Here is a 121,896-nt window from a genome sequence, read left to right as displayed (position 1 = left end):
ATTATAAAAACATCATCTTTTTACATAGGAAAATATTCCTCAAAAATTAGACAAGACATAGAAATAACAGAATTTATTTTGTGCGAATAATAATAATAAAAATTATTATCATTACATCATCTTTTAGTATAACTTTGCAGCTATAGAACAAATAATGATGCTCAGAACTCAAATCTGAACACAGCCAATTTCACATTTCATTTGGCAGTAGAAATAAATGGGGACATAATCCTTATTATGCACTATTAAATGCTTGAAAACAGTGAGGTTGCACTGATTGTTTTTAACATGCATATGCAAAAGAAACAATTGAAACAATCTCTGGTTTGGGTAACAGTTAACAGTGAAACAGTTTAATGCTACATTTTCTTGCCCTCAATACTATTGATACCAATGGTAAAGATAAATTTTGGAATCTGAAAAGCATCTGGAATAACAAGGATTCATGTATATATGTATAAAGCCTATCTATCTAATGGTACACATCTAACACACCCTGAAAAGGTTACCGTAAATCTCAGTGCAGTAACATTTTACATGGTTAGATGTACTAAAATACAGTTGTATGAATTACTGTATAGGACAGGCATGCAGCTGCATTAAGAGAGGGAATCATAGAGATATGTATAGATCCTTCAGCATTGTTTTCACTGGGATTATGCAGGGGTCTCTATCTGAATTCCCTCAGTCCCTAAGGGGATATATTCAGCAGTAAGAGCAGTCCTCTCAAGAGCAGAGGGAACATAGCATGGACTTGTTCTTATGTTCTTTGATGGCAACACAGGAAAGAGGAAGGTAGCTGAGTAGTTCTCTGTGAATTAAGTCAATCTTTACTATAATTCTGCAAAGGTCCTCTGTTACATAGCCTCGCTTTCAGCACAGACAATTTTCTGAACAGAAGATGCAGGTAGTTTCCAACCCCAGCCTACTGGCGTGTCCAGAAGCCAGCTCAGCCCACAGGGAGCACATGGCTGTTGGGAAAAATGGCTCCAAGCCACACTCTGAAGACATGCTGACTCCTGACACTGCAATGCAGTGGAGAAGAAAATCTGTGCTGGCAGAGCAGCTTCCAGGAACTCAAATTGCAGTTGGGAGTTCACTGCTAGGGAGGGGAATCAAGGCAAACAGAAACATGTCAGATTCCTGTCTATCTGCAGTACCCCACAAAAATATCATACACTCAGATTTTTAGTTCACTCCTTGGTGCAACATGAACTATCATGCTATCTTGGCTTGTAGCAGAAATAGTGTGGCCAGCAGGACTAGAAGAATAAGAAAACAATGTTTTGGACCTGTGGACTGTGACACAGGAGGGATTTCAAATCCATAACATGGTGATATGTCATTTATATACTATTGCTTTTTCCATTATCTGCTAGAAGAAACGTGATAAACTCAATCTGGGCTTTCTTGTTGAAAAAAAGAAAAGTCTTCTACTCCACTGAGTATTTGCAGCTGACTTGAGAGTACCTTAGTCTATTCTCAGTGTAAAAATTTATCCTTGTATTCAAGTACTTCATGTGCCTTCTTGCAGTTTGGAGTGTCGACTGAAACACAGACTTGACAAATAATTTATGAAGATTCGTTCTTTGCTTCTCATGTCTTACTCTATTTATGATTGCTATTATTAAGTGCTGCTTACATTTCTATGTTTTTGGTTACAATTCCTATACCTTCCTTTTCCTGTGGTTACTTTGAAGGTGCTAGTAAAGTCATTCACATTTTTCGTCCTCGCTAAGAGCCTCCCCTTTATTACTTTCAGTAACTCCCCAGTTTAAGAGGTGAAAAGCCTTTCCCTCCTGTAACAACCAAACGTTTAAGTTCCCATATTCCACAATTTTCTGGCTTTTCGTCCCGCAGGAAATAGGTTTTCACGCTCCCGTATCCGCGCATGCGCGCAGCACCTGAGCATGCGCAGACGGTCAGGGGGCTGGCGGTGGCTTGGGCGGCCTCCGTGCTGCCGCCGCCACCACTGCGATGGGCTGAGGGAGAGGCAGCGGCTCCGGGCTGGGCGCTCCGAGGATGGAGAGAGCCATGGAGCAGCTAAACCGGCTGACGAGGTCCCTGCGCCGCGCCCGCACCGTGGAGCTGCCGGACGGTAGGAGAGGGGCTGCGGGCTGCCTGCCCTCGCTGTTTGTCCCGGCACCGTTGCGGCCTCTGCTCCCCGGTCTGGCCCGGCTCCGTGTGGCGGGGCGGGGGTGAGCTGAGTCGGGGGCCGTTGCATGTCCTCGTCCGGCGAGGCGGCCTGGGACGATGGAAACCGGCTCCCTACCTCCCTCTGCCTCCGAGGGGCTTGCTTTAGTTTATAACGGTGATAACAACAACAGCAGCGGTTTCCACATCTTCTTTTTATCCCCCGGTGTCTCGCCGCCGAAGGACGGAGGTACCCGGCACACAGGGCGCAGCGTGCCCCTGCCCGCGGCTGCTGCCCCTGGGCCCGGGTGCGAGGGTGGTCCGGGGTGCTGGACCCTCTTTTTGTCCGGCTTTGAATTCTTCCTTAGGTGCTTCGTCTGTGTCATCCCTAGTGATGACAAATCCTTGGTTGTTAGTTTGTTTTTGTTAATAGCACTGAATTTTGTATGAAATAGTGTTGTAAGTCACTGGTCACAGGCTAATTTTTCTGCCTCTAAACTGCTTCACATGGGTGCTAGCCATCCCGTACCCGGATAGATGTTAAAATACAGTTTCAGGCTTTTACGGCAAGTAGTTTAGTGTTCCAGCCAGATCCAGCTTTTGGGAGGACTACCTCTAAAAGCTTTTGGATATGCAAAAGTTTCTGTTCCTGTGAGTCATGTGCTGTCATTGTACTTTCTTCAGGGTTTATTTTTACAGACTGGTGTTTGGCTGTCTCTCTGCCAGCTTTCATCTCCGGTGGTGGAAGAAAGCAAGTAACCTTCTGTTTTCTCTGTGTCTTCCCTGTTTAGACTTCCTGGTTGCTGCATATATTCCCCCTGCGCTGAGCTGCTACACCTTTTCCTTATTGTCACCCACCAGCAGTTTCAGTATCTGCCAGTGCAGTTGCTTATAAATTTCACAAAATTGACAGACAAGTTTAAGTTGGATTTTGCTGCTGCTTGCAAGCAAGCCTTGGAATGACAACAGTGAAAACTGATGTAATACTGCCAGTGTGAGCTCCGGCTTGGAGAAATAATGTAGTAGCACCAGTTTAACTAAGTAATGATGGTGGTATGAATAATGCGTAGCACAATTTACGCCAGTTGGAGCTGCTTTAAATTTATGCCAGTACTAGAATAGGCAAATTAATTCTGAAATTGAGTTCAGCTATTTTCTTCTTACCTTGGGCATCTTACATTTCAGAGGTAGTCATGTCAATGCTAGTGCAAGCCCCATGACTTTCAAACAAGTACCTCTCTTGCGCTGTGGTGCAGAAGGCATGTCAATCCTATATATTCTCTAAGAATTACATGAAACAAGTCAGAGCTGAACTGAAATAAGGAGATAAATGGACTTTCAGGCAATGAAGTCTCAAATTACATTCCAAGAAAACCCATTCAATGGCCATCTGACTTTGGTTAGGTGTATAATGGTCCATCGTAGCTCATTACATGTCTTCTTTCTTGACCTTGGTGTTCTCTAGGTTTATTCAGGCCTGCCTAGATTGTACTTGAGAAGCAGGTTTGGTTGTAGTGTTTTGCTCCAAACATGTACTGACAGGATCAGCTTAGAAAATACTACCACTAGTCTCATATGGCATGTGGTTTGGTGACTTCTTGTGTGCTGTGTCCGGCCTCTTGAAATACGATTTCTGCCCCCTCTCCCCTGGTACATAAACAGCTTTAATTTGAAAGATACATAGTTTACCTCTCCATCCTTAAACTGAGAGTCATAGTACTCTCTTAGGAAATGGAGATGTATGTTTGAACTTCTTATGCTGAAGAAGGCACTAAATCCAGGTATTTAATTTCCTATGCATGTGCTGTAGCCATTAAGATACTATATGGATGGTGCTGACACTTCTCTAAGCTTGTAATCTCTGCCAAATTCAAACCAAAATCTCTTAGGAAATAAAGTAAGTGTTTCTGGATTCTACTGTTAAGTGCCTGAAAAGCTAGGTCTTGCAGCCCAAAGCAGTAGGTTTTAGGCTGTTTGGTTCTGACTCTGCATTTTGCGTGCTTTGTTTTTTTGTCTTTAGATATTCATAACTTGACATGCAAGCAAGTTAGATAATAAATATGTTCTATAAGTGCATGAGGCATATAATACCTTTGCTTTCACTGATGTCATGTACTTTAAGTTAATAGGTGTTTATTATGAATAGCGATAACAGTTACCAAAATAGGCACAAAAGCTCCTTAGTTGCACTTCCTTTTATTTCTGTACTGAAAAATTCTGGGAAAATCAGCACATGCTCCACAGTGTAGATTCTGTTAATAGAACAGCAGAAAGCTTAGTTTTGTAACTGTACCATAAACACCTTTAATGGCCCAGTTACAGTTGTATTTTACTATTGTCTTTTTCTAAATTGTTACACCTGCAATACAGTTAAATTTAATTGGGATTAGTATGAAGCCTTTCGGTTAAGTGTGCTGATGTATTTAAAGCTTTTCTTTTTTTTCTTTCTTTTTCTTCTGCCTCTTTAATAGGGCATGATTGTGGAAATTCAAAGGATGTCTAAGCTTTAGCTAGTATTCTCAAGTTCTGGTTTTTGTTTCAGTTGAGAGCTTTATTTGGAACAGAGCCCAAACAAGACGTGTTTTTTTTTTTCGTTTAGATACACTGGGAGCTAATCATGAATACATTTTAAAAAGTGATCCAATCATTTTCAGAGTAGATATCTTTATGTAGCATCTATTTAATTTTATTTCCAGGACTCTCCCTCTTTGTGTGTGTATTCTCTCCCACCCTGCCTCCCCCCTTCTCAGACCCCAGCAAAAATTCTAGTGGTACATGCTAGGGCTGGAGTTATCTAATGCTCACAGAGCTCTGCCGTAAGGAACAATCTACAGACAGTTCAAACTCTTGAACTTGGGGGTGGTTAGAATGACTTTCTACAGCTTGGAAATGTGATTTGGTGTTTTGAGAGATTTGTGTCTCTTCCATCATGTGTTTACTGTAAGCAGTATTAAAGCTATTCAATTTTTTAATAAATAACATAATTATTATTTGATTTTGAATATGACATTTCTTTCCGTTGTTCAAAGATAATAGATTAAAATTGATTCTTTCTTTTGTAAGCTACCTGTAGACTGCTTCACGTAGTGGGTAGCAGCACTAATCTTGGAATACTGTTGAAGTATAATAACAAATAGCATAACTGCATCATGAGAAGCTTTTCTCTGACTCCAGTTGATAAGGCTGAAGAATTAATTTGGTAAATGTCAGTTTGCCTATCTAGTGGAAGTACTGAATGTATAGAAGCATGTACATAAAATATATGAGAAGTTACACTTGTTTGGATCTGGTTTAATTCTTCCTGTTCTGATGGCTTTGTAACTTTTTGGATAATTTGGAACATTTTGCTCAATTAAGATGATGAAAAAGAAGTTCAAAGTAAAAGTTTTATAAGAACAGTCCTATATTTCCATATCCTGGAGCTCTGTACCTGGGTTCTCGCAAAGTATAGTCCCTCCTGTCATAAGTTGGCATCTACATGAAAAGTCTGTGGAGATTGTGCTCCCAACAATGGGTAGTTTGCTTCAAGCTGGAAATTATAATCATTACACATCAATAATAATTAATGTACCTCAGTATTATTAATGATTATTCTACATTAAAGACTTCAAAGTTTTGTTGAATTCATAGAATCCTAGAATGGTTTGCGTTGGAGGGGACCTTAAAGATCTAGTTCCAGCACCCTGCCACAGGCACAGACACCTTTTTACTAGACCAGGTTGTTCAAAGCCCTGTCCAGCCTGGCCTTGAACACTGCTGGGGATGGGGCAGCCACAGGTTCTCTGGACAACCTGTGCCAGTGCCTCACCACCCTCACAGGGAAGAATTTTTTCCTGATATATAATCTAAATCTCTGCTCTAAATTTGTCCTTTAAAAATAATGTTTTACTCCAGAAAGTCTGTAAGTGGCTAAGCAGGCATGTCATACCCATACAGTGTGCTGGTGTGTGCAGCAGAAGTCCTGGCAGGGACTGTATAGCTGAATGTCATTCTGTTCCCACCATTGACTTGCATCTTTGTGTTGTGGCCTTTTTTGTGTTGCCTTCAAATGTGGAAAATGAAACTGAGCAGAAATTAAATTGAAATTTATCGCATTCCGCTATTCCTGCTTAGAGACAAAACCAAATGGTTATGGAACAACTTAGTTTAAAGAAATCATTTTTACAAACTTGTCTGTATCCAGGACTATGGAAGTCACCTTGGAAGTTTCCTTCTTAAAATAAGCTATTTACTTTTTTTTTGTTAATGCACATTTCTTAAATGTGTTGACTTAACAACTGTCAGTTTAGAAAAATTGATGCTCCATTGCAAATTCTGTAATTACTACTTTGTAAAGGAAAAACCCACCACATTGAAACTTCATGTATTAGTCCTGTTAATTACGTCCTCTAAGTATGGTGGCTTTTTCTCTATAATGAAGCTTTAGTTATGTGTAACCTGTGCAGAAATAATAATCTGTTGAACAATGGACACTTTAAAAGGTAACTAACTGTTGCTAGAATATTTCACACACACATATATATATAATGGAATAATTTAATTTCTTCACAGACAATGAAACTGCTGTCTATACGCTAATGCCGATGGTTATGGCTGACCAGCACAGGTGAGGACTTCCTTATGTTTCTTTTTCTTTTTATCCTTTTTGTTTTTTTTTTCCCTTTTTAAGGTCTGAAAAACCAGCATGTTTGCAAGAGTTGTAGCTGCTGGAGCGCTCTCAGGAGTTCTGCTGAATAGTTCTGCTGAGATCTTCTGTAGCTGAAGTTAGACACTGACTGTATGCATTCTAGCATGTTCTTACCTGAAACCTGTTTAGTTTTATGCCATAGACTTGTTCTGTTGATGCACATAGAGTAATTTGTCCTAGGATAAGAACAAATACTTTTTTTTTTTTTTTGTGGAACTGGGGTGTAGATCTGTGTGTGCATTTACTGATGACTTAGAAACTTTTAGTCTCATTAGGCATCTTGGAAAGACATGGAAAGAGTTGTACAGTGAGATTGGTTCTTCAGAAATTCCTCAGATGACCAGCTGTTTTCCTTTACCCAGTGACCCTTAGAGTGATTGGGAACTGGGGGTTGTACAGTGCCAGCTAAGCGGTGCTACCTTCTGATGGGTTTTGTAGGCAAGCAGATCATGCTGAAACTGTAAAGTGTTTATCTGATCAGGATAAATGTTTGTTCTGCTAAATAATACTTTGTTGAGATTGTGTGCAAGGGTTTTAAATTATGCGATCAGCTTGTTACTAGAGGTTGAAATCACCAGTTCACTTGCAGTTTTGCTTGTTTTGAAGTATTTTATCTTAGCTAATATTTTATCTTTATTAATTACTTAAGGCTTGAAGGGTCCTATTTAAATTTATTATCCTGTTGGCATATTATGTGTCCTTCTACTTTGTTATGATGATTTCATGTACCAGTCTTCCCTCTGAACTCTGCCTATGTTTGGGAAAGCTGCTGGGTATCTGGTTAGGGTATATGGGTAGAGATTAAGGAGGAAAATGGGAATTTATATTTTTTTCAAACCAAAGCTATTGATATGCTTGTTCTCCGTGCTTGTAATGAAGTGATTTGGCCATCTGGTCTAATTCTAACTGGTTTACATTTGACAGTTGCCCAGTGTTACAGTTCATGTTTTATGTACAAGTAAGAAGTGAAAGAGTAAAAGTACTGTTAATATGTAAACACTTGCAAGCTGTTGGATGTTGTTAGTTGGATGGAAAAGAAATAGTGATCAAGAAAGAAATAGAGTACTTGTGTACAGTATATACTTTGCTTGGATAATGTGAGATACTTTATTTAAAATTATTTTTTTGTTTAAAGGTCTGTCTCAGAGCTACTGTCAAATTCAAAATTTGATGTGAATTACGCATTTGGACGTGTGAAGAGAAGTTTGCTTCATATTGCAGCAAAGTAAGACTTACTTGAGTCCAGTCCAGAAGTTAACAATGAAAGTAATACCACAAATCTAAGGCACCAATGTAAGCTGGGAAACTCTGTAGTATCAGTTGACACTTTGTTTTTACACTTTTTTTTATTTTGTTTGTTTTTTTAGCAATATGCCTGCCTCATTGAGGGGATAGTTTTTACACATAATAGCAAATGGCTTTCTAAATTCTAGTGAAGGAAGTCTAGGTGGATACTTTTTTCCTTTCTGTGAAATCCCAGTTTGTGAAAAAATGTAGCTGTTATGTATACCCTGTGTAGCTGGATTACTCTTGATTTTGTAGATTTAGAGAAATGTTGTCTGCAGGTGATGCTTGTTTTTGAAGTATTCTAAACCACTGAGAAGTACTTGGATGTTCGCTGGGAAGCATCTGTACAAAGTACTTCATATGACCATACCTGAAGGGAATATAACTAATTTCTAATAATTTTTTATATCCTGGGTGAAAGGTTTAAGTGCTAATTTCAACTCCATGACCTAGATTATTCATTATTTATGTATCTATTCAGTGAGGATAAATATTTATTGCCAAGAAACAGCCAGATTAATATTACCTTAATAGAAATGAACCGTATAGTTTTTGAAATAGCCTTTTAGGAAACTAAACTTTAAACTAATGAGTGAATGTTCTATATGTATGTCCCATTTTGAATATCTTGAAAAATAGTAAAAATAAAAGTAATAGTAGTGGCATTGCATATAAATAGCAGGTGCTTGGGCATAATGTAGGTAGGAGTTCCAGCTTTCTAAGCAGACTGTTCTAGAAATATATTTCCCAGGTATTCCATCTCAGAATTACATGCTACTTACGTAAAATTTACTTGAGAAAGTACTCAACGAAAAAAAAAAAATGCAAGCAAATTTTTAGCATACATCTTAGAATTATCTTTGAAAAGCTGTTTTCATTGATCATAAACCACAAGAAATTGTGTTACTGGTTTCTGGATTCTCTCTTATCTTGGCTAGTTGTTGGGTCACTAAGAGATCACAGAAATGCTGTTTTTGCAACTTACTGTACAGCCAGTCTTCGGTTTCTTTGGGTGGTTGGTTAGCAGTGTCGTCATTGGGGAGATTAATAACAATGGATAAGATGGTCATGATAGATATGAAAATAATATATATTTATCCTCTGATTCTGCTCTTCCTCTTGAAAAATTCAGGAGCAAGATAAACATACAATGCAGTTTCGGTGTTCTTGGTGGTATTGATTATTCTATATTATGAAAAGAAAAATGGAGTTACAGGTTCAAAACAAATAGCAAAGATATTTGTATGAGTTTGAGGATTTCTGATTCTTAAGGTTTAAATATAACTTCTGGACAGTGAAGTGTAACATAAAGAATTGTGCTGGGATTGTTATTAAATGGAAAGTTCAGCCTGTGAATAGATTAAAAATGGGGAGGTGAGAGGAAATAGTAATCAAAACATTTTAAACAGCTTATATTTTAAACAACTGGCAGTCTTAAAGATTCGCTGTTGAGTTTTAAAGTCACCAAAATCACATAAAAGGCTAGTATCTGTTCAGTAGTGCATGTTATGACCACTCAGTTCTCACTGCATTTAAGTGTCTTTAGCTTTGTGTAACTTGAATGATGAGGGTGTAAAACCATTTTGTGTAAAGATTTTTCTGTTGAATGTAATCTGTATATAGTATTGGTGTTGTCTTCAATATAGATTTGGTTTGTAAATATCCTTGTTACAGTTTTTTTCCCTTCCTTATTTTGTTCTTAGCTGTGGATCAGTCGAGTGTCTTGTTCTATTATTAAAAAAAGGAGCAAATCCAAACTATCAAGACATTTCAGGATGCACACCTCTCCATTTAGCAGCAAGGAATGGGTAAGGAAGTTTTTAAAACTCTCAAAGGTTTTGTGCACAATGCACTTGAACTGACATGTTCTGTAAAATTTTTACATAGCTGAAATAAAATACTTTGGTTTTCACCTTTGAAAATCATAGAATAGTTCGGGTTGGAAAAGACCTTAAGATGATTTAGATCCAACCCACCTGCCATGGGCAGGGACACCTCCCACTAAACCATGCCACCCAAGGCTCTGTCCAACCTGGCCTTGAACACTGCCAGGGATGGAGCAAATAAAAAAATAAAAAAATTGGATGGTGCACTTACGGGGTACATGGAAGTTACCTTGCATATTCAGAGAATATTTTTATTCTGAGTAGGAAGTTATGTTTGAAATGCCAATTTTAGTGCCAGTCGTTTAGTGTTTTCTGTTAAGTAGGAGCTTAATGTTTATTACAACAGTGATTGAACAAGGGATGTATTCACCTTCCAGTTAGCTAAGTAAGAAAAGATTTCAAAGAGGACACTGGAGGATTTGGAAGATGCAGGGATTTCAGAGTTTTCTCAGGTAGTGTTTTCAAGGAAATTTTTACTACAAGCAAAAGAATACTAAGCTTGCATGCACAATATTAGGAGATAGGGGAAAAAAAACCTCACCCAAAAATGGTGAGCAAGCACCTTTTTGAGATCTCTTAAGGCCTTACTTCTTGAACTGCAGTATGTGTAAACACACACCTGATAATAGTAATTTTGTCTTTTTGTTTTTAGAGCAGGTATGTGTTACAGTAACTGAATTGTATCATGACTGGTACTTCAAATGAGGTGGTAGTGTTTAGTGGTTTTTAGGTATGTGGGAGACAGGAGAGAGAAGCAGCCAAGTGGTACACGATGAAATGCCGAAATACACACAGGAGACAGGTGGAAAGGAGGTATGAGAAAGTGTGAGAGGTACCAAATAAAAAGGAAAAGTAAGAATAAACTCTTAAGGGTAAAGGACTGGGAGCATTGGGGAGCACTAAAAGACCAAATTAAACATGAAGTAGGAAAAACACCTCTACTTTCACTAAGGCAGCTATCATTCTTGCCAAAGATTTATATAGGTACAGTGAGCGTCTAATTATTTAATGATTTAGTGGTGTTCTGTAAGTGTATTCACTAAAGTGTACAGATGATGATGAACTTCATGTATTTCTATTAGCTGAGCTCCAGCTTCTTACCCTGAAAGTGTAGTTCATGCTGAGCTGAAGCTGTTAGAGTGGTGGTTAAGTGCTTCTATGCTTTCCACAAAAACATTCAGCTATGTTTTTAACCCTGTGCTGTCATATACTACACTTGTACTGCATGAGTCTGTGGTGCTACTCATGATCACTTTTTCACATGCTCAGTACCATACTTATAAAGTAGAACAACCTGCTATAGTTTGTACAATGATGAATTAGAGTGAGTGGAGCTCTATGATACTTGGTCTTTGTAAATGATTTTTCCTGCATGTGTTTTAATGTATTCTTTTGCTTATAGCCAGAAGAAATGTATGAGCAAGCTGCTGGAATACAGTGCAGATGTCAACATTTGTAATAATGAAGGCTTGACTGCAGTAAGTGCTGCTCATTTTAATGGTGCTCTTAAAATGAATGAAGAATTTGAAGATTCTCATTTCTTAAGCTTCTGCCACCTTACATGTAAATATACAAAACTGCTGTGTGGCAAGTGCCCTTAAGAATCAAAAGCTGCGATCAGTGTACCTCAGCATATGATAGTATTGTTCGAAGCTTCTCTTTTAAAACATCAACAGTAACAGGTTTAAAATAATATATATGAAATATTTCTATCATTGCTAAAGAAAGCATATGTATAATCATTTTGTACTTAGATTCATTGGTTGGCTGTCAATGGACGAACAGAATTGCTTCATGATCTTGTTCAGCATGTCAGTAATGTAGATGTCGAAGATGCAATGGGACAGACAGCCCTTCATGTAGCTTGTCAAAATGGACACAAGACAGTAAGTGTTTTAATTTTATTAACACAATGGCTTTGTGAAGAATTGGGTAATGCTTTGATGTTGTTGTGTGTGTCTTCTTTATAAACTTCAGGCTAGTCATGCACATTATAATGGTTGGAAGTGTGAAAAACTCTATTGTTTGTCTTAGTATTGACTGCATACACTTGAATAGGAACAACTAATTTATTCTTGTGGAGATGATTGATCTCAGTGTTCATGGGAGCTTAAGTGACTATTCAGCCATTCTGTAGTACTGTTATTGCTTTGTTGATAGCAGGTTTTGATGTAGTGCTAAACATTTAAAAATGTTCTTCCTTACTTTTTAGAATGTATTTGATTTATAATTATGCCAGCAATCATGTGCTTTTGAAATCTGAAATGATCCTAATTTACTGTGAATAAAAACTGACTGCAGAGTTAGGTTAGTTAAATATCTAATATTTGAAGTAAACAAGTTCTCATGGACTCCTCTTTATTGATCTGTGTGAATAATTTTTAGGCGTGGCCTTGCATTGGAGCTGACTACTCTCAGAGTACAAGTCTGGATACTTTACTTGAACGGCATTACAGCATGTAGAGTTACACAGATTGTCTCCAGGACTATTTACAGTTCAAATAATAATTAAAAAAAAATAAATCTTTATACTCAGATCCTTTCTGTTGTCATTGTCAGAGCTCAACTTTGGAACACCAAATTCTGAGAAATTGCTAACTACAGACTTTTCTACTTTGTGTGACTGGAATACAGCAAAATTTGTTTGAGAGTCTGCTCGATATTTTGGAATTTGCTTACTTATTTCATCTGTTCTAATGTGTGTTTAAAACTTCATCTTGTGATAAGGCTGTTTATAGCTGTCACTAATGTGAACTTTACTTCTCTAAAAAATGTCAGTTTTCTTTTTTTAAATAGCATGTACTTCCAGGGGTCTTTGGGATTAGTGAAAGATCAGTAAAAGGCATAGTTACAAAAAATGGGAAGTTCAAAAAAGCTTTATGAGCTCTGACAGCCATGATTTTCCATATAGTATTTAGGAATTTTGGTTTTGAGATTCATTATGGAAAATTAAATCCTTCAGTGTAATTAGACATACATGTCAAGAAACAGTTGCAAATCAATAGACTTTTCTGTTGCTTTTTTCTAATACTGATATTTTTTTCTGTTCTAGACGGTGCAGTGTTTGCTAGACAGTGGTGCAGATATAAACAGGCCGAATGTGTCGGGGGCAACTCCACTCTATTTTGCTTGCAGGTTATATATTCTTTACTTTTGAATATTGTGCTAAAAGTGAAATGGATCCCCTTTCTCCCCCTTCCTTTCTGCAATGAGAATGATTAGAAAGCATAACGTTTAGGAGACATAAAAGCTGACTAGTACTTAATCTTGCCTCATGTTTGAATGTAGTTTGGTGTCTCATCTAAATACTTAGTACTGCAGGCTTATATACCTTTTCCTAACAGACATGTTAAACGCAGCTGTGTGTGTTCTTGCATGAGTCATAATTAATAACTGCTAAACTTATTTTGGGAAAAAGAGATACACTAACTTAGATTTTACTGGTACACTGAAAATGCAGCCTTTTGTGGGGCAGGTTTCACTATTCTTTAACGTAGAGTATGGTATTACAGTGCACAGGAAATGTGCATATATGATTTAAAGTTACAGTATTGAATTCAAATTATATTGTTGTGTTTATCAGTTTTCTTCACAGTTTAATTTTATGTCAAAACTAATAACATATGATAAATTACCTTTTGTTTTAATTGGAGCATTTTTGCTATTTGGTAGAACATCTACAGTTTTGTAATCCCTGTGCTTTGGTTACAATTTAAATAGTTCACCTATGATTAAATGTTACTATAAAGAAAAGGAGAAGTGGATTGACCTGGTGGCCTGCCAAGAGTTATGTTGTGGGTGCCTTCGTATCTGGAGCTAGTGTATGCTGACTCTTGGCAGTTGAGAAGAAGGGAATTGGAAAATAAATAGCTGCTAGCTAATTGAATGCCTGGGTGCTTGCTTTAGGGACTGGCACTGGAATCTGTTTTAAAAGAATTAAGCAGCTTGCCTTGTCTTGAAGGCTTTTCATTAGAAGAGAATGTGTTGCAAGTACAGCAGTGATGTTCTTTTACAAATCAACAGTTGGCAGTGTGGAATGAACAGAATGCGTAGCAGAGGTCAAGGTCTCCTTGTCAGAAGTGCCAGCTGGTGGTGCTGCCAGCTTGGAAGAAAGGTTATAGGTCCCTGATGACAGGGAGAGCAGGATGTGTTACCAGTGGCTGCTGGCTGGAGAAAGGGTATTGATGCTCAAAGTCTGATTGTAAAGCCCCTGATGTTGCACTGTTGCTTCTGCAGTGGCTTTGAAAGGTAGTAGAAAAATGTAAGTGGCATCCTATGTTTCTGTTTAGTTTCATACCATAAGTATGTTTTCTCCTGGCTTATATGGGTTTTGTTTTAGATGCAATACTCGGATTATCATGTATAGTAGAGCATAAGTGCTGTGTTAACTCTTCTCTTCTTTTGAACAGCCATGGTCAGAGAGACACTGCACAAATTCTTTTGATGAGAGGAGCCAAATATTTACCAGACAAAAATGGTGTTACTCCACTGGATCTCTGTGTACAGGTATTGAGTTAGCAGCACTCTTTCTGTGAACTTTTGTCACTTATTACAGTGTCACTCAATCAGTTACCTTTTTTATTTTTAAGGCCTATGAAAGATGGTTCTCCACTGGTGAAAGAGAAATGCAAAAATAACTTTTTGCAGTTAAAGTGATCCTACAGGCAGGTTCCCAATTTGCAGCCTTTGCAAAAGTTTTTAACATCTTTAAAGACTTTGCAAGATAGGAGTTTATGAGAAGTGAAGAGTTTGCAGAACTCCAGTTGACTAGAAAGTTTGGAAATCCTTGTTTTTTATTATTAATGCCTTGAATGTGTGCTTCAGTCTGCGGTTTTACAGTCCCTAGGACATGGCTTTATGCATAAAAATTCTGTCAACATTTCTAGGTGTGAGTAGTGACCCCTGGTGTTTGCTGTTTTGTAATGATGATCTTCCTGTGTGAGCAAGCAAAATATTTTCTTTCCTTTTACCTCTTTTTTATTTTTTTCCCTCTCCTTTACTTACCAGTTTGCTTTTCAGTGTAGATACATCTTTCTAGATGAAAGACTGAAATTCTTGATAACTTTGGTGGTATTACTTTGGTATTACTTTGATTTTGAAAAACTGACTTTCATGAATTCTTGTGGATTCTGAGTGGTTTTAATTTTAATACCTAATTTCTTGGCACCATTAACAATTAAATGAATCTTTTAAATGACTTTGTTATCACTGTAGCGAGATATAATCTGTCATGCAAAAAGAAGGAACCTCTGTATTTGCAGCATTTAATCCATTACAAGATTGTCTTTTCAGTGTGGAATTTGTTGTGTATTCAGGTTGTAGGTGCCTGCCTAAAAATGCAGTTGTGCTAAATAAGAGTTGATACAAATAAAACACAAATTCAAGTCCTGTTATTTCTAAAAGACGTTTTTCTCAAAAGCTTATGAAGTTAAGTCTGAGCTGTTGATCTGAGGCACAAGTGGAATCATACTTGTGTATTGATTTTAAAGTTAAATAATCCTTTCATGAGTTTATCCTATTTCTTCCTTTAACAAGTCAGATTTGTGCCTTATGGACCTTTAGGAAAATATTTGTTTTGAAGGATGAGATTCTGGGTGTAATTAGGTAGATGTGTGTCATCCATCAGCAGTGAGAAGAGAAGCTAAATATTGCACTGTTTTTAAGCGCTGGTAAATTGTTAGGTGAAGCGTTGTTCAAGTGTAACTTTGGCTTTCTGTGTGGGAAAGCATTAAAAAACAAACAAACCCCCGAAAGCAAACAGAAGGGGAGCAGATACATATGACCTGATACACTGAAAGAATTTGATTCTGCCATCTCTCAAAAGTTTTGTTGTATCTAATTTTGATACATTATTAAATTTCACTTTATTTATGTTAGGATTGGATTACTCAATTCAGTATTAAAAAAAAAGGTAATTCTTAGTAAGTGTTAATGTCTATAATAGTATAAGCCCCAATTCTGATGTTTCTTTTAATTAAAATGGTTTTTGTTGCTTTTTTAGGGTGGTTATGGAGAGACTTGTGAAGTCTTAATACAATACCATCCTCGACTTTTCCAGACAATAATTCAAATGACGCAGAATGAAGATCTACGGGAAAACATGGTAACACAGGATTATGTGTATATAGTTTTGTGTATCTGTGTGGTGGAGATCTGATGGCTTAATATTAGTGTCCTGGTTAGAATACACTACCAGAAGTTCAACATCTTCGTCGCTGACATGGACAGTGGGATTGAGTGTGCCCTCAGCAAATTTGCCGATGACACCAAGCTGTGTGGTTCGGTTGTTACACTGGAGGGAAGGAATGCCATCCAGAGGGACCTTGACACACTTGTGAGGTGGGCTGATGCCAACCTTATGAAGTTTAACCATGCCAAGTGCAAGGTCCTACACCTGGGTTGGAGCAATCCCAGGCACAGCTACAGGTTGGGCAGAGAAGAGATTCAGAGCAGCCCTGCAGAATAGAAGGACTTGGGGGTGTTGGTCAATGAGAAACTTAACATGAGCCAGCTTCAGTGTGCACTTGCAGGCCAGAAAGCCAACCGTATCCTGGGCTGCATCAAGAGGAGCATGACCAGCAGGTCGAAGGAGGGGATCCTGACCCTCTACTCTGTTCTTGTGAGACCTCACCTGGAGTATTGTGTGCAGTTCTGGTGTCCTCAACATAAAAAGGACATGGAACTGTTCGAACAAGTCCAGAGAAAGGCCACGAGGATGATCAGGGGACTGGAGCACCTCCCGTATGAAGAGAGGCTGAGAAAGTTGGGGCTGTTCAGCCTGGAGAAGAGAAGGCTGCATGGAGACCTCATAGCAGCCTTCCAGTATCTAAAGAGGAGCCTCTAGGGGTGCTGGGGAGGGACTCTTCACTAGGGACTGTAGTGATAGGACAAGGGGTAACAGTTTAAAAGTTCAACAGGGGAAGTTTAGATTGGATATAAGGAGAAAGTTCTTTACTGTGAGGCTGGTGAGGCACTGGAATGGGTTGCCCAGTGAGGTTGTGAATGCTCCATCCCTGGCAATGTTCAAGGCCAGGTTGGATAGAGCCTTGGGTGACATGGTTTAGTGTGAGGTGTCCCTGCCCATGGCAGGGGGGTTGGAACTAGATGATCTTAAGGGCCTTTCCAACCCTAACTATTTTATGATTCTGTTGTAAGTTGACCAGTAAGGGCCACAATAGTTGATCATAATGTGGTTTTCTTTTCTTCCATGGAAAATATACAGTCTCCCTATAGTATATAGTATAACCCCAAGAATTTGGGGTTAAATGTGGGATCTATTTTAACTTAGTGTTCTGACTTTGTATATTTGGCAAAGTGATCTAGACAGCGTAAGAAATGAAAAAGCAGATTTGTTGCAAATAGCCTGTACCTTGTTTGTACTAAGGTGCTGGTAGACCATTCTATATGTACAATTACTTTATGTAATAGGGTCTGTTTTCTTTCATTTAGTGTGTATCTGCAGATATCCATTCTAGGATATGTCTCAAGGCTTGAATCGTTTAGAATTAACGGAAACATTTGGAATATGAGCACTCATCTGTATGAAGTTGCTTTGTGCAATAACAATGTGAAAGATTGCAGCCGCAATTTCATTTGGTTATTATTGCTGTAGATGACTCTATTCTGTTCCTTTTTCATTGGTTCTTCTAGACATTGTTTCTTTTATTATTGTGGGGTAGTGCAATCTAAAGCAAAGGAAAAGCAAGGAAAAGGTTTTTTTGTTTCTTGATTCACATAGAGGGTAAGAAGTATGGGATGCTTTTTTTCCCCCTTCCAAATCTAGATAGCTGTGGGGTTTTAATATATTGTTTGCTTGAAAATAACTGCAAACAATTTTGCAGACTGTAAATTGACAAAGCAAGTATAGATTTAGTAAGGTATTGGCTGCCACTTCACTGAACTTGGTTTGCTAGATTTTTGACGTTTTTATTTTTTTCTTTAACCCTATTACTTCCACTGCAAACCTGAGCATTTATAAGTCCATATAGAAATAGTCTTGAAATTTCTGAGACAGGTCTGAGTTTTACAAAGTAAAACATCAGAGGTGAGAATTCTCAAAGTGTATGTTAGAAGCATGCGGAATAGTGTAGGTGATTTCAAGTAAAAGGAAGTTAAAGAACTAAAGCCATGGAACAAAAAATACTTTCTACATGAAGGGAAATGGCAAAGCATATTATTGTATATTATATAAGTGAAGAGACAGTAGATGAGAAAAATGAATGTCTGAGTAATGGAGGAGGTGTGTTGATTTGGAGAAAACTCCAGGAACAAACTTGCCAAAAAGTTTTCAAGCTGACAAGCAGCTATTCTTTATTGCGGCGCCGGGAGACATGGGGGATAGCTCCTCCTAACGTGTGTCTCCCCATTGCCACACAAGCTGTCCTTTTATAGCCACTGGGCATACATACGTATTCATGAGGCTACGTATGGATTACATAATTTTCCAGAAAGTTCCCCGCATGCGTACAGAATTGTGGTGGTGGTCTCTGAGGGTCGTTTACTTCTTCCAACAATCTTCATTACTTCTGGCAGCCTTTGAAGCACGCACAGTAGGTGCTCATGCCAGTTTAATTGGTTCGTTAGCACCAGAGACATAATAATCCTCCTATCCTCCTACTTATCAGTTAGTTTAACTGTAGCCCATCCTGGACACCTGCCATTCCCAGATACTCCTTATCCCTGTGTCCTGTTCTTCTAGACTGTTTTTCTTAAACTATGTCACAACTATAACAATTTATCTTGTGAGAATTCTCGGTATGTTCTCTAGCTGTACTCTATTTTTTTTCTCTATGTATCATGCACTTCAGTAATTTTCCATTGCTACTGTTACAAACCCATCAAACTTAACATTACTTAAAACTAATTCTAAAGGTTTCTATATTCCATTTTGTGATTTTGTGCCCCCTTGTCTCAGTGTGCAAAAAGATCTGAATGAGAGGATATGCATAGGGTATTAGATAATATGTGGCACTGTTATGCTTCATTTCCAAAATGAAAACATTTTAAGTGTGGTTTTCTATGGCCAAGTCTGAGCTGTTCTGCCCAAAGCCTTGGATAATGACCAGTTCATATTCTTGAAAGTGATGACATGGAGAGAATGGTTGCATGTTGGAAGTCAGAACTCACATGAACTTAAATGTTCTTGACAAACTGGAAAATTACTGACAGACTGCAGGGAGAAAGATACTGCCTCAGCTGTTTGTAGCTAGAGATTCACTTGAACCTTGGGGAGAACTCTCACACAGTCAAGGAAGTGAAGTATTAGAAAAAATCAGTTAGTGAAGCTGCAGAGATTCCAGAGTAGAAGGTATCTGAAAACCAGGCAGGCAGATTGGGCAGACCAGTTTGGATTGAAGATACAAGTGCTTATGCCTTGAGGCAAAGTGTTGGTGTAAATGACCTTTATGAGATGCCTTTTCGTACCACCTTACTACAGGAGAAGTTGAGGATTACTGAACTTTCTGAAAGTGAGCGAGAAGGGAGTAAATGAGGATACAGTAGGAATGCATGAAGAGTGGTGCTGCTGAAGGTTTGGTTTATCTGCAAAAAAGTCTAGGCCGGATATAAGTGTAGAGCAAAGGGGATTTGAAGACAGGGTAGTGTCTGGGCAATTGCAGCATTTAGTCTTTGGGAGCCAAGTGATGATATTATCAAGAAAAGGGACGAATTTGAGAAGAGAGTCATCATAACAATTATTGGTTATCAGGGTACGATTTCTTATCTAAGGAAGGACGTTCAGTAACTTGAGCAATGAAGGTAGTGAGAACAGACTCTAGGATCCAAGGTTCATTTACATTGTCATAAACTAACCAAGGAGTGAACTGGGGAGACAGGTAAATGACGAATTATAAACCTAAAATATATGCTTTTGACTATAAGAAGTTGAAAGTGTAGCCTACTAATTTTTTCAGATGAAAATAAGTTGTTCTTGCAATTTATTAATACGTGGCTAAGCATTCAGTTATAATATGGTACATCTTGTAGTACCATACCTTCGTACTAGAAGGTATACTTCTTCAGTAATCTATGTGAATTATAATAAAGTGTTAACTGACATTAGATTAGATGTTGGACAATATAGATATACAATAATATTGCTAGCTGTTAATGCTTGGGTGATAATGTTCTGTATTAAATGTTGATCTGACACTCCATGACAATATGCATTTTCTTTTGTTTTAATGCATCAGTTGCGGCAAGTTCTGGAACACTTGTCTCAGCAGAGTGAAAGCCAGTATCTTAAAATCCTAACAAGTCTTGCTGAAGTTGCTACAACAAATGGTCACAAACTGCTTAGGTAAGTGTGAGAGAATCATAAGTAAATTGATAAGCTACCTGGCAGTTAATGCCACTTAGTAGTTTTAATAATCTGAACTATCTCATACCTGGCACATGCTGGAGTAGCCAGAACTGAAATCTGATTCTTAATGACAGTGCCTGTTCAGATCATTGTCTTGAGGAAAGGAAGTTGGTGTCCTTGTATGGCTGCTGGCCAAGAAGCCTGAGTTGCAGAGAAGTGCATTTTTTTTAGTTTGGCTATAGCAGCTCTGGGAAGGGAAGCTTTTTAGCCAACTGCCAGTTTCTTCTCTTCCATATCTTAACTTTTCTGCATGATTTCTTACCATGTGTGAGAAGAGTCTTGCTGGTTCTGATTGCCTTCCATGGTGTCGTGGTTTAAACTCAGTCAGACAGCTTGTTCACTCACTTCCCCCCCTTCTTGCCCTCCCCCTACTCCCGGAGGAACGGAGAGGAGAATTGAAAAGAATGCAACTCCTGCGGGTTGAGATAAGAACAGTTTAGTAACTAAGGTATAACACAAATCACTGCTGCTACCACCAATGATAATAATGATAAAGGAAATAACAAGGGAAGAGAATACAACACCTCATCACCAGCCGACCGATAACTCACCCTCCCCAACCTGACCAAGCACTGACCGATACCTCCTCCAACCCCGCAGTCTACCAGCCCTTCTGGCCAACTCCCCGTTACATCCTGGGCATGAGGTGCTGTGGTATGGAATACCTCTTTGGCTAGCTTGGGTCAGGTGTCCTGTCTCTGCTTCCTTCTGGCTTCCCCTCCTCCCTGGCAGAGCATGAGGCTCACAAAGTCCTTGGCCAAACCAAAACGTCATTGTTACCAGCTCTGTTCCTGAGCCAAAAGTCAAAACACTGCACTGCACCAGCTACCAAGAAGGAGAAAAATGACTGCTACTGCTGAACCCAGGACCCATGGCTACTAATATATCTGAGACAAAAATTTACATGCCTCTGTGCTCTCAGCAATGCAAGCAGCAGTTACCTGGGGAAACACATAAGCAAGCATGTTTTCCTAATATGCTTTCCTAATTTTTATGGTATCTGTTTGAGGGAGTTAGGTAATCTGTTGGAACACCAGTAACATTTTACTGTTTTCAAAACCTAGCAGAATCTGCTCTAACCTTTATGCTTTACTAAAAGCCAAGAAAATTTTTGCTGAGAGAGGTAAAGAGCCTAAAAGCATGAGTGGAATTTCCTTACTGACATGTTCTGGATGGCTTTTTGGAAGAGAGATTTAAGAATTGAAGACTGTTCTGTAACCAGTGAGGTCTGTCAGCATAGCTTGTAGAAGAATAAGGTTTTGAATGCTTCTTTTCAGCTGGGGCTGGAGTGTGAGGAGCCCATCGTCTAGATGGAGATTAAATAATATATTCTTAGTTCTAGGTGCCTTTTTTTCCTTTGACATCAGTCATGTTAAATTTGGATGGAGTTTGTAGGTAGCAGGTCAGAACTCCTAGGCAATGCTAGGGAATTCATGACACCATTAATCACAGTCTTGTTCTGATGAGTGTTTGCCTCAGCGAATGAGTATAAAAAGCTTAAACCCCTCAAATAGTTGGTGTTAAAGTGCATAGACATATAAATGACATTTTGTTGCTGCAAAGGTAACTTTTTGAAGAGCTTTACCTGTTCCTGGGCTATAATGTGTAATCAGCTTAACTTGTTAACACATTCCTTTTGTCTCCAGACTTCATTAGAGCCCATAGATCTCTCACAAATAAGCTGTGATAAAATGTAAAACCATTCTGCAGAAAGGGGTTTGAAACTTGCTTTGTATGGTGACATTATCAGAAATCATGGTAGCTGGATTAGATCTTATGAGGCAGTATTAGTTTCTATTTCATTATCTTCAGAGATAAACTGACTGTGTTTAAATTTGATTTATTACTGTTATTACTCTTCTGTACTGAGCAGTGCTTCCTCAGTATGGCTGTAGAAACAGTATCTATGTGCCTGTACTGTCTCTGAATTTGAGCCAGTATGTACTCCTGTACTGCGGCATATTGGTTGTAGCAGAGGCTGAGGACAAATTGGAAGCTTTGCTCTGCATTGATGAGCAGGCATTTCCAGAGGTGCCTGTATTTAGGGTGTCCTGTGGATTCTTATTGGCCCAGTTCCCAGTTCTGTTTGCTACTTTGTAATATGTCACAAGGGAAATGGAATTATTTTCTTTTTCTATTATAAAACATAGTTTCACAAAAACTGTTCTCTCCAGTTCTGTTCTGTGTCAGAGGCTTCAGTTTCTACTTCAACTAAGCATTTCTCAGCTGCTTTGTTATTAACATAATGAGGATGATGGTAGTACTCGGTGAATTATAGACCCTCTAAGCTTGGGCCTCTTTCCTCTCTCTCCTCCTTCCAACATATAGTATGTAAAATGCACTTTGTACATGAAAACCTCCAATAATGATGCTCTTGCATGGCTGAACTTAGTATCATCACTGCTATTTTCCTGGGTATTAACCCACAGCCCATTGTTGTTTGGTTTGTTTGTTGTTTAGTTCAAAAGTGTCTGAAGTTGTTTTTTGTAACGCCTCTATATCAGGTAGCCAGGAGTGCCACTTTGCTTCTGCTTGAGGACTTTTGCTTTGAGTACCAGCAAGGAGCCTGTCCAGTTGGCGTTACCTCCATCACACATTTCCTCTTTCCAAGGAATAATTGTAGTGTGACCTAATTTGGTCTTGCTGGTGCCAATTGGGCCTAGGGGAATGTTTACAAACATGCTAATAAAAGCTTCAGTAAACTATTAAAAGTGCTTTAAGGTATTCTTAAAATAGTTAGGTCCTCTTCCTGCAGATTTAAACCTGAAACTTCTCCAAGAAAACACTGCTGTTGAGGGATGCTAAACTTCAATCAATGGGTTTTGGTTGGTTGGTTGTTTTTTGGTTTTGGGTTTTGTTTTTTTTTTTTTCTTAAAATCTTTGCTTATATAGCAGTGCTAATTTGTGGCTCTGACTAGAGCTTCTGGCAATGTAATTGCAGCCTGCTAGTCAGGGGATTTTCTTTACCTGGTTAGAAACTTAACAGTGCATCTCTGTGTTTCTTTCTTATCTCTATTTACTGAAAACTTCTCTGGTTAAAGTCTAGATTGTGACAAGAAAGTTGTACTTTGTTTATCAGTTTGGTAAAATTCTTCGTATGTGGCGTTATGAAATTAATACCTCTCTGGCAGTCATTCAAATGTAGTGCTGAAAGCAGATAGGTCTTTTGCTTTTACCTATGCCATAGGGAGAGTGACATCATGGTGAAGGTACTGTTACAACTAGCTGTTTCAGATTTGTGAATTAACATCTTTATTTGCATCAGAGGTTTACAGCATGCTCTAAGATGTCAGTTTTCTGGTCTGTACTGATCTTACAGTTAGAAAACATGCTTCTAAGTTGCAAGTAGTTTAAGGATAGAATTGAATATGTACTCGCATAAAATGTGTAAAGTTCAGTGGAAAAAGTTTAAATTTCTTGCATTTTTTGTATTGTGTTCAAGAGAAAAGAATTCTTATTACTTGGGGTTTAAGGAAAGAAAACAAAGTTGAATTTGGTGGAGAATGTTCTGCTTGTGCATGAAGTCATGAGTATCTTGTATTCTACACTGTATTGGTGCGCAGTTCAGTGTTGGCCAGTTCAGTTAACATAAAACTTTTCCTATATTTTTTTGATAAATAAAATAGCACAGTGGTGCTATTGTGTAGTATGTTTTAGATGATGTTTCTCCTAGGTAGAAATAGCATCATCATTATCATCCTGATTCCTTGTCTGATTGAGGTCTTTAATGAGTGTTTAGAAGAATGTTGAGGATGGGCTGTGGCAGCATATCTGATTAGTCAGTATGCCTACTGGATGCTGTCTTTTCTGAACTGAGAAACATTTTAATCTGGATATCCCAATTTGTTTCACATGTTGAAATCCTTACTGTACTAAGTTGAATTTCTTACCGATGGTTCATAAGAAGTGTACATGTACATAAAACCAAAATAAGTGTTTTGCAAGATCTGGAATTTGCTGTTCTTATTTCACTTCTAGTTGAAATTTTGAGTGTATGTTAGTACACTTATAGTGCTTATATTTGATTTTTGGGGCTGGTGCAGGAAATGAAAATTAAAATTCATTAGGGTTTTTTTTTCAGCATACGTGTCAGACCCTACCATTAGATTACTTACTCCTTAACATACTAAATTGTTTCATCAAGGAAAAAAAACTTAAATATTCCGTTTTTTCCCCCAGCTTGTCAAGTAATTATGAAGCTCAAATGAAGAGTCTCTTAAGGATCGTGAGGATATTTTGCCATGTCTTTCGCATTGGCCCATCCTCTCCCAGTAATGGAAATGACATGGGCTACAATGGAAATAAAACTCCAAGAAGTCAGGTGTTCAAGGTCAGAAAAGTATATGATGTTGTTAGGAAGATAGACGTTAAAGAGATGAATTTCACAAAGCATGCATTCATTAATCAGACATCTCATGAACAGGAAGTAAGTTTGGTTGATGTCCCTATCCCTTCTTACGTTAAGCCTACCTCCTTCTAATTTTTTTTTATCCCTCCTGGATTCATTTAACCACTGATGCACATCTCATGACTTCTTTTTATTTCTTATTTAATATGTTGTTTAGTAGATGTTGAAGGCTTAGTTACTCAGCTGATTCTGGTAAACTTTGTTTTTATTTCCATTATGTTGTGTAAGAGTATAGTAATCTCAAAATGGAGTAATATTAATTTAATAGATTGTATTAATGTAATTTCAAAGTGCTGTTTGGAGATTCGCTGGGAATTCTGATCACTCAGTTTTATCCAGCTTCACAACATAAATGGAAACAATTGAACTCTTAATCTGTTCATTGTTTTCTCTGTGACCATGAAGTTTTTTTTCCTAAGTTGGTCTTGAGTATTATTATTATTGTATCCTTTGAAACATACCAGCTTACTACTGCTCTTGTGAGGTTATTGATTTATATGCTTTAGGTGCTTGACATTTAGAAGTTTAATTTCTGATTTTTGTTTTTTATCTTTTGGGGTTTTTTGGGTGTTGTTAAATACTTCTTGGTTGAGGAATCCCTCTGCATAAAATTACAGCTTACCTTTTCTGTAAAGAAGTCCTGGTTTCCTGCGTGTTACTCAGCATACATTGGGTATGCAACTGACATATTATTCAGGGCACCTAAATAATAAGAACTGAAGGGTAGTCTCTTACTTTCTCCTATCTTCCTCCTAACTCTTACATGGGACAGTTCATATTACTAAATTTAGACACCAGTGATTATGTGGGTATTTTCCATAAACTTCGTATTTCTTTCAGAGTGTCATGAAGATGATATTTTGGCATTACCGCATTTATTTGATATGTGTTCATTAGGTTAACTAAAGACTTTTAAGACAGAGCTATATCAGTAAGGTTATGAAAGATGATACTCTTAATTCCAGCTACATTTAGTTAAGTAGCTTAGTTTTTGTTTAAATTTCTTCTCTTGGAAAGAGGGAAAGCATTAGTCTATTTAAAAAAAAGCAAGCGTAAATGTTTTTCTGATAGCAAAATAATTTTAATAATCAGTTGATTTATACAATAAATATAAAACTACTGCTCAAATATGAAAAATACTGTGTGCAAAATATAATCCATTGTACAGTGTACAATGTAATAATTGTCCTTTACAGTTGTTCAGTAAAATATATGGAGCTAGATTGGCACATTTAACCAGATTTTTCTTTTCAAAACCCAAAACCCTATGCAAATCACAAGACTGATTTTATGAAAGACAGCAATTTCTAATGTTTTTAGTGAAAATTCATTTAAATACAAGAAGCAGACGTTAAATGTGTTTAATACAGGAACCGTCTGCAGTGAAATATTGTGTTACCTTTTCTTCTTCAGGTTTTAGGAGTAGCTGACTTCATCTCATTAAAAAAAAAAAAGCCTTTCAACTCCAGATCATTTTAGAACCCACAATAAAGCAAACAGAAAAATTCAGCTTAAACCACCGTTGTTCTGCTTAAACCACGATGCAGCGGAATCGCTTAACTGTGTGCTCACACTACTTTGTATGCTGAAAGTCATTAGTGTAGAGTTAAGCCTTCTGCAGTAGACTTACATGACACAACTGGTACACTTGTCCCACAAAATATCTTATGTAAACCAACACTTAACGTTTTCTAATGAATGACAAGATATGTGCTGCTCATGCATTAGCTAGCAAACCAAAAATTTCAGGATAATTTTAAAATTATTATTGCTATTACTTTATTTAATTAAAAAGCATTAAAACTGAGGCAGCCCTTCATTAGGGCCCCTGTTGTCTCCGTGGTATTTTGAAGTTGATGGAAATTTCAAACTCAAAAATACAGAACTGCCGAAGAGAGCTTACTCTTTTTGGGCAGTGGGGCACACAGTTCTGGCAAGGTGAAGTTGATCTTCAGTTATAGATGAACGAGTGTTGTCCCTCAGGGATCGGTGTTGGGACCGGTCTTGTTTAACATCTTTGTCGCTGACATGGACAGTGGGATTGAGTGCACCCTCAGCAAGTTTGCCGATGACACAAAGCTGTGTGGTTCGGTTGATACGCTGGAGGGAAGGAATGCCATCCAGAGAGACCTTGACACACTTGTGAGGTGGGCTGATGCCAACCTCATGAGGTTTAACCATGCCAAGTGCAAGGTCCTACACCTGGGTTGGAGCAATCCCAGGCACAGCTACAGGTTGGGCAGAGAAGAGATTCAGAGCAGCCCTGCGGAGAAGGACTTGGAGGTGCTGGTCGATGAGAAAATGAACATGAGCCGGCAGTGTTTGCTTGCAGCCCAGAAAGCCAACCGTATCCTAGGCTGCATCAAGAGGAGTGTGACCAGCAGGTCGAAGGAGGTGATCCTGCCCCTCTACTCTGCTCTTGTGAGACCTCACCTGGAGTATTGTGTGCAGTTCTGGTGTCCTCAACATAAAAAGGACATGGAACTGTTGGGACAAGTCCAGAGAAGGGCCACGAGGATGATCAGGAGACTCGAGCACCTCCCGTATGAAGACAGGGTGAGAAAGTTGGGGCTGTTCAGCCTGGGGAAGAGAAGGCTGTGTGGAGACCTCATAGCAGCCTTCCAGTATCTGAAGGGGGCCTGTAAGGATGCTGGGGAGGGACTCTTCATTAGAGACTGTAGTAACAGGACAAGGGGTAACAGGTTAAAACTTAAACAGGGGAAGTTTAGATTGGATATAAGAAAGAAATTCTTTCCTGTTAGAGTGGTGAGGCACTGGAATGGGTTGCCCAGTGAGGTTGTGAATGCTCCATCCCTGGCAATGTTCAAGGCCAGGTTGGAGGAGGCCTTGGGTGATATGATTTAGCGTAAGGTGTCCCTGCCCAGACCTGCAGGTCAGAGATAAAGAACTCCTTTTCTGTTTGTTTGATGGGGGTTGGTTGGTTGGTTTGTTTGTGTTTTTTGGGTTTTGGTGTGGGTTTTTTGCTTGTTTGTTTTGGTTTTGTTTTGTTTGAATTTTCTTAAATATAGGCTGTGTAACTGTTTAGTACAGACTATTAAGGAAACCACAAAAGTTGCTGCTGAAAAATAGGAGTTAAATGTGTATTTAAAAAGTCAGCATGGATCTTAAAGATTTAAATTTGAGATCCAAATTGAAAATTTTAGAGGAAATTAGCTTTAAATTGGCATTTGCTGCTGATCTTTAAATTCAGTTGTGGGGTAAATGTTGTAGATAATTTGAATTTTGATACAGGTTTTATGGGGAAAAGGTCTCTTAGACTGCTGGGTTATGTCCCTTGTAGGGATTTGAGTACTGTGTAGAGCACGAGAAAGTGATACACGTCACCACCCACTTCTCTGAATGCTGTTCATTTGAGCGAGCAAAGACCTCTAGGTATTTTCTTTCTTTAATATATGGGGAGCTAATCTGTTGTTCAGTACTCTCTTCTTTCAGGAGCTGACTTAGAAACTTTTATCTGGGGAGGATTGGGGGCAGCTGTGGCAGGAGTTCTGTCTTGTGGTAGGTAGCCTTGTGGGATATGTGGACAAACATTATCAGGCCTTATTGCACGGTATAAGGGATTGTTTCCTTTCCTTCTGATTGCACTCATGTTAGTTCCAAATAGATCTGTACCTGATAACTTGTAAGATCTACTTCATAACTCTTTTAAAATGCTGGTACAAAACCATATTTTATCCAGTATAAGAACTGAAGAAAAACTTTCTTCAGACTTTTTTTTTATGTGTATTAAGGCTTTCTGTATTGTACTGATTTAATGTATTTTGAAGAGTTGCCACTGTAGTCTAGCTTGAAAGGCATTACAAATGTGAGTATATCTTGATCTGAGACTACTGAGGGATGCTATTGCTTGACAAAGACAAAAAAAATCGCAGGGCCGTCTTCATTTTGTTGAAGTTCTCTATATGTAATTCATTACAGGCATGGTCAATTCAGGTCTGTCCAAATGTTTTGAAGTGGAAACACTTAAGACACACTCTTGTATTGGTCTTGCAGGAAGCAAAATCCTCATTGAATTTGAACACTCAAGTCTTCAAACAAGCCACTGTTAGCTTGGACCAAATAGTACCAGTGAGCAAGTTCATGAATAGTAATTTTGACCAACTTCACATTCATTACTTTTTCATGTGTTGCTCTTCCAGTTGCTGTGCAGTATGATCACATATTAGGGAAACTTGTTGCAAAATTTCCCTGTCTAATTGAACAAAGTTGGGAAGCCTCTAACATTTCCCTCATTTCTGATCTTTTCTGAAACAGAATTCAGTTCTCTCCTGTAACAGACTAACCTCAAGGATTGGTGATCTCCTGTTCCCTGTGTCTTAACAAACTATGTCACCTGGCAAAAGGTTTTGCTTCAGTGTTGTAGTTTGAATATGGGTTTGATTTCTAGTGTCCTGCTTTCTAGGTGGGTAAAGAAGAAGTTGTTGCATAATTAAATCCTTGCATTTGAGAGATTAGGTGTGCTCTTGTAAAAGCTTGGTACCCAGACTTGGGTGTATAATTACAAAGAACTTTTCTGAAATATGAGATACGAAAACTGAAGGTTGAGTGGAGGTTTATGGTTAATATGTGATTCATGGTAGGAATTGACTGAAGAATGCTGACTTGCAGTATTGAAAACATGTTGCTAATGGTTTGATTGACAATGTCCACGTTATGCTTGAAAAGGTCTGATCATGGATGCTAACAAAAAATGTTGACCACCATGGATATGGTGGTGGTGGACAATACTTATAGGTAGCTTTATATACTGAGGTTAGACTAGGGAAAAAAAAGGAAAGTAAAAATTTAAAGTCACCACTACGCTTTTGACTGAGTTTGTGATCAGAATCTGTAAAAAACTAGCTTTGGAAAAACAAGTCAGTAGCAAGAGTTCTGGAAGGTGTTCTGAGTCTGTGGGAAATAAAAGATAAGACATAAGATATCAGCAGAAAAATGGTGTCTGGCAGGCTAAGCATTGAAAAGTTTGGGAGAAGTGAACTAGATTTTAGTGTTCTAGTAAACAACTACCTAGTTTCTCATGTGTTAAGAACACAGCTACATTTTTTCCCATATATTCAATGAATTCTATTTTCCATTAGAAAATTTTTCTGCATTATGTTTTGTGGTGAAGGTCTGATGAATAGGTCTTGGCAGACTTGAAAGAAGCTAACTTGATCCTGTGTGGGAGATGTTTATGTAGAAAATGATACCTACACTCGAGGTATTCAGGTTACCATCTAGAGTAACGTATGGTCACTAAGAGTATAAGGATTATGTGAGTGTCATACAGCATGTTGAGCAAAGCCTGTCAGTCTTGGAGATCAGGCTGACTTTACCCAAAGTTCTTATTGAGGAAAAAATGGAAGCATAACGGTAATTTTTTTTTTTTTAAATGGTAAATTTGAACAGATTGTTTTAATACACAGCTTTCATGAGAAGTAATTTACGGTGTTTTGAGAGTGTGTCACTAAGAGGTGTACTCACAGTGCTCCAGATAACGTAGACTTCTGGTATAGTGTGCTGTGAATCTTAACTTTTAAAAGTAACTTTAGAATATGAGAAGATAATTTTCAATATCTGCTAAGTCTTCGAATGTTTTAATTGGTGAAAAATGTTGATACCACAGTAATACGTAGAAAAAGGAGTGCATTTAGAAGTTTACTCTTACTTCTGGAATTCTGTGAAAGATTTGAGTCAGAATTGCTTCCCTGTAGGATGTATATCCCTGTGATCACTATGCTATGCTTGGGAAACAAGCCTTAACACCATTAAGGTCTCCTTAAACACCATTAAGGGACAGCACAGTCAGCCCTTGTGGTGTTTTTTTTTTTTAAATGCTCACAAGTGTGCCACAATTCTCAGCCCTGTCTCTCCACTGTGGTAGTCTTGAACCTCAGAGCAAATGTGTGATGGTGGAATTGCACCAGATTTCAGTTGCATCAGTTTTAAGTTTGTGGTAGTGAATAAAGAATGACTTTGTTAAGATAAAATATATAGCTTTAAAAATTAATATGCAATTCTGCTGATACTTGTTTCTATTTTGTAAAGCCTAGGTCTTAGTGGCCCTTACTTGGAGACATCTGGGATAGTATCAAAATGGCCTGTATGAGCTCATGCTATGCATAAAGCGCATTTTACTAGATGTGCAGGAATCTGAACCTCAGTGGTATTGTTTGGGGTTTCCTCCATCTACCTGGTAGAGGGAGCTTGTTTGATCAGGGCCTTAAAAAAGAACTGATGTGTTCTTACTCTGGAAACTCAATATATGTGTTAAAGTTTTCTTGGCTGCAGCAGTCAGGTAGTGGTGTGCTGTGTAACCATCAGGAGGTCAAACTCTGAAACAGTTCAGGATTTCACTCTTTCTAAATTATTTTATCTTTACTCCATTGCTGCTTGATATTTTCCTTCTATATGACATTTGTTCTTTGTGCTCTATGGCTACAAGTATGGATTATTATTATTTTTTTTTAGTATTTGATTCCTATCTCTAACATGACTTCTGAAGGATCATGTAAAGCTTTTAAATGTGTGATATTTATTTGCCTTAAGAGGATTATCACATCATTAATGTTATCTAATGTCAACATGTTCTTTTTTTGTCTGGTTTTGCATGTTTATTGCAGCCACTGGAACTGCTCTGGCATTCTCTAGATGAATGGCTTGTTCTTATAGCCACGGAGCTGATGAAAAACAAAAGGGACTCTGCCAACATTACTTCTATTTTACTGAAGCAAAAAGGACCAGATCACCAGGGTGCTACTCCTACGCCTTCCTTTCCCACTGCAGAAACTGAGGGCACAAAAGAGCTATCCACTGATGCTGTCGAGTTGAAAACATACGATGTTGCTGGGAAGCAGGAAGCTTGTGCTGATCGCCAGGATGTTATCTCCATGACAGCAAACAGGCTAAGCGCTGTCATTCAAGCCTTTTATATGTGCTGCTCCTGTCAGATGCCTCAGGGGTAAGGAGAAGATCCTGTTAGTTACTGAAATTGTTATATGCTTTCTTGGAAGAATTTTGGTGCTGATGAGGTAATATTAGTGACAGTCAAGGGTAATCACTATTGAATGCATTATTTTTATTTTTATTTTTTTTTCCCGTCTTTAGCGGCACCAAACAGCACAACAGAATTTCCATAGTGCTTCTGCCTCTGAACATAGCTGCACTGGGGCAGATTTTGTGTTGAATGTCTAATGGTTCTTTGTAATCATGTGGGCTACTTGCAAGTTATGTAATTTTGATCTCTTGAAATTTAGCTATTCTTGCTTTTGGTTCATAATGTGAAATTATTCATTAATTTAATGTGACTATCTAACAAGAATAACTATAAGCTCAGAGAAAAATGTGAGTTATCTTTGTTTATGAAAATGACAGCTGGGGCAAAAGTTGTTTGGCTATATTGCAGAAGCTTATAATAAGGAGAGTACAGTCTCAAAGTAATGGTCAGTTGGCAGACAGTTTTGTGTGGAACAGGCACTACAACTTGGGTAAATTTAGTACTCTCAGTGCCTGGTTTAAAAAGGAAAAAAAGTGTGTCCACTATAACTGAGGTCTTTGCCTGAGATTGGTGTGGATTGTACTTACGAACATGCAAGGAAGGGATCCTTCGACCCTGTTGAGTGGAAGATTAGGCAAGTATGGTGGTTTTACAAGCTCCCTGAGGAATTCAGAAGCAAGGTTCCCACTACATGACAACTCTTGGTTACCCCCAGCCACTGTAAGTGATTTTCTTTGACAAACTGAGTGGAATAAAAGTTTTCAAGTCAGCCAGCACTGTTTGAGGCACACTCCTCTGTGGACAGTCTGGAAGACAATCTGGGGATCAGCATGTTCCACAAGTACCTCAGTATTTTCACTTTTAGGGTTTTTCCATCTTGAAAAAGGAACTGCTGCTTAGCAATTTCCCTTTAAATGTCCATCAAACTTTACTAAGAAAAAATGCCGGTATATTATAGCAGCTAAAGTAGAAATGTTTATAGTACTGATTAAGTACATTTTCCCCAATTTATGTCTTTATGCCAAAATTCAGTTGAGGAGGTGACTTCCCCCTGCACCCAGGTGGTTTGCTGATGTGTCCTGCCAAATGCATGTGCACCTATGCATGCTTTGTGCTCCAAGTTAAGGAGAACTCCTCTGGGTACTACATAAGTTTAACTTAAGAATTAGGAGCCAGGAGAGTAAGAACTGTTTCAGTGACAACTGGGAGAACTCCCTTGGATACAGGAAAGTAAGGCAGAGCACACCTGAGTTCTGTGTTGGTTTAGGGCTTTTCAGAACTGTGTACAGAAGAACAAAGATCTGAGACTTACTCTGTTTTACTGACGTTTTCATATTAGTAGAAGTAAATGGCACAGTGGTGTAATTCAATACTGCTGCCATCTTCAAATAATATTTGAAATTATAACAAATGACATTTTCAGGGAAAATAATTTAAAATGGCTTTGATTTTAGATTTGTGTGTCTTTGTTTAATGGAGGAGAGTAAACAGTGCACTGTTTTCCATTGTTCCTAGTACTCATACAATAAAGATGGCATTTCATGCTGGTTGACATTTGAAATATTGAGGTTATTTTCTTTTACTTGCCATGATTGCTTTTCTTCTGCAAATGCTGTTATTGAATCTGGGCATTCTTTTATTAATGCACTGAACTACAGTGTTCTGAATCTTCAGCGTCAAAACTGATGAGTGTGTGCAAAGTTGTGGTTTTTTTTTTTTTTTTGTTTTGTTATCCTGGACTTTTTACAGTATTTCTCACAACTTTTCAAGGCAGTTGATGAGAAGGGTTTATTCTTGCTTGCAAGTATTAGCTTTTGCGGAAGCTAAAGGATCCATGTAAGAATTTCTGTGTTTCAAAAAATACAGGAGATAGTTGTAAATAAAAAGAGTAAAATTTGCACCTGTGTTAATCCTTACCTTGTTTTCCAGATATAAATAGGAAAAAAATACAGTTCCATATTAGTGCATGAGATGGTTGCCTGGCAAGCAATTTTGTTGTTTCATGAAGCCATTAAATACAACTTTGTCCCCCATTATTAAGTTTGAGTTTGTAAGGTTATTTCTTCATGACTGTTTCCTCACTTGCCACAATCTATATGGTGTGGTAGGAGTTATATACAATGAACAAAAATACAGAACAATGCATATCATGTATATTCTGCATATAACATCATTCTTTCCATATAAATATTTCCGTTGTGCCGAAAGCTGAAAGGGTTTCATTGTATTTCTGTTAGTTTGGCCTTTTCTTGTTCATGTAGATGATAAGAGTTAGTGGTGAGGTTGCTTGACCTTCTTGATTATTGTGGGATTTGCCTTTTCTGTGAGCTTATTATGAAATCTTAATGCTGCTATTTAGTTTTATGATTGACTAGTTATATAAAGAAAAATGGATGTTGTTAAATTTTTTATTAAAAGAACGCAACAGTTTATGTAATTCAAATTACTTTCAGTATCATTAACTAAAGCATTTTTTGCACAGGATGACGTCGCCTCGTTTTATAGAGTTTGTCTGTAAACATGATGATGTCCTTAAGTGTTTTGTTAACCGGTAAGCTTTGAGAAGTACAGAATTTCTAATTTCTTTGCTTTTTTTCTTCCCCAAATAATTCAAACTCATATATTTTTCTTCTTAATGAGTTGTCACAACAATAACTTCAAAATACATGTGAACCACATGTACTTCAGTGGTCCTGCCAAATTCAAGGGAGTGCATACTAATGATTCAGAGAGCTCAGTTAAATGAACTGCTCTGCGTTTGATGGTGAGATTTAGTGAACAAATTTTTTTGTCACAGAGCAACAGAATAATTTCCTTAATGCATTCTTCCTTCATTTTCGTTCCAGAAAAGCCTTCCATATTGAGACAGGTGAAAGCTTTCATTCTTCCTCAAATGTGTTATACATATAACTTATTGAAGGAGTCTAAACCATCTTTGCACACACTTGGCTATTTCCAGAGTTTCTCTGGACTGCCCACTTTATAATATTGCTTCTAAATGGAGAGCTGCTTGTAATCTTCCATGCTAAAAGGATAAGGTAGTACAAGTAATTTGGAAACATGAATTAAGAAAACATTATGAAAATGAAGAGTTTGTCGGAACTTTTCTGTGTGATTAATTGCATTGTCTCTTTATGTAGACTTCATATAACATGAAGTGTTATTATTAGATCTCTGACTAACAGGCTTCTAACCTATTTTTATTTCAGAAATCCCAAAATAATTTTTGATCACTTCCATTTTCTTCTCGAGTGTCCTGAACTAATGTCCAGATTTATGCACATCATAAAAGCCCAGGTAAACGTCAGGAGATGCTTGGTTACAATGTCTATGAGTTTGTTTAATAATAATGATAACAATTTAAAAAAATCCATTTGTGGAGGATGGAAGAACTAAGTGTGGGCTCCAGTGCTTCTGAATCTGGGATGTTGAAAGATCAGATTAAACAGACATGGCAGCCAGATTTCTGTACTTCTAATTTTTTGAAATGCATGTTTAAGTCTTATTTGAGATGACCAATGTTAAATAAGTCTTACAAGTCCAACTTTCAGTTAAAATTTACCTCCTATTATTAAACTTATTTGTGCACATCTAATAGATTCAGCTTTAACATGCTGTGATTTTTCCTTAATTGACTTGATTTTGAGATAAACCAGAGGATAAATACACCACTATTAGTTGATTTGGCCATAGTTAATTAGCAATAGTTCCTTCATTGAGACATAATGTTGTTACTCTTTACTCTGTTTCCTACCATTTGCTTTTGTTTGGGTTTTTATTTTTATTTGTAAAATCCCAATGCCTTGCATAATCTAAACTTGCTTCTCAGTTTAACATGTGACATGAATTCCAAACTAAAGCATTACTCTAGGAGTAAGACTAATATAGTTAAGTGGAAAAATTAGCGAGTGAACGCCACACCCCCACCTCCCCATATGGAAGTCTGCTGCTTTACATAGCACTTTAGTGTTAAGCATCTGCCATGTTTTCATCACTTAGCTTTAAAAGATTATGGTTGTCTACTTGTAGCTGAGGGACAAGGCTGCATGTTTTTTTCTATTATGAAAGAAGATGGTCTTGGCCAATAATAAGCTATTTGAAACTCCTTCATTTAGCACACACTATTTTAATTTTGCTTTGTTCTCTATTAGAAAGGTTCCTGACATTAAACTGTTTTGGTCAAAGACATAATTTGCTGAAAATAAAGGTAAAATTCCTCTGACCAGACACCTTCCACCCACCCCACAATAATTGTGGAGGGTCTGTTCCAAAAGGTTTATTTCTTTAGTTGTGCCTCTATTTTTAGATGTACATTGTTTTTTTGGTAATTGTATTTTATTTTTAGAACATGGTCTAGGTGTATTGTTTACTTTTGGTTGAAATATACATTTTTTTAAATTCAGTATCTCTGAATAATGAAGAGACCCTGAGAACTGTTAGATCAACTAAAAGTGCGTGCCGTGAATTGTGATAGATGAGAGAGGCCATACTTGGGTCATATCTGTCTTGGCAGAACTGCAAAATATTTATCTAAATACTGAAAACAAGCTAGAACCTTCTCAGCTAGGAATTGCTTTGGAACCTTTCTGGTGCCTTTGGGCTGTTCTTTATTGCCAGTGAACTTTACTGCAAGTACCCTTTGTTTATATCATTTGTGCTAATGTGCTCAGCTGTGGTTGATAATAAGTAGTGTTACAGAAGCCAGTGACTGACTTCTTATATAGATTCCTTTTACCCCTGCCCTGGAAGAAGTTTCGTGCTATTTTTTTCCTGTGTGGTGATAACTAATGGTCCAGTCTTTCTGCATATCAGGCTTCAGCAAGCACACAAGGGTATGTTTAGTCCTTTCCTCTTCCCAAAATACTGTATAGCATATTGAGGTAGCACCAAGTGACTCTGCACATCTCAAAAATGAGAAGTATGTATAACCATTTTCCAGTCATGCTTATGAGAGGGGAATTATTTGGTTGAATGCATCTATATAATGTGGTATACCCCTTGTTTTGTAGCCATTTAAGGATCGTTGTGAATGGTTCTATGAACATCTGCATGCTGGGCAGCCAGATTCAGACATGGTGCATAGGCCTGTCAATGAAAATGACATCCTTTTGGTTCACAGAGGTATTGTATTATAAATGGAATTAGTATAGCTTTGAAATACACTGAAATACAACAAATTAAGAAAAAAATAATTGTTGCTTTTTATTCAGATTCTATTTTTAGGAGTAGCTGTGAAGTTGTTTCTAAAGCAAATTGTGCAAAACTAAAGCAGGGGATTGCTGTGAGATTTCATGGAGAAGAAGGCATGGTGGGTAAAATTGCATGGTTTTCCTTTATGATATATATAGAAATATTCTGTTTCACAAGTATTGTTAAAAATCCTAATTTAGGATATATTTTACGCTTCATTAAGAAATGTCTGGTTGCCCTGTGTAACTGTTTGTGCAGTGATGGTTGTACTAATATGATAATATCCTGGGCTGCATCAAAAGGAGCGTGACCAGCAGGTCAAAGGAGCTGATCCTGCCCCTGTACTCTGTTCTTGTGAGACCTCACCTGGAGTATTGTGTGCAGTTCTGGTGTCCTCAACGTAAAAAGGACATGGAACTGTTGGAACAAGTCCAGAGAAGGGCCACGAGGATGATCAGGGGACTGGAGCACCTCCCGTATGAAGAGAGGCTGAGAAAGTTGGAACTAGATGATCTTAAGGTCCTTTCCAACCCTAACTATTCTATGATTCTATGATTTTCTGTGTACTAACATGTTTTATTCTTTTGACATGCAGGGACAGGGTGTTGTGCGTGAGTGGTTTGATATCTTATCCAGTGAAATAGTTAACCCAGATTATGCCTTATTTACTCAGTCAGCTGATGGTATGTCTTTGCCTTTTTATTCTTTCCTAATTCTATGGTGCTGCCTTTTATAATACAAGAGAAAAGTTACTTGCTTTCAGAATGTAGGATTTATAAACAACACTGGCAGAATTGTTTTCATATATACGGAGAAGTGATCCATCATTGTACATTTTTATAACTACAGAAGAAATATTTTTCCTAATTTGACGTTTCCTTGATTTTGTTCTCTCTTTTGTAAGAGGAGAGCAAGTTGTTGATTTTAATTAGTCCATGGTATTTCTGCCTGGTAGAAGAAAGACATAACACTTTGAGGGCAGTATAGAAAGTGTTTTCCATAGGGAACGTAGAGGTATTTCTTTATTTTCTTTTAGAAATCCATTAATTCAGTCAGTTTTTATGGTAAATCCTGATGTTGATCTGAAAGCCCTACCTTGTATTTGTCTTTTTGGTGCTTCATATAAAGTAAATCTTTATCAATAAGAGATTTCACATCATCATCAAACGATAAATGTTTTGTGTTCTACCTTACAAAGTCTTGAGAAGTGGCAAGGAACTTGGTCAACAGAACAGGCATAGGTAGTTCCTGAAAGTTCAAAAGAAAAGTTCAAGCATGTCTGAAGTGGCCTTTCCTAAGGACACCACAACTGAACTATTTTCTGGCTGCATCTGCCTGGAGCCAGATAAAAGGAAGTACATGCATTCTGATCTTTCCTTTGGGCATGTTCACAAGTTGATACTGTGAATTGTGGCCCATTAAAGTAAGCAAGAAATGCGTATAGCAGTATAGTAAAATGGAGGACCGGATTCAGCAGGTCATGATTACCCTTATGTTAATTATTTCAGAGTGGTGCCTTGGAAAGTAGCTAAGCAGTATCACTCTAATAATAGGATGCCATTACATTCTGGTACATTTCTTTCTGGCATCTTTTTGGCATAAGCAAAAAATCCCAGATAATCTTCTAAAACCTTGAAATACAACACTTTCAGTGGTTTCAGATGCTTAGTGTATTTGATAATTTTGAACTTCACTTAAAAAGTAATGAAACATTCTATGATAATATTTTATTTTACAGGAACAACTTTCCAGCCCAACAGCAATTCTTCTGTAAATCCAGACCATTTGAACTACTTCCGTTTTGCAGGACAGATCCTGGGGCTAGCTCTGAATCACAGGCAGTTGGTGAACATCTACTTCACGAGATCATTCTACAAGCATATTCTTGGTATGGTTTTATTAAAATCCTGTTTATTAGTCATGTAAGCAGTGTGTGTTTTAAAAGTGAAAAAGTCTTTAGAAATAAATGTCTTGCTAAACTTTTACATGCATAAGTCACGACATGGTATGGCAGTAATTGCTATTCCAGTTTGAGCTTTTGTTGGCAACTGTTACAGTTGCAAAATACAGAAGTACATTAGCATGTAGGAAATTCTGTGTAGGAAATTCTATACAGTTAGAAACTTTTAATAGCTAATCTTACTGTTTATATGGATCTTAAATTAAAACCAAGGAAGGCATCATTAATCTGTCTGAAGCATAACAATATAATTTAGTTGTCTTTAATGTTGCTGACTAGGAATGCCTGAAAGGCAGACTGGTGTTAATCAGTTGTTTTTGTGGTGTGTGCAATTCTTGCATCACAGTTGTGAAAATCATCTGTCCTGCCATGTAACGTCATTCTGGAGAAAGGAAACTTAATCATTCCCTAGCTAACTTAAGACAGACTCTACAAAGTTGATAATGTTTATGACCTCTGGCAAAAAATCTGTCAAGCATCTTTATTGTGCTTGCAGTTCTTCAGTTGTGTAATGCTTTAATAAGGTGAATCCCTACACTTAATGTAGTATTCAGAAGGATTGATCAGAAGTCTTTAAAAAATATAAACTTTTCTTTTTAATAGAGAATTACAGCTGTTAGCTGATAGTATCTGTGGTATAGGTCTCTTCTCTGCTCTTTGAGAACCTTTGTGTTTCTTGGTTGTTGAACATGATGCCCTCTGTTCTGTGTTCTCATGAAAGACTTTTCCTCTTTATGAAGGTGTGATGGAAGGATAAGTTCCTTTTGCATTTCTGTTACTTCTTGTCAAGATCTTCTTGACAAAGTGTATTTTATTTCTCTCCCTCAGTAGCGCTTTCTGCTTCAGGAGAGTGGCTGTGTACTGGGTAAGAGGCAATGGAGGGCATCCAGTCTGAAGGAGCAGTGTTGGCAGTGCCTCATCAGGCTTTCCTATTCATTGATCTTCACATGTGGAAGCAGTTCCAAAGCAGACATATCTTTGTATGGCGCAATTTGGCACAGACTTAAGGGTTGGCCTCTGTCGTCAAGAGATGTCTCTGTGTGAGCAGAAGAATGAAGCAGACTAGTCTTCATATGATGTATTCACAAATGAGAAAAATGTATTTTTCTGTTGTTAGTGACACCTTGAGAGTAGTCAAGTGTTGCTCTTGTCACTTCTTTTGGAAATGACTACTAATGAATTTGGGTTCTTTTCTAATTTGACTTCTGATACTGGATTTGTTGATTTCTGCACTAACAGCCTTTTGTTTACTTTTCTCATTTTTCTGGAGTAACTACTGCAAACCAAACAGCAGCAAGTAGTCTCTGTTAATGAGATCTCACCACTCCCTCTTAATAAGGTCTTACCATTCTGTTGAGCAGTAGTCCTGGAACTCTGTAGGTTTGTGCACATTCAGCGTTTTTCAGTTCAAAAGGTTAACAGGTTTTTATCACTTCTTGTTACTAATCAGAGAGAGAGAACTGTAAAAATTACACCTCCACTTTCCAAAGGAGTTGCTTTTTCTGCCTCAGGTACAGTGGTTTTTTTAAACCTTTCTGAGGCCTTTTCCCTCAGCTTTCTGCATCTTCTCTGTTCTTGTTTAAGGAACCTGAGTTGCACAGCAGCAGATGCTTCTAAAGAGTTTTTGCTTTATTTTTGTTTTGGGTTCAGCTGTGGGTTATGCTACCTGTTGTTCATGCCAAATAGAAGTTACAAGGTTGCAGACATAGAGATTCCTTTCAGCTACTTGTCAGGCCTTAAGTGATGGAATATGGAATCTTTCAAAGTCTGAGACTGTTTCCATTCCGTTTGGTTTCTCACCTTGCACTGAGATCGTTTTCTGTAGCCTTTCCTGTTGATGGCATTGAATCTACCAGTTGTGTGGTCACACCCCCTGTATCTGAGGAACAGTGTGAAACTCTTTCAGAGGAACTCTTCTCTTTAGTCAACAGACATCACGTGGAAGTGCCTTAATTAGGAGCCAAAACCTGTATGAACAAATGTGACTACTTTTCTGAGATTCAGGTGGATGCATCATGTTTTTTTCACTGTGGTGAACTGAGATCTTTCTGCAACAGTATCTGGTAGGCAAAGGACAAGGACAGATCACAAACCTAAGTGATGACCCAACTAATGGAGAACTAATGTGCTTTATAAGACACTAGATACATAGTTTGCATAATTTTTTTGTGTGTGTGTCATAATCAAACATTATTCCATTGGCCTTCATGTTTATTAGGGCTGCACTTTATTATAAATGTAGAATTGAGGCAGAAATGCAGTCAGAAATTAATAAGGGCTCCTAAGTTTGTTTTTCTCAAGCTGCTATTTGTCTGCTTTCTGCTTAAACAGGGGAAGAGAGTTTCAGTAGTGTTGTTGTCCAGTTATTTTGTATTTTTTCTAAGGAGCCAATTACTTTTCTGTTTGCAAGAGGAAACTTCTACCTCGAACCCACAAAGACACATAGCACAGTTATGAATGGATCTGCTGTCTGGTGTTAAAGGCCCATCTTTCACGGAGTAATAGAGAATACCCCTTGGCATGGCATAGACGAAAATTAATTTCTGGGTCAGTGTATTTTGAGCTGGAGGCCTTAAACCCTTGAATAATTGCTGAACTTGTCTCAAGAGTTTACCTGTATCTTTTTGAAGTTGTGTTGTGTAGGAATACCTGTTTATCACAATTCTGACAAGGTAGATTTCTCTTCCTTTTCAAACTACAGGTGCCCTAAGGGTACAGCAACAGAAAGATACATGTTATTTCAAGGGATTCAAATTCTGTCCTGATAAACCTGACAGTTTCTTTATAACTGCCTGGCTTGGGTCTGTTGATAGGTAACATTTTCTGTCAAGCAAATGTGTGAGCTTACTACTTTGGTCTCGCAACATGCTTATGTGTGTAGTCTCATCATAATGCTCCGGTTCAGTTTCTTCTCTAAAGCAGTCTCCAGTTCCTGCTTTTCAGTCTCCTTTTCCCACGTTTTGCTTATATCCCTCAGAGACATCATTATTTCCACATTTCATATTTGAAATGCACATATGCCAAATGCACATATGCTTACTAGTTGGCAAAACTTACAGTCCTCTGGAAACTACTAGACAGCTGTTAGATTTTTTGAGAGTGAAAATTTGTTGGTAAATTATCTGTAGCCTTGTAGCTTGCATGCACACCACTTCAGCATTAGTCAGTTCTTCCAGGGAAATACTGTAACAGTTTTTGCACTTAGATGTTTGCATTGCCTGCTAACTTTGCAATTTTGTGTTACACCCTGGGGTACTGCTTCTGTAGTCCATAGCTTGGTAAGACTTCTAATGGGCACCCTGTGACACTTCACAATGCACATAAGATGGTGAAGCAGAGTACTTCCCAATAACTAGCCTTTTTTTTTTTAAACCTGCTACCATGCTCACCCCCTGCCGCTTTTCTCAGGTATTTCTCTGTCTTGGTAAAATTAAAGTATCTGTCATGACAGTTAAAAGTAATTGGGGTTTGCTTTCGTGCCCAGACTCAGGGTCACCTTGTTCTGGACCCATTTGCTCAAATTTGAGTGCCATGTCTGTGAAGGGGCTGCAAATGGGCAGTTTTTATACTTGGATAGAAGTCAGACTTCTAGCAACTCTCCTCTTAATGCTTCTAAATGTCTTGAAAGTTCAGTTTGAAAATTTAAAATTCCTATAATTTTTTTTTTATCTGTATAGTAGGTCTCATAGCAAACATGGAAAACTGAAACGGATTTTCTAAGTACAGAAGGATTTTCTCCTGCTCCCTTCTTGTTCCCCCAGGTATTTTCTGGGCGAAAAGGTGTTATTCTATAGAGAAATATGACATGTGGAAAACCTGGAGGGTTTGTTTTTTTTTTTTTTTAGGAAACTCATTTAACCTTGTGTGTTCTGTATAGTTAGCTTTTATTGCAATCCATTAGTGAGCTTAAATTGTGGAAATTGTGGCTCAAGTGGTATACCATTTGCTTCACTGGAAAGAAAAGCATACAGAGGGAATTTGATTCTTTAATATTTCTAGAATGTAGTAAGTACAGCTCTGCTGTAGTTAGTAATGGTGAATCTCTTATTCCTATTACTGCATTATTCTGTTTTCTCTCTAGAGGGCAATCTTCTATCATATATTGTTAGAACCCTTTTTCTTTATCCTTCTTATTTGAGGGTTTTTTTCTGTTTTTTTTTTTTTTCTAGGTATACCTGTAAATTACCAGGATGTAGCATCTATTGATCCAGAGTATGCAAAGAACTTGCAGTGGATTTTAGATAATGATATCAGTGATCTGGGTTTAGAGCTGACCTTCTCTGTTGAGACTGATGTGTTTGGAGCAATGGAAGAAGTGCCACTAAAGCCAGGGGGTGCAAGTATACTTGTTACACAGGAAAATAAGGTGAGTATACGTGTCTCTTCAGAAGTTGAGAGTATAAGAAAAGCAATTGGACTGAATTTCTGAATAACTGGAAGCATAAATGGTATACCTCTTTTGAAGGAAATACACAAGAGTGCCAGCCAATGCTGTTCCCTCTTTTCCTAGTTTAGGATGTTATAGAAACAGGCTGGTTAAAATTTTTGAACGTGATCAGGTTTGGGGAAAGACCTTTCTGACAGAATTTTTGGAAGGAAAATAGAATCGGCTTTAAATGAAGAGTTTAAGTTACAGATATTCCTAAATTTAAGTAATCGGTATATATACCAGGAAAGTAAAACAGTAGGAGCTGTTAAAATTAAAACTGTAGGTAATGTTACAACGTATGCTGCCTGCTAGGACAGTCTATGGCACTGGATTGCTCTGCAGTAACATAGAGGTAGTTAACAGAGTAGAAGGCTACAGGAAGCTTTTTCAGCCATTTGCAAATCACTTGGTGTGTATGGAAATAATCTACCTTTTCAATTTACTGTAATAGTAACAGCTTGGAAAGTCCCTGAATTCTCTGCAGCATTAGTTCAAAAACAAATCTGGTAAAACACAGACAGATGCTGGATATCATGCAGAAATTAAGATAGATATCAATCTAATTGAATTCTGAAGCTACCCATGAGATAGTTTTGAGTAACTGCAGGAGTTTCATTGCTTGATCTGCAATTTTTTGTATCATTTACTCTTTTGATCCTCATGTCTGCTTTTCATTTGTGTTTAGCTAGCCTGACTCTTGTCTACACAGAATTCGTTCAGTTTTACTCGCCATGTATCTAGCTGCTGTATTGGTAAATGGCCACTTGGTGTCAGCATGTGTTCTAACAAAATTTTGGTTTGTGTTTGAGCGATTGAGACTGCATTCTTTTATGGGTAATCCTTATTAAGGCAGAGTGTCATTCCAAAACCAGAAGTATGTATTATTAGCCTGATTTTTATACTGTTTCCTGCAATATATTCATTCATGAAAGAATATAGGTGGTAAAATAAGTCTTAATTGTGAAGGCAAGGATGTTGATTCTTGTTTCTGGGCAGTCTCAGCTTTCGGTATATAGAATAGATGTAGTTGTCATAAATTGTGGTTTCATAACAACTACTTAAAAGCTATTATCAGTTAGCATGAGACTAGAAGTTTGCCCACATAAGGATACTACCTATTAGTAGCTTAAATTGCTCTGTTAACTTCTGACTAGGGGCACAGACCGAAAAGGGTGGTTGAATCTGATGCATCTGATCTAGCCCGTCAGCCTTCCTCAGCTGTGGCATTAAAGTATGAGGCTTTGTGTAGCTTGTATTTGAAAGGTGGTAAGAAACAGATGAATGTTGTGGTGGTTTTGAAACTTAATATTAATTGACTTTTTAATTTGAAGCTGCAAGATGTGAAGTCAACAAATATGTAATATGCCACTGTCTCTTTCTTGTTCACTGATTTTTTGACAGTGGTAAACCAGGTTGTTAAAAATTGTAGATCTGTGTTTTAGTGGTGTTTGGGGATGTTTTCCTAATTTCTTGAATGCAAAATGATTTTGCAGTATGTTTCGGCTTAACAGGTTAAGCAGGAGAGTGCCTACTTTATAAAACATCTTTCTTGTTTTCCCTACATGAGATATCTTTCTTTTTTTTCTGCCTTTGCCTCAGGAATAAAAGATTGCTATTTAAAACTCATTGTACTTGCTGTACCTCTGAGAGAACAAAATTCAGCTTCTGAAGGAATTTGCTGTATATGCACACTTGCAGATTACCTGTTTAAAGGATGGCAACTTGTAAAAATGAATTTTCAAGTGAATCTTTATTCCTTAAAAAAAAAAAAAGCAAACCAACAAAAAAAAAAAAACCACCATACCAAAACCTCACAGAACTCCTGCAAATAATCCATCTCCCTCTTACTGAAAACCAAAATAAAAGAGAATAAATGCCCCATTGAGGAGCAGTAGTAATAGCTGTTTGTAAAAAGTTGTTTCGTTTGAGTGAAGGAATTTTCTTTTTTGTATCAGCTGTGTAATAGCTTAATGGTTGTGCAGCTGGACAACACAAATGTCCTAGTGTTGGAATTTGGAGCATCCACGTACTAAAGTATCACTTACAGGAGTGGCTCAACTGCCTTTTGTTGTGGTAATGGTGAGACTTCAAAGGGAAACATCAGGTGTTGTCCAGTGTCCATGCTAGGCATTTCTCTTTGTTCTTTGCTGTACATATTTTTGCAGTTTTCTAATTTCGTTTTAGGAAAAAGGTAAAATTAGAGCTAGGCAAAGTTTGTCCATATGCTGTTCCAAAAAACGGTGCATATCTCCACAGTGCTATGACTTTCTCTGGCCTCCCAGGACTTGTCTGTCTGAGCTGCCTGTGCTGTTTGGCAGTAAAAAATTACGTATTTTTTTTTCCAAACAGCTTTGAAATGGAGCTGCTTTCCGAATCTGAATATAATAATTAACACTGATCCCTATCTCAGTTCAGGGAAATCAGGGAAGCATAATCTCTGCTTGATCTACCTCAAAGGAAAATACAGAACAACTCCTCACCCAAGCTAAACTTTGTCATCATGTTTGTGATGCCCGTCTATTGTGTGTTCAGTCAAATTTCCCCTCTTAAAAGAAGGCTGGATTGTACCTCTTATGTGCTATCTAGGAATGGATATATAGATTTGAAGTTATGTAGGTGTTTGTTCTGTGATGTGCTCCTGAGGTTTCTGAGAGGGAATAAAATCTTAAGTGAACAGAGAAAAATTTGGGTTTTTTTGCTGTTTGTTTTTTTTTTTTTTTTAACTGAAATAGTAAATTGTATAGTAAATTCTAACTGTAAATTCTATACTATGGCAGCTATGGGCTGCAAGCATGCACCGGTGCTGATAGTCAGGATGCTTGGCTGTACCAGGCTGTTTAAAACATTTCTTCTTACACCTAAAGCACAGGGACTGTTTTCTGTCATAATGAAGTAGTTCAAAGTAAATATTTTTGTAATGCAGAAAATAAGTGTTTGTAATTTTTTCTAATAGATTTTTTAAAAATAAGATTGTGAATTATTCTGCCTACAGCCCTGTTTTCTGAATAGTCTAATTTATGTAACAGCAACTTCAGAGATGTAAAACAAGTATTTCAGGACATTGAAGACCGGTGTTAAGACACTGATTCATGTCCAGTCCTGATAATACTAATAGCTTCTGATTTCTTCCTGGAGCTTGTAAGATGTGTTCACAGAGGCTGATTTTTGTCTACAGTTAATCTCCTTTGGCTGCCCCTTTAACTCTTTAAAGAAGAGGGACTGCATTCAGTTTCACTGACAGTAGAAGCAACCTAGGGAGCCGACTGAATTGAAACTAGATTTTTGGGAACGGCTCTGCAGTTGAAGATATGATTAGGTAATGTTCCTTTTCTTCAGAGCATTTCACAGATTGTTTTCTCACTCTAATAAAATGGTGGTAATGCATTTAAAAATATCTTCCAACTGCAAAGCAAATGACAGCCCCTCGATGCTGTGAATGTAAGGATCTGCCTTTGAAAAATATTATTCTGTTTTGAAATGTTTCATGCTTCATTCTGTTATTCTGAAAGGGAGGAACGAAAGAATGGTTGGTTGCTTTTGTGCAGGTGTAGTTTAGTTTAATGGTTTTTAAAATTAAAAATCAAGGTGGTATTTTTGTAAGATTATTGTCTTGAAGGAAGGGGATAGTTGAGATGGTTTAATTGGGAGATATATTTCATGATTTCATTATTAAAAAAATCATGATTCATTACTTTGAAACTGAGTGCCTTAATTCAGGAATGAATTTTGTTCTCAAGTCAAAATCTCTTTTCATGAGTAAAGAAACTTTATTAGACTTTTATATTATATATACTATTAGTTTTGTCAGGGTAAATGAGAAATGTTTATACAGCTTTATTATTGGCACTTTTGTCTGTCTCATTCTAAAAAACTTCTATTAACAACCTTCTAGGCTTTTGAGTTTTCAACAAAGGCAAAGTTCTAGTGGATTCCTTTTCTAGCTGGCATCTTCTAAAGGGGATCTCTAAAGCATGCAAACTGATACTGTAATTTCACACATGTAAATGCATTTTTGGCTTTTTGCCTTTTCAAAAACTGGAGAGATTTTTCAAGACTTCTTTGAAAGCACTGAAATTCTTACTAAGACAACAAAGCTTCAGTGATAAGTAATATATTCTGTTAGACTTCGAGAGATAGGGGGAAAGCAAGAAAGCTTTTTGGCTTACAAATATTCCTGCAGTAATGTCGAGGTTTAAGCCCAGCTGGCAACCCAGAACCACGCAGCTGCTCGCTCACTCCCCTCCCTTCCTCCCCCTGCTCCTGGAGGGATGAGGAGGAGAATCAAAAGAATGTAACTCTCACGGGTTGAGATAAGAATAGTCCAGTAACTGAGGTATAACACAAACCACTGCTGCTACCACCATTAATAATAATGATAAGGGAAATAACAAGGGAAGAGGATACAACCGCTCACCACCCACTGACCAATACCCAGCCCGACCCGAGCAGTGATCTAGCCCTTCCAGGTAACTGCCCCCCGTTTATATACTGGACATGGTGTGCTGTGGCATGGAATACCTCTTTGGCTAGTCTGGTACAGGTGTCCTTTCTCTACTTCCTCCTGGCTTCCCCTCCTCCCTGGCAGAGCATGAGACTCAGAAAGTCCTTGGTCAGAGTAAACATTACTGAGCAGCAACTGAAAACATTGGTGTTATCAGCGTTGTTCCCAGGCCAAAAGTCAGAAACACAGCATTGCACCAGCTACTAAGAAGGAGAAAAAATGACTGCTACTGCTGAACCCAAGACAAGTAGTTTACCCTTTTTCTGCGTTATTCCAGTTTGCTTAATAGAATATTTTTATTTGCAAACGTTGCCTTATTTATGTTCTTAGATGATCACAATGCTGGTTGAATTAGATGCAGGCATGATAAACTAAGTGTTTTTTCAGTTCCTTTGTTTTATTCCAGTTCACTTAGTCCAACTACCTGTTGTGTGTGGGTTTTTTTTTTTTTGTGGGTGGTTTTATTTTTTTATTTTTTTTTTAATTTTTTTTTTGTCCTGGTTTGTGTTAAGATTCAAGCAGTTCTGTTTGGGAAGGACAGAAAGGGGAAGAGCAGAAAGGGGAAGGGCTCTGAAGTCTTAGGGGTCTTCTGGATTATTTTGGATTGCTTCTGTATGTAGAAAGTACATAGGAGCTCAGTATCTCAGAGTAGATGAGATTTGTATGTATTGAGGACTGCATTTGTGTGTGTTTGCATGAGCACTATCTGTCCTTGCTATTGTATATCTTAATGGCTTTTACGACATTGCAGGCTGAGTATGTCCAGCTTGTCACAGAGCTTAGAATGACAAGAGCCATTCAGCCTCAGATAAATGCCTTTTTACAAGGCTTCCACATGTTCATTCCACCATCTTTGATCCAGCTTTTTGATGAATATGAACTGGTAAGCAGAAATGCCTATACTTTTTAGAAACACTTTGTTCAGCATGCTTCATCGTAATGCAGTGATCTAGAAATAGAGCTCAGTACCCAGAAAATAAACATTTTCTTTCACTTCATTTTGCTTCCTGGACATCTTGTCAGTGAGGATCTCAATATATGTATTCCTTCTTATGCTAATTACTAAGAATGACCATCTTCTTGGAATGTGATAACTTCATGTGCCAGTGATAAATGCCTTAAATTATAGGTTCATGATGGAATGAGGGTGTTGTGGCCTTTAAGCCTTTTAATATTTTCTTTGAGGATGAGAGAAATCCTTTAAAAGTAAGGAGCTGTGTCTATTGTTTTTACTTTTTCTGAGTCACAGAATCAAGTTCCAGGAAGTTTTTTGTGGTGGTTTGATCTGTAATCAATAGATCTCAAGTTTTGCCTCAAGTAGTACCAAAACTCAGCATTTTTATCTTTTAGGTTCTTGGCAATAACTTTTCACTCTTGATACTGTGTAGTTAAGTGAAACAGATTGTGTGGAGTTGCCTGAATTTGAAGGATCTTCCTGTATTAAAATTCAGTCAAAAAATCAGGTTTCATAAGATTGTAACTAAACGAAGAAAGCACTATAATTTTTATACGACTTAAAGCATTACTTCTTAAAATAGCATAAACACTTGAAATTAATGGTTAGTCAGGAAGACTAATGGCAGTCTGTTTGCTTCTTCTGAAGGAGCTTTTGCTGTCTGGTATGCCAGAAATTGATGTGAATGATTGGTTAAAAAATACAGAATACACCAGTGGCTATGAGAGAGGAGACCAAGTTATTCAGGTAAAATTATTTTCTTGAATAGTGGAGACTTTTGCATTTTAACCTGAAAAATGGTGCTGCTGCTGTTGTCATTTTCTGTATATCTTTGTGGAAGCTTATTATGACTGAAATTTGTGTGGTTTTTTTTTTTTCATATTCCTATGTTAAGTGACTTTCATATGAAATTTTCCACCATTTAAGTAACAAATGCATAATGGTAAAACAATGAATGGAATATTTATCTTTTCAAGTACTACAAGGATTGAATGGAAAATAAAAACTAACTTATTTTTCATTTAGTGGTTCTGGGATGTTGTGGAAGAGCTTACTCAGGAAGAGAGAGTATTACTGTTACAGTTCGTTACTGGCAGGTGAGAAACTCAAGTAACAACAGATACATTGTCTGGATACACAGTAATAAGTCAAGAGACTTCAGATTACTATGCAAGATCACTTAACTAGAAACTGTTTTGCATACTTCGTGTTTTATATCTTGATCCAAGTAGACAAAGTGTGTGTTAAACTTCAGCTGCCTGTACTGCCAGCAAAATGATTGATAATGTATTTATTAGACCTGACTAATTTGCAAGAGGCCTTTGTTGCTATCCCAGGCAATTGTTTTAGAAGGCAGTATGAATTTAACTGCACTTTATATTCTTCTCCCTGTTGCATATTTATGTGGTTCTTGGCTTCTCCAGTAATATATATTGTAATATATATTGTAGTGACAGGACAATATAATATATATGTAATATATAATATAATATGATATTAATATATATGTAATATATATAATATATAATATAATATAATATTATAAGACAATATAATATATAAGACAATAATATAATAAGACAATATAATGTATATGTAATATATATTGTAGTGACAGGACAAGGGGTAATGGGTTAAAACTTAAACAGGGGAAGTTTAGGTTGGATATAAGAAGGAAATTCTTTCCTGTTAGGGTGGTGAGGCACTGGAATGGGTTGCCCAGGGAGGTTGTGAATGCTTCATCCCTGGCAGTGTTCAAGACCAGGTTGGATGAGGCCTTGGGTGATATGGTTTAGTGGGAGGTGTCCCTGCCCACGGCGGGAGGGTTGGAACTAGATGATCTTAAGGTCCTTTCCAACCCTAACTATTCTATGATTCTATATATAGGCTTTAATATATGAGATAACTAGGGATCACTTCAGTCAGTGTAAACAGAACAAAGCTGAGTTGAATTCAACATTAGTGTAGAGTGTCAAGATCAAGTGAAGATGTAATTTTATGCTAGACTGTGTTTGCTTTATGTAAGATTTCTGTCCTAAACTCTGGTTGTTTTTCAGTGAAACCCACTTTTATTTCCTTTATGGTTTGGGGGCAGTAGGGAAAGATCTTGAGTAATAAACGCCCCTGTGGGCTGGGTGAGCTGCTGAGTTTGTGTATACAGACATGTTGCAAAGTGGATCCATTGATGCATGTGGCACCTGACCTATGGAGTCTACTGGAATCTTGTTCTAGTGGCAGTTAGAGATTGCACAATCTTCTTAATTCAGTATACCCTTCCATTCATATTCGTAGGGTAGTTGACCTTTAGTTTGTACATTTTGTGGTAAAGCAGTGGTAAAATACAAATAAAGATCATCAAACTTCGTGTTTTATACCAAGGAATTTCACAGTCACGGATGTATCATCAAATGACATGGTCTTCAAATTCTATTAGTTTCACTTGATTTATTATGAATTTCATTGGTTTTAGGGATCACAGATAATTTAAGAAACTAGCTCTTTGTACATCGATCTTTTCTTTTTGTCATCTTCAGAAATGATTTCTGCAGTTGTAAGTGCACATCTGTTGCATACCAGTGGCTGGTCTTTCGTTTTTAGTGGACTTAGTCCATTTCTAAATCCAGACGGCAAGTAGGGATTTTTAAGATGTAAGGTCATGTTTCAAATGCTTCTTAAACCATTCCAAATGATAATGAAGTGGCATTCGCTATTTTTATGGCATTTGGGATAATCTACTGATTCTAAGGCACATTTTCTGTCAAGTAAACAATTACATTGTCTGATTAATATGTGCATGTGCACCATTCATTTTGGTTATAAATTACATACTGACTTGTTCTTACCCATTTCTTGTTAGTAAGAAAGAAATTTTTGGTATGTCTTGTTAGAACTATGGTCTGCAATTTAAAACAAAATTGTTTATTTATTTTGTTTTGTATCAGCTAGGAACCCTGTGTGTTTTTTCTTCAGTAATTGAAATTACAGAAGGCATGTTTTTCGATTAAAAATTAACTTTTAAAAGTTACCTCTAGGGGTATGCAGCTGGCATTTTTTCACATAAATCCCAAAACAATCCTAGTTTCTGGGCATGGAAGATTTAGATGCTGAGTCATCTGTGAGCTAAGATACCAGTTAGTCTAGTCAACATGGTTTAAGCACAGCTGGCAACTAAGTAAGTACCACGCAGCTGCTCCCTCACTCCCCACCTCCCAGATGAAACCGGGACACTATACAGGCCAGTATCTTCAGTGAAAATTTACACTAAAGTTATACCTGATTCCAAAATATGATCTTTTTCTGGTGTCACATTTCCTTAGTGAAGAATTTGTTTCTGTGTACCAGTTGGCAGGCTGCATTCAAAATTTTCATTGTTTTTTTTCAATTTCCTTTTAATCTCTTCTGTGTATTCACTTTTTTTTTTTGTATATGGAGTCTTTCCAATCAAAGCCTATGGCATTTATTTAGTGGATTAAATAAAGCAGTTCTGTTTGTGATTGTCTTTAGTGTTTCTCTGACATGTATCTCGTAAACTTCGTCTTCTTCCCCCATTCTTACACCTTTTTTCTCTTCAGTGCAATGAAGTCTTGCTTTGATAGTTTCAGAGGAGATACTACTGCATTCATCATTAGTACCAGTTTTGAGACATCTTTTAACAGTAATTTCCATGAGCAATGTTTGAATAGCAAATTCTGTGTTTTAAAGAGGTCCTGGCACACTCAAGAAAAAGCCTAAATATTCTTGTGCCTCATGCTGGGGATCTGAAAGTTTACTTATGTACCACCTACTTTTTCTTTGCTGGCAGCTCTTGCAGTGGTATTTCCAATTCCACATGCTTTTATATTTTTCTCCGCTCTTGTTCTATTTGGTATTTTTAATAGTATTTGCTTAAATTATGTTTAATTATCAATTGGCAACTTTTAATCAGGTTTTTAGTTACTAGTTGGAGCGAAGTGTTGACAGCTTATCATGATAAATTCTACTTTGTATTCTGTAGATATCAGGATTGCTGTTCAACTTCTGAAGGGGCTGTGGTTATGTGAAGTAATAAGCTATATGCTCTGTTAAGGGAAATTCAATATATTTGATAAATGTGATAGATGTATATGACCACTTTTAAAAGTAAAACAAAACATAAGGAAATTGACTTAAAGTATCTCCTCTACACTGTTATAATTTATGTGAAGTCTCTAAGTGAAAAAATAGGTAGAAAACACAAGATTCATATGTAAACTTAAGCATCTTAGTGTTGAAGTTTTCAAAGTTATAAAATTGTATTGTTGTTCTTGTGAAGGCTATTTACACGCACAGTAGGAAAGGTAGGATTTTGTGATCTTATTTGCACATATTTGGAAGTCTGACTTTACTATATCAGCAGTTTTTGTGTGTGAAGAAAAGTCATTATTGGAGGCATAAATTGGTAACCAACTGTTACTTTTAAATGTTCAAAGCCCTCATTGTACTGTTTGATTCTGACCTGCTGTAGGAAATTTTCAAGTTAGGTCTGTGTTCTGTTGCTGATTTGAATGTGAAATTCTCTTGGTTCATTGGAGGAACAAAAACAAACAAAACACTGCAGGGGAGGCAGCAGTGTGTTAGAAATGCGAACCAAAACCATGGTATCAAAGAGTACTGCTGTCAGATTTTTACAGGTGTTCTGAACTGTGGCTGTGAGCACAATTTCATTTGTATGTCAGAAATATTATGCTGCAAATAATCAACGCTTCCCTCCATAGAGGTTGCCTTATATACCAGCACTGGAACTGTATGCCAGACATTGCTGCCATTAAGCTAGGTGATTCAGACTTATGTGTTAACTATTGTGCTGTGCTATAGCTAGCTCCTAAAGGTATGTTATGTGTTAACTATTGTACTATGCTATAATACATAGCTCATATATATATATATATCTCTCTCTTAAAGTACATATATGTATAGCTCTTAAAGGTATGTTTAAAAAGGATTACTGTGAGCTGTGTCCTAGCTCCTTAACATTTGGCAGTAGCAGCCCCAACTCTTTTGCATTTTTGCCAAGTAGTTTTACTGAGTGGAAACATTACTTCATTCTTTCCCATTCTTGCTCCTGGTTTCTACAGTCACTTTGATTCTGTGATTATGGGAACATTGTTTTTAACATAAGCACTTGTAATGCAAATCCTACAGCTGTTACATTAATGGAAGTTTTATTTCGTTTCTTTTCCTTTTTTTTTTTTTTTTTTTTTTGCTAGCTACGAAATCGTGAAATAGTTGAGGTTAGAAGGGACCTTTGGAGATTGACTTGTCCAACTCCATGTTTAGAGCAGGGTTAGCTAGAGCCAGATGCCCGCGGTCTTGTCCAGACAGGTTTTGGCTGACTCCTCAGCTGCTCTGGGCAACTTGTCCCAGTGTTTGGCCACCTCACAGTGAAAATGTTTTTTCTCATGTTTAAACGGAAATTTCCTGGATTTCAACTTGTGCCTGTTGCCTCCTGTCACTGGGTGTCACTGGGTGCCACTGGGTGCTCCATCTTTAGACTTGTGCTCCATCCTACTTACTCCTCCCTTCAGGTATTCATATACATTGATCAGATTCCCCTGAGCCTTCTCTTCTCCAGACTCGACAGCTTATTCTCCTCCTGTATCAGGTGCTCCAATCCTTTACCATCTTTGTGGCCACTTGCTCAGCTTGCTGTAGTATGTCCCTGTCCCTCATGTAGTGGGGAGCTTGTTGCCGGACTCCCGATGTTTCTCACTGAGTACAGGACAAGGATCACTTCCCTCTACCTGCTTGTGACTTTCTGATGTGGGCCAAGAGCCTACTGACCTTGTATGCAAGGATGCATTGCTGCCTTACATTCAACTTCTTTAGTTCTTGTGCCCTTATCTTTTCATTGTATTTTTTAGGTGTTGGGATTAGTTTTGTGTGTGTGCTAACAACATGTTACCATGTAATGTGTACTAGCTTAAGTTGATATAAAAATTTCTTTGTTTTGTTATATCTGTCTCTTAGTTTAAAATTATAGGGAGGCACTCCAGGGCTATTGTCTACTTACACCTTGAATAATCTTTGAATAATATATTTTTTAAAGGGAAAGAATTGTGAGTAATCTGATCAACTGAAAATTCATTCCTGAAAATGCCAATGTTGTTGTTTTTTTTTTTTTTAGTGTGCTCTGGTTTTGCTGTAGATTGTCACTGTGGGATAGTGTGATTGATATAATGGTTTTATTAGTTACTTGAAACAATTGGTCTGAGTAGTAAATGAAAAGACATGTTGTGGGTACTTCGGTCAGTTGTCCCATGGATAGCAATTGGAGAATAAACTTCTTTATGATGTAATATTTCTTAAACTGTAAATATAAATAATCATAGATGTTGGCCTAAACTGAGATAATGTTCTGTTATAAAAACAGGTTGTAGAAATGAGTACTCCTGCAAATAGAATTCTCTTAAATGTCATTCAAACAATTTGATGCCTGATGTAAACAGACAAATGCATTGTAATTAAAAGCATTTAGACTGTGAGAATTTTGATATGGGTAAGAAAGGGGAAACCTTGATAAAAGCATTAGTAGTTGTCTAATTCCTAGCAGGAAGAGATATTTGAAGTGTAAAGACTACAGGGTTTTTGGCTTGTAAAATTCTTGTAATGGTCTAATTTCTGTGAATTTTCTCAGTTCCAGGGTGCCTCATGGTGGTTTTGCCCATATAATGGGTGGCAGCGGTTTGCAAAATTTTACCATTGCTGCTGTGCCATATACTGCAAATCTTTTACCAACATCAAGCACATGGTATGTTAATTAGTCATGTTGAAATATCTTAAAAATGGGCCTTTTTCGTGCCGGTCACAGTCAAAAATACCAGTCTTTTGAATATTTTAATTAGAATCCCCCCCAGCAAATTTAGGTGGTTCGTGCAGTATTCACTATCCAATGTGAAAGTGGTGGGTTTTAACCCAGATGATGGATGTTATGTTTGCTCATTGTTTACTACTTCATTTTGCTTAACTAAAGGCAGTGGGATTAATAAGGGAATATTCAAGTTAAATCATTGTATTAAAATTGACTAAAATAAAAAAAAATAATTATTTCCTGCAATGTGTTCAAATGCTCAGTGGTACTGTAACGCTCAGTGGTACTGTAGTGCAGCCCAGCTTTGTTTCCTTCCTTAAGTGTGACATTAGGGTTTTCAGTCAGAAATCTTTACTGCTGGGTTTCTTACTGAACTGTGACATGACCTTTTTTTTTTTTTTTCTCTTTTCAGTATCAACATGCTCAAATTACCTGAATACCCAAGTAAAGAAATCCTTAAGGACAGGCTTCTTGTGGCATTGCACTGTGGAAGCTATGGTTACACAATGGCATAATGAAGTCTGGAAAACTCATTTGGCTACTGATGTGCAATTTCAGGTGGAAAAGCAGCTTAAATGCTGCAGTGCATTGGCAGGGCTGGGCCTCAGAATTCCTATAGGATCATCAGCTTTTCCTCCGCTATGTGTTGTCAAAAGTAACTTTGATACCTTCACAACAGACTGCTCAGCATGCTGTACTTTCATTTAAAAAAAATTACAGATATGTATGAAAATCAGTTTACATGCTTTTCATTATTACTTCAGTCTGAATCAGAAAGTTTGTCACAATCTCTTTCCACAGTTTGCTTTTGATTTTTCAACTATATGGTTGAATGGCATTAGCGTTTCAGTTCCTTTGCACTCAGATGGTGTACGGCTAATGGGCAGACTTGTACTTTATGCCTTGTTGCATGTCAAAGTGCTGTTTATTTTTGCAGAGAACACTATAGAAAGTTCAATTGGGATATTGTACAGTAAGACAGAGCTGATGTATTTTCCATTTCTTTGCATAGTAACAAAATTTTATAACTTTTTAGTATTTTAATGTATATAGTATGTAAAGACTAGACTTACCACTGGAAAAAATAACAGAAGAAGTTAATATCTAATTTGTATTAGAATTTACACTATATTCGACAAAATATTTAAAGTATTTGTGACTTTATAATCAACTTGCAGTTTAGAATTTGTAAATATTATATAAACCTGTATTCATTGTTTGAATGTCTTTACTCTTTCCTTTACATAATTGTATGTTCAAAAGGTATTATTAAATTTTAATATTTTAGCCTAAATCTGAATGCAACAAGTCTGTGTCTTTGTGGGTGGTTTGTTCTTTTTTCCCCATATTTTCCCCATATTCTCATACTATAATTTAAATTGTTATGGAGGCACCATTTGAGAAGGAATTGTCAAAGTGTATGGGTGGACATAAGCAAATTTACAAGGAAGGAACTTGAGCATATTGAAGTTAATTGACAAGACTATAATAATTAGAATCTCATGTCAGAATTCATATAAAATTAGAATATATTACTCTATGTAAAAATATACAGCAATGGCTCATTGTTTGTTTTTGATAAGTAGCTGCACTTGTTGGGGTAGATGGTGCATTTGCATAACTGCTTTTTTAGGGACCCTAGGGTAGGTCTACATTATTGTTTTGATTCAGGCTGCAAGTGGGGTTTTGGTTGTGGATGTTTTTTTGTTGAACTTTTGTTTAATTATGTATACTTTCTAATTTGGTCATCCTGCTTGTCTTGCTTTTGCTTCAGAGAATGCAAACTGGATTCTTTCCAGATGAAGCTAAACACAAAAACATGATCCAAAAATGTACCAAATCCTAATGGATGAACATTAATTATGTCTGCAAGACCTAAGTGATCTGAAGAGTTAGTAAATGAGTGAAGGAACAGGAAATCCTCCAAACATGTAACTTTCAAGGTTCAGGTCCTCAGCAGAAACTGTTTGCTGTGATCCATTCATGTTTTCCTACGCTAAGTGCTAATGCATGTATAGCCTGAGTTCACCAGCTGATGTGCGTATGCTGCTGACTTGGTGCTGTTTTTTCAGATTTTACTGGTTTTAATCTAAAGCATACATAATCTCTCTGGGAGTGTGAGAGGGAAATCTCTGGACCATCTGATTCAGTGGTGTCACAATAATTTCCCTTTGGGCTAAGCTTTAAACATAGACTTGTTAGCTATTATTTCCTTTCCGGTTGTTTATGCACATGTATGCATAAATGCTGGTTTAAATTCTTATGTGGTGCCTGTGACTGCAATTTAAGGAGAATACTGGGTTTAGGAGAAAGAGCAGACTCTTCCAGCAGGGTAATCCAGTGGAAGCTGGTTAGACTGTTGCTTCAGTGAGTGGAGAGATGCTGTTCCTCTCTGACATGCTCTAGGAAGTTTAAGATTATTTAGATAGGTTAGATGTTTGAGTGTCTGTGGGGTTTTAGTGTTAAATCCCAGTTATCTTGGATCCTTCAGTTAGCAAAAGTGCTTTGCTTTTCTGCATAGTTGGGCAGTGCTTGGTTCCATGGCTACGTAGTGTATTTCTTTATGTGCCTTGGCAAGGTAGATTGGTAGCAAGGCAGTGTTTTGAGCAATACAAGGTATTTGTTGGGAATTATCTATTTTGCTTTATGTAAACTGGGCTTTTTGTCTTTATCCCAGGGTTTACTGTAAATACTATTGTTCATTAAATACTATGGATTTGTGATCTTTTTCATTTTTCTTTTCACGTGTTCTGTTTCATGGTAATACAGAGCAGTCTGCAGGAAGCTAAAACCTTGCATACTGCCTTGTGCCCAAAACATTATCCAAAACATCAGCCTTACAATCACACTGTAAAGTTGAATTGAAGGCAAAAAAACCCAGTTCTTTGTATTTTTCATTTCTGTATTAAATTGTAAGTGACGTAAGTATGAACAAGCTGAATTTGGTCTCAGTGTTCCTAAAACGCTGGTCAACTGGTTTTGAAATATAACAAAACAGCCTTTTAATGTTGTCAAGCAGTTCCCTGTGACAGGTCTTCCTGTGTCCTGGTTTCAGCTCTAAGTGATTTTTTCCTCCTTCCTATTAACTGGTGCAGTGCTGTGTTTTGGCTTTAGACTGAGAACAGCCTGATAACACGCCCATGTTTTAGTTGTTGCTATGTAGTGCTTACCCTGATCAAGGACTTATCAGTCTCTCATGCTCTGCCAGTGAGGAGGGGCACAAGAAGCCGGGAGGAAGCAGAGACAGGACACCTGACCCAAACTAGCCAAAGGGGTATTCCATACCACAGCACATCATGCCCAGTATATAAACTGGGGGGAGTCACCCGGAAGGCCCAGATCACTGCTTGGGCCGGCTGGGTATTGGCTGGTGAGTGGTGAGCAGTTGTATTGTGCATCACTTGTGTTTATTGTTTTCATTTTCCCTTTTTAGTTTTATATTTTCTTTGCTTGTTATTTCCCTTATCATTATTATTGGTGGTAGCAGTAGTGATTTTGTGTTATACCTTAGTTACTGGACTGTTCTTATTTCAGTCTGTGGGGTTTACATTCTTTTGATTCTCCTCCCCATCACAGCCAGATCAGGGGGGTGTGAGCAAATGACTGTATGGTGCTGAGTTACTGGCTGGGTGTGAACCATGACACCATGTTGCAGCCTCACAAGTGATGAAGCAGGTTACTCCTTCCTCCCCTGTGCTGATGTTAGTCATGTCCCATATGAAGGTATGTCATAGTATTTCCTGTAACATTTGTCCTAAATACCCACACAGTAGGTCATAGTGAAATTCTTTTAGAATACTCCTGTAATAAAACCCCAGTATGTAGGAAGTGGGAATAGAGCTCTTGACACTGTGCTCTTGGTATAACAGCAACCTTGTTATTGCTTGTTGTGAACAGTTGTTTTTTTTTTTTCCCTGCTGAAACACAAGACAGTACTGTCTGATGCAGCTGACCATGTGAAGTTAGTAGGATTTAATTACTGCATTGAATGACTGTTTTTAGGACACCTGTGCTCTATTAGCAACAGGGTATGAAAAGCCTGTTGAGGAACTATAACTTAATATAGTTTATAGTTTAGAATGATTAATTGGTTTATATTTGTTCTCTCCCACTGTGCCAGAACAAGGCAGGGTGAGTGTTTTATCTCTGAAAGAACAGATGTCTTGTCAGATCATAGATCATGAGTGCTCATTAACTTTTATTATCTTTATGAAATGTTAGATAGCAAAGCCTAGTTTTTGATGCTTGAAAATGTGTTGTGCATCTAATGTTGCAAAGCCATTAAAACCATAAACTGTGAAATGTAACTTAATGACTTCTACTGTATATTCCATAGTCAGTAAGATTCAAAATGGAATGAGAAGGAGAAGGTGGTTGGTCTGAATTTTCCAGAGACTTGGAAGCCTCCATATGTACAGTAGAAAAACACTAGGACCGCCTCTGCTTTGGAAGCATGTGAACTTTTTATTTAGGAGTATAAACTGAAAATTAGTGTTTTGGTATATTTGGACTATTCTTGAAGTCTGATGAGCTGATTCAGCTCTGCAGGTACAACTCAGTGGTGCCTCAGAAAAGCCTCGCTTTTCCTTTTCCAGGCCTGGGAAGGGGTGGAAGCTCCTTTCATGCCATCTGAATTGTGTGTATGGGAAGTTGATCAAAGAAGGGGCAGAAGATAGATAAGAGCTTTTTTAAAACCTTTTGAATAAACAAATAAACACCCTTATTTTTCTCTCATGAAATGCAAACAAACAATATTTGTAGGTGATCCTCTGAGTCTCAATGTGTAGGTGGTTTTCCAGTAATGCATGTATGGCATTGCACAGGAATTGGGTGTAGAAATTGAGCCAAGCAGTTCGTTCCTTTTGTTCATGTAGTGGGTTGATCTTTCTGAAGGAGACTTAATCTTGCAATTCTGCTCCCTGGACAGAAGAGGTCCTTTGACGTTCAGGCAGTGGGAATTTTCTGCTGGCACTAGTCTGCTTCGTTCCTCCCAGTGCCCTCTGCCAGCTGGGTGTCTGTGGCTGAAAGGCAGAATCCAAAGTTCTCTCAATGATCAAGACTTACATTTTTATTTTTTTTTCTACTTGATTGAATCTAAAGAACAGAGCCGATGAATGGGATGAACTGGTTTTGTAACAACTCTGTTTTAGTTCTTTGTTACTCTTTGCTGCTTTTGGTAGTATTTTAAATGCTGTTGCTGAGTTCTGTATTCTTGGTTCAGTAGAGACCCTGGGTTTGGTTAAGCTTGGTTGTTGTCTGGAGTAACCTTGGAATTCCTTGCAGTGTAACATTCATAATTGCTTGTCAGCAAATCTTGACAAAAGGGAAATTACTCAATTTTTCCGCATTTCCTCTAGAATTAGAAACCCCCTCAACATCATAATCAGAAGTCTCGGTATGAGCACTCAGTCACCATTTTAAAGACCTTGTAAATAAGTGCTTATTATAAAATATTCTATTAAAAACATGTTTCAGGCACTTACTAAAATACTACAAAATAGTGAAAAAGTACTACAGTATACCCCACTTTCTAATACCATTTTTGTGTTGATAATATCAAAAAGTCTAGTGAATTTGCAAACATAATTTTTTTTTTTTGGGGGGGCTTTTATGAAGAAGGCAGGCAGCTAATGAATTAAGGAATGCCTTACCTTAATAGCTTGTTCCTGTTGTAACATCATCAGTCTCCAGAGCAGGCAATCTTTACCTCAAATGGTTTATAATCTGTAAAAATAAGGGTGTTTTCCTGTGATGCTTTTTTTCCCCTTCCCAAGTTCCCATTTTGCTTCTATATCTTAGCTTTTGGGGAATGGTTTTCATCTGGGGGAAGAAAGGCAGAAGAGGAGTGCTTCCTGGGCTAGCGATGGGGGAAGCAGATGAGAAAAGTGAGATCAAGCACAGTAGGGCTGGTAGTTTAAGGAAGGAGTCAGATGCCTGGTGTTTGCCTACTGCTGGCAGGCCAGAGTGCAAAGCAGGACTTCTTTGAGGTTTGTTTTCTCTTTTTTCCCCCATGTTTCATACTTCTCTTTTATGTCTCTATAACAGAAGTTGTTGGTCCATGACAGGTGTCAACCTCAAGTTTCTTGATTAATAGCAGAGGTGCGAGAACAAGAGGACAGGATAGCTTCTAGAAGAAACCTGAGATGGTATTTGTACATCACCCACAGGAACAGGTGCTCTTTGGCAGGAAACCCTTACACCGTTCAACCCCTACAAACTCTTCTCCTGCAAGATTATTTTCTAGGAGCTGCTTTTTTTTACAGAAAGTCTTTCTGTAGTGAGTACTTTAGGAAGCCAAATAGCTGCAGTATTGAATTGAACAAAGTGCTTTATTGGCTCCTGTTCTGGTATCCTCTCTTCTAGGTAGTAAGTAATCAGTTCCCTTTGCAGAAATCGGAAAACAAAGATGGCACTATCTTTATGGGAATTTTTCCTGTGTGTTAGAAGGAATTCTTGAAGAAAAACAGCTGATTAATTAACAATGATAAATATAAACTGTCGTAAGAGGAAGTAGATGACCCTGTCTTAATTGTTATCAGGTAGGCATAGTGATCTGTGCTTAGCACCTTTTATCTCTGCCACAAGCTTTTGGAATGTGATGCAGATGTTGAAGAGTGGAGAACAAGAAGCTGTTTCCTCATTCCCCATGATAGCTTTTCAGATTTTGAGGGCTAGTGTTTTTTTTTGTTTATATTTTCTATGCTATATTATGTATAATATAAAACAAAAATGTTTAAATATGAACCAATATGTGTTAAATATATGCATTGCATAAATTCAGAGTACTTGTATTTATTTTAAAAATATATATAAATATTATTAGTACTACTATAGTAAAATGCTAGAGTGTTTTAGGTTGTGGAGATTTCATTTTCCTCAATGCTATTAACTGAATTATTTTTGTGTAGATAAAGTAGATTTTCAAGTTGAGCCTTATAGTTGGGGATTTTGCATATGTTTGTTTTCCTTACCTTCATTTTGAAATAGTGGGTGGGTTTTCAATTAAACTGTTGAAATTGTAGGCCAGTAGTTTGCAGGCGCAGCAGTTACTAAGAATTTTTTAGCATGTCCACAGAAGACTGTTTTTCCAAATAAGAAGTAAAATTGGCCAACTACTAAACTGATTCTAAGAACCAAAGCTTTAAATCTACTAGATTAAACTTCCTTGGGGACTCTTGAGTTGTAAAGATAAGTGCTTTTCAAGTCAGAACATCTGTTTATACCCAGACTGACTATAGATAATTGTACAGCTGGTAGACTAGAAACTGTGGTGTATGTTTTATAGACACACTTGTCAATTCAACAAGTCTTTTTACTCTCTAAGGACAGTAGCAGAGTTAATATACTGCTGCAGGACCTCTGTAGCTTAGAGGCAGTGAAATCAAACCACATCAGTAATCTTATACTAGGTTTCCTTGCTTTCTCTTATACTTAGCTTCATTTCAAAATAACTTTATAAAGTTAGGTAGGTTGAAACATTTCTAGTTGTGTGTATAAACCAGTATTTGTAGTTGCAGTCATACAAATTTTTGTGTAATTCAAACAAGTAGAATAAATTCATAAAATTTGAACTAAAATAGCATGAGTTTCCTGTGCACCTTTAGTATGGGCTTAAAAAATGGCATTATTACATGTCTTTCTATATATGGCATATAATTTAGTTGGAACGTGTTAGTTTTAAAATACTCAGTATGTTTAAATGTTAGGCTCAGAACACCAATGAGAGAGGCTGCAATGGTCCACTGAGATATTTCTTCTGAAATCAGTTTCTTCCATCCAATTTGTTCTCTTCATGTCATTGGCTACTGTACATCAATAAATTTTCTTTTGCAACAGAAGCCTTCCAATTTTTTACCCAGATTTTTTTGGACCATTTTCTCTGAATGTAAGGAATAGGATAGGAATAGGAAATAACATCCTTAAATGTATATTAATTGCTTTTCCATGAGAAATTGTTGAGGTGATTTTTTTTTTTTTTTTGAAAGTTATCTTAATATGATTAGAAACTGGTTAATACCAAAAAGTGTAGAAATTCAGCAGGAGTGCAACCACTGCTAAGGCATGGGTCTCTGAGCCTGCTGGTTGTAGCTGAATATACTTGCTGCATTAAGTGCTTGTGACATTCTGTGCCGAGAGTTCAACTATTGAGTTTCATACAGTTCTGAGTGATTCATCGGGATTATTAGGATTCTCCTGGGGTAGCTTCACCGTACTGATTGCCTCTGACAGATCAGTTTGCTTAGATTAAAAAGCAATTGTTGCTGTCTAGTCAAATTTATAACCTCTGATAAAAGGAAACTGCACCCTAGTGCTGTCCAGTATATAAAACCACCTTGGTCTACAAGTTACGTGAATACTTGAAGAGAGTACTAGTTTATATGCACCTGGACAAAGATTTCACAGGTATTTAATACATAGTTTGTCTATGCTAATAAATTTTATTCTGAACAATTTAGGTGAGTCTATCAGCATTATTTTAGATTCATTTTTCTAATTGCTATCTTTGTGGACATAGTGATGCAGCTGTTGATTTGTATTTGGATGTATGTGGATGCTACGGCAGTATGGCTTTTAGGTATATGTCACCTGGAAGATGGAATTGGGAATCTAAATTCCATAATAAATTAAGCGGGGGCAGGTGCCCCAGAGACAACTACCACACTTTACCCCTGATTTATGGCACATATTAGTGATGCTTTTGGTGTAAGACATAAGCGAGAGTAAAGAGAAAGTAAATGGTAGAAGCATACTTATGAAATTGAGGAGTATCTTCAGAGAAAAGGTGAGTAGTGTCCTGAATGTAAATGTGGAATAACAGGTGTGTTTTCAACAACAGATATGTCATTCATCTGGCAGGTGGGAAAAGTGCCCAGGCCTCCTCAAGATGTCATCCATTTTTCATCCCCACCTTGTCTGAAGGCTGCTGTCCGCTGTCTCAGAGACTGGGAAGACTGGCTGGCCTTGGCAGGCCTAGAGGAGGGCTGGTGGAGATGGTGAATTTTCTTTTTCACATTTGATGCTAGTTCAGAATGAGTCTTTTGCTAATTCATCATTTTGATACTTTTTTCACCTCCCTATGCCTTAAGGTAGATTTTCTTGTTAGTATTTGCTAAAGCAAGTTAAGCTTCTGCTGAAAGGGCACCCACCACTTCAGATCGTGTATGAGAAGGAGCTCCATTCTGTGCAGGCAAGATGCTCTCCATTAAGCACAATGGCATGCATAATTGCTGAAAGTTATCTCTAATGTAAGAAAACTCCAAATGTAAACTTTGTGGGCAGGACACATGGGGGTTAATCATCGTATCTGTGCTTTTGGTCCTTAGTGCATTGGCATAATTTTGAAGTGCATCTTAATTATGTTGCATGTTTGTCCTGGAAATAGTCTGTGTATGTACCTAAAAAAGTTCTGAATTTACCTTGGATGCTGCTTTTCTTGCTAATAAAGAGCTGTTCTGACTTGACTTGGATGTACTTCACACACAAAGCTTGTAAATCCAGTTGGATGAAATTCAAGTAGATGCCGCTTTCTTTAGGTTTGGGGTTCTTGTGGAAGTGTTTTCATTTTAGTGTATTTAGAATCTCCATCTCCAGTCTTGACTGGATTGTGGCAATTTAATAACTCTCTTAGAAAGACCAGGCAAACATAATCACAGTCTTTGCTATTCATTACAGTTTGTTTCTGTGTATTTGGTGATTTCCTGTGTCTTCGCTAATAGTGTTACCAGAGAATGGACTAAAATAATGGAAATGTATGAGTGAGTGTGATAACCATTAATGTAAAGCCATGCTTTCTACAAGTTGTATTAATGTTTTGATTAAAACTGTTCTCTAGACCAGCTACATGTTAATTACAGCTCATAGCTCTGTGTACTTTATTTGAGTGTGTGTGTAAAAGCCCAAAGAAAGTCTTTTCTGTATTCACAGAAAGCCCCTCCTTCTCCCCTGGCCGCATCTTGCACTGCTGGGCTATATAGTCTTTGCTTCTGCATCTGTCTAGCTCTAGTACCAAGCTTTTCTGTTACTCAGTCTTGACTGGTTTGATGTGAGTTCACCAGGGGCTTTTGGTCTGTCTGGTGTCTTTGTGTTTAACAGCCAGCAAAGTTCAGTGGACACACAGATTACACAGAGGCTTCTGAGGCTCACGTTTGATGCCTACCTCTGCTGCTGACCTCCTTTGTAACCTTAGTAAAACACTCAGTGTCTCTCTACGTAGGCCCATGCTATTATAGTTAGACTGTAAACTTCTGAGGGAAGGAGACATGCTTTGTGTACTGTTGTGATGCCTCACAGAACAAATGAGTTTGGTAGGGACATCTGAAAGTATCCAGATTTAATGTCTGTATTTTTATCCAGGGTTTAATTCTGGTGACCATTACTTCAAGACAGACCAGGAGTCTACTTGCTCTTCTGTCTTGCCATCCTGCTGAGCTCTTCTGCAAGCTAAAGCAAACCAGAGTGGATGGCTGCCATAAACATGCAGTTAGGGAACCTTTGTGTCTTGAAAATGCTGTTCAGTGCTCACTCGTCACAGATTTTGAAAATTGGTGATAAAGTTATACAGGAGCCAAGCACACAATTAAACAGCCAAACAGTGTCCAAGGTTTGCTTCTGCTTCAAGTGTCTTGTCCTCCCCTGTGATCTTGACTACATGCTTGGTAACGTGTGGGGCAACAGGTTCATTCCTGTGATCTGTCTGGAAAGCAGTCATGTTCAGGAAGTAGTGAACTGGTGGGGATGCTTCGTAGGAGTGTTACTCAGGTGCTTTAACTTGCACTCATAACATCATCTCCTCAAGAGCCTTCATTGTTTTGTTGCTGGAGGCTTTTATGTCCAGAAACTGGTGGCCTGAATGGAGAGGTTTTATAAAGGTGGGAAATCCACATGGTTTAATACTACTTCCTTAACTTTCAGGTAAGTTTCTAGCTGTTGCTTTCCAACTTCTGAAAAAGCTGGAAAGTTTCTTTTAAGCAGTAGGGTGTATCTTATGGGAAATCTTACTTTCTCCTAGCAGCAGAAATGAAATCCATTTTCAGAGGCCTTGATGTCAGTGTCATGCTCCTCTTGTTTGGGTCTCTTTCTGTATCCATTCAACACCACCTGACAACTTCCATACCAGGACTAGCCAGCTGAAGTTGAACCCACAGTTGAACTTGTATCTATACTACATTTTTTCTATATGTACACGCTCTCACTAGTGTAATCTGTATTTAAGAATGTCTGCATTTTTGTCTTTATTACGTAGATACTCAGACACTCAATCTATTATGTACCTTCAATATATGTAAAGCCTAATACCTGTATTTTAACAGGTTTTGTCTAACTCAAACCTCTGAGCAGTTTTTCTCCAGTACTGCATTGGCATCTTGCATTAAAGCCTACTGTAAGTGCGATTGGTGTAGGTACCTGCCTCCTTCTTCTGCAAAAGTTTTCCTGCAGGGGGAAAGTGAGTTGGGTGTTGGCGCTTACTACAAAGTGGAAAGCAGTTTCTGGACAGTGTAAAGATAAGTCAATGTTGTTCTGTTTTGCTCTGTGCTTTATATCTTTTTAAGATACAAACAGTTGCATACAAGGTAAAACTCCAAGCCTGTATTTGAAGCAGGCAGCACTTAAATGAGAGGAAAAAAGTCGGGGAGCAAGGATGGAGAGTTTCTTGGTTTTCCAGAAATGTGTCAGTCTCTTCATCCAGGGTGCTGTTCTGCAGCTCTATAGAGATGCTGTTTGTTTTGGTTTTATTTTAACATACCTTATTTTCCTATGACTGTGTTAGATCTTTACATTTCATTCCATCCTTGTCTTCAGACAAATCAAACTTCACAGCATCAGGAAGGCTTCAAAGCATGTCTTGATGAAGGCAAGGATAGAAAGCAGTAAACCAGCAAAGAATCTGCAAGGTCTGAAGGTTTCTAGTTTTGAAGGTGACATACAAGTAGTGATATATGGCAACCATCAACTCCAACCAGTCCTAAAAAAGGAATGTGAAGTATAAATCTATCTAACATATTTCCATTACTTTTGCTGCCTTAGGATAATATCTACTCTGATCCTGGACAATAAAGCTGTGCTAGTTCAGTATGTCTGAAGCTGCTTAAGCAAAGGAACTTTATTTGAGATTTTTGACATTTGTATTTCCCTGGGTGTAACACATGGATTGGCATCATCAGAAGAAAGATTAAAGTCAGGAAATACAGGAGCCATGCATGTAGGTGGTATAACCTCTCTATCTCTGATGACAGCACAGGAAATTCAGATTATGATCTTGGAGTACCGGATCTCAAAGTGTGCAGGGCTATTTGTGTGGCACCCACTTTTGCTGACACTTGTGTTTTCTTTTTGACTGCAGGAGAGTTAACACTTTGGTGGCAGCCTGCTTTGCAAGTGAGATCATCTTGCGAGCCATACAGTTAATTATTGTTTTAACATTATTACTTCAGGGCCTTAAGCTGGGGTTTTGGCATATAAAGTTACATCAGAAGGTAAACATCTGGTTTTGTTCTGCTGCAAGCTTCATGCAAAGAGTTGAATCAGTATCATCAAGCAATGGGAATGCATTAAGTACAATTACGTTGAAATATTTGTTGTTGCATTTCCCTTCCCAGTGGTAAAATGCTTTGATTTCTATCTTTGCAGGATACCAAGCTTTAAATCTGTCAAAGGCCAAACTAAATGTTGGCCGTCCTGTTCATCAGGCTTGTGTAACTTCATAGGTAAAGAGACGTCTCTATTCAGAAGCTTTTGCTGACCTTCCAAAGGTGCGTGGCTTTTAACTTCTGGGCAAAGGCACAATTTGTATCAACAGCTTGTTTAACAAAATGGTCTCTTGCTTTTAAATTGGTATAAGAAGTCACTGGAATGGGAGGATCATACACTATTCCTCTAATGAGCAGTGTGATAATTAATCTAATTCCTCTTTCCTCTAATAAATTTAGCATTTGTATGTTAGCCTTTTTTTAATACACTGCTGTCTATGGAAGGTGTGGGCTTGACCTTTGAATAACTTGCTTTGTCATTTCTGTTTTTCATGAATTTCTTTTTAGTCCCAGACTGCTACATTTACGTTCTGGGCTGACTTATCTAAATCTTTAGTGAATTCAGGCAATACAAATGAGGACCCTTATCTTGAAGGAGCCTTTTACTCCCTTTAGATTCTCTTTCTCCATGTAGAAGAGCACCTTGAAACATGGTAGGGGTTTGGAACTAGGTGATCTTAAAGTTCTTTCCAAACCTAGCTATGATTCTATGAGAGTTAATATCTGTCCTACACTACATATTTTTACACGTACTCTTGAGGAGCTGTTAAAGTCCTGAATTTTGGAGGAGCATGTACTTCTGCTGATGTTGTTCTAAGACAGTATTTCCTCCTTTTTGCTGGGTCTTGGTTATGGTAGGAAAGGACCCTGATTAGCAGTCTCTGGGAAAACAGCAGTATCTTGGGAAAACATTTCTTCTGGTACCTAGGGCAAACTGGGGAAGAAGATTCTGTGGAGATGTGGTGTGCAAAGGCTGCCCAATGAGCCAGTACGCACCAGCTATTTGCTTTGGAGCCAGGGCTGCAAATGCCTCTCAAATGTGGTCAATAAAACAGCTTTCCTTGAAAGAGGATAAAATTAATGTTCTGAGGGAGTAGCCCAATGGGCAAACAAAGGCACATGAAAACTGCTGAGACCCCTTTGGATGCATTGCCAGGAGCAGGCTCCTTTCATTACTAATGGTTTGCAGAAACTGCAGGACAGCTGCTGCAATGCTACCATGAGGCTTGCCAGCAGTTGGATGCATTCCCCTTTCCTCCCCAGCCTTGGTGGCTGCAACCTCCCTTCTCTCTTTCTTTGTTGCTCTTTCTTTTCTTTCTCCAGCCCATTTTTCTATTGAATGGGAGAATGATCCTTTGTCATGAAGAAAGCAAGCCAAAAATCAAGAGCTCTGTTTTGTGGAAACACTTAAGTTGTATTTTTGTTCTACATCAAATCTTATTTAGTTCCTGCCAAGAAAAGTAGCCAGGAATCTGAGAGATGTTCTTCACCATAGCTGCCTCAGCTTGCTGTTGTTGGTTGTTTTGTGTGTGTATGAGGCTGCTATACCTGGAAATATGTCATGCACGTGGCCATATAAGCCTTGGGAAATGTTTGTAATAAATTTTCCTTACATATAAAACTTTCATAACTATTTCATGTTTTCTTTATCAACTCTAATTATGAGGATAGATATTTTAAAATTTGGGACATATTAAAAAAGTGCAGTGAAAGTGCCAGAGGGCACTCTGAGACCATTGTCATGGAAGTGAGAATAGGAATGTTCAAAGCAAGTCAGTTCTGAACAGTTAACGAAGGTCAGCTAAAAATTAACCTTGAGGCAGCAGCTGCTTATGCCTCTTTCTCCATTCTTGCTCTACTCTTGGTTGTATTCAATCATTACACCATGTTTCCCAGCTGAACTTAAAAGGTAACAGCACCCCTCCCACCTCAGAGCCTCTCCCAGAATAAAAGCTTTGTGGTAAGGGTTCTGACTTTCACTTTGTGAGGGAAGTCCAATTACTCTGTGTGTGTGGGGGGGCAATCTATAGGAAACACAGGGTTTAAGTTTTTTAAATGTAAATTGCATCTGAGTGAAAGTGAATCTTAGTCATTCAAAGCCTGATAAATTGATTCCTTATTTTTGCATCCCCTGAATTTGGGTTTGGCTACAAAGCTGATGTGGATTGAGTGCTGGTGCCCACGCATGCGGCTTTGGGTGCTCTGCCTAATGCAAATCCAAATATATTGATAGATAAGAGTTTTCTGTGTTTACTGCTGTGTAACCATGCAGGTGGTACCTCTGATCTAAGCTCCTGACCAGTTGCACTCAGTGAGATGATGACGGTCAGCAGTAAGATTCAGAGAAGTCTGTGGGACAAGTTTATCTAAACTTTAATGAGACTGCAGTATTGTTCTTGAAAAGCAATGGCCATAAAATGTGTCAATGCTGCAGTAGATTCCGCTGCCTCCTACCCCTCTGTACCCTGCAGCTCTGTTGTTGGCCATAAAATTGTTTTGTCACCTGTGGTTATTAATTTTAACTTTAGCATAGTAAATTTGATGCAGAGACATTCACTTAGTGTAAATTTGTCTCACATGAAACAAAGGGGCACTAACTTCGCACACTTGTGTGTAAAGAGTATTTGTTTCCATTAAAAATGGTAGAGGCTGCAGGTTAGGACATCTTAAGAGTAAGTATATACACAAAGACTCAGTAAGTGTTTTGTTAGTGCCTGGAGATTATCTGACTATAAAGGCTTTTTTAAAAAAAACAATTGCTATAAAAAAGTAAAAAAATTAACCATCAGTTGTCTCTCACTTTCATTTAAAATCTTGCATTTAATTTCTTCTTTCTAGGTAACCAAGTTTTATTATTTTGTTCTAATGACTGAGTGTGGAACAAAGTAACTTTATAGCTTTTATTTATTCAAATGCCTTGTCAACAACATAGGCTTCACACTTCCTATTAGACGTTTGGAAAATATTTCTTGCTACACTGAAAGAGAGCAAAATTCAATTTAAAAATATAATTTCCTTCTAAGACACTTGATAACATGAGAGAGATTAATGGAGCCTTATGACAGAAACTTGATTTAAAGCAGGAGACCAATACTGCTTTATCAGCCCATACCTCGAGTGAATTAGCTCAAGAAATCTGTTTGAAGTTTGAGTTGTCTGTTAGAAAAAGGTCTCTGAACATTTATTTGATCATTGCTGAGTACTAGCTATAGGCTTGTCTGTCTGACAACACAGGAACAAACCTCATGCCAGCCTTGCTTACTTTACACTAGCATGTTTTTTCTTATTCCTTGTTACCTGCAGGAAGAGGGAATGCTTTGGAGGTCAGCTATGGCTCAGGGGGATTATTTCTAATAAATCAAGCTAAAATTTACAAACAGATTTACACTGACATTCTGATTTTATTGATATTGAGGACAAAAAAATGCTCAAGCAGTGTTTTCAATTGGAAAAGTTCTATCCCAATGCCTACTGTAAATCATATTTTTATCAGCTAAAGAAGTCTCTTGTTTTCTTTCCTCAGTATAGAAGTGTTTATCTTTGGAGCACATTAGAGCTGTTCAGAAGTTGGACCTGACAGGTTGATAGATCTACAGATGTACACAACTAACAGGAAACTGGGAGCTAGTGCACTGGGGCCACAGCAGATCCCTGGGCCATGTTGGCATTCCAGCTCTGCTTCTGATATGAATTACATCAGCATCAAATAAGAAAAAAGAAGTCTCTGTGGAGATCCATCCACTTATGTCGTTGTCAGATGTGCTCTGCATCTGAAGATACAGCCACCAAATTAACTGGTAGTTCCTAGGATCCTGTATGCTTTATTCAGTGTAAAGAAGAAATCGCACCATATGCATGCATAAATATATGTATGTGTCTGCATACACAATACATTTGTGTACACACAAATGCTTTTTCCTCCAGTGACTTTCAATTGTCTTGGGAAAATGTCTGAAGCAACTGTAGTTGTAAGTTCAGCTAGTCCAAATTGAAGTCTGCATGATTTCATAGCTTCTAGGTTTTTACTTATAGAATTACAGCATCCAGAGTTTTATTTCTATCTCTCTTTTAAACATTTTTGCTATGCTGTATATGCAGATGAGTCTGCGGAGTCGACCTTTTAGCACATATATTGGATGATTTTGAAAATGAGACGTTGTTATTCTAAGCTTGTATTTGTTGCCTGCAGTATGGTAATATGAAAAGGTACATTCTCAAATGCTGCACTGCAGAGGTAAACACAAATAGCGACATTTTGTATGCACTATGTATGCAATGACAAGTGCTTAAAGAGTACCTTCACTGGCTATCTCAATGAGCATCCTGGTTATTAGTACAGATGAAAATTAATGGTGAAGGGCCTGGTAAGACATGTAAATTTTGCTGATGTGAATATCTGCATTTCATAAAACCAGAAGATTGCATCTGCAGTGTGCAGACAGCAGTATGCATTTGCAGACAGAAGATTGGTATTTACCTGCAAACAATTTAAAGCCTATTTGTGAGAGTCAAACAGGACATGGGAGTTATTCTAGGGAAGAGGGAAGGAAAAAGACATTTCTGCTTCTAGGTTTCTCTGGCTGGAGTGGTTGGGCTTTGCTCCATGTCTGCAGTGTGGGCATGGATTTCTGCTTATCCCAGTGGTGGGGTACCAGACCAATATTAAAGTCTGCAGCTTGTGGGGTCAGGACCGCAAGCTGTTTAAAAGAGTCTGACTCGGGTAGCAAAAGAAGAAAGCTAAAAAAGGATTGCTGAATGCAAGCAATGATCAAAGACCTGAACAAAAAGGACAATGACCTGGGAAAATGTTGTCCTTGTTTGTTCTCACTTTAGGATTTCTGCAAACATTCTGCTACACTTCAGCATGGGCTTGGACTACCTTCATAAGTCCAGTTGAAGAAGGTCCCAGTTTCTGAAGCATTCTAACGAGCAGGTGACAGCTATGTCCATCTTGACAGGGTTGCCACATTTATTCCTCTTGATGAGTTCATACCCAGCCAGGCTCACCCAATATAAAGGGCAAACAGAAAAAGCTCTCTTGCTTTGGGAAAGCTACTGTCAGTGATGATGTTATGTTGTGAAATGCTGTGATTTCCTTTGTGCTCGGTTCTTAGGGACTCTCCTTCCCCTGTGTGCCATCAAGGAGACCAGTAGCCATCTGGTCCAAACTGCTTGTAAAGTTCATTGCTGTAATAAATGTCATTCAACAGGAATATTAGCAGACTGTTGCCCTACTGCGTTACTGGTATATTCACATTAGTATGCCTAAAACTGTCTGAATTTATTAATGCAAGTAAAAGGAAAATTAATCTTTTTCTGGCAGAAAGCACCTTAGCAGCAACACTGACTATGGTGCTGCTGGGGACACCTCTGCCTTTCTATGATACTCTCTGAATATTTTGTTTGCTGTGTAGGCAAAACCAAGAAACTGCATGCTTTATGCTGGTTTCAGTCTTAATATTCAGGCCTATAGCTACGTTCTCATCCAATATTTTGTGTAAGAAACCACAAGATGTTTTTTTAGGAACTAATTATTTCTGACCTATGAAAATACATTTTCCAGAAAGTCTGCCAGTAAAGAGAATTGAAGTGCTGGAGACCCCACCTTTTTCTTTACAAATGAGATTTGGTAGTCAACTGCCACACTATTTTAAAATCTTATAACTTGCATACAAATGGAATCTATTTAACTTCCACTGCTATTGCAGCTTGACTTTTTCTATTCCATTCAATTAAATATTTCTCCTGCAAGGTGTGCATTCCATGTCCATGGCACTTGGACACCATGGCCAAAATTTTTCTTGCCTCTAATTAATTCTCAATTAAATTGTTTGAACTCTGTGCTTGGTATTGGGAAATACTCGTCACTACTGGAGAAGAATATCAGTGCCCAAGAATACCAAATTTTACATCCATTCTCTCTTCCTATCTGTCCTACAACAGTCCCTTCAGACCTTACTTCACCCTGTCTAGTTTATCCGTTTTTTTCTTTTTTTTTTTGCTTTACTTTTAGACTATGGACCTAGGAGTTATAGCAAGTGTTTGGCTATTGACTTTATAAAATCCATATGTATGCAAAAAGACAGCATTTAACATGTTATTCCAGTTTTTAGATAGCCATGAACTGTGATAGCATCGATACGTATATAGATAAAGAGAACTTCTGATGAAAAATGTTACAGAAGGAGAGTTTGTTTGCTTATTTTCTATAAAGGCAGACTCTCAATCAATCAAATGTTTATGTAGGTATACATGCTGCACAGGAAACAAATGGAAGGAATTTGAAGTCTGCATGCAGTTGCAGATTTATGATATCAGTGGGATTACAGAAATGCATTGGAGTAGTTTGCCTGACTGAAGTGGACCTGGATCTAGTGGAGAGCAACAAGAAGGGCTTCTACAAATACACTGGCAACAGAAGAAAGTCTGGAAACTGTAAAACTATGGCTCAGCAGAGCATGGGCCCTAGGGACAAAGAACATGGAAAAGACTGAGATATTCAATAATTTTTTTGCTTTAGTTTTTACTTTACAGGTTTGCTTTGAGGCCTGTCATGTCTCTGAGTCCAGTGGTGGAGACTGGGAGAGTGATGCTTGACTGACTGGAAAGCTGGATCGAGTTAAGAAGCACTTAAGTCAACAGGACATATACAAAACCATAGTGTAACTATATGGGCTGTGTCTGAGGGTGGACTGGTGTGAGTGCAAGACGTCTTTCATCTTGGAAAGGTCATGGCAGTTGGTGGAGAGAAAAAAAATGGCCAATGTTATGGTCATTCTCAAGAAGAGCAAGGAGAAGTACCCACGGAACTATTGGCCTATCAGCTTAATTTCAGTCCCCAAGAAGATCATGGAGCCTGTCTTCCTGGAGGCCATGTCCAATCACATGAAGGATGGGAAGGTGGTTGGGAACAGCCAGCATGGATGTATCAGATTGTGCCTGACCAGTCTGACTGCCTTCTGTGGGGAGCAGATGGAGTGCAACGAGTGATGGTTAAACTTCAATGCTATTCTCTGAGCTGCATAGGGAAAGAATGAACAACAGCAGAGACTAACTGCAACGAAGGAAATTCCAAGTAGCTATTAGGATTTTTTTTCCACTGAGAGGGTGGTCAAACACTGTAGCAGGCTGCCCAGTGAGGTTTTGGTGCCTCTGCTCTTGGAGGCATTCAGAGCTAAACTGGACGTGATCATGAGCCACCTGATCTAGTGGACCTATTTAGAAAAGGAGGTTAAATGACTTGACCTTTTGAGGTCCTTTCCATACCTGGTATTTGAGAAAGATGGTCTTAACTCCCTGGCTTACCTAACTGACAGTAACATCTCCAATGTCCGTCTCCCACTTTTCAAGTGACTCTTCTAACTGATGGGTTGAAATAGTGACATTTTCTTAGTAAGAAACACCGGAAAGACCTTGCTTTGTTTTCATACTGGCAAGTTTTGGAGGAGGTGGAAATGACACTTCTTGGGAGTTATCTTTTCCTATGCCCTGTTTCATCTGTCCTGAACAGATAAAACAGATAAAAAAAAAAAAATAAAATCATTACATAATTTATTCTTTGCTAACAACATATCTTTGTTCACTAGTGGAAGCCAGTACTTTTTTTTGGGAAATTTTCTTTTGCAGCCTTTCATTTCAGACATTTTTGACACTAACCAGAAAGGCAATTTTCATACACAGAGAACAACAAACAAATAGGACTTGCTTTGAGATTAAGGAGTCTGTGATTTTGCTATTCATGTTGTAAACTGCATGAAAGTACATCTGATAGAAAGAAACAATCTTCAAGGTTAAATGTCATAAGATGGCATCATTTTGTGTAAGCCATTCTGCTTTCATTTGCCTCGGAGAATAGATTTTCAATAAGAGGTCTAATTCTGCTGGTTCCTGCAGTCGTGCTGACATCTACCTGTGGTCATTTGCCAACAAATTCTGCTTTTCCTCTCAGCCAGCTGACAATGTATTTCAGTTGGAGGAACAAGGTGTGGTAACAGCTGCCACCCTCTTCCCACCACGTTCCTCCTGCCCCAAAACAAGCCATCTTTCTGGCGAGAGCTGTCTTTTCTAGTGCAAAAGACTAAGATTCTTGAGCCAAGAGTGAGTGGGTGACTGCATTGCTGTGTCTGTCATGGTGTCAGGCAGGCAGCTGCTGTGCCTCCAGGTCTGGCAGCAGGCAAAACCACTAGTTTGTTGCTCCTCCTGCTGAAATACGGTTTGTTCCTTAAAGCTTAGAGAGATATGACAAGCTCCAGGTTGCTGAAATTTTGCTTACCAAATGTGTAGCAGATGATCCTAGGTGTGTTTCTGCAGCCTCTCTCCCACTGTCAGCCTGGGATTTCAAAGGGGCGTGCAACACCTCCAGAAGAGAAAGGAAGAAAAGGGAAGAAAATCTGATTTCCTGGGCAACAGAATAGGCTTGCTTGACTAGGAATTGGAGATGCTGGACCCGCTCACCCAACCAGTTGTCAGAGCCTTCATGCTGATCACAGCCATAAGATAAAAAAAGGGGCAAGTGGGTGGAAAAGCTTCAGAAGTAAGTAAAAGTGTTTCATAGTTCCAGATATTAACTGAAGTAATTGAGATAGTGATAAAGATTTTGTCACTTACCTGCACTTTTAATTAATCTGAAAACTAAACGGCCAAGGTTGGTTTGGGTTTGTAATACATCCATTCAGCAGACAGTCCCCTTCAACAGGGGCTGCCTACACAAAGCTGAGTGCTTGAGGGATTCAGAGGCTTCTGAAATAGGATGCGTCAATACGGAGTTGTTCACTCAAATGGTGGTATTTAAAACTGGGTGTGAAGCTTTTAATTTTGAGGACCAAGTAATTTCCTGAAGGGTCATGAAACTGATATGAACCTTCAGACAGAACGTTCAGGGATCAAAAATTTCTTCTTCCTATTGTAAAACGATGGCTGTAGTTCAGCCCAAGTAGCAGGTTTATATGGGTCATATTTGAGTTGTTCTTTCTGTCATTTTGTACTTACATCTCCAAGCTGTCTATAGCAGTAAGGAAGTTATTGCTAGAGAAATTGGAAACTGGTAGTTGATAAATAGTGCTACATCACACTGCAAAGAACAGTTGATGAATGTTACCATTGTATGTGAAATGTTTCTTCCCCGCCTCTTTAATAGCAATGTTTTAAACTGCATTGTCCCACACAAGGGACTGCTAAGTAAACCAGAACTGACACATGATAAATGTAAAGCTGTGGTTACAGCTCCAGAAATCGATGAATTGCATGTTTCACATGTAAAAGGGCAGTCATGGCGTTTCTGCTTGCAGTGATAAATGTAACTCAACCTATGAGCAATAAAACATGAGTGTAACTTGGCTAATGCAAGTGCATGCCTCCAAGAGGAAAGAACTATGTGAGAAGCTAAACTACTCTGCTTTGAAACCATCTGTAAAATAATTAATTCCACAATTTGCAAGTAAAATGTAAAGGAAAGCCATGGTAGAGCATAAGTCAGTAACCCAGAGGATGTTTCTCCAATAAATGTGGTTCAGCACCTGTGAGTATTGTCCATTTCAGACACACAAGCACCTAACAAAATGTTAATTTGAGAGATATTAAACCAGGAAAGATAATAATGCCAGCAATGAAGGCCATCGTTTACGGCACTATGAATGCAGAAATGGACCTCTAGGAACGACTCCCTACAGCTCCGCAAGTTAGAAAGCATGTTTTAAATGTTGCTCTATTGCAAGTGATTAAACAAACTCTACAATAAAAGGGAAAATACAGGGTTAAAATAAAGGGTTAAAATATAATTCAGGGACTGAAAATTATGGTGACACACTTCAGTTTTTGCTGGGCAGCCTGATTTGCCCGGTGAAGTACTAATCATGATTGATTTCTGATAAAGAATATAGAGAAGCTTCCTGCCTGCTGAATTCTGGTTTTAATTCTGTTCTGAATTCATATCTAGTAAACATTTTTTTTTTTCTCAGAGCTATTCAAGGAAACTCAGTGTCACATTTCACTGATCTTATGGCAGGATGTTTCAGTGTTCCTGTAAGATTCAAAGAGATGTTTTTTAATGTTAAGATCCTTTAAACAAGCCAACCCTAGCTGTCAGCTCTTCCACGGCAAGATCCTATTGGAAGGTTGCTGTCAATAGGCCAGCAGACCACACCGTTATTGAATGGGTGTGCAGAAGCTGATAAATTCCTTATGTAGTTCTAACATATGGAAGGTATAATAATAGCAGTGTCTTAAAATGTAGGAAAGTGCTGTGGGAAAAGTCTAACCCCTCTGTCCCATGAGGAAGAGCTTGGGATGATTGTTTCAGCAATTCTTATTTTTCTTACAAGTTAGGAAAATGATATGAGAGATGTCCTCTTTGAACACAAGGAAGTAAAAAGTGTTTAATCTGGAAATGCAGCTCTCCTGGCTTTTGTATTGTAACTGAAATGCTTTTCTCTCTGTGGAGCTTTTTCCTAGACTCTAGTTTTAGGCACAGACAAGTGCCTGCTTGACATCATGTGGGGCTCCTCTACAATTTCTAGAGTTTTCTCCAAGTTTGACATAATTTTGACAAACTGAAAGGCAGATGTAAGACAAAACACTGTGCAACTGAATGGGAAAATTGCAGCAGACTTGTGATTTTTTCTTTTTTTTTTTCCCCTCTTAATTTTGGTTTAACACACTCCATCTTAATATTTAATATGGGAATCTTCCACTGACCTTTGGCACTGAACTTAATGCACTACTGATCTCAACAGAATGCAATGCTGCTTTGATGTTGCACGTCAAGATGTACTGTATGTGCAGATAAGGTGCAGATGATTGTTGCAAATAATGATACCTTGTACTGCAAAAGTGCTTTGGGGATCCAGATGGAATAGGTGGGTGGGGATCAGATGAAAGAGCTGTCCAACCTTACTGCTTGCTAATGGTGTGAAGCAAAACCATTGTCCATATAGCTCCAAATGTGCAGAAACTGTCAGGTAATAATTAAATACAGTGAACCTGGCTGGCAGTGTATGTTTGAGCTTTTTGAACGGGAGACAGGACTGGATGCAAATGAGCAAGCAAAAACTCATCTAGCTACTGCTGTGGAATGGAAAAATTAGAAATAAAGATGCATTTGTGATAAACCAGATTGAAAATCCTTGGGAGAGTGCATGTGTATTTAACGTCTTAGCATGAATATATTTGTGTTTTTTTGTCAGAATAAATTGCTAAGACTAATCATAAGATACAGAAGCGAAGAAATACAAGGATGTGGATTGTGGTGCAAGTAAATTCACAAACCCCAAAACTCTCTCTAAAACTACCGATCATAAGTAAACAGTATCAAAATATGATGTCTCTTAATAGTGGCGAAGAGTTTCCAAGTAGGTATTCTTATCCAGAAATGAGCTATTAATATCTCCCCAGGTTCTATTATTAAGATTAAGAAGTGTTTTGATGTCTTTTATTTCTCTGTATTTTTTATGTATAATGTGCTGTATAACAGCACATAACATTTCAATATTTGATATCCAGGCATACTCACAGTAAGCATCTTCTCTATACTCGCTGTTTTCACAGATGCTTATATGTTTTTCTGTCAGTTGTATAAAATCAGTGCATGCCCTAGGGCAAAAGTTGAAACTCTGCTCTCAACATGCATGTGCTGGAGGGGGTGTGGCAGAGGACCCATCTCTGGGGGTCCAGCTACTTCCCCCACTTTGCTGGCAGCCTAGGTTCAACTGGTTTCACCTCTCAGACACTTTCACACGTCACAGGGTATGTCTGATGCCTTTCTAACACTGGTGTGCTTTAAAGGTAGTTAAGTTATCTCAAAAACCCAAACCACAATCCAAGAAAGTGTTGTGCTGATGGTAGTTAGAAAACAAATGCCTCATAATATTGTTTCATCCTGGTGTTTTTAAGAGCTCAAAACTGATCTCTTTAAAGAAAAACCTGCATTAAAATATATTGAAGTTGTAAATAAAACCAATTTTTTCTCTATTGTTTGTTTGTTTTTTTAAAATCAAACTACTTCTAATGGTGACAGTAAATCAAGGAAGAAGTAGCAGCTGATTTCTGGCAGAGACTTGAGTTTAGTCGGGGAAGTGACATCTCAGAGTTGAAAAGAAAATAACCACTGCACCCCAAACCCATATCAACTCAGTGAAAGAGGTCAGTAACAGTTTCCCAAGACTAGGAGAACTTTAAGCTTTTTTTTTTTCTGTGCAGTTTCATTTCAAAACGACTGAACAATTGTTGGTCCCCTGAGCCAGGCACCTTCCCTCCCTCCCTAAGGCAAGTTGAGGTGAGCACACTGGATGAAAAATCACCTATGTAGTTATCCCTCCTTGTTCTTCTGCTGATACTAGACCCCTTGCTTGGAGTCTTCTTCCTCTAGCACAGCAGTAACTAGACTTGAAGACCATAAACTCACAGCTGGTTTTGGTTTCTGTCCTTTTACAGATGCGCTCTCTTGTTTTTGAAAAATGCTGGTGGGCTATAGAAAGCTTGAAGCAAAATGTGGAGGAGCGCTTCATGTGGCATTGCCTTCTGAACACTACTGGATATGCTGTTTGAAAACAAGTATTCAGGTGAAATGTCCAGGTCTCTGTTTATCCCTTGATTATATGTTCAGACTGGGGAAAATATTCAGTGAATCTGAAAACTCAGTTTGCAGGATTTCAGAAGAAAAACACAAGTCTTTTGAAAAGTCCTGTGTCTAATAACCCCTTGCACTTTACCCAGTAAGACATTATTGATGAGACTTGTTTAAAATCTACCTTCCTCCTTCCTGCAGCCCCCAAGCCCTGTGGTGTTGGAGTCAATGTTCTGCCAAGCGGGGGACTGCTAACAGTTTCTGACAAAAAGAGCGTGGCTCTCCTTAGTGGCAGTATTTTTTTTTGTCAAAATCCACTTGAGAAGGTTTTGTCCTGGAGCTCTTTTCTTTTTCTTTCTTACCTTTTTTTTTTTTTTTCTTTTTTTGTGAAATGACTTTTTGCCTGAATGTGAAAGTTGTTCTGCTCAGGTTTGTGAAAGTTGAATGTGAAAGTTGTTCTGCTCAAGCTGTTGTGTCAGCTTGAGGCACAACAGAGGCACAAACTTCCCTCCTCTCATCCAGGACGGACCTATAAATACCACTATGAAGGCATCTTATAGTGGTACCAATGACTTCCATGTGGCCAGCCTGGGTCTCCTGAGCCACGTGCAGCATGTCATTGCGAGATCCAACCGCTAGATTGTTTGGCTGAATGCTGCTGGGGAGCCCTTGGATCTGCTGGATATTTTGTTGAGTCCCATCCTGCAATGCAGCCCTGGGGTCTGAACAGCTGTTATCCCCTAGCCTTTCTTGTCACCTGCCACCTTCTTCCCCCTTGGCTTTCTGACATAAGAAATGTTTTTATGGGTCTTGGTTATGCAAATTCTGTGTGCTGCTTACAGGGTCAGTAAAGCTGGTTGTCTAATTGGATAGGGAGGAAAAGAAATAATGTTCACATATGATGTTATCATGATGCACTTGGTGTCTGCATAAAGGGTTATGCTAGTAACTGATCAAAAGTCACATCTGTAATTGGCATAATTCTATTTCATAAGTCTGCCCTGGAACTATAGATGAGCTCTGAGAAGCTGTTGTAAGAGATGAAAGAGCTGAAAAATTTCAAATGGCACCTAAGTAATAGGCTGCAGGGGTGTGGAAGTGGGGATGGAGGCTCCTCCGTTCATGTTAGAGGCTAAATATTCAGTATACCAGTTTTGCAGCATCACTGAAGTGATATGAGCCTGTTTCTCTGACCTCTTTCAAGACAGCATTTTGCTTTCTGTATCTGAAATCATTCCTGGCTCACCTTCTGAAGACCTTTCTAGCTCAATCTACAAACCCTTTTGCAACTCACTGTTCCTCAGTGAAAAGCTATTTGGAAAGTCAATGAATCGTAAAGTGGTCTGATAGGTACTTGGCAGACGAAAGATGCTCCAGTGCTTGGAAGACTGGCCTGGGATTTGGATCATTAGGTTGACTTTCTTTCTGTCTTTTTCCTTCTGCCTTTTTCCTTCTGCAGCAGACTTCCTAAAGAAGGTTGGGAATGTTCTTTAGCCTCACTTTGCTGCTCATGGAAATGTTGTGGGTATGGCCTATGAGGTGATTGGTGATAACAGCAGGGAGGTATCAAAAATCTGAGCCTGCTGTATTGTCTTTTCTTCAAATTTTTGTTAAATATACTGCAAATTTCAATTGATTTCATATATTTTCCTATATTAAAACAGATTCAACTGTTACGAGTCAAGGCCTTATCTTGTAGTCTATGCTGAGATCCAGAGGATGCAGCTGTAGATTGCTCCAAGATCTGGAAGAGTCCTTTGAACATTTTACTTACTGCCACATTCATGTTAGCTTTTCATGACAAGGTTTTGCAAAGGACACAACTGTGTTAATCTTTGCAGAGTAACCGAACAGACCAATTATTTCTATTTATTAATCTCTGATTACTTCAAAGAGCATTTGAATCTATGAAAAAAGATAATAATAAAGAAATGATGCTTGATAACTGTCTCCAGTGCTGTATTGTGCAATCAGATATTATGCATGACAACTTGAAGAGGTCAGTTGTTGACAGAGCTTTCTGTGTAGCACATGTAATTGCAGAAGTACTGTTTGTCTTCCTGCTGATTCATTACTATAATTTTCTGTGCAATTTCAATGTCATTTTGCTCATCCTTATTTCATTTCATGATCCAGAAAGGCCTTTGTTATTAGCACAGGTAAGAGGATTTTTCACAGCACTTACCTGCTGAAAGTCACCCTGAGCAAACACCAGAAAGGAAAGATGCTTTCAGACAGCATTTAGCATAGGCAGACAGGCATCCCTGGGCGAAGAGCAGAATCTGTAGCAGATTCATGCAATGTGCAAAACTGGGAATCTCCTTCCTTCCCACATATTTTCACTGCTCCACGGTGTGTGGGCACCCTGAGTCATGAGTCATCCTTGCCCTGTCTCAGCCTCACACCCACTCATCTCTGACCATGACAGGCAGACAGCTCTGCATTTGTGTCCTTGCCACATAGCAAAGCCAAAATAAAGCCCTCAGAGAAGATGATTTTACAACGTCACTTGATAACAGTAAGTCAAACTGAGGATAAGCGCAGATTTGACACTCAATTAGAGACCACACAAAAGTAATGGGTTCACAGCAGAACTGCTCAGTGCTCTCTTGGTGATGTTAATGGGTTATCCCCTTTTCGTCCTTCGAGATTTGAGCATCAACATCACTAAAGCTGCACATGCCAAGACCCACATTCCAAATGAGCATTGCTTACCAAAGTCATCTCTCTCTTTAAGGGATACTGCTGGGAACGCTGGGCTTGCTGCTCAGTCTTGCTCTCAATGCTGAAGATAGAGCACTGAAGCAAGGGTCCTGATGTTTGTTTCATTAAGGCAGCAGCCTCAGAGTTTCTTGAAAAACACATTTGCTATCTTACAAATTAAACCCTTGTTAATATGTGCTGGAATAACTTTTGGTTTAGGTGATGCAGCTTCATGCTGGTGATAAGCTGGTTTGCCTCTACCCTTCTAACTCCCACAAACTCTACTCTCTAGGGTGGAAATGATCAATGCATTTAAGACTTTTACTTTCACATGGGAGAACTGTTCACCTGTGAGATTCATCTGCCTCTGATCGCTGAAGCACAGTAACCGTGAGTATAATTACGGGGAAAAAAAATGAGACTAAAGCAGCTACTTTGCAGCTTACCTAAGCTAATTAAATCAAGGCCATAATTAATTGTGTGTCCTTTTCTGTAATTTGGCAAGCTCTTGCAAAGTTGTCGTGATGAGACCTGATTTTTATCACTTTAGTTGTCTGATGAAGATGGCCGGTTTTATGAAAGTGTTCAAAGAAATAGATTAGTACCCAATAGCACCAAAGCTCTTGAAATCTTCTGGTTCAGATGCTAATCTTATTAGCTGTCTGAGCCTTTTCAAGTAGCCCAAAAGCTATTTATTTACAGACTGAAAGACAGTAGCTTGTTTTATTCCTTCTCAGTGCCCTGAAGACAGACACTGTTTACTCAAAACCAGCTCTCTCTTTTATTATAAATACCAAAGAACACTTTCTATCTTAAAAGCACTATAGACATTCTTTTAATCATTGGCTGCTGTTATTAGCTATTACTTTAAGCTTAAAGGGTATTAAGTTAAAATAATTTCTTAGTGATAATCCATTCCTCACAGGACTTAATGGTTTTTAAATTGGGTTTTGGCAAATATGAGACTAGGCAAGGATGCAAGCTGGGGTCTTAGTCAAAGACCATTTAAATCAATGAAGTCATCGGGTCATTGAAATGCATCATGCCACAGCACGACACCTAGCATTTAGTGGAATGTTTGCAGAATATTACAAAGTCTATAAAATATGGATTAAATGTACCTGAGACACAGCCAGTTTCCTGACAAACAGGAGATGAAAGCTTTTCTTTTAGATTGACTCTGCTGATCTAATTTGCTGCAAGCTGTAGAAAATGCCAACTTCCAAGCAGTAATATTCATTACAGCAGGCAGTCCAACAAGTCTCTTCAAAATGGACTTTTCTATATGAATTTTTTTTTTCTTTGAAGGTTGATGGATTTTGTTAGATAAGTGATAGAAGCTGTAAAGAACTCCAGTGACTAATATTATGCTTTCCTCCATACCAATGGAAGATGGTATGCACTTTCATATTCACACTGAGGTCTATCTCTGAATGATCCGTAAACTGTTGCACCTTCTTGAGTGATTTTTATGTATTTTCTGAATTTTGTGTTTTGTAATGACTTTCTGTTTCTTTTCACATTTCTCAAGATTTTGCAATTCAAATGAATAAGCAGCCTTCAGATGCTTAGGACTCAAATCAAAGTCTGGTCTTAACTATCAGGAGCTGGTATTGTGTGGTCTTTGTTTCTCCTGTGGATATATGAGTGTTGGTTGAAATGGTACATTCTTTATTTGTTTGAAGTCAAAGATGTTTTGGATAATATTAAAAATAAGTTAAAAATCCACCAATCAACTGCTTCAAGTCTGCCTTCCTTTGTATTTAAATTCTGAGTTAATGCAAACATTCAACACAGTGTTGGAAAAAACAGTCCTAAGGGTAGTTTGATGACATGGTAAGAATACATCAATGAGGACAGGAGGATTTGAGGTGATCTAGGGAGAGTAGAGTTGCTCTTAAAGAAGACAAGAGTATTTAGCTGTCTTAGGTAAATGAGTTTTATAAGTAAATTTTTGATTCACCCTGGCTCCTCTCTCTTGTTGTGTGTGCCAGGCAGGATTTGATACAGAAAAGAGCAGGTTTGCATGGGCAACATGCACATTCAGAAAATGAGATTGTGGATGCTGAGATTTGCTGATACCTCTTTCCTTAGTGCTCTGAAGCAGTCACATTTTGTGGAACTGATAACTAAAGGCAACAAAGGTGTACTGCAGAATCTGAGTGTGAAATAGTTGAGTACATCATGCTTTTTTTTTTTTATTTTGTGGGTCCTGAAGCCCAGACCTTCAAGTGAGAGTCTCAAGGAACTACTTTTGGATCCTGAAGCACATACTGTGAAATGTTAGTCCTGTGTGTTCCCAGGATACATTGAGGCTCTGTAAGCAAAGCCGGGGCTTCTGTCAGAGCCAGAGAATGCCGCCCAAAAAGGCTATAAGTAGTGTAATTCCCCACAGGAATTGTGAAGGAGACTGTTTTGGAAAGATTTCTTCTTTAACTTCCTTTCTCACTCAGTTTTCTCAGACGGAGCTAATTATATTTGCATATACAGTCACTGTTTACTCCTGTGACAAGACTATTGGGAGTCATGGTTTTGGCTGGAAAGGATGCTATGTTTGTGGTAAAAGGAGGGTAGCATAGTTAGGTAGTGCTGAGGTTCCTTTCTTCCTTGCTCCCCGATGTTATGTTAAAGCTTGCTGTTGATTGTCTCTGCATCCTCTATAAGTTTTCACAGAGATTTCTTGGCTGCTTCAAAGGTAACTTTGATAACTTCGTTTGTGCTTTAATAATCATAGTTACTGCCATCTTTCAACCTTCCTCTAGCTCAAGCAATTATATTCCGTCTATTGAAGATTCCCATTGCTAGATCAATAGAAGTTTATTCTTCATTTCCTTCATAATAAGTATAGTGCTGCAAAATGGCTGTTGTAACCAGCTGTAATTTGTCAATGGATGAGCAATCTTGCAGTCTGAAAAGCATCCACAGATCTTATGGGATGGAAAGTGATATAATCGTTATTGGTAGCTCTATTGCTCCTTTGACATCTCCTTTAAGTATTAGTTGAGAATTGGAGGGTTATCTGGGCATAAATGTTGCTTCTATCAATTATCTGTGTGTTTTCTCTATCCCATCTGATGATCGCTTCCATCGCAAACCACTGGTATCCCACAGGGTCCCTCGACTGAACTTGAGTGTACAAAATTTTGTTTCTGTTTCCCTGCCACTTCCCAGTCATCTAATGCAGCTATACAGAACTGCGCCCACGAGGTTAAGATTGTCGGTTTTCTTTCTCTCTCAAACAGCTGGCATGTCATTGCTGCTGTCTCTAGACACCAAGAAGTTGGCCTCCTACAAGCCTGCTGGCAACATCTGGTGTATAAAGTTACGTGCCTGATGACAATGAAAGTGTTGCAGCAACCTGATAATTCAGCTGTGATGATATCAACCTCGCCTTTCATCCCAAGACCTTCTCGGGTTCTTAGGTTACAGATTGGAGTATCCTATAGTTAAGATATCTGGCCCAAATAACAGAAAAAAATGTTTTTATTGTTGTATGGCATTGTGAAGCCAAATGCGCACTTGATTTTCCATTAGCACAGCGCACTGAGCTGGCACCTGGGATAGTTTTGTCTCCTAAAAGGACTTAACAGTATGAGATACAGTAATCACATCTTCAGCACGGAATGATGCCTGTGCCACTGCAAAAAGCAGGTGGAAATACTAGTGGGCTGCAATATTGGTGTTAAATATCTGACATTTAACGGTTAAAATGGCTGTTCATGTTTTGGGTAGCAGCAGTAGCTGGGTTCTGTGATTTCAGTATTTTTAAACACCATTTTGAAAGAAGAATTAGATGTTGCATGTCTCCTGGTGAAACCTAATGTGTTACTACTAAGCAATGCAGCTAATAGAAAATGAGAAGTGATGGGACAGGTAACTCGCAAGAATCTTCCACAAAAAACCTGGAATGTGTTGTTTGGTTAATTTTTTGTGAGGGATGTTAAAGAAATTAACCTTTATTTAGGAAATTGATAAATATCATATTATGTTGAGAGGTAAGGAAAGAGTAAGACCAAAATATGGAAGCCTGAATGAGACATGATCTCCACAGTCATTAAAACCCCCTGAATTTCTTGTACGTATTTGTGACAATGAACAAAGGGTTCTCCAGTTTTTAAATGAACTTCCTCACAGAAATTATATTTATAAAGCAATCTTCTTATTGCATCTGCATCATCATAAAACCTTTTGGCAAAGCCTTTTTATAGCCCTGTCTATATATGCATCTCATGTAAACTGCTTGCTTTTGAGTATGATAGTGAGGTCTATTGAAAACATTAAATAATAAATTATGCAATTTTCTCACAGCCTTTCAGCTGAAATGCTCAACAGATAAAATTCAAACACAGGTTTAATTCACCTGTACAGTACCTGGGCATCTGAATTACACTTTTAATCTGCAGCAGCTGAGTTATGTGCTATTGTTACAATATATTCAGGGAGGGAAGAATGGACAGGTAAAATCTCCTTGTTGTATGGATTGTGGGTTAACATATGCAGACAGCTAACAGCTTGTTCCTACTAGGTGGACAGAATTTATTGGAAAGGCTCAGGATCTTGCTCTTCCTGTCTCTGGTGGGTTATTAGCTTGTTCTTCCCCCTGCAGAGCTGATCTGTTTGGGTTCAGCCTTAAGCTGACTACAGATATTGCCTTCTGGAGAAATGGGCTTGTGATGTGAGAAGAGGGTTGTGCCTCCATGTACTCCTGACCAGGAGGGATGCTCAACTGAGTTAGCTTTTTTTTTCATTATCACAACCTGAAAGAGACAAGCTCTGCTATTGTTTGTGCTGTGGGCTAACATATGCAGAGTGTTGGCTAACATATGCAGTGTTGGCAGAATACGTGTCAATTTATGTAAGCATGAAGACTGTCATAGTCTGATATTTGTAAGACTTGAACCTGCAAACCTTTCTTCTGAATACACAAGGAGGTACTCAGCTGGAATGTAAACTGGCAACTCAGGCTCCCTTGGATGATAGGCATCTGCTCAGACTATTGGCTGTTACAACCTAAATGACCATGAACTGGGTGTGAATTCAGCATATTGTTAATCTTATGGGGTGAATAATAAGACTTCTTTTTTTCATTGGAGCACCCAGACAGACAAAAAGCTTGCTACTTGCTCAGATTCCCATATCAGCTTCCATGAGTTTTATGGGTAAGCAGGCATCTCCCTTGACCTCCGCTTCATATGCTGACTACTCAGTCTCTGACAGACTGAAGGCGGAGCTTGCAATATAACTGACTAACAGGTACTTTTGCCTATGAGCTGCTCTCCAGTTCCTCTAAACTCCCAAGGAAAGGACTGGGGGTGGAAATAAGAAAGGGCTTCACTCTGCAAATATCAACATATCATGAAGGTCATTATGTGTTAGCAGTTCAAAACGAGTCAGGGGAACACTTCTTTGAAGAGACTTTTATGGCTGACTGGGAAATATACCCCCATATTTGGGCACTGGCCATGCAGGGAGCAGAAACTCAATGGATCAAGAGTAGAGAAAGAAATCTTATTTGGTAGCATGTTAACCATTTTTGTTAATACTTTGATACCTCGAAAGCCATTTGAGATTGTCAGATGAAAGACAATATGGAAAAAAGTTATTAATGCATGTTCTGCAGTGTGTAAGAGAGTTACATGGTTGAATCTTAGAGAAATAGTTTTACTGGAACTTCTACATTTTGCAATATCTACTGGTGGAATAGAAGATGCAGTTTCCAGATTTAATGTTGGATCCATGCTTTTCTGTGTAGTATTTGTCTGCTAATATAAAAGTCTGGGCACACTGCACTTATCTCATATTTGCTAAAGATGAACCAGTTGCTTTCCTAATTAAATTTAGCCTTAGTCTGGGTTAGGTGGCTTTTATAAGACATACTACAACTTGTCCCTAGAACAAGTGAACAAGAAACTAACTGAAAAATATAAATCTAAAAATAAATAAAATAATTGTACCTAATAGAGCAATTTAAGAGGGATGTTTTTCATGGTATTTGAGAAGCATTTTCAACTTGCAGTGATTTATTTCCACTGCTCACAGAGCTAGGTGAATAACAAATATCCTCTGATAAAAGCTCTATACTATTAAGGAGTCAGCTTTGCAGTAAAAGCAAAGAAGAATATAAAAAGTTGCAAAGACAAAGTAAAGCTATTAGCAAATCTCCATTCCAAAGTTGTTTCCTACTTGATGTAAACCATTTCTATCAAGGGAGCAATTTCCTGTGTGCTGTCATTAGTGGATAATATTTTCCTTCAAATAATGGGCTGTGAATGGTGACTAACCCCAAATGGTAATATTCTTTCTTTTAAGAGCCTGCACGGCACACTTTAATGTTCTGCCATGATGCATTAAAACAGATTATTTCCAATATGAAAACTCATTTGTTTAGAAAAATCTCTCTCCCTCTCTCATTACTTCTCTCAAAACAGCTGAGGTTCCCATCCAGTTTCAGTTGTCCTGGAATTCAAAGTTAACTATATAGCTAACAAACCTCAAAAAAATTTTATATGGGACTTTAAAAAATACTCTACTATGAAGAAGGTAGCAGCATGTATGTGTATGCCATGAGATTTGTTACCATTTACATCTCTGGGTTGTGCAGACACGCACACAAGATAAACTGGGCGAGGATTAACCAGATGTAGTATAACAGCATTCTGTTATCCGTCCCTGACAAATTACAGGTTGCTAGCTGGAACTGCCACTTGCAGATAGTAGTCATTTAGTAGTAAACTGTCCTTGTTTATTTTCCTAAAAGCCTGAAACAAGCCCACGTTTATATAAGTATGTTGAAATATGAAATGCTTTGAGTACATATATAAAGGAGATGAAAACCTTCCTAGCCTTTCATTTCCTATCAAGCATTTACTGCATTGCAGATCTCTCCAAATCAGCAGCAATGTCAGTGTAGCATACCTCATACACACCATGCTTTACAGTGTCATGGTAATGTATTATTTGAGGCCTTCTTTAAACCTGTATTCTGCTTCTATAGAACTGATTTTGATAAAAGATAATACAGAAACATTTCTTTGATGTTTTCAAGTGTGACAACTTACGAGGGAAAGTAAGTGCTCTACTCTTCTATGTTATTGCAGGATTCATTGTTCTGGAGTAAAAGTCCCTGCTCAAAACTGAGCTTGCTCGGTGAAACAAACACAGCAAAAAATACTGAGATTCCTATCTTAGTTTTAAGTGATTCTGTTTTCAAGTGGTTTGATTTTTAATTTTTTTTGCAAAGCAAAACTGGAAAGCAAAGGCTTTTGTTTTGCAGTGCAATACAACATTGCTTTCTTTTCTAGAATTTTTTAAACATAAACCACTTAAATCTCATTCCTACCACTGAGGCATATACTGGGGGATCATTTTACCATCAAGTCAGAAAACCAAAACCTTCACAGCTGCAGGATATAGGTAGTGAGAATACTGCATCTAAAAGGCATTTACATGCAGATCTAAAGAGAAAATGTAACTACAACATAAGCCCAAATGCATTTAATTTTTAAGTGCAGTGTAAGATGTTGGTTTCATGGTTTATCAGAAAGCTGCACCTTTGTTCCTGTTCCCACGTTTCTTGCTCATTGCAGAACAGATTGGGGAAGTTTCATACTGAATACTCTGAAATTCATACTGAAATACTTCCATCCACGGTTACTAAGATGTTGGTTTATGAATCACTTTAAAAAGAAAATTGTGATGTCACTTCCATTTTTCCACCCCCTTCTTTTACATCTCAATAATGTAAATATTTCATAGAATATATAGTAAAATAATGACAGGGGAAATCTAAAATGTTCTAGAGTTTCCTTTTAAAATATTTTTTTTTTTTCAGGCAGTGTATCAAAAAGGAACACAATGAAAGAGTAATTATTTTATTTCCTCTATTACTCAATTTACAAGAAACAATTAACAAGGTCATAAACTTGACTCATTTTGGTTTCCTACTGAAATACTTTCAGAGATCTGACTTTTGAACTTGTCTAATTTAAGCGTGAAGTTCCTACTTGTCTTGTTTGGATCACTTCCAAGCACGAAGCAGTCTATGGTAGCATTCTTACATCATGCAGCCTTAGTAAAATACCACATTTTGGCATGGCTCTTGAAATAGCCAAGACTGTTTCAGTGCATCTGTTATGGTGAAGGAGAGATCAAAAAAAGGAAAGCCAAAGAGGATGTGACACAGCCTCAGTTTCCCCTTGCATCTCAACACTTGGGATGTCTTTCAAAGTATGTAGAGGCTAAATACATGGAAAAGGGGCTCCCTTTGTTGTGAGGCAGCAGAAAACCTAGTCAGGTAGGTTTTCTACTTGGAAAGACCAGCAATGCATCTACCAAGGATGTATTGCAACTTCCTGAACAGTTAGCCCAGTCTTCTAACAGTGTGTCTGCCTAGACCAAGCTATACATGAGTCATTGCACAGGAAGAGCTGCAGCAGGACTGGGCTGCAGCAGCAGAGGTGCAATGGCACTGACTATCAAATGAAATATGTACTCAGATGACTGGAGAGTTTAGGTTCTGCTAGCTTCTGCTGTGCTGAGGCATGAGCTACAGACTGCAGTCTTGTATACTTAGCTGTTTAAGAGGGAGACAGTAAATGAGACCAGTGATCTGTTCTGGTCTTGAGCCAGCTGAACAGCAAGGTCTCCTGTGTTACCCACTCTATCTTATCAGCAGAATGGTATAAGACGGTGGTTTCATTTGCTGAATATGGAGAGCACTATGTGGGTTATAAAACTGTGCAAGATGTTTTCAACAGCTAAAGTAGGAACACTGCTTTTTGGGTCCCTTACTAGCTGTGTCTTGTTCCTTTTGCTGTAAACTAACTCTTTAAGACTTTTACACCTGTTTAAACAGTTAGGGGTGGACTCAAGCAATAATGAAGGAAAGCAGAAGTGGACCCTTCTTTGCTTAGACTGCCTTGTCAGCAAAGTTGAGTTGGCATTATTGGGGCTACCTGGAATGCTACACTGGGCTCAGACCACACACAGAAAACTACCTTATGTGGGTGTGCAGACAACTTTTTAGCAGCTGTATTTCTAAGGGATCAGACATCATGTTCGTTATTTATTAAAAGTTTTTACCTTTTGCATGCAGTGCCAGCTTTGCTAACACCCCATTTTACTGCTGTCTGTGTCTGGTGACACGATATTGGTTCCTTTGGTCATGCTTTGTAACTCCTTGAGTCATAACTACAAATATCAAAATTGTTCTCTCATACCTCGTATCACAGACAAAATTCTCTGTTCCTAGTATATTACCCTGTAGCACTTTTATTGCAGCTGGAATCAATTTAGCCTTTGCTCTATTTAAAAAGAGCAGATGCCCAGAAGATGAGGTCTAAGGAAAAAATATTTTGCCTTTCAAATAGATGATTCCAGGATTAAAATCTGGGATAGTTCATTTTCCCCCTAGTTTCAATCATTTCTGTTTTTCAGATACCCTTCCTAGCTCTTTAAAGTGTAAATCTTATAGTTTTTATGTGTCTGTAAATCAAAAACTGCAGAACTCATTTTAGCCTCTTAAAAAAAAGTATCACATCTGGACCAAGGACTTTGTATGCCAAGCTACAGCATTATGCACATACAGAGATGAGTTAAAATCTTTGAAAATGGGAGGAAGTTTGTAATGGGAATGCTTTTTGGAGTGGAAGTATGAGAGAGCACCACTACAATAAATCTAGAGAATAGAGATAAAATGAGATCTTACGATGCTTTCATGCAGTTTGGCAAAAACCAGTTTTGCATCTGAGTTCGGCCGATTCTGCCCCAGAGAGGCTATTAAAGGCACACTTTTCAAATGCTTATGTTTCACCAATGCCCTTCTTTCAGTTTTGGTGCGGTCTTTTCAGTGTGAAAAAAGTCACAAAGTCAATGCAGCAAAGGCAGAGCTGCAATCAAAAGGTGCTACAGACGGGATATTAAGCCCCTCCAATGCTTACTCCTCCCTGCTCTGGGTTTGCTCTGACATGTGCCAGCTTCCTTTGGGGCTGCTGAGCCACAGCTGACCCTGGGCCAGGCACATTTTGCACGTGTTTGGGTGGTTTGGTGGTGATGAAAGGCTTACTGTAGTATTTCTCTGCCCTTTGGGAGTTCCCTCTAAATACACCAGGACTCAAGAAAGCAGTTCTGTACTTCTGTATTGGGGAAGTCTAGGCAAAGTGCTAGAATTGTTTATGGAGGCTTTATGCCCTCTAGAAATGCCCAGGCAGCACTTACCCCCCCGCTTTTGTTCTCCATTATGCCAGCAGAGGAATGCAAAGTAGCCTTGCTGAGACAAAAAGACCCAGCCTTGAGAGCTCATGATTAGGAGCATGGCTGTTTTCAGAGAACCTAACAAAGACTGGAACCCTGCTGAGTCCAGAGGAGCTTGGCATCTCTAACAAGTGAGAGTCTAATTTCGTGGTAAATAGGTTTTTTTTTAACCTTTGTGACAGCCTGAAAATGTTTGATTTAAGCTATAGTACCCTGGACTGACCAAAATAGAAGGATTATAATGGAACAAGAAGCAATATGCCCTGAAAAGTGCAATTACGTGGAAACCCATCTGAAAACAGCTGTCTGCGGGAATGGACCTGAGGAGGCATTTTTAATACATCACCAGGTAATGGGAGAGCTGCACCTGTAGCTCAGCGGTTTGAACTCTGATCACATCAGCACTGTGTCACTGTCATTTTAGTTGCTCGTTACTCTTCTGCATGAAAAGAATTTCCTTGACTAGCTGGAGACATAAGAAGCAGCAAGAAATCATTCTTCAGCCATACTTGCTGAAGTAGATGATGCCCAAAGAAAAGGTTGGTTTGTTGCTCATCAGACCAAAAATGACATTGAAACAGACTGCCTAAAGCCTTTTTGCTTTTTCATTTCCATTGCAGGTTCAGGTGCACCCTAATTAAGTTTGGGAAGGTAGAGAATAGTTATGTGAAGAACAAGCTTTTGAATTTGCTGATTCTGCTGGGCAGTAAGAAGTTTGACACTAGGATGTTTAGAGCCTGAAATGATCTTCAAGCCATAGGAAGTTATCTCGGAAAGGGAGTGTGGGTGAGGTTCTGGAAGAAAGTCAGGTGGTGTCTTTTTTCATGACAGATAAAATGGGTGGTGTCCTGGGTTCAGCAGTAGCAGTCATTTTTCTCCTTCTTGGTAGCTGGTGTAGTGCAGTGTTTTGACTTTCAGCTCGGGAACAGAGCTGATAACAAGGATGTTTTGGTTTGGCCAAGGACTTTGTGAGCCTCATGCTCTGCCAGGGAGGAGGGGGAGCCAGGAGGAAGCAGAGACAGGACACCTAATCCAAACTGACCAAAGAGGTATTCCATACCACAGCACGTCATGCCCAGGATGCAACTGGGAGTTAGCCGGGAGGGCTGGGAGACTGCAGGGTTGGAGGAGGTATCGGTCGGTGCTTGGTTGGGCTTCTGGGGCGAGTTATCGGTTGGCTGGTGGTGAGATGATGTATTCTCTTCCCTTGTTATTTCCTTTATCATTGTTATTATTGGTGGTAGCAGCAGTGATCTGTGTTATACCTTAGTTACTAAACTGTTCTTATCTCAACCCGTGGGAGTTGCATTCTTTTTGATTCTCCTCTCCGTCCCTCCGAGAGCAGGGGGAGGGCAAGAAAGGGGGGGGGAAGTGAGCGAACGAATTACCTGACTGGGTTTAAACCACAACAGTTCTTTTTGGCGCCCAACGTGGGGCATGAAGGGTTGAGGTAACGACAGATCTGACTGGATTAATAGTCACTCGTCACAATGCTGATTTATTGGCTCTCAGAGTTGTTCTTGATCTCACAGCTTCAGAATGTTGTAACTTACTTAGAGCCGGTATTTGCTGTGTTAGTGTTTATCAAGTGTGGGGCCTGGGCTAAGGTTCTTGTCTCACTGTGCTTTATGGCAATGGCTTGTAATACGGGTGGGCTCCAGCAGCAGGGCGGGACGGACGTGGCCGTGGACTTGTACCTGGCCGTCCGGCTGCTCTTCACCGCCCTGGCCCTCACCCTACTCTCCATCTTCGTGAGGCTGCGGGGAGCCGAGGGGGAGCGGCCCCGGGAGCCGGCGGCAGCCGAAGCGGCCCAGGAGAGCGGCCCCGGGGACCTAGCGGCGGCGGGAGCGGGGCCGGAGGCCGCGAGGGGACGGCTGCCGGTGGAGGAGGTCGGGGCGGTCGAGGAGCAGAAGGAAGCGGCTGCCGAGCAGCGGGAGAAGGCGGCGGAGGAGCCGAGCCCCGCGGAGAGAGCCCCGCGCCGAGCCCAGCCCCGACGGCCGAGAGCATTTCCCGGAAGCCGCCCGCCGAGCCCCAGGAGGATGCAGGAGACCACGCAGCATTTCCCAGCAAGGCAGAGGAGGAAGAGCTGGACTCAGGAAAAGAGAGGCTGGCGGTGGGAGAGCCGGCAAGCACAGCAGCTACACCAGCCCCAGTGACAAGTACAGCAGCATCAGCAGCATCAGTTGAGAGTTCTGAAGGTTTTGAATGGCCTTTGGGTATCCTTGGGACCTGCCTGCTGATTGTGATGGGGATCAGCATGTTGGCACACACACAGGCTGTGTTCTACCCACAACCATTTTGTCTGATCTCAAAAGTTAAGCAGAGTCAGGTTTGGGTCTTGTCTGGGGTTAGACAACAATATAGGGGGACCAAGAGGTTTTCCCCAAGGCTGGACAGTCATGAGTGGCAGGGTGTGTGGGACACTATGGGCAAGTATCTAGTCCACTGGGCCCCTCCAGTGCTTTGGAAGCATCGGAGATGGAAGGCAGCTGTATGGAGTCCCCAGCAACAAGCTGCAGAAACTGCTTAAGGGGACAGTGAATTATTTTGAGCCTGGTGGGCCCATGGCACTTCAGGCCATCAGAGCAGAGATGCAACACAGAGATGGACTCATGATCGAGGGGTGGACTTAGCAATGGACACTATTGCGCAGGTTATTCACGAGTGTGAACACTGCACACAGGCTCTCCTGCTCTGGAAGACTGTTACAAGAGGTGGAGCCTGACATGGACCAGATGGACGCAGCAGCTTTATAGGGACTGGTCCATGCACTAAGTTAAGCGTGCACCGAGATAAGAGTGATGGTATATTGAAAATGTGGGATCTGAGCATGACGTGAATGGTATGGAATAAGGGGTGGATAATGTCCTGGGTTCAGCAGTAGCAGTCATTTTTCCCCTTCTTGGTAGCTGGTGTAGTGCAGTGTTTTGACTTTCAGCTCGGGAACAGAGCTGATAACAAGGATGCTTTGGTTTGACCAAGGACTTTGTGTGCCTCATGCTCTGCCAGGGAGGAGGGGAAGCCGGGAGGAAGCAGAGACAGGACACCTGACCCAAACTGACCAAAGAGGTATTCCATACCACAGCACGTCATGCCCAGGATGTAACTGGGAGTTAGCCGGGAGGGCTGGGAGACTGCAGGGTTGGAGGAGGTATCAGTCGGTGCTTGGTTGGGCTTGGGGGGCGAGTTATCGGTCGGCTGGTGGTGAGATGATGTATTCTCTTCCCTTGTTATTTCCTTTATCATTATTATCATTGGTGGTAGCAGTAGTGATTTGTGTTATACCTTAGTTACTAAACTGTTCTTATCTCAACCCATGGGAGTTGCATTCTTTTTGATTCTCCTCTCCGTCCCTCCGGGAGCAGGGGGAGGGCAAGAAAGGGGGGGAAGTGAGCGAACGAATTACCTGACTGGGTTTAAACCACGACAGGTGGAGAAGCTGCTGCAAGCCAGTCAACTTGAATTCAGCTATAGGAAAACACATGAGTAGATGAAATACATACATATACCTGCTGGAAAGAAAAACCACCTTCAAATTTATGAGGCTTCTCAGTCTGTCTTTACAGCATTCTTGGGAGCATACTGGGAATTTTGGACTGAATGAAGTTATAGCAAGGCAGATGCAAAACACATTAGAAAAGTACTCAAACAGTATTTCATTGACAGAACAAAAGTGTATCTGCAGGGTTCTATTCTTCATAGAATCATAGAATGGTTTTGCTTGGAAGGGACCTTAAAGATCATCTAGTACAAACTGCTATGAGCAAGGACATCTTCTACTAGACCAGGTTGCTCAAAGCCTCATGCAATTTGGCCTTGAACGCTTACATGGATGGGGCAGTGCTCTCTGGGCTGCCTGTGCCAGTGCATCATAGTAAAGACTTTCCTCCTAATACCTCATCTAAATCTACCCTCCTTCAGCTTAAAACCATTGCTTCTTGTCCTGTCACTACATGCCCTCTCCAGTTTTCTTGCAGGCCCCCTTTAAGTACTGAAAGGCTGCTCTAAGGTCTTCCTGGACTATTCACCAGGCTGAACAAGTCCAGCTGTCTCAGTCAGCCTTCACAGGAGAGGTGCTCCAGCCCTCTATGGCCATCTCTGCGGACTTGCTCCAACTGAGAGCAGAGTACGGCAGGAGAATCACCTCCCTCAGCCTGCTGATCATGCTTCCCAGCATAAGGTCGGCTTTCTGGGCTGCAAGCACACACTGCCGACTCCAATTGAGTTTCTCATCAACAAACACCCTCAAGTCTTTCTCCTCAGGGCTGCTCTCAATCCATTCTCTGCCCAGCCTGTATTTGTGCTTGGTATTGCCCTGGATTGTTCAGGTACAAGTTAATGCTGTTGTTAACATCCTACTTGAGGGATAGGAAGTATCCTATTAAATTTAAAATTGAAACAAAATGAGGAAGGGAGAGCAGCCGTGTGAAGGACAGGTTAAATGGTGCTGGCAACATGCAGAAACAGTCTAAACATAAAAAAAGATAATATAAAGGCAGGACTCCATGCTCAGTGCAATTGTTTACTGCTGTCAAAACCAGGATTAAGAACAGCTGGCTGGGAAACAGTGCTGTGGAAAAAAAAAAAATCCGAGGTTGTTGCGGACCACAAATTGAATGTTCTTGAGGCAGAACATAAAAAACCCCAAAAGCTATAAAAACTTTATTTCCTGTTCTGCTCATCAGTAGAAAGGCCTCAGCTAGACTAATGGTCTTATTTTGGATGGACCAGTGAATTTTTTTTTGCCACAAGATTGTGGGGGTGCTGAAAGTTTGCAGAAGTCTAAAAGATAACCTGACAAATTAAATGGAAACAAAATATCCTGTTTGAACAACAGCATTTTATTTAGGGGCTTGGAAAAGTCCTGGGAAAATACTTGTGTTTAATCTCTGCTTAATTCCTTAGCAGATCTGAGCGAAATGAAGTACAAGGCTGCCAGACTTTGCCCATTCTTCTATTCTGCCATGTTCTTAGAATCATCAGTGAGGATGAAGGATGGGATTGGAGGGGCATCAGATTGTAACGAGGTGCCAATGGCTGCCAGGTGCTGCTCAGTCAGTACTGAAGAGCCTGTGGTGTGAGGTGGCTGGGCAAGTTGACTCACTGGAGTGGTAGGTTTCCTCTGCGTGTAGTTCTTGCATTATCTCCACACCAGACCTTTGTCGGTTCAAGTCCTTCTCTCCCTTTGTCGAGCTGGCTTCCTCCTGCCACACCCCAGGCTCTGCTGACACCCCCTCTGAATGTTGTTATACTGCTGTAATACTGCTTTTAATTCTGTCCTGCGCGTAATTCTGAGGTCATCTGATAATTCAGGCAGGCATCCAATGTAGAATTTGGATTTACGTTTTAAAAATCTGCTTGACTTGAACAATAGTGATTGTGAAGGAGATGTCCTTTCTTGACTAAGTTCTCATAAAGTTTGATATGACTGACTAAAAAATAATAAAAAGAAGGAGAAATAATAAAAAAGGACATTATAGTAACAAAGGAGCAGAGCAATCGGGAAGATTCAGACTCCAGATAAAAGCCAAGGGCAAAAATCCGTCTTATTCTATGATGTTAGAGCTGCTTTTTTGGTTTTAATCCTTTTCTTTGGTGCATTTCACTCCAAGCCTTTGCAGGGTTTGGAAGATGAACATTATATTCTGGTGGTATAATAAAGCCTATCATCTTGTTTATTTCAATCGTTTCCTCATTGGGCTGAAAGCTTTAGGGATTTTTTTCACAGTAATTCCCCAGATTTCATTCTTGGTCATTACAGCACAGCTGATTGCCACTAAGCAGATAGTTCCTTCTTTTTATTCTTTGCTTTCAGTCTAATAATTCTGTGCTTATCTGCACTGAACTTCATTTGCATTTATTAGCTGCATTGGTATTTAAAATATCTGTTATAAGGCTTTCTTTATCTGTCTGCATTGTTTCTTATTATTTGCTCTCTCCCAATTTAACTTTAAATACAAACTTGAAATGTTTATTCCAAATGATTGTCAAAATTCTTTACATAAACTGTTGAGTGTTGACCTGTTCCCATTTCCCAACTACCAAATTCTTTCTAGCTAAGTTACCTTTTGCAATTGCACTTCTTCCATGAATCAACTTATAGCTCCAGCTAGTTCCCTCCTTTTGCTCCCCCTTTTCTCCCTTTCTGGGGGATGTGGTTCTCCAGTGGAGTGCTTGGCAGGTTCATGGTTTAAACCAGTGCAGGGCAACCTCTTGTTCCTACTGACATGCTTGCTCATCTACCTGAAAACGCTCATCTTGTTGTCCCTGCACAGGACCCACCATGTTGGGATGACCATGTTGTCTTAGTGTCCGCGTTCCAACACTGTTATGGGCCACGTATATCTTCTGTAGAATGTAAAAACCACCCTGATGGTGTTGGGTTGAGGATTTTTGCATGATGCCATCACTGCTCCTTACTTTTTTTCTGGTATCAGAGATGATTTGGTTAGTGACTGAAGGCACCCTGCAGGATTTGGGTAATGCCTGTCTGAAGATAGACTGGCTACAGTCAAAGCATGGAGTATTGTTCCAGTTTTGGTTCTGGCATAGACTTCTTTAGTGATTTCAGGCAGACAAACCTCTCTTCCCTAGTTTGCCCTTGTGTGAAATAGAGACTACAGTGTTTATTAGCAGAACTTCTCTTTTGTTGTCGGCCTTTTCTCACATTTTAGGAGCCACATTGATCCCAAATAGAACAGAACTAAGAAGCTGCAAGTCTCAGGATGGTTGTGGGACATGGTGGAGCTTCAGTGCATACCAGTGTAAACACAGCAGCAGCCACATACAAGCAGTGACAGACAAATAAGAACAGAATCTCTGGGAGGGGACTAGCTCCAGACTGAGGCTGTAAAATTCAGGTATTTAGGGAGGAATAAAATAGCACTTGCCTGTAGCCATAACTTCAGCATCTCTCCTCCTCATTCCCATCAGAAATCCCTTATTGTTTAGAGCTTGCCAGTACTGTTGAATGTGACCATCTTCCTGAAAAGTGGTATCAGAGGCCAGTGCCATAGGGGGTACACGGTTTCTGCACTAGTGTCTGGACATCATGGAAGTGCATATGGGTCCAACACTTTGGGCAATGGTTATCACCAATTAGACACAACTGAAACTATACTTTTAGGGTCTGATCCAAAGTCCATAAAAGTGAAAAGATCATTTCTATTAGTACTACAAGGCTACAGTGGTCTCAAGGGCATGGCATTGAGCAATTTACAACTGTTCTGAAATTTTCTGCAATATTTTAAAGCTTCAAAGTATTTTACCATGCTAATTGTTTAAGGCAGAGTGTTTTAGTGATGGGAAAGTACAAAAATATTCTGCAGTCTGTGGAAACTTAAGAACAAATGAAGCAGCCTACTGTCCCCCATGTCCCCATACAAACCTCTGAAAACACAGGAAACCGTAAAATACTATTTTCATTGCGTTAGCTATAACATGTTTCTTGTGGCTCATATCCCTCCTCCCCACCCTCCTCTCCACCCCAACAAATTCAAACTCATACTCTTTCCCCCTTTCTTTTTAATTGTAAAAGAATATTACAGTACATCCAGAAGACAGATGTGTGAAGGATGAGAGTTTTGGTTTCGGACAAGCAGCTAGGTACAAATTCTGGAAACAATGCTGTAATTTCCATTGCAAACATTTTGAAAGCTGCTTTCTGAAACTGTGAATTGTTTCTTTAATATCAGCTCTTTTGAACTTTTATCTTTAGATGGGTAAGGAGGAATTATACGTTTATGTATGCTAAAGCATACTCTCAGTGAGCTGTAGAGACCAAATTTAAACTCTGTCAACTAAAAGAATAATAATAAAAAAAAAGCTACCATAATTTTATATGTAAATAGCTTCCTAACATCACTTCTTCTGAACTTTCTCTGCCAGCATGAACACTTTGTTGTTGCTTGCTCTTTTTCCAGGACGAATAGAATTTTACCTCTGAATGAAAATTCTGATATTATGGTGACCTAAAAACTGGTGACACCTGCACTGTTTTCTTGCATAGGTAACTTGAAATTTATGGCTAAAGTTCCACCCCCTCCCTCCCAGCCCCGTTTGTTTGTTTAGGACTTAAATGGCTGTTAAATGATTTGTTAATGTTTTAGGGAGTTGGGCTTGGGGAAAAAAGAAAGATGTCACCCTTTAATTCAGGTATCAAATAATGCTAGTTCATTTAGATTAGAAGACTAGTCTAAACTAAGTCTGCTTTCGTTTTTTCACTGAATGCAATCTGGATAATGATAATAATAATTGACAAAAAAATCTGACATATTTATAATATTAATGATAATTCTCATGAAGATTTTTGCTTGCAACTTTCCTTTTAGTTCTTTTTTTTTTAATTTTTTCATTATAATGAACCTGCTTATTAAGCTATTTCACTATGCGTAATTTCTCGTAGAGGTTAATCTATTGTACAACGTGTCAGTGTCTGTGAGTGTATTTAGTTTATTTAATATTTTGTGCAGTCTTTTTATTCTTTTCTGAAGATGTCCACAACCTTCTTAGTGTTCTAATTCTGTTTACTTCATTATTATTCCAGTTATAGTTGTGAATTCATGGTTGCCTTAAGCTATTGATGAATGTGTCTACACACATATAGATCTTCATGAAGACATAAATTAACTGTCAAGTGAAATCTCTGGGAAAGACTTGAAATCTCTGGGAAAGACTTCTGAGGAAGGCTAGCACTTTATTTTTTGTACTTTTCTCCTTGAAGTCTAGGTTCAGCCATAGCAGAAAAGCTTTTATACTAACGTTATCTTCTTTCATCCTCCAGACATGCTTGTGCTGTGGAGCTAGACTTGTTCCTGCTCTCCTTGGCTGCTGGCATGCCTTGGGCCCATCTGCCTTGTCCTCTTCTGCTCTCCAGGTTGGAGACCCACCACTCATTCTCTGGTGCTCCAAAAGGCTGGTATTTAAAATTCTTGCTTCCTGGAAGGTTTTTCAAAGAGTCAGAATAGAGGGAGAAGTTGAAAAAAGGCTATTTCCTCATGTTTTATAAACAGGGTGGGAGAGAGGTCTTTGAAGATTGATGGATTCATCCTGGGGTCTTCTTAAGTAGAGTGGGAAGAAGGTGAGAAGTTGTGCATTATTTCTACTCCTCTAGTAATGCAGCTCAAAAGACCTATGCTACTTCAGCAGCTGAGGCTTCCAAAAGGAAAAGTTCATCCATTCTGCTTCAAACTACAACAGCAAGGAAAAACAAACGTTTGAAAAAAACAAGTTAAAGAGAAAATATTCTTACAGAAAGCATAAAATCTACTAAAAAAGTGATACCAAGTGTAGAAAAGTAAATTATCAACTTCCCAACTTGAAACTATCATTCTATTTTGTTTGTCTTGATACATGTTTCTTCTCTCAGTTATGTCAGTAATATATCTGTGGCAGGTCTTGGCTATGAAAACTACATGAGTTTCACAAAACTCTAGTAATTAACTCTCAGAGACACATCTACATTTATGTAAGAAGACAAGTATTTGACAATTGTTCATCTGGTGCCTCAATTAAAATTTGGTGAAGCAAAATTGACAATTTAAGTCAGAATGCAAAAAAATTACATTTCTTTTGTTGCTGAAATATTTTTGTTCTAATATATGAAATTGAATCCAATTATTGGTGGCATTGAACTTTGAAAACCTGATTGAACTTAATCTATGGAGTATTTGAATTTATGTCAGGGAGTTTAATGTGTATGAAACTATTTTTGGTACCTCTGGTCTGTTGTAAATGAGCCCACAGAGAGTCTACAATGGAAGAAGAATGGCTATTTCAATGTGAAGACTGAAGCAGTCCTGTATGCTCTGAGTTTGCTTGAGGCTAGATTAACTCAGATGAAGGAGGACGGTATTTCTAAGGTTTTAGTAAGACTAATGGAGCTCTGGGTTGCTGCATATCTTCTCTTGTGAAATTTAGCAGCTATGAGGAACCTTATGACTATCTGATTATGCAGATAGAATACTATAGATACAGAATTTCCTGACTCATTTTATGCTCCAATACACAATTTCTGGTCCATTTGGGCCAGGGGTGATTCCAGCAAAGTTTTCTCAAACTTTTCAAAAGTATATATCAAAATATGAAGCTTAAGAATCAAATTTTTAAACTCCAAAACACATCTCTATGAATGCTACCCATCTCACAAGAGGTATTAAAATATCTCTTTTGCTTCTTGATGGTAAGTACTTTGACGCATGTCTAATTGTAGGAAGCTGTGAACAACTCCAGTAGCAAGAAGCAATTGCTGATTTTTGCATTCAGGGGACACAAGTAGAGGAAGTGACAGCAGCAGAGCAAGCTTGTAGTCTTTTAATTACAGTCAGCTTCCGGAAGTGTTCCACAAGGACAGCTTTTTTTTTTGGAAAACGGAAAAATTGCTGGATAGGGCTACTCACCCTGGCAAGGATGAAATACGTAATGAAACTTGGTTTTCATGATTGTCTTGTTGCACAGTGGTTTCATTTGGGTCCTTCTGTTCACCAACAGTTAGTAGGCAGCAGGTCAGAGGTTTTGTGTCTTTTTGGTAAGACATCCATGAGCAAGTGAGTAAGTTTCCAGACTTTCTACAAGGAGTCAACATGCTTCTGCAGGGAAGAGAATCAACTGGAGGCCTGGACATAGGATTTATTCCTTACTTTGCCTAGCATGGCAGACAAGGTGGAGGCAAGGCATTGATCTCTGAGATGATCCTGCTAATCTGTTCCTGCTTCTGAATAGATAATCTTCGTAGGGACCTGCTGGTCTGAGTGTTACTCAGCACAACACAGCCCTTGGTAAGCCAACTAACTCTAAGCACAAGGACATAACTTTTTTTTTCTTTTTTCTTCCCCTTAAATATATTTAAATGAAGCCTCCACATGTATTTCCTGTGCTTTCTTCCAAGATAAGCACTCTATCTCAACATCCTCCATATCTGAATTTCCAGTTTGGGAACTCTAACTTTAAAACCACTACTCAAGTTCAGGAAGTTTGCCAACTTCTTTACTTTCTTCTCTAACAACAGGACACATGGTTCTGCTGGGGAAAAAAAAAATTAAAATCCATCTATTCTTTTCCTGTAACCTATTTGTTAATCATGTTTTGGTGACTAACTTTTGGGCACAATCCCAAGAACTTTTAAGGCAGTCTTTAATAACCATTAATATGTCTGCATACAAAACCAGATGATTATTATTCATGGGTGAGATTACACAGAATTAAACTTTCCAAAACTGCAATGAACATTCAGATAGACATGAAAGTAAGCTGAATTTCCATTTGGTTTGCTTCTTGCTGAGCCTTCAAATTATAAAGTGAAGCAAAGCCAAAAGATTAATACAATGAAAACAAAGTTTGGGAAATTAAATGACACGATGCAATTTTCTGCCTCATTGGGCTGGCACAAATAATATGCAAAGGAAAGCCTGCTTAGTGTTGGTTAGTTGCTGTATAAATGTGGGACAATCAGTCTCCTTCTCCAGGGAAGGTATTTTCTTGAATCCTATAGCCATTGACTCTTCCAATTACCAGAGACCCCATGAAGAGCTTGAGGCCTTTTTTTTTGCTTTTTCTGTTCTGCTTTGTCATATTACTGCTATTAGAGTTTACACAGGTACATGATTTCTCATTATCTCTAATATTTTAGTGACAGATAAGGAGAACACTTTCTTTTCTTGAAAAGAAAGAAGGGAAACCCTGCAGCCTGCTGCCACCTCCATTAATATTTATATTTCAGAAAATGTTACTTTACAGAGCCCGTAATGGACTGTCTGTTAATCATCTCTTTCAGTGTATTTTTAATCTATTACATATTTAGGCTGCTATTAGCATAGTACTGGAAATACGTCATTGCTTATAACTGTCTGGGGAGAGACATTGTCCTCTGTTCTGCTTTTTTGCATTATTTAGATATTAAAAAACTAAGTCCTCATTATTTTAAAGATCTGAATAATATTTGAACTTCTGTTACATAGCTATGAGCCCAAGGCCTCAGCAGACCTAGTCTGCTTTACTACTAGTCTGCAAGACCTGGGACCTTAGGAAGAAGGATTCATTATCGATGAATTATCGATGAATACGCTGGTGTATTTGCAGTCAAACTCAGAACCACATTGATTGCTTCATGGCATCCTGCGGTGTGCTCAAGTTATTGGCCAATGGTTGACTTTTCTTATGAATCAACATCTAAAGAATAAACCCTGAACTGGGGTTCAGGAAGACTAGTGTCGTTCTCAGTTTCAATACTGACATGGTGTGTAATCCCAAGAGTTTCTTCTACTTCTGTTTTACCTTCTGTTCTTGTTTGGTAACTTTAAAATTTAAGCTTTCAGTAGTGGGACATACCTTGCAACTGAGTGGTCTGTACAGCACCTCTGGGTCCAATCCCTTTCTGCAGCCCTGGTTTTGCCACTTCTGTGTGGAATAAAAGAAATGCTTAAATTTTCCATGGTATTTATACCTGCTGGGACAGAATGAGGCATGCATGGATTAACATTATCTTGATATTCTCTAACTACTGAATACTTGAATCTTAATGTACTTAAGGCCCTTAATATTCATGCCTATGTTATTTTATATTTAATTTGCTATTAATCCCATAGTTATATGTGACGGTGCAACATTTGCTTGGGGATATCAGCAGGCTTTAACTTATCAGATAAGAGAAGATCCATCAGCTGCAAGTGGGAAATATGTAACCTGAGGAAAAGGTACAATATATATTTCAGAATAAACTGAAATAGTCTTATCCTCCTGTTGCTGCACCTTATTGCCTGGATGTGATGTTATGACACTGATTGTCGTGGTTTAAACCCTAGCCAGACAGCTTGTTCACTCACTCCCAGTGAGTGGTGCTGGGCTGAGAGCAACCGAGGCCTGCCCCCCCCCCCCCCCCCCCCCCCCCCCCCCCAGGTTCTCCCCTTCCCCACTCCCGGAGGGATGGGGAGGAGGATCAAAAGAGTGCAACACCCACGGGTTGAGACAAGAACAGTCCAGCAACCAATATACAACACAAATCACCACCGCTACTAACAACGACAACAATGATAAGAGAAAATAACAAGGGAAGAGAATATGATACCACCGGCCAAGAAATGAGTCCCACTCCGAAGCTCCTGTCCTTCCGGGTACCTCCCAGTTACCCCCCGCCCAGGGCATGATGTGCTGTGGTATGGAATACCTCTTTGGCTAGCCTGGGTCAGGTGCCCCATCTCTGCTTCCTCCCAGCTTCCCCTCCTCCCTGGCAGAGCATGAGCCTCACAAAGTCCTTGGTCAGAGTAAACATCACTTAGCAACAACCGAAAACATCGGTATCACCAGCACCGTTCCCAGGCTGGAAGTCAAAACACAGCACTGCACCAGCTACCAAGAATGAGAAACATGACTGCTACTGCTGAACTCAGGACATTATCCACCCCTTGTTCCATACCATTCACGTCATGCTCAGATCCCACATTTTCAATACACCATTGCTCTCCCACATCCATCCATCCATATACACACAGACCAAGAGAAAGAGATCATTTTCTTAGTGCATGGACCAATCCCTATAATGCTGCCAAGTCCATTCGGTCCATGATGTCAGGTTACATCTCTTGTAACAATCTTTCAGGGCAGGAAAGGCTGTGTCCAGTATAGGATCGTTGCCTACTGATGCTGGTCGTTCCTTTACTGCGGAAAGTTCATTCTCTGTTGGGATGATGGTTGGAGGGAAGTCAGGGCCAGTTGCTGGTGACCTGAAGACATCTAGTTGATGGGCTATAAAAGTATTACACAGCGGGCAACAACATACAATTAAGTTCATTGCCTGTTTTCCCCTAGAATCAAATCCCCTTGAGTTATACATCGGACTTTCCCATCTTCCCACATTACTCAACAAGTATATCCAGGTCCCTGAGCAAAAGCAATCCCACAAGTGGGTTTGCCTTTACCTGAAGCAGGAATTACCCAGACTGTCTTCCCCAGCAAATTCTTCATATGCACCACGGGAACTTTGTCCCCCTCTACAATATGTAAAATTCTGACTGGGCTGGGCCAGCCCTGTTGGCAGATCCTCTGGTGTTGACCAACCAGGTGGCCTTTGGTAAGTGTGTATCCCAATGCTTGAAAGTTCCCCCACCCATTGCTCTCAGTGTAGTTTTTAACAGCCCATTGTACCGTTCGATTTTCCCAGAGGCTGGTGCATGGTAGGGGATGTGATATACCCACTCAATGCCATGCTCTTTGGCCCAAATATCTATAAGGTTATTCCAGAAATGAGTCCCATTGTCTGACTCAATTCTCTCTGGGGTGCCGTGTCACCACAAAATCTGTTTCTCAAGGCCCAGGATAGTGTTCCGGGCAGTGGCATGGGGCACAGCATATGTTTCCAGCCACCCGGTGGTTGCTTCCACCATGGTAAGCACATGGCGCTTGCCTTGGCAGGTTGGTGGGAGTGTGAAATAATCAGTCAGCCAGGCCTCCCCATATTTGTACTTCAGCCATTGTCCTCCATACCAAAGAGGCTTTAACCATTTAGCTTGCTCAATTGCAGCACATGTTTCGCACTCATGAATAACCTGGGCAATAGTGTCCATTGTGAAGTCCACCCCTCGATCATGGGCCCATTTGTATGTTGCATCTCTGCCCTGATAGCCTGAAGTGTCATGGGCCCACCGGGCCAAAAATAATTCACCTTTATGTTGCCAATCTAAGTCCATCTGAGCCACTTCAATCTTAGCCGCTTTATCCACTTGTTGGTTGTTCTGGTGTTCCTCAGTGGCCCGACTCTTGGGTACATGGGCATCTACATGACGTACCTTCACCACCAGGTTCTGCACCCGGGCAGCAATATCTTTCCACAGTGCAGCAGCCCAGGTGGGTTTACCTCTGCGTTGCCAGTTGCTCTGCTTCCATTGCTTCAACCACCCCCACAGGGCATTTGCCACCATCCATGAGTCAGTATAGAGATAAAGTACTGGCCACTTTTCTTGTTCAGCAATGTCCAGGGCCAGCTGGATGGCTTTCACCTCGGCAAACTGACTCGATTCACCCTCTCCTTCAGCGGTTTCTGGAACTTGTCACTGGGGACTCCATACAGCTGCCTTCCATCTCCGATGCTTTCCCACAATACGGCAAGAGCCATCAGTAAACAAGGCATACTGCTTTTCACTTTCTGACAGTTTATTATATGGTGGGGCCTCTTCAGCCCGCACCACCTCCTCCTCTGGTGACATTCCGAAATCTTTGCCCTCTGGCCAGTCCATGATGACTTCTAGAATGCCTGGACGACTGGGATTTCCTATTCGAGTTCGTTGTGTAATTAGTGCAGCCCATTTACTCCATGTAGCATCAGTTGCATGATGTGTAGAGGAGACCTTGCCTTTGAATATCCAGCCCAGGACGGGCAACCGGGGTGCCAGAAGGAGCTGTGCTTCAGTGCCAGTCACTTCCAAAGCAGCTCCAAGCCCTTCATAGGCTGCCAGTATCTCTTTCTCAGTTGGGGTACAGCTGGCCTCAGATCCTTTGTATCCCCAACTCTAAAAGCCAAGGGGTCGACCTCAAGTCTCCCCTGGAGCTTTCTGCCAGAGGCTCCGGGTAGGGCCGTTCTCCCCGGTCCGGACCGGTCCAAGGGCTACTGCATGAACTATCTCGCATTTAATTTGCTCAAAGGCTTGTTGTTGCTCAGGGCCCCATTTAAAATCATTTTTCTTCTGGGTCACGTGATAGAGAGGGCTTACAATCGAACTGTAATTTGGGATGTGCGTTCTCCAGAACCCCACAGCACCCAAGAAAGCTTGCGTTTCTTTCTTATTTTAGTTGGTGGAGACATTGCTGTTATCTTGTTGATCACATCTGTGGGGATCTGTCTACGTCCGTCTTGCCATTTTATTCCCCAAAATTGAATCTCCTGTGCAGGTCCCTTGATCTTACTCTGTTTTATGGCAAAACCGGCTTTCAGCAGGATTTGGATTATTTTCCTCCCTTTCTCAAAGACTTCTTCCACTGTATCACCCCACACAATAATGTCATCAATGTATTGCAGGTGTTCTGGAGCTTGCCCCTGTTCCAGTGCAGTCTGGATCAGTCCATGGCAAATGGTAGGGCTGTGTTTCCACCCCTGGGGCAGTCGGTTCCAAGTGAACTGGACACCCCTCCAAGTAAAAGCAAACTGTGGCCTGCACTCTGCTGCCAAAGGAATTGAGAAAAATGCATTGGCAATATCAATCGTGGCATACCACTTGGCTGCCTTTGACTCTAGTTCATACTGAAGTTCTAGCATGTCCGGTACGGCAGCACTCAATGGTGGTGTGACTTCATTCAGGCCACGATAGTCTACTGTTAGTCTCCATTCTCCATTAGACTTTCGCACTGGCCATATGGGGCTAATAAACGGCGTGCGGGTCCTGCTGATCACTCCCTGACTCTCCAGTCTACGGATCAGCTGATGGATGGGAATCAGGGAGTCTCGGATGGTGCGATATTGCCGCCGGTGCACTGTTGTGGTCGCAATTGGCACTTGTTGTTCTTCTACTTTCAGCAACCCCACAGCAGAAGGATCTTCTGAGAGACCAGGCAAGGTGGACAGCTGCTCAATTTCCTCAGTCTCCAAAGCAGCAATACCAAAAGCCCACCGGTACCCTTTTGGGTCTTTGAAGTACCCTCTCTTGAGGTAGTCTATTCTGAGGATGCATGGAGCCTCTGGACCAGTCACAGTATGGCTTTTGCCATTCCCTCCCAGTCAGGCTGATTTCAGCCTCCAGCACAGTCAACTCTTGGGATCCTCCTGTCACTCCAGAAATATAGATGGGTTCCACCCCTTGACAGCTTGATGGCATCAGGGTACACTGTGCACCGGTATCTACTAGAGCCTTATACTTCTGTGGGACTGATGTGCCAGGGCACCTGATCCACACAGTCCAGTAAATCCGATTGTCCCCTACCTCCACCTGGCTGGAGGCAGGGCCCCTCTAACAGTCATCACAGCATTGGACACTTAAGTCGTGTTGAAAGGGATTATTCTTCGTTATCACAGGAGCTGGAGTAAAATCAGCTCTTCCACTCCACCTGGGAAACTGCTCACCAGAGACTGAAGCTGTAGCTCTCATGGGATGATCAGTCTTGGCCCTTGCTCCCTTCTTCAGTTCACTCACCCGTTCCTCCAAAGCTGAAGTAGGTTTTCCATCCCACTTTGTCATGTCTTCTCTGTGATCCCGCAGGTAAAACCATAGGGTACCCCGTGGCGTATACCTCCTGTATCTCCTCTCTTGAACAATAGGATGCCTTTTGTTAATAGCTGAGACGTGTGTTGGTACACGTGAGGAGCTGGATAAATCAGATAGATCGCCCCTCAATTGTTTGAGGTCCTGGGACAGTTTTTCCACAGCTGAGATGGTGGAAGGGGTGAGATTGTCTTCAAACTCTCAGAGTTTATAAACCATTTCATCTACTGTTAGTGGTACTATGTCATTCCAGGTTACTGTTGCCAATGAATGGGCATATGATGATGGTGCATTCCGTATAAGTTTTGTCCACATGGGTCGTGTACATTCGACTTCATCTGGATCTATAGGTGTATCCCCGTTATTCGGCTTGATGTGATAGAGCATCTCTACGATGGCTGATTCCCTCAGAGACTGGATGCCTTTGTCTATAGTAGTCCACTTGGCCGAACGACTCGTAACATCGTCCTTGTATGGAAACCTTTCTTTCACAGCTGCCAAGAGCTGCCTCCAAAGGCTGAGGGACTTTTTCTCTCTTGCAATTGCTTTGTCAATTCCCCCTTCTCTAGCAAGTGATCCCAGCTGCTTGGCTTCTGTACCTTCTAGTTCGTGACCATCGGCCCCATTGTCCCAGCATCGGAGTAACCAGGTGATGATGTGCTCCCCTGGTTGACGGGTAAAATCTTTTTGCATATTCTGTAGCTCGGTTGAGGTCCGAGGTCGAGAAGTTACCTCTTCTTCTTCTTCTTCGTCATGTGATGATGACTCCTGATCAGATTCTGGACCGGGTGGTGAATTCATTGTTTCTTCATCTTGCTTCACCCTTCTTGCCTCCTTTTTGCTTGTTCTCTTGCGTACAGGGGCAACCGATATTGGTACGAATTGGTCCTCTGGTTTGGCTGCAGTGATTATCACTGTGGTTTGAGTAGCAACTGTACTTGTTGCTGGGGGTGGTGCAGCTGCTGTACTTGGAGCTGGGGTAACCGCGCTGTCTGTTGCAGTCAAAGTTTGAGCAGCTGTTGTACTTGCCACTGGGGTAGCTGTGCTGTTCATTGCAGTCAAAGTTTGAGTAGCGACTGTCCTTGTCGCTGGGGCTGGTGAGGCTGCTGTGCTTGGAGCTGGAGTAGCTGCATTGTCTGTTGCTTTGCCCTCAGATCCACCGACATTCTTTTCCTTTTGAAGGTGCTGGATAGTGTTGAACAAGGCCCTGTAAGCATAGGCCAAGCCCCAGCACGTTGCCATGATTTGTCCATCTCTGGTATGGCCAGAATGACCACACACCTCATTTAAGTGTTTTATTAATTCTTCTGGATTTTGCAGTTGTTCGGTAGTGAAATTCCAAAGTACTGGAGGGGCCCACTGACCTAGATACTTGCCCATACTATCCCACACACCCTGCCACTCATGGCTGTCCAGCCTCAGGGAAAATCTCTTGGTCCTCCTACATCGTCGTTTGACCCCAGACAAGACCCAAACCTGATTCTGCTTAAGTCTTGAAATCAGTCGTGGGCAAAACACACTCTGTATGCGTTTCACCATGGTGATTCCATGAGGAATACCTCTTTGGCTAGCCTGGGTCAGGTGTCCCATCTCTGCTTCCTCCCAGCTTCCCCTCCTCCCTGGCAGAGCATGAGCCTCACAAAGTCCTTGGTCAGAGTAAACATCACTTAGCAACAACCGAAAACATCGGTATCAACAGCACCATTCCCAGGCTGGAAGTCAAAACACAGCACTGCACCAGCTACCAAGAAGGAGAAAAATGACTGCTACTGCTGAACCCAGGACACTAATGTTTCTTAGTGAAATTTCCATTATCCTTTGTCCACTATGCTTTGTTTTTTTCAGTGATTTGCACCTCTGGGTGTTACACCTTTTCTTAGGTAGGGTGGCTCCTGCACTTTTATCATCAGTGCTGATAAAACTCCACAACTTGGTTTAGGTAGTATGCTAAACTGAAGTATAGATTTCAGTTCTCTTCATTTGTCTTGAGTAATGTCAACTCAGTTACTCAAATGTGTGTTTTCATTCATTCCATTGGACTGTAGCTAATATAAACTGTTTGTTGTGTGTATGAAATACTGTCCTTTGCAAATTTTTGGAATTGTTTGGGTAAAGAATTGCAAGCCATTATTCCAAATTAGCTTGCTGTAAATACTATGCCTGGTGAATATTACTGTGGTCTGACTCATTGCAGTGTTGTCTAATGTGTTTCTAAGTTGAGTTACTTTGACAAAAGGACTGTAAAAATCAAGTATCAGCAGGTAGTGGTTCTGCCTATGTTCATATAAATCAGGCACAAATTGCTGCCAAGCCTCTATTAGGTGCATCATGAACTATCATTACTTCCTTGCTGTTTTTTTTCTGGTACTTTACATAAATAAAACAGTCTAGGAGAATTTACATTACTTGTGAAGTCTTTCTGGAAAATTACCGTGTACTTGCTTGCTTTTTGTACAGTGCCACATTTTAGCATCCGTCACAGACTTTCTTCCAAATGTCTGGAGGGAATATTCTCTGGAATCCCTTATCTTTTTCTTTAAACAACTTTTGGACTTGTTCATATCCCCCATGCAGAGCCTGATTTTTTTTCAATCCAAACATTTCTGATGGCCATGCTGTGTGCCTGATGTCCAGGCCCTGCTGTCTGTATTAAAAAGAAATCAATGATATCTACACACTGTGCTTCCCTTACCATTTCTTTGTTTCTGTTAGCACATCAAAGGTGTGAGTGAACATCTGTCCCTTCTCTTTTGTACGGCATTATCTTGCTGCATGAGATGATAGCTGCTACAGTATTTTCTCCTTTTTTTTTTTTTGACTTTTAATTCAAGTCATCTGAGTGTAGTTCTCATCCTTTGTATTTTGGATGCTCTTGTCTATCATCTCCTTCACTACCAGTTACTCTCTTTTATCCCTCAGACTTCATGGAAGTGCTGACATTTCTCTTAATCTTTGTGTAAATACTAACAAAGAGTCCAGTGGTTCTGTTCTTTTGTGGATGTTGGTGCTTTAGCTTGCTTGCAAGTTTTCTCCTTTGAGGATTAGATTAGTTCACTTCTCTCTTAATCTCATTGCCTTTTCTAAGATATGAAGTGCTTTCCTCCTAACACAGTAATGGTTAGGAGTAATGCTTCCCCCAAGAGTTGGGAGTAGGCTGTATCTGTTCCTATGCACTGAACCCAGCCTTTGTGGAATCCTTACAAGTTACATCTGGGAGGGTGGCTGTGGTATAATTTTCCCTGGTTTAGCTGTGTGTGGGTCCCAAGAGCCTTTGCACATTCAAATTGGCCCAGCATGTGTTTGGCTTTTTATTACTTGCAGCAATCAAGCTAACACATTCTGAGGATTCCTCCACCTTTCCATTTACACTTAATTATGCTGTATGCTGGAACTGCTCTCCCACTTTGGCTGTAATGCTACTGATGAACGTTGCTCTGTATGAGCACCACTGGCACTGCTTTCAGTGATAGCTTGAGTTCTTCATTGTCTTAGCAGATGTCCCATGCCCTCCAACATGTCAGTAAATCTCTTAATTTCCTCTGCCTTCAGCTGTCCTTATGTGGATTCCACTGCATATTGCAAAGATTAATGATTTTTGCAGCTTTTGGTGCCACTGCCTTTTTTTTTTTAACTTTTTCCTGTTGTGCTAATCAGAATGAAATCTAGATATTTGACAGTGTTCCTTTAATAGTTTATTCCCCTACTAAGTGTAACACATGCCTCCTTATATCCTACTGTTCTCATTCACATGCATGCTGTGTTTGGGTCTAGAGGCTGGCTGAGTTCTTCTTTCATTTTCTTTCCAGGATACAGTTTAAGTAATGTCTTTCCAGAACTTTTAAGGGCTGATAGCACTTCTCCTGAATCTATTAAAATGCCTGTTTAGCTGTAATTCCTTATTATCTTTTTCCTTTGCTTTGTACCTTTGTAGCCATACAGCTTTGAAGGCAAGAGCGAAATACATGGCCTGGTTTTGATGCACATTGTCCAGCCTCAGGCTGCCTTTTGTTTTGCAGGCAGATGATATTGCCACTTGAATGGAAAACCTGTAAGTTTTCCACAGAAATGAAAACTATGACCCTCTTCTTTTGTAGTCAGAGCCCTCCCTCTATTTCCCCTTCCACAAACTGACCTAATTGAGCATTGTTCTTGCAATGGTCTCAAGAGCATGTTGTCTTGTACTAGTTTTCCTTTGAGGAGATATTTTTTTATTGCAAACTTTTTATTCACTTAACTGCAGAGCCCGCTTCTGGCTAGCAGTTCCAGGTTCTTATTATGCCAGACCTTGTGCTGCTATATGGAAAACTACCTGTTTGTAGTGGCTGTGATGGCTGTGGGCACTGCCGTCACTGTTCCAGAGACAAGGACCTACAACCAAGCAAATTTGTCCCAGGAGCAGAGTGAGCAATGGCATTTTCAGTTCTCGTGCCTCATGTGGATACAATGTTAAGTATTCAGATTTCATGAAATCCCTCTGTGAATTTAGATTACATGGGTGGACATGAGGATCTGGACCAACTTATGCCCAACTAAGTCCAATGCTTAAAAGGCTGGGTTTTCTTCGGTCATTTGTCAGGATTTCCTACATAATGAAAGACTGAGATGGAGAATGTTTGTTCATCTACCCTAACTGTAAATGTATTTTCCCAGCCTAGAAAAGATTAACATTTACCTTATGACTCCTTACAACTGCTCTTCACTATTGTTTCATTTTAAAACCTCTGAAATTTGGTTTCTTATGTAGGCAGATAATTTCTTTTGTTAAGGTAATTTTTGAAGTGGGTGGGTATGGTAAAAACAGAAGTTTTTTAAGTCTCTGACTTTCTAGCCACTGCAGCCCTGATCAATAGGATTCTAAGCAAATAAAAACATCACTCTTCTTCATAAATTGACACATAATTAAGTAAAAAATTGATTTAGTTACACCAAATAAAATTAGAAGATCGAAATTTTATAAGGAGTCAGTGGTGAGGCACTGTGATTGTTTTGTGTCATTAGCTTTCCTACAGCTGTAATAAGTAACTAGTTTGTCATGTGTTTTCTATTAGTGACTACAATAACAGCTTTATATGGGTACAGTATAAAGTGACTAGTAAAAGTGATGTACAGTTAACTCTAGTGGCAGATAAGGCTTAGCTTCATAAAGGCTAGTCTTGTTAACTCAGTAACTAGAAAGTTTCTGTAGCAAAATCAGGCTAGATAGGCTCCCTGCAGTACACGGGGAGGCAGAAGTGCTGACAAATGAGCATTAAAAATACTGAGTGAAGAGAGGAGCCTGAGCTCCTGCAGGTACGGTACTAAAAACTTCCTATCTTCTAGCACTGGTAAGCAGGCACCCAGCCCTGGAGTGGAAAGAAATGCTTTGCTCTTCTATTTGGATAGGCAGTCATGAACCTGTTTCAGAAGCTAGGAGACCTGATTGGTTTTTAAAATGATTGAATTGTTTTTACTCTTGGTGTTAATTCCTCTACATCGAAGATCTCAGTGATGACAGCCCATATTTACTTGGGAGAAATGTGTTCGGTCTGAATTCCCTAGTGGCTAGGCTATCATGTGGATCCTTGATTACTCATCTGAATCAGAGAGAGTGAGTATTTGAACTTGATCTCTCATATCTGAATGTTCTTACAGGATGTGGCCTCCCAGGTGGGCTTGAGCCTCTTACTGGACAAGAGATTTTGGGTGAGTTCAGTGACAGTGTGTCCTGGGTTCAGCAGTAGCAGTCATTTTTCTCCTTAGTAGCTGGTGCAGTGCTGTGGTTTTGACTCTCAGCCTGAGAAGAGCTCTGATAAGACTGATGTTTTCAGCTGCTGCTCAGTAATGTTTACTCTGACCAAGAACTTTTCTGAGTCTCATGCTCTGCCAGGGAGGAGGGGAAGCTGGGAGGAAGCAGAGACAGGACACCTGACCCAAACTAGCCAAAGGGGTATTCCATACCACAGCACGTCATACCCACTATATAAACTGAGGGCAGTTACCCAGAAGGGCTGTCTCACAGCTCAGGTTCAGCTGGGTATCGGTCTGCAGGTGGTAAGCAGTTGTATTCTCTTCCCTTGTTATTTCCCTTATCATTATTATTATTGGTGGTAGCAGCAGTGATTTGTGTTATACCTTAGTTACTGGACTGTTCTTATCTCAACCTGTGGGAGTTACCTTCTTTCAGTTCTCTTCCTTATCCCTCTGGGAGCTAGGGGAAGAAGGGGGGGAGTGAGTGAGCGGCTGCATGGTTCTTGTTGCCAGCTGGGCTTAAACCACAACACAGTGTAATAGAAATATTTGCACATAGGAAATTCTACAGTCAGTAGAAGTCTGACAATAGATTGAAAATCTAAGCTTTGGATTACGTCACCTAAAGCTTCAGTAAGGTTACCCAGGTGCACCTGTAGACATAACCTTTCATCTTGCTTTTCTTGTGTGCAAGAGTGTCCCAGGCATATGTATGCCTACTGACATTTAAGACCCCAAAAACCTGTCTTGGCATGCTACTTTGCTGCATTGTAGCTGTTGCCTATCACTCGGCTGTGCATGCTCAAATTACCTGTTGACTGGAGCAAGAACTGTTTCAGCCTCCTGCAATCAGACTTCATTAACAGGTTAGAGCAAGTATGACTGATAAAGTTGACATCAGCTAGCACAACTGAGTTCTTTGTCTGAAAACAGCTAGGAGCTGCTGTTATTTACTTTTCTGTGTTTGTATATTTTAAATATCTTTTGTTTTCTCTGTCTCTCACTCCCCCTTAAAACGAACCTATAATCTGCTGTTTTCTTCTGAACCATAATTGGTTACTTCATTGGCAAATGTCATTCCTACTGATAGAGGCAATTGTTACTTAAATTAGTAACACCCATGTGGTACCCGAAAGTTTTACAGGAATTCTTAGGCAGCTATTTGTTCTACCCTTACCTACTTAAATAGTTACAAAAAATTTGCATGAAAAAGAAAGGCTTCATATTCTTAATACTATCTTCTCAATTCATCATGGGAAGTTTGTATCAGTAGTTTTCCAAAGTGTGAACTCTTTGTGTCAGAAAGCTGGTTAGTTGAGAAACCTAACTAAAGATTTGTATCGCTCCTTACACCATATTCTGCAGATGTCACTACAATTAAGTAAATGGACACATGGTACAAGATGTTTCTGTAAAACAGGTTTGATTTTGTTTTAGTGCTGATCCTAACATAATATAGCTTGTCTATAGCAGATGGTCAGTACTTATGAGCAACCATTTCAGCTTTGTATTTCAAATGTCTGAAGTCAGCCTCTTAGTCTGATGTAATCATGATTTTTTATAAATCTGCTTGCTAGCAGTGAAGGTTGCAAAAAGCCTTCCAAATGGAAATGTCTTTGATTTTTCCTTATGCTTTGGAATATATAGAGAAGGGAAACCTGTAAGCTTTAGGACTGGGTAATAATTTTCCCTGATTAATTCTGTCAGTTGAAGCATCACTGCATCTGTATAGTTGCTGCTCATACCTTGCAGTGAGTGTGAGCGTGGTGAAGCTGCACATCTTCAGTGATGCCATTTAACTTCTATGCAATTATAATTCCATAGTTAAAATGTCTATTGTACTTTCCAGAAGTTGAAGAAGACTTCAGTCAGTGTTAGACTTGTGAAAACAACAATGAAAAGCAATGAAAAATTTCTCATTGCAGGATAGGGGTGTTGGGGGATTCTGAAATTATCTTCATCGTAGTTGGAAAGCAATAAAGATACAATTTAGGGGGTCATGCCCATTTAAGTATAGACATGGCTTTATCTTCAAGGACCAAGGCAATGTCAATTTATATGCAAAGATATTCTGCAGTTGCTGTAGATGTAAATATACTATGAGGCTTCTGACAAATGGTGACACTGGGTTGTGTGCATTCTCCCTTTTCATGGGACACCTATAATAATTCTTTTTTCCTTTTTCTTTTTTTTTTTTTAATATAAAATCCTACATCACTCTTTGCCCAAGGCCCTTTTTTTTCTTAAAAAAAAAAAAAAAAAGTTGAAAACATAATGAACAGGGCAACCTTGTCCTGAATCCTAATGGCTTTCTGATGAGGTAAACAATGACTCTTAATTATAAGCTAAAATTTTTAATTAAGATGATTCTTCAGTAATTATCTCAGTTGTCTGCTTCACTGGATTTTAATGAAAAAGATTGATTAGGTGTAAAACCAGTAGCATAATTAAACATTCAGGGTCTACATTGGTTATTGAGGTGAAAGCAACGTGATTAACTTCAAAGTGCATTTTTCAAGACAGTGAAGCCCACTTCAAGCTCCATACAGCCCTATCATGCTCCCTTCCTCCCTCCCTGCCTGCCCACATTTCACAAAGTGAATATGCAGTTATGTTGAGCAATGGATTATGACAGCACACTTTAAACTAAAGCTGTCAGAGTGATTATGAATTCCATACGTCAAAGGGTTTCAGTAAACGGACTGGAACTTGTCACACAAGACTTCAAATCCAAGAGTAGTTTGGGGTTTTGTTCTTATGAGAAGTGTGAAATAATTAGTTCAGCAGTTCTGGTTTTGCATGCACTCAGAACACCCCACAGGACCAGAGAGATGCCTTTCAGTGGTTGATATAACTACAAGGATGGTGCCAATCACAGATCTCATTTCTGCTTCTTTTACTCTCACTGAACAGCCCCTCACTTTATAAGTAGTGGCACTGAAAACATGAGTAAAAGCTTAATGGAGTGCAAATATTTGTTCTAAAGAATAAATGGCTGCTGTGCTTCTGACTGTGATTTTATAGCCTTACTACACCAGGACAAACTGTGCTCAGCATCTTGTTAGCTATCAGAGAATCCACTAGGTTGGAAAAGACCTTTAAGATCATCAAGTCCAACCTTTGTCCCAGGACTGCCAAGTCCATCACTAAACCATGTCATGATTAAAGCTTGTACCGTACTGTCCCTGTGAGGCAAACTGGGGATGTTTGTTGTGTTTTGTTTTTCCTGGAAGTTGTTGCCATTACAACTGGAAATAAAGACATCTGTCCTGAGAAACCAACCTTAAGAAAAATCTGAAATCAGACTTTTGAACATTCAGCCACAGTTGTAATCTCAGTGAGAAAGCAGCAATTGTGGGCATGTATGGAAAGAAGCTGGTTGCCTAATTTATTTTTTACTTTATGATACAGAATTCAGCAGCCCTATCTGAAATTCAAGGAGTTTCAAAAGCCTTTGTTATGGATCAGTCTACTGGGAGTTGTCCAAAATTATTATGCTTCCTGCCAGTTGCCAGAAGGAGGAAATGGGGAAGAAGTGCCCAAAAGGTCTCTATCTACAGTCATTCCAATGAATGATTGCCTCACATTGGTTCACATTCTGGTTCATTTTCCCAAAGTGAAGGCAATATATGTTTATCTACGATGTATCTCTGGTACATCAGAGAGCAAGACTTTGAGCCATAGGATTAATTCTCCTGTTTTTTCACTACATCAGCCCACATTAATTACAGCTAATTTTTTCTCAAGTTCTTCACCTAACAAAGAATTACATTTCACACTTCCCCATTAATTGTTGGAATGTTTCCCTTGGTGCTAGACAGTCTTAGTTAATCATGAGTCACATTAGCAAAAGGGGTAACACTGCTCTTTCTGTTGACTGTCCTATCAGAGTTAATGGAAAAGGAGCATGAGGAAGGAGCCAGTGTTTTTTATGAGTTCTTGTACTTAGTCTTCCACGACAGTAATATTCAAAGTCATCTCCCTAGTCACATGGTCCCCTCCTTTCTTAAGCCTTGGAAATCTACTTCCAAGGGACCTTTTTTAAAAAAAAAAAAAAAAAAAATAATTTGTGAGTGGAGAAGACCTGGAAAAATGTCCGGCTATCTTACCCATATGGAAAGGAAAGTGAATTCCTGCAAGGACAATTTTTTGTTTTAATCACCAATCAATCTAACAAATAAATTTAACCTACTTCCAAGTCTTTGTATGTTGTAATGGAACCATTTGTAAGGGATCATATATGCTGGTAACCTCTGTATAAAGTATCACAGTATCACAGTATGCTGGAGATTGGAAGGGACCTCAAAAGATCATCTAGTCCAATCCCCCTGCCAGAGCAGGAACACCTAGATAACGTTACACAGGAATGTGTCCAGGCGGGCTTTGAATGTCTCCAGGGAAGGAGACTCCACAACCTCCCTGGGCAGCCTGTTCCAGTGTTCCGTCACCCTCACTGAGAAGAAGTTCCTTCTCAAGTTTAAGTGGAACCTCTTGTGTTCCAGTTTGCACCCATTACCCCTTGTCCTATCATTGTTTGCCACTGAGTAGAGCCTGGCTCCATCCTCGTGACACTCCTCCTTTATATATTTATAGACACTTATAAGGTCACCCCTCAGTCTCCTCTTCTCTAAACTATAAAGACCCAGCTCCCTCAGTCTTTCCTCATAAGGGAGATGCTCCACTCCCTTAATCATCTTGGTTGCCCTGCGCTGGACTCTCTCCAGCAGCTCCCTGTCCTTCTTGAACTGAGGGGCCCAGAACTGGACACAATATTCCAGATGGGGTCTCACCAGGGCAGAGTAGAGGGGAAGGAGGACCTCTCTCGACCTACTAACCACCGCCCTTCTAATACATCCCAGGATGCCATTGGCCTTCTTAGCCACAAGGGCACAGTGTTGGCTCATGGTCATCCTGTCGTCCACTAGGACCCCCAGGTCCCTCTCCCCTACACTGCTCTCTAGCAGGTCGTTCCCCAACCTATACTGGAACCTGGGGTTGTTCCTGCCCAGATGCAGGACTCTACACTTTCCCTTGTTATATTTCATCCAGTTATTCCCTGCCCAACTCTCCAGCCTCTCCAGGTCTCGCTGGATGGCAGCACAGCCTTCTGGCGTGTCAGCCACTCCTCCCAGCTTAGTGTCATCAGCAAACTTGCTGATAGTACACTCAATTCCCTCATCTAAATCATTGATGAATATATTAAATAATACCGGTCCCAGTACTGACCCTTGAGGCACTCCACTAGTTACAGGCCTCCAACTAGACTCAGCCCCATAGACTACAACTCTCTGGCTTCTCTCCTTCAGCCAGTTCGCAGTCCACCTCACTAC

General features: G+C 39.3%; 1 protein-coding gene and 1 long non-coding RNA gene across 5 annotated transcripts; both read left to right on the top strand.

Annotated features, from left to right (window-relative positions):
- The first annotated feature begins 1,915 nt into the window (after nt 1-1,915).
- On the top strand, nt 1,916-56,175 carry HACE1 (HECT domain and ankyrin repeat containing E3 ubiquitin protein ligase 1). Of its 4 annotated transcripts, none has more exons than XM_062624410.1 (24): nt 1,916-2,098; nt 6,685-6,739; nt 7,956-8,045; nt 9,811-9,915; nt 11,396-11,471; nt 11,748-11,879; nt 13,046-13,128; nt 14,403-14,499; nt 15,995-16,096; nt 20,184-20,290; nt 24,533-24,683; nt 31,385-31,722; nt 34,241-34,309; nt 34,968-35,055; nt 36,768-36,879; nt 36,969-37,066; nt 37,544-37,631; nt 38,687-38,836; nt 43,078-43,274; nt 48,590-48,721; nt 49,442-49,540; nt 49,820-49,890; nt 55,446-55,559; nt 56,032-56,175. In XM_062624410.1, the coding sequence occupies exons 1-24, from the start codon at nt 2,023-2,025 to the stop codon at nt 56,132-56,134; spliced, it is 2,733 nt and encodes a 910-aa protein (XP_062480394.1). In that variant the 5' UTR covers nt 1,916-2,022; the 3' UTR covers nt 56,135-56,175. The 4 variants fall into 4 exon arrangements, with proteins under 4 accessions (XP_062480394.1, XP_062480377.1, XP_062480387.1 ...); XM_062624393.1 differs by having other exon boundaries at nt 24,533-24,779; XM_062624403.1 differs by lacking the exon at nt 7,956-8,045 and having other exon boundaries at nt 24,533-24,779.
- Nucleotides 32,728-33,319, top strand: LOC134166622 (uncharacterized). Its single transcript, XR_009965930.1, has 2 exons — nt 32,728-32,898; nt 32,931-33,319. It is a non-coding gene; the product is annotated as an uncharacterized LOC134166622 (long non-coding RNA).
- Nucleotides 56,176-121,896: the final 65,721 nt, after the last annotated feature.

The sequence above is a fragment of the Pezoporus occidentalis genome, unplaced genomic scaffold, assembly GCF_034315485.1.
Source record: "Pezoporus occidentalis ecotype Australia unplaced genomic scaffold, CSIRO_AGI_Poc_V1 ctg109, whole genome shotgun sequence".
NCBI classification, from domain to species: domain Eukaryota; kingdom Metazoa; phylum Chordata; class Aves; order Psittaciformes; family Psittacidae; genus Pezoporus; species Pezoporus occidentalis.
This window is presented reverse-complemented; position numbering and strand designations above follow the sequence as displayed.

Excerpts from the sequence above, each read along its gene's own strand:
- HACE1 (XM_062624393.1), top strand. The coding sequence starts at position 2,023 with ATGGAGAGAGCCATGGAGCAGCTAAACCGGCTGACGAGGTCCCTGCGC. Across the intron at positions 31,723-34,240 it reads TCCTGTCAGATGCCTCAGGG|GATGACGTCGCCTCGTTTTA; the intron begins GTAAGGAGAAGA and ends TTTTTTGCACAG. Across the intron at positions 49,541-49,819 it reads GAGGAGACCAAGTTATTCAG|TGGTTCTGGGATGTTGTGGA; the intron begins GTAAAATTATTT and ends TTTTTCATTTAG.